The 119,005-nt window shown below is 41.5% G+C and overlaps 2 protein-coding genes and 1 long non-coding RNA gene across 4 annotated transcripts; 2 read left to right on the top strand and 1 right to left on the bottom strand.

Moving 5' to 3' along the window:
- The first annotated feature begins 1,187 nt into the window (after positions 1-1,187).
- Positions 1,188-10,699, top strand: LOC139155365 (uncharacterized). The gene is made up of 2 exons (XR_011557066.1): positions 1,188-1,344; positions 8,936-10,699. It is a non-coding gene; the product is annotated as an uncharacterized lncRNA (long non-coding RNA).
- Positions 10,700-11,023: 324 nt separating this feature from the next.
- On the bottom strand, positions 11,024-66,331 carry LOC139155352 (TGF-beta receptor type-2-like). Of its 2 annotated transcripts, XR_011557064.1 has the most exons (8): positions 65,990-66,184; positions 33,377-33,527; positions 30,909-31,111; positions 20,076-20,887; positions 18,388-18,529; positions 15,754-15,881; positions 12,468-12,954; positions 11,024-11,288 (listed from the first exon to the last, which is right to left on the bottom strand). XR_011557064.1 is itself a non-coding variant. In XM_070730486.1 (7 exons), exons 1-7 carry the CDS (start codon positions 66,093-66,095, stop codon positions 12,745-12,747), a joined length of 1,752 nt encoding a protein of 583 aa, XP_070586587.1. In that variant the 5' UTR covers positions 66,096-66,331; the 3' UTR covers positions 12,385-12,744. The 2 variants fall into 2 exon arrangements, 1 of the variants encoding a protein (XP_070586587.1); XM_070730486.1 differs by lacking the exon at positions 11,024-11,288 and having other exon boundaries at positions 12,385-12,954; positions 65,990-66,331.
- An 11,853-nt stretch (positions 66,332-78,184) lies between these two features.
- Positions 78,185-107,299, top strand: SNX4 (sorting nexin 4). Its single transcript, XM_070730931.1, has 14 exons — positions 78,185-78,813; positions 85,106-85,224; positions 88,702-88,840; positions 89,976-90,125; positions 91,264-91,311; positions 92,631-92,686; positions 93,817-93,889; positions 95,146-95,207; positions 97,071-97,136; positions 99,092-99,181; positions 101,032-101,131; positions 103,395-103,540; positions 104,967-105,081; positions 105,626-107,299. The coding sequence occupies exons 1-14, from the start codon at positions 78,598-78,600 to the stop codon at positions 105,671-105,673; spliced, it is 1,428 nt and encodes a 475-aa protein (XP_070587032.1). The 5' UTR covers positions 78,185-78,597; the 3' UTR covers positions 105,674-107,299.
- Positions 107,300-119,005: the final 11,706 nt, after the last annotated feature.

Raw genomic sequence — 119,005 nt, 5'->3', positions numbered from 1 at the left:
TAATAAATAAATAAATAAAATATCCAGCTGATAGCCTAGAGATATAAGTAATAATTCAGTAATACAAGTCAGATACATTAAGTGTATAAAATATTATTTACTTTGGCAAATATCTTAGTCAAAAACAGTCCTCGTCAAACACGGTTAAATCAGTCAATAAATCTTGATAAATATACAATACTATAAGCTTACTTTTCCAGCTTACAAATACATAAACCATCATTTGAACACACAGCTCTTACTACAGCGTAGTCACAAAGACAAAACAGAAATAGCCGAGAGTAGTCGAGAGAGTGAATCACCCTTCTGGCTCCCTCTTATGGAAATCTGTAACACTAGCTCTTAAAGCAATAGTGTTCTAATAAATGTAAGCATACATTGTTGGTTTATTCTATATATTGCCAAACCCAACTAGTTATGTACATAGTGTCACACTGAGTATTGACAGCCCCAGAGACATTCTGAGTCATTCAGAGTTATTCAGTAATTAAATAGTTAACAGTGTGTGTTTTATTAGCTCCTCCTATTATGATGTAAAATCCTGCCACATCATTCATGTATCATTTCCATCTTGTTGAGATCCTCTATATTTGTCTTTTAGATTCTCTGTTAGCTGCCATGATGTAAGACGCATCTCATATGCCTCTTAAGGCATTCCTTATATTTTCTTATTTTTGTAATAAAAGAAACTTCGTTTGAAAGCAGATTTTTTCTTTTAATCCATCGACTCTCAGAAATGATTTATTATGGTCCATGCGGGCTGTAATTTATCTCTATTTCTGTCATGGTAGCAGAGGATGGTTTGATTTTAAATAATAGCTACTACATTCTGTAATGCCGGCAAAACTAACAGGGAAGAATATATAACCCATAGTTTTAACCAAAAGATGAGAAAAGCTTCTTTGGCAAGAGAGGACTCAATTGACAGCTGGGCAGCTGTTGGAAAGAAGCAACTTATTTTCAGCCTACTAATCATGTAATACTTGAGAACTGACACAGGTTTTTTGGTGGAAATAAATTCATGATTCCAACACCGGAAGGTAAGGGCAGGCTCCTGGAGTAGTCAATAAATAGTCTTTCTCGCCTCATGCCACCTTTTTACACTCATTCTGGTTATACTTGCAGTCTTGCATTTAGTAAAGGTGGCAAACAGCTTCAGCTTGAATCCCCTTCCTCCCTGTCAAATTCAGGAAACTCTGGCAACACGTGACGGAGTCCTTGAGGCAAGGGGACATTGAAAAGGCCACAGAGCACAAGAAAGCCCTTGAAGAGCAGCAGCGAAACGAGGAGAGGCTCCGGATGGAGACAGGCACCCCGTGGCAGACGAAACACTTTGTTAAGGAGGTAAGTAAAGAAATATAAACAGAAGAGCGGAAAACTGAACCTTCAAGCTCCAAATAGGGGCATGGCTGCATGCTTAACTTTGAAACACCACGGAGGCCTCAACCACTGGTTCCCCCTGTATGAGTTTCAAGGTCTGCAGCAGACTTGAGGACATCTGTGCCTATTTTTATTTCTTGGCATTGCCCACAGTTCTGTTATCTAAACAGAAGAACAATGGAAGATACGAGGGTCGCCCAGAATTAACGCACCACGTTTTTTTCTTCAACAATTATTTATTGAACACAATGAAACTTTTACAATACAAGAAAGAATGACGTTTCTTCTACACTCCCTATTTTTCTACATAATCTCCATCCCGTTCTATGGGACACAAGAGCGTGTGTTTCCTGTCGGTACCACTCCTTGCTCTGGTCACGAAGCCATTTCTGCACTGTAACGGCCTCACCCTCTGTGCCCAGCGATTAACCGTACTTCTGTCAACTGCAGATTCTCCATAAACTGAACACAAATGTTTGTGGACGTTCCCAATAGTTTCTTTCTCTGCAGTGAGAAATTCAGTGATGACACGCTGCTGGTAATGTACATCACTTACAGATGCCATTTCGAAACACTGCTGCAGCTACGCTATCTGTCTGAAGAAAGGTAAAATTTACACACGCACTCCTGACAATTCAAATAATGTATATCCAAAGTTTCGCATTCATACCATTACTGTAGGCTGAGAAATCAAATGTGGTGCATTACTTTCTGGGCGACCCTCATAAGTTCTTTCTTCCATCAATCACTGTTCCCTGTAAGCTGCGCACGTGACCGCGCGCGCACTCCAAAATACCCCCTGGCGCACCCTTTTCCTCAGCCGCGCACTCCCCATCCCCCTGCCAGCCCGCGGGGGGGGGGGGGAGGCACGGGCAATAGAAGGGAGCCGCGGCCACACCTGCCTCTCCATGGTGCCTCCGGCCCCCTCGCGCTCCAGGCCTCTCGGCCCTGCCCCCCATCCATCCGGCCTCTCTTTCTCCTCCGCTGCAAGAGAGGGGGGGCTGGTGGGCGCGCGGGCCGGCGCGCGCTCTTCCCATCTCCCTGCCTGCGTGCCCGCCCGGAACATTCAAAGTAAGAGCGAAGGGTTTTCTTATTTTGAATGTTCCGGGTGGGTGGGCTGGCAGGGAGATTTGGGGAGCACGCGCCGGCTGCCCCCTGAACACCTGGCCGCCGGGCCGCCCGCTCGCCGCTCGCCCCCCGTCCGCTCGCCGCTCGCCGGCCACTCGCTGCCCGCTCGCCGCCCGCCCGCCCACCGCTCGCCGCCCGCCTGCCGCCCGCGAGCGGCGAGCAGGCTCCAAAAGTCGGCTGGGATACAAAAGTCGGTTGGGATACCGGGAGGCGGAGCGTGGCCAGGTGCCGTGTCTTCGCCTCTGCGCGCTGCCTCCGCCCGGCCGAAAACAAAACGGCTCTAAAAGTCGGCCAGGCTCCCGGAAGGTGGTGCGCGGCTACTTCCTCTTCGCTGCAGAGCCGCACGGAGGCGAAGACACGGCGCCCGGCCACACTCTGCCTCCCAGGAGCCCGGCCGACTTTTGGAGCCGTTTTGTTTTCAGCCGGGCGGAGGCGGCGCGCGGAGGCGAAGGCACGGCGCCCGGCCACGCTCCGCCTCCCGGTATCCCAGCTGAAAACAAAACGGCTCCAAAAGTCGGCTGGGCTCCCGGGAGGCGGAGCTTGGCCGGGCGCCGTGTGTTCGCCTCCGCGCGCCGCCTCCACCCGGCCGAAAACAAAACGGCTCCAAAAGTCAGCCGGGCTCCCGGGAGGCGGTGCGCGGCTGCTTCCTCTTCGCTGCAGAGCTGCCGGGCAGAGGCGAAGACAACGGCGCCCTCCACTCTCTCTCCATCTCTCTCTCTCTCTCTTTTTCTCTCTGTTGCCAGCGTGGTGAACGAGAGAGAAAGAGAGAGAGAGAGAAAGGAGGGGAGAGAGAATGAGAAAGAAAGCGAGAAAGAAAGCAAGAGAGAGAGAAAGAGAGGGGGGAAGGAGGGGGAGGGAAAGACATAGAGGGAGGGAAGGAGGGAGAGAGAAAGAGCAAAAAAGAGAGGAAGGAAGGAAGAGAGAAAGGAAGAGGGATGGAGAGAGAGAGGGATTGAAAGATGAAGGAAGGGAGAGAGAAAGAAAGGGGGAGGGAGAGATAGAAAGGAGGGAGAAGGGGATAGTTAGGGAGAGGGAAAAGGAAGGGCTTGGAGAAAGGCAGGGGGAAAGAAAGATAGAAAGGAAAGAGGGAGGGAGGGAGAGATAGAAAGGAAAGAGGGAGAAAGGAAAGAGGGAGGGAGGAAAGAGGGAGGAAGAGATAGAAAGGAAAGAGGGAGGGAGAGATAGAAAGGAAAGAGGGAGGGAAAGATAGAAAGAAAAGAGGGAGGGAGAGATAGAAAGGAAAGTGGGAGGGAGGAAAGAAAGAGGGAGGAACACATAGAAAGGATAGAATTATGGATGCAAGAACTTGCTCATGTGTGATAGCGCACGCCCACACTTACTTACTTACTTACTTTACTTACTTACTTACTTACTTACTTACTTACTTACTTACTTTATTTATTTATTTATTTATTTATTTATTTATTTATTTATTTATTTATTTATTTATTTATTTATACTTATATGCCGCCCAGTGCCAAAGGGACTGCCGCTCAGACACTATACTTTTCCGCTCACCCCGAAAAAAAATTAGAGGGAACACTGCCATCAATATGAGATGGAAACTTCTTGGCCAGTGCCCAGTGGCCTTCTTCAGATATATTCAGGTCCCCTTATGCTTTTTCCTCTCTGCTCTGGACATGTTTGCATGTGCAAAGGGAGCTGAGAAGAGATACGACAGCAGTGAGCGGGTTACAAGTGTTGCTCTTTTTTTGTTCTGCTTCTATTCCTTTTCCTGCCCCATTGCCCCAAATATAGTGGTAACTCTACTTAGTCTGTTCTGTGACCAGCTTCTTAAGTAGAAACGTTCTTAAGAAGAAGCAATTTTCCCCATAGGAATCAATGTAAAAGCAAATATTGCATGCAAACCCATTAGGAAAGAAATAAAAGCTCGGAATTTGGGTGGGGGGAGGAGGAGGAAGAAGAGGAGGAGGACAGTCGTTGCTGAAGGAGGAAGAATAAAAAAAATCCAAGACCTTAAGGCTTAAAAAAAAAAATAAGAAGGGCTCTGAGATGGCGGAGAGGAGCATGTACCTTCAATACACCCGGCGCGAGGCTGCGTCCCATACACTGCCTCCCATACACTGGCTGCTGCTGCTGCTACCTGCTGCCTCTTCCTTCCCATGCTGAAGGGCTCCCCTCTCCTCTCGCTTGCTTTGTAGCTGGCGCCTTTCCTTCGCTGTGGTGACTCCTTGGCTGCCCAGAGCGAAGCGAGCATTTCTTTTCTCTAGGCGCTGGCAGAGGTTTATTCCCTGTCCAAGTGCCCAGAGAAAGGAAAATGCTTCGTTCACTCTGGACTGCCAAAGCCTCCTTTAGCGCCACCGAAAGGCTCCTCTGGCAGCCCAGAAAAGCCTGAGATGGCCAGGATTAAAGGGGAAATGGCAAGAAACTGGCCGGGCCTTCATGCCGCTCTCAAATTTCCTGGGAAATTTTTCTGGGCTCGGGTTCTTAAGTAGAAAATGGTTCTTAAGAAGAGGCAAAAAAATCTTGAACACCCAGTTCTTATCTAGAAAAGTTCTTAAGTAGAGGTACCACTGTATATTATTTCCTAGCTCCAATACACATTCACATCTCTTCAATTCATTTTACAAATTTTTCAGACGTAGATTTTGTTTGGCTTCTTTGTAGAATCATAAGAATTAAAATGGGGGGGGAGGGGGGAGGAAGCAGTTCCAGCAACAATGCTCTCTGTCCACTGCAGGGATCCATTTTTAAGGCTTGTGCTGAGATAGTTGAGCACATGCTTCAGAGGGAAGCTTAGTAAATACTTCTTCGTTTACTGCTCCTCCTGAACGGAAATCTACGGTGTTGTAATCCAAGACTATTTCTTCACTCTAGACATTAGAGAAGAGGTCATGTCTTTCCTCCAAGCGATATCTCTTCAGGTGGTGAAGTATGATCACCACATCTGACCCTTTTCCCAAGGTTTATCATGCCCATTTTTTCTTAAACTCTCCTATGGTCTAGTCTTTGGTCACCTGGTCATTCTTATAGCCCTTCCCTACATTTTTTTAGTTCTAGAACTGAACACAGTATTTGGGGATGAGGTTTAAGCAATGCAGAATGTAGGCTAGTACAATAAGAGTTCAGAGGAAGGTTTGGGTCAGCATTTGTTCTGTAAGTATTAAAATTGATTATATATCTCAGGGGGAAAGGATCAGGGTATACATTAATGTGAGCAAGGTAAAAGCCAAGTTGCTAAAATTTTATCTACTTCCTACATGCTCACAGCATAAATTACTTAAAATACATCACTATTACTGACCTAATTCCTTGGCAAAAGTTGACAAAATGCTCTTGCCTTTTTTAGTTTTATTGTAAAACTGCCGTCTGATCTCAAGATTGTAATATACTTGATCCTGTCTGTTTCCTTTCACATTTATCCCCTGAATTGCTGGTGGAGATTGGTAGCGGCTAAGAGAGCTCATGGGTGGAAGGGGATTTAACAAGGAAGCTATATTGACTTATAACACAAGTCCAAGATGTTAGTGCAGGTGTAATGTACTAGGTAGGAAAATGTCTCAAAACTGGCACTATACTAGATTTACTGCTGTACTTTGAAGGTTCAGATAAGTCATTAGCTCTTTTAGGTTAAATACAACCCATAGTTTTCTTCTATGAGAATAAGGTCACCTCCCGTAACCACTTTTTTTCCTGTCCACCAGAGGGCAGTCTTTCCTTTATGCTTTAAACCAGCGTTTCCCAACTGGTGTGCCGCGGCACACTAGTGTGCCGCGAGACACAGCCAGGTGTGCCGCGAAGCTCCTAGGGAAGCTCCAGCTGGGCGGGGCGCTGCCGGTGCCGACCTGGAGCTCCCGCTCGCAGCTGTCCCCTGGCTCCTGCTCGATGCCGTGGTTTTCGGCGCTCTCCTGCTGGGCCCCAAAGAAGGAAGGCAGGAAGAAGGAGAGCTTCATTCTTCGCGCCTTTTTCTCTCCTTCCTTCTTTGGGGCCCAGCAGGAGAGCGCCAGAAACAGCGGCATCAGGCAGGAGCCGAGGGACAGCTGCGAGTGGGAGCCCCAGATCGGAGGCACTGGCAGCGCCCCGCCCAGCTGGAGCTTTTCTGGCGTCGGTGGCAAGTGTCCTTTGGGGCCCGGCGGGAGGGCACTGGCGGTGGGAGTGGGGGGGGGTTGGCTGCAGCGGCCGCAGGCAGTCGTGGGGAGATGGCGGTGGCAAGAGGGAGCTCTCTCTCTCTCTCAGCTGACTGCAAGCGGGAGCCTTGAGGGTGGCGGTTGGACGTGCTGCTGGACGCCGTACATGCTAGCGCTGCGGGCCTGGCATATACGGCGTCCAGCAGCACGTCCAGCTGCCGCCGTCAGGACTCCTGCTTGCAGTCAGCTGAGAGAGAGAGAAAGAAAGAGAGACATATAAGAGAGGCAGAGAGAGAGAGAGAGAAAGAAAGAGAGACATAGCAAGAGAGGCAGAGAAAGAGACAGAGCGAGAAAGAGAGACAGCAAGAGAGGCAGAGAAAGAGAGACAGAGCGAGAAAGAGAGACAGCAAGAGAGGCAGAGAAAGAGAGATAGAGAAAGAGAGAGAGAAAGAGAGACATAGCAAGAGAGGCAGAGAGAGAGAAAAAGAAAGAGAGACAGCAAGAGAGGCAGAGAAAGAGAGATAGAGAAAGAGAGAGAGAAAGAGAGAAAGAGAGACTTAGCAAGAGAGGCAGAGAGAGACAGAAAGAGAAAGAAAGAGAGACATAGCAAGAGAGACAGAGAGAGAGAAAGAGAGAAAGAGAAAGAAAGAGAGATAGCAAGAGAGGCAAAGAGAAAGAAAGAGACATATAGCAAGAGACAGTGAATGAGAGAGAGAGAGCAAGAAAGAGAGAAAAAAGCAAGAAAGAGATAGCAAGAGAGACACAGAGAGAGAGAGAGAGCAAGGGAGAGAGAAAGACATAGAGGAAGGGAAGGAGGGAGAAAGAGAGCAAAAAAGAGAGGAAGAAAGAAAGAAAGAGGGATGGAGAGAGAGAAAGAAGGGAAGGAAGGAAAAGAGAGAAAGAGGGAGAAATAGAGCGAAAGGGAGGAAGAGAGAGGTTTTTTTGTCCAAACTTTTCTTTAGCCCCCCCCGGCCCCCCTTTCAATGTTCCCCAGGATTTTGAAAATATGAATAATGTGCCACGGCTCAAAAAAGGTTGGGAAACACTGCTTTAAACCATCTACCATGGCCTACTGCAATATCCAAACTTGGTCTGCTGTGGCTTTCAGCTACAGTGAGTGGGAATAATAGTTTGGGATCTTATGGGCAATGTTCCCTCTAATTTTTTTTTTTGGTGTATGCGGAAAAGTATAGTGTCTGAACGGCACATTTTTATGCCTCAGCACCTTGATTTTTTTCACAGATGTCACCCAAGACAACAAGGAAATCAGTGTTGTTTGAAATTCAAAGTTAGATTTATTCAATGTAACCGTTTAATTAAAAGTGTTATATATCAGTATCACTTATAATACTAAAAATCTGTAATATTTAAATACTTGTACAGTGGTACCTCTACCTACAAACGCCTCTACTTGCGAACTTTTCTAGATAAGAATCAGGTGTTCAAGATTTTTGCCTCTTCTCAAGAACCATTTTCCACTTACAAACCCGAGCCTCCAAAACTGTTACCGGAAAAGGCAGGGAGAAGCCTCCGTAGGGTCTTTTTAGGAATCTGCTGGGAGGAAACAGGACCGGAAAAGGCGGGGAGAAGTCTCCATGGGGCCTTTTTAGGAATCTCCTGGGAGGAAACAGGACCTCTACCCTCCCTGTGGTTTCCCCAATCGCACACATTATTTGCTTTTACATTGATTCCTATGGGAAAAATTGCTTCTTCTTACAAACTTTTCTACTTGGTCACGGAACGAATTAAGTTCGTAAGTAGAGGTACCACTGTATAGTGTTTACGGTAATGTACACGGTTAGTCACTGAAAATCTGCCTCATCTTACAGTTTCTCACGTCTAGCAATGGCCTGCTTCTGACTGCACAAATACTGTTATAGTCTATCAGTACAATAACTTCACATTTGAAGTATATGAAAAAAATGCAGAATATTGGTTTCACAATTCATGTAAACATAATGATCTCTCTTCACAGCTGTTTCAGGAAACGCACCAGCGTTTCTCCCCTCTCTCTGGGGGTGGCTTGTGGGGCAGTAGCATCCCTCAGCACCTGTCCTGTTCCTGGCCTCGCTCGCTGGACTGTGCGTGTGGGGCGGGGAAGAGCCGGACCCAGATGGGGGGAGGCATATTCCCCATCATAACTGCACGGTACTTGGAAAGTGCTGCACGGAGGTTTCTTGTCGCCTGCACGGCCGCGCGGCCACACAGCTTAGAGGGAAGAGTGTTTATGGGTTAATGATATACAAAGATGCAGACTATTTGATGCTTAGAGCAACGTGTGTTTGCTATTGGGTTAATGTGGAAACCATTCAAGTGTTCAATCTGTTTTCTCTTTGCAGGGAGATGGCTGGGTTTATTATAACCCCCTCTGGAAAAGGATGCCTGCAGTACAAAATCATGAAGTGGACACTAACTAGACACATTTCTTCATAATAATTCTTCTCTTTTGTCTAATCTGTACAACTTCCAAAATGCTGTATCTTGACTGTGAGTCCTTTTGGATTTTTTATACAATTGCACAAAATTAAATAAGTAGAAAAAGAATAAAACTTTTAGGGCACTTTAAAGTTGTAAGAAATCAAAAGGTAGAAGAAAGGACATTTCTGGCTATGTTTCTGCCCCCTCATTTAAAAACCAACCACCTTTATCTGGCACTCAACATTTTATTTGGACATTGTCTTTTTAAGCACACACTGCAGAAGCTGCCTAAGATTTCTTTTAAAACAACAACCAACAACAACCAACGTAGATGCATAGGCATTGAGACTTGTCTAGGCTATTTTGCTCCCATGGATATACATCTGGAATAAAACCCGAACAGTGTTTTTTAAAATCTGGGGTTCAGTTTGCACCCATATCTGAACTGCTTTAGTGCTCCTGTAAAGAGAAGCCACTTTTTTTTTTTGCTGCTGCTGCTTTGGATTACCTTTTGCTGAAAATCATGAAGAGGAAAACTTTTCATAGATCTGACCTTGGAATCAGTGTTATGAGATGCCTGGCTCAGAACTTGATAATAATTTTTAAAGTTGATTCTTGGAGGGGAGTGCGTGCATAGGTGTGGAAGAATGGGGGAGTCATGTAAGCTGCATCATATTTAAAACATTGTAGTGTAGATTAGAATTGTTAAGTAAAGGGTTTCTTCCCCCTTCTGTCTGCAAAAAGTAAAATAAAACAAAATAAATTGGAATAGAGGAAGGTGGGGCAGAGGATAAAATTCAGATCAATTTCCAGCTGGTTTTTTCCCCCAGCCTCATTTCCTTCGTGAACTGTTTGTAATTGTTTCACGCTGTAAATACCAAGAAAATATTTAAGTCTCCTTATAAAAGAAGATTGAGACTTGAATTATGCAACTTTTTAAAAAAGTTACTTTATGTCTCTGCCCCCTCTCTCTCCTTGCTCCTTGGGCCCTCAGCAAAAGTGAGTTAGTGTTCTGAGCTATCCAGGTGAGCAATTTCCTTTCTGTTCTCTAGCATTTGTATGTGCCCATCTAGTAGAAGGTCTGTACCTTTAATTTTTCTATAGTACCGGGAAAGGCTTGCTTTTTTTTGCTCTGGGGGTGCATACAAAACCTAATGCAATGTGGTATCAGGAACCCATGGTCAGGTAAATGTACCCCTTGTTTTTATATTTACCAATATTTTATTGAAGTCCAAGAATTGCTGGCAATTAAGAATAGTACTGATTTATGGCTTTCATTCTTATTACTATGAGCTACCTTAATTTTTCTAAGAGTTGTGCCTTACTCTATTTCTTATGATGTAGTCTTCCAATCAGTGTATATACCATAGTCAACAAAACAAAACAGCCTCTCCCTTCCATCATGAAAATATGTGCGTATGTGTGTTTGTCAAGTGCTTTTATTTTTCTTCTATACACAGGGATATATTAGTATACTTAACCACCCAAATGTGGTTAAACAACCACACTTGTATTCCACAAAGGCTAAAAAGAACTCAGAGGGATGAACTGCATACAGGTTGATATTCCCTTGTATTTCTTTTTTTTCTTTTTGTTGTGAAATGCACTGAAACCTTATTTGTGAGTTGTGTATGATACCATATGTGATTAACGGGGAGGGACAGAAATAAAATGATCAAAAGGAACTTTTTGTTTTCTCTGCTTTAATAATACTAATAATGAAGTGATCAGCACTGATTGTACTTGCGGCTGCAGAAGGGCACAGGCTAAGTTTCCTAATGGCTTTTAATTGCTGATAGTATCTCTCGCTTAGAAAAACTCACATGGCAGTTTATGGTGAATCTAGGAATGAGATCTTGCAAGCAAGTGCTCAGCTTTCATGATCTTTAGAGTTCTGTTGAATAGCAATGTACTTGGAATGTGTGAACATTCAATGAGAGGCGCCAATCAATTGGGGAGGGGGGGGGAAATATGTCAGACAGTTTTAAACAAATTTATCCCAAAATAAGTTTCACCAGTTTCAATAGAACTTCATTTCAGTTACAATACACATTGCAGACAGTCACTTATATGTAAATAAATGAGACTTATGCATGCAGAAAGTTTTATGTTGTAATCCAATTGTACTCCAAGCTTTATATCAGGATTGCTCCAATGATCGCCCTGAATTCACAAGAAGAACTAAGGAACTTGAATGAGAAGGATGTTTGTGCTGAAAAATCCTCACTTCTATTTAGGGGTCCACATGAATTGTCTTGGAATTTGGTTATGCTTCTGAAATATAGGAGAAAAAGAAAATAATTAAAGAATGAGATTCACATTTTCTTTAGTTAAAATATGGACTCTGGCTGTAATGGAGAAAAGATTGTTCCTAAGCAAATCAGGATTGAGCTAGCAGATTTAGATTTTGGATTCATATTGGTTAACAGTTTTTTAAAAATGATGTAACAAAATGGTTCAAAGACATTGGGTTAACACATTCCAAGAAGTGATTTCTAAATCATTCTTTAAACCCACAATGGCATGGTTCCCACATATGTAAGTCATAAATCATAAGCTGTGATGGTGGTTTTTACATGTCACATTTAAACCAAAGCCAAACTGTAATCTGGCTTTGTACATTATTATCTGGATCTGTATTAAAACTAGAAAATCTGTGAAAAGAATTTGGTTTTTAAAAAATAAGAAACCCCGGCTTTTACCCAGTTAATGTTCTTAAAAAAGTACCGTATTTTTCAGAGTATAAGATACACCAGAGTATAAGATGCACCTTTGTTTTTGGGAAGGAAAATTAGGAAGGTGGGAAATCTGCCTACCAGGTGGTATTCATCTAGCTAATCCTTAGACTGCAGCACATTTGTTCACTTGCTGGTTTTGAGGCTGGGAATGGTTGAGGCTCAGCTTCTAAAGCACAGCTGATTGTTGAAGGGAACAGCAATTAGAAAAGCAGGCAAAGCAGGGAATATTGCTTAGCTCGTGTTTGGGCTGAAAAACAGCTTCCAAAGCACAGCTTATCTTCAGAGCATGGAAGGTGTAAGAGAAGGCAGCAGTTGTTCTGGGTATCTATTTTGGGCACCGAAAGCATTCGGAAGCTTTCGGAAGCTTAAAATGCAACGCGCAGAGCCCAATAACACAAGCCATTGTCCGTAGCAATCTCTGCCGCCAGGAAGAAGGTATGCGGAGGCCGAAGGGAAGGGGCTAGCGAGTGGGCGGGGCTACCTCTGGAGTATAAGCACACCCAAATTTTCAGCCTCTTTCAGGAGGAAAAGAAGTGCATTTTATACTCTGAAAAATATAGTATTCTTTAGAAAAAAGATAGATTGGGTCAATATTTAGTCCATCTGGTAGAATTAATATTTAAGAAGAAAAATTTTAAAATACAAAAACAAATGCCTTGTGTATTCACGTATCTGCTTTAGCATGAGTGGTCTTTATTCACACAGTAAGGTTTACCTATGCAGTAGCCCTTACAGCACCACTTTCCATTCTGCTGATGTGAAAGCAGCAGAGCAATTCATTCTTGGAGTCCTGTTGCATTTCAGTGTACATTTTTAAAAAAGTATAAAATGATTAATAATCTGTGTTGAAGGAAACCTTAATACAATATAATATATAAATGGGTCTTGTACATTTTTAAAATTTGTCCAGGAAATTAAATGAATGGGGCTGACGATATATTTCTTGGAAGACATGCCCAATTGGTGGTTCTGTCCTGCTTTTATTTCTCTAGTCATTGAATGTTCCGGTCATTATTTTGGTTCTCATCTCTTGTACAACCCATTTTGTTTGCTTCGTTGTCGATGCTGTTGTTGTTGAGAATGTCATCACAATCTGTTTGTTCCATCAAGTTGAATCGCTCTGCGACACAATGGGCTGTAAGTCTAGCTTCGGGGTCATGATCCCAGCATTCTGTGATGGTGTCGCACAGTAAATGCATTCCCTGAAATGAACAAGAAGGAAACTATTGTGTAACTTCCATTTTAAAACAGATCATGCTGTAAATACATGAAAATAACATTCCTAGATCTAACTCTTTTACTGGAAATTTCATGCAGGTAAATTTGCAATATTTAGCCATTCTAATTTCATAACGGTAACTTTGTGTCTAGGTTTACTCAGTTGCATCATAAATCTGGTGGAATAAGGGTTCAGAGCAAATACAGCAATACCCATGTTTAATTGTTGCCAATAAACACTTCGCCACTATCAATCTGTTTCCAGTCCGTTCCCTAGTGTAGATTTCCATTTGATAAAACTGTAACATTCAACCATTCTGCAATCTTAGTTCTGCAATTAAAACTACAACTTAGTTGAAAGTGCCATATTTTCTTGAAGAGACAATTGTTGTAATTCAAGAGTATTCCCTCTCAACCATTCCAAAATCAGCCAGCCAATCTAACAATACAAACAAACCTTTAAATGTCCACCATCCCACCTTGACAATGGCAGATCCTCATTGTCTCCATCTTATCCCCAACTTCTTGCTAAGGCATCCTAAAGTGGTCTTCATTTATTTTGGGTTGGAAATGAGGTTTTCTTCCCCAAATGCAAATATTCTCATATGCTTAATCTGGGGTGCTTCAATGACAGGTTTGTAAATGGCATCTCCAGGACCAAGATCTACACAGGTCCAACTGAATTCATATTTTTCAGTGCAGGTTCTTTTGTTCCTGGATGCTTTAGGAGTCAAGACTAAGTGGAAAGCACATGAAAATAGCTAACTGAATATAGAGGGCAGAAGAAATGACCACGAAGGAAACAAGAAATAGTCCCTTCCAAGGCAAATGTCACATGGAGCTTGAGCCCAGGCCAAGAAAATAATTTGAGAAAACATCACTCAAAGACTGGGGGCAGAGGAAGCAAGTTTTTGTTATTGTAATTGCGACAATAAAAGTAGTGCTGACTTATCTATTTTTTTAGTCTGGTCTCCTTTGTAAAGCTGGCATGGACCTGTCGCAAAAGAGAATTACACGACACCGGGACACTGCAACCATCATAAATCTTAACCAATTGCCAAGTAGTATCTGAATTTTGATCATGGAGATACTGTAATAGTTGTAAATGTCCAAACCTGCCATATGTCACTTTCTAAAGTGCATTTGAAAAGTCACTAAAACAAATAGTCGCAACTCAAGGATTATCTGACTTTTATTTCTTACACCCACAGAACTAGTTTTAAATAAAGATTATTTTTTATTTTCATTTCTTTACTTGAAAATGTTTTAGATTCAAGAATTAACCTTGTTATGATATCAAATCTCGGTCACATTCAGATTTCATATCTAAAATGTTCAGTTCATGGTATGGTGGCATTTTGATCCTTCTTTTACACAAAATGATGTTTCTGTTTATATTAAATGACAAGCATCACTCTTCGAATTCAGTGTGATTATACCAGGTAGATGCTTATATTAGTGGGTTTGTTATTGCTTAAAAGAAAAAAAGAAATCTGTTTAAAGATGTTTTGTTGGTGCTTGTGAGGAATAGTATATCTATATACCTATATCTATACACACGCACGCACGCACGCACACACACACACCATCACCAATATTTATAGAGGGAAGGCAGCTCAGGTCTCGCTGTGTTCGCCCTAGAACAAGGACAGAAGCACCAGCTTGAAGATGACAAGTGGGAGCTTGTCGAAATGTCGCCAGAAATTTCTGAATCCTACACGGGAAGAAACCCGAATATGCCAAGACCGTGGTATTTGAAGCTTAAAGAGTAATAACTTGGTTAGTTTCTGGGATAATTGAGTTACAGCAAGGCAACTGGTAGGCTTGTTCACTTTTATTGTTGGTTTTTGATTTAATGATGAAGCCATCGGGAATTTGTGTTAGGTTACTTCATGTTATTGTTAGGTATCTTGTATGGATTATTTCTACATGCTGATGACATTTTTTGTACCATTCTATATTTATTTCATTGTGTAACTTGATAAAGATATTTCAACAATTTGTTAAATATCTGGGTTATAAATTCATTGGAAAAATTAATTTAGTTTCTTTGATATATGATAGATCACTGTAAGAGGTTGGCTTTTGCTTTCTGTACAGAATATATTAAATAATCGCAAAAACATTTCAAAAGACGTGGAAAGTAATATGATTAATGTTATAGATAAGATTGCTATGGATATTAATAGATGGATTAGAATTCCATCAAGCTGGTGTGCCAAGATTAAGTTTATTAAAATTAATGTTATTCTAAGCAGATTTATATTTTCAGAGAGATTTCAAAGTTAATTAATTTTTGAAGGAAAAATTAAACAGAAATGGGTTCTGCGATGCACTGCTTGTTTCTGCTGGCACTAAAATGTCTGCTTTTTGAAAGGAAAGGAAAAAGGTGCCCCAAAACAGATCTTTTTGATAGTTAAATCGGATTGCCTTTGGCAAGAATTAACTATGAGTAATATAATGTTGTGAGCCGCCCCGAGTTGTTGTGAGCCGCCCCGAGTCTTTGGAGAGGGGCGGCATACAAATCTAATAAATAATAATAATAACAATAATTTCAAAGGAACTAATTATATAATTATTTTGTAATTAATTATTTACATAGTTGTAAATAATTATAACTAATTATTTTAGTTATATAATTGCATTTATCTTCTTGGTTATAAGGTGGACATTCAACCAAAGAAAAGATTCTACTGATGGACTTCCCATTATTATCTTTTACTAATTTTATTAAAATGAGCAATACAGACATCATATTGATCTGGAATACATTGAGAACTCACCTGGTGGGCCAACCAGTTAGGTGGTATCTCTGGTCGTTCCCGGCCATACAGCACAACATCTCTCATAACTTCCATACAAGGTCGCTCTCGGACCTTTGATCCGAAGGGGGGTTCATAATTCTTCACCTCTACAATAATGGAAGAAATCACAAATATGGCATTGCTGTAAATCAAATACAGGGAGGAAAATCTTTACATGCTTCTTTCCTGTGGGCTTATTGGTTCAATGTTTAGATGCTGTCAAGCGGCTGCAGATAAATCAACCAATTAAATATCTGAGCTTTGCCACTTGTATAGTTAGGCCAATGTCCCTGCTGGTTTCTGGGTAGAATAAGTGCAGGTGGATTCAGGAGGCGGTGGTTTGTACCCGGAGGAAGTCTTGTACCTGCTTCTCCAAAAAAGGACATTCCATGTCTTGATAGTGGAGTATTCTTGTATGGAATTTCTTCTTCTAGACTAGAGGAAGTTTGTTGAGAAAGTGGTAGGCACTCTATTAACAGAGTTGGAAAGGACCTCAGAGATCTTCTAGTCCAACCCCCTGCTCATCTAGGAAACCCTATACCATTTGTAAAGGAATCTAAAGGAAATGAATTGTTTAGGTCTCCCTTAGCCAGGATTCAGGCCTAATCATGGCACTGAAACAAAATTAGTCATTTTAGTAGATATCCTTCATCAGGACTTAGATGAAGGGCACACATAACCATTTTTGGCCTCTGCCCATTTTCACTTTCTGCAGGATTCAGGAAAGCCGCCTAAAGCTTGGGGATGGCAAAAAATGGAAGTTCAGAAATGAACTTCTGGTTGGCCCGTTGGACCGTTTTTCACCATCCCCAGGCTTCAGGAGACTTCCCTGAACCTTGGGGATGATGAAAAATGGGCCAACCAGAAGTTCGTTTCTGAATTTTCGGTTCGGCTGTTTTTCACAATCCCCAGGCTTCAGGAGTCCGGGGTCTTGAATGAGGCCTGTGCGCATTCGCAGGGGGGCAGCGTGAGAGGTTGTGTGCATGTGTGGGGGCCAGCACAGGGGTTGTGCATATGTGTGGGGGAGGGCATGGGTATGGGCACACCCTTTTGCCACCCAATCTATCACTGACTTAGATGATAGGAATGCATCCTTCTCAGTAGATCCATGGTTTCCTTCTGGAACACCTGCAAGTGTTGAGAATAGGAGCAACTATCTTGTAGTGTTTCCATTTTTACAGTTTTTGGAATAGTCATGGGAGATAAATAGTGGAGTCCTTGACCACGGACCAACGAACTTGGTCTTCTTTCCTATATTATTCAACATATACTGTCAGAGGTGGGCTGCTAAGGTGGAACGGTGACATTTGCTCACCCCTGTGGCTCTGAGTGCTAGCGGAGTCCAGCACAATTATGCTACTGCACCTGGGCAGGTAGTGAAATTGCGCGTGCACATGCAGAATCCCCACCTGGGTGCATCCCGCATGTCCATGTGCGATTTTGCTACCTGCCCAGGTGCAGTAGCATAATTGCGCTGGACTCTGCTAGCACTCAGAGCCATGGAGGTGAGCACATGTCACCGTTCCACCTTAGCAGCCCACCTCTGTATACTGTATATAACAACTGCAGGGTGAAGTATAATCTGCTGTTGATGGTTGATTCACAGACTGATAAGCGTTCAGAGATTTTTGAAAAACAGCCTGCTCCTTTATCAATGAACTGGACCACATATCACCATTTCATAGGAACATGTTTAGAAACAAACTAAAAATATCTCTATTCAAATGCATTTTTGGATTCTGAAATTTGATTCTAATTTAGAAATAGTTCAGTTGCTGAAATTGATTTAATAATACCATCCATTACATCTCAATAAATCTTGCTAAAGAAAGCAAGTTTTTCTTCGAACAATTACTTGTGATTCAGACAGCTGTCAATGAGGCCCACCCCAAGAAGGCATTTGACTGTAAATCAGCAGGATACATTAGCACTTTGAATAGGTGATGCTGTAGAAGTCTTGAACTATAGTCTGGAGTCTTCCTTCCTTCCTTCCTTCCTTCCTTCCTTCCTTCCTTCCTTCCCTCCCTCCCTTCTTTCTTTTTCTTTTTCCCTACATCTGATTGAATATTTCCAATCCTAAGCATTTTGATAATTGATAAGAGTATTGTTTCTACAAAACGATTTTTATTCATTCAAGTTTGTTGAGATCATTGAAACAATACATCAGTTAGTATCGTTTGATCTTCTTGACTGTTTTCTCCAAGCCTAATGAGTCTTGAGACTAATGTATATCAGCGAAGATGATTCTGAGCTCTGCTAAAGCGAAGAACAATTTTAATATAATGTAATGGTAACAATTATTTCACAGTGGGTAAGTAATCACATGTGAATTGCATGAAACTGCTTTGCAATGAGCCAGATCACTCAGTAATTAATGTTGATTTGATGGTTCTTGGATATAGGTGACTTTTAAATTTAATGACCAGATTTCTTCTCTATTGGACCTTGGAATGTCTTCCATTTCAGGAATGCATTTTCCCATGCTCTTTGGCCAATACTTATTGGAATATGCAGATGGAAACAATATTGCAATAATTTGAAAATGAGAGGTGATTCATCCCCCTCCTTTGCTCCAAAAAAAAAAAAAAGATTGAGAAATGTTGATTGCCTTACCTCCTATAGCATCACACCTGGAGGCTATCTCCCATAAAACCAGAGCCATAGAATAGACATCCATTTGTTTAAAGGATTCCAGATCTTCAAGGTTCACCCTGGATTCCAAAACCTCAGGAGCCATGTATCTGGCAGTACCCACCTAATAATAACCACATAAAGATTAAAACAGGTACACGTGTGTAAGTGTGAGAGACAAGCCATGTCAATTTATAGGCAACACTAGAAGCTATGACAGATCCATCCCATCACACAAAATGTTCTTATCATACATAGGCTTTGGCTACAGAATAAAATACACCTTTAAATCTCCATCATAAAATACAGAGCATCTCCAATCTTTAATCTTCAGAAATTTGGCCGAGGAAAATGTTAATGTATGTTGAAATTTTGAGTAGTAGTGAATATGCAAAAAAAAATATCCTCATTTTGGTTTGATCAATTCTTCTCCGTACCTTTGCTGCCTTTTTCCAAAAGACAGAAAAAGAAGGAAGTTCTGGGAAGTTGTGTGGTTTTGTCCGAGATCCTAACTAACTGATCAACAAAGATGATTCTGAACAGTTGCTGAATAAACAAAATGTGCATGTGTGTGAGAGTGTGGTGTGGGTATTTGTGTGTGTGTGTGTGTGAGTGAGAGAGAGAGAGAGAAGAGAGAGATCAATCCATTCTGCGAAGATTGCTAACTACTATGTTACTGCTGTAAGTAGAGCCAGATCCAAAACAAAGAACCTACTACTGACTTAAATGCTCGCAATGGATGCAGGATCAAGGGGTGCATCTGATCTAAAGGATTACCAGTACAGGTACAACTTCCATTGGATTGATTTCAAGAAAAAGGAAATTGTAAACAAGAACAATCCTGCATGCACCACATTCTTTATTTTAATAGTGTATGCCATATCGTCATGCCATGCCATGCCATGAATTATTGTGTTCAGTTCTGGAGACCTCACCTACAAAAAGATATTGACAAAATTGAACGGGTCCAAAGACGGGCTACAAGAATGGTGGAAGGTCTTAAGCATAAAACGTATCAGGAAAGACTTAATGAACTCAATCTGTATAGTCTGGAGGACAGCAGGAAAAGTGGGGACATGATTGAAACATTTAAATATGTTAAAGGGCTAAATAAGGTCCAGGAGGGAAGTGTTTTTAATAGGAAAGTGAACACAAGAACAAGGGGACACAATCTGAAGTTAGTTGGGGGAAAGATCAAAAGCAACATGAGAAAATATTATTTTACTGAAAGAGTAGTAGATCCTTGGAACAAACTTCCAGCAGACATGGTAGATAAATCCACAGTAACTGAATTTAAACATGCCTGGGATAAATATATATCCATCCTAAGATAAAATACAGAAAATATAAGGGCAGACTAGATGGACCATGAGGTCTTTTTCTGCCATCAGACTTCTATGTTTCTATGCATGAACATTTGCACAGGAGAACACAAAACACGGGAGTTTTACATATGTGTGTTTTCATGCAACATGTTCTTGTTCAGAAGGAAACATACACAGGATTTCATTTCTTTCTACTGCGTTCCAGATAAAGAAACAAGTGGAGTGGAAAAAATGCAAGGGTGTGGGTGTGGGTGATGGCAACAATATGTTGGAGAAATTGACACTGCCTTCTCTGCTTAAGTCAACAAGCGAAATAAACTATTAGTTTTGTTCTACAGTGCTCACCTGTCCACTATTAGCAAAATCTCCCACGCTCAAAGATGGATCCAGCCTCAGAGCGATTCCGAAATCACAGAGAACGCATTCTTGATGGTTCTTCATGAGAACATTTGTGCTTTTGATATCCCGGTGGGCAACGGGAATTTTTGGGCTGCCACTGGCAGTGTAGTCACTGTGCAAGTGGGTCACCCCACTGACGAGGGAACCTGCCATCTTTTGCAGGTCTCTCCAGCTGAGAATATTCCTGGACAGGTAATCCTTAAGATTGCCTTGGCTGTGATAGGCGGTAATCAGCCAGTATTCTTTTTGAAGGCCAGAGTGTCTCTCCTCTGCGGAAAGGAACCGAAGGATGTTGCAGTGGTTCAGGTTAGCATCCGAGAAGATCTGGCTTTCGTTTTTCCAGGATGCGAATTCCTCGCAAGGGAAAATCTTCACGGCCACCATCTCATACTTGCCCAAAGACGGGTGCTTCAGTTTGGCTTTCCAGACTTCCGCAAATTGCCCTTTCCCCACTCTTTCTTCCAACTCAACCGGCAGGACTTCGTTGATGTGGCTGAGGTTGCCGGCACAGGCCGGGTGGAGAGCAGAATGATGATCTATTTTGACTGACAGGATCCCATCGTAAATGGCGGCTCTGTTGGAGTCAGGCCGCTCACGGCACAAAGTCCGTTTCTGGGCCCACTCCTTGGACAGCCTCTTCTGCCGATGGGTTCGGCAGAGATAGAATACCACGGTGATCATGATAGTCATCAAAAGCGGTGGCAGCAGGCTGATGGCTGCCACAGGAATGATTTCCTTGCTATGTAGTATGAAGTGTCCTAAGGGAAAAGGAAAAGGCAGAGATTAACAAGGATGTTTCCATGTATGCAGAGCAATTACAGTACTTTGAACAAGGACCCATAGCCGCAGTGGGTTCTGTCCGGATATATATATAAGCAGAGTAACGCATGAGGACTAGATAAGATATCAGAATATACTGTGACAATTTAATGAATCAGATAGCTCACCTGTCTGGAACCCACACCGAATTTCGGACATCAATACCCTAGAAAAGGTCCAATGATACTTCACCAGAAGAGCCCTTCACTCCACCACTCGAAACAGAATACCCTACGAGACTAGACTTACAATCCTGGGTCTAGAAAGCTTGGAACTACGACACCTTAAACATGATCTAAGTATTGCCCACAAGATCATATGCTGCAACATCCTGCCAGTCAACAACTACTTCAGCTTCAACCGCAATAACACAAGAGCAAGCAACAGGTTCAAACTTAATATCAACTGCTCCAAACTTGACTGTAAAAAATATGACTTTAGCAATTGAGTTGTTGAAGCATGGAACTCATTACCAGACTCCATGGTGTCAACCCCCAACATTTTTCCCTTAGACTTTCCACGGTTGACCTCTCCAGATTCCTTAGAGGTCAGTAAGGGGCGAGCATAAGTGCACTAGTGTGCCTTCCGTCCCCTGTCCAATTGTCTCTCCTATATTTTATATATCTTTTCCTTTCCTCTACTGTTCATTGATGTATTCTATTCTCATATCTCTTCTTCTATCCCTTCCCTGATATTTACTACTACACGTTTTTATTCTCTTTAACTTTCAATTTGTATTGGACAAAATAAATAAATAATAAATGAATGAATGAATTTGTATAAAACAGTACAGTGATCCCTCGATTATCACGAGGGTTCCGTTCCAAGACCCCTCGCGATAATCGATTTTTCGCGATGTAGGGTTGCGGAAGTAAAAACACCATCTGCGCATGTGCGCCCTTTTTTTCATGGCCGCGCATGCGCAGATGGTGGAGTTTGCGTGGGCGGCGGGGAAGACCCAGGGAAGGTTCCTTCGGCCGCCCAGCAGCTGATCTGTTCGGCAGTGCAGCAGCAGCGAACAGACGAAGATCGGGGTTTCCCCTTTGCGTGGGCGGCGGGGAAACCCCGATCTTCGTCTGCTCGCTGCTGCTGCGGCCACCCAGCAGCTGATCTGCTCAGCAGCGCAGCAGCAGCGAGCAGACGAAGATCGGGGTTTCCCCGCCGCCCACGCAAAGGGGAAACCCCGATTCGGCTCCTCGCTGCTGCCGCGCTGCCGAGCAGATCAGCTGCTGGGCGGCCGAAGGAACCTTCCCTGGGTCTTCCTCGCTGATGCCCCCGCCCGCCCGCCCGCCCGCCGCCCGCCCACCGCCCGCCCGCCAGCAAGAGGGGGAGAGATAGAGAAAGAGAGAGAAGGAAAGAAAGAGATGAGAGAGGGAGGAAGAGAGTGTGAGAGAGGAAGAAGCAAGATAGAGAAAGAGAGAGAGAAAGAAAGATGAGAAAGGAAGGAAGAGAGTGACGTCATCGGGTGGGAAAAATCACGATATAGCGTTTCGCGAAGAACGAGATCGCGAAAATCGAGGGATCACTGTAGTTTACTTTTCAGTGAAAAATATCTCCAGTCTTCTATATACAGGAATTTTACATCAGCTACATTCAGATACTTTTTTCTTTTTTCAGTTACATTTACTTACAAGTAGATATTCAACCAATCCGGGTTACAAGTAGATACAAAACCAATCCAGGTTTCTAGCAGATACTAAACCTATCCAGGTTTCTTTGTATCACTATCTCAGTTCTACTCGATATCTAACTCACGCTCAAACTGCTCCAGCCATCATCCACTGCAAACGACTAACAAACCACCAACAAGACCACCAACAGACTAACAAGGGAATGGTGAAGTTGCTTTGCATATTATAATGCTCTGGCCCAATCACATTGCAGTTCACACCCAATGACTCAGCATGAGCATGCTTTACATTCTACATTACCTTTCTATATGGGGCTACCTTTGAAAAGTGTTCGGAAACTCCAGATCATGCAGAATGCAGCTGCGAGAGCAGTCATGGGCTTACCTAGGTATGCCCATGTTTCACCAACACTCCGCAGTCTGCATTGGTTGCCGATCAATTTCCGGTCACATTTCAAAGTGTTGGTTATGACCTTTAAAGCCCTTCATGGCACTGGACCAGAATATCTCCGAGACTGCCTGCTGCCGCACGAATCCCAGCGACCGATTAGGTTCCACAGAGTGGGCCTTCTCTGGGTCCCGTCAACTAAACAATGTCGGTTGGTGGGCCCCAGGGGAAGAGCCTTCTCTGTGGCGGCCCTGGCCCGCTGGAACCAACTCCCCCCGGAGATTAGAACTGCCCCTACTCTCCTTGCCTTTCGTAAGCTCCTTAAGACCCACCTTTGTCGTCAGGCATGGGGGAACTGAGACATCTCCCCTGGGCATATACAATTTATGAATGGTATGTCTGTATGTATGTTTAGAAAATGGGGTTTTTAAAATATTTTTAAACAGTAATTTAGATTTGTTGTAAATTGTTTTCACTTTGTTGTGAGGCGCCCCGAGTCTGCGGAGAGGGGCGGCATACAAATCTAAATAATAAATAAATAAATAAAATAAATATGGTAATACATTTCAGCCTTTACCTTATATGAAATATCACACAGGATTGCTTAGCCTAACAGGTTCCTCCCATGTCGGACCAGTTCGCCCAAAGCGGTAGTGACCTGCTGGTGATGTCACGATGACATCACCGAACCGTGATGTTTTCCCCAATTTATGACCTTTCTTGTCACAGTTGTTAAATGAATCTCACAGCAGTTGCTAAGTGAACCTGGCTTTCCCCTTTGAGTTTGTTGTCAGAAGGTCAAAGATATTCTTTGAGGAATCTGTCTCGGAGTTCTGCTTTCCATGGGCACGTTATTCGGAATGCTGACAACTGCGTTGTTACAATTGGGGAATGAATGATAAAAATACTGTACAGATGGTCCTTGACTTACAACCATTTGTTTAGTGACTGTTGAAAGTTACAACAGCACTGATAAAGGTGATTCATGACTGTTTTTCACACTTACGACCATTGCAGCCTCCCTGTGGTCACATGATCAAAATTCAGGCATTGGCAACTGGCTCATATTTATGATGGCTGCAGTGTCCTGGGGACATGTGATCACCTTTTGTAACCTTCTGACAACAAACTCCATGGGGAAGCAGTGATTCATTTACCAATGGTGTGACAAGAAAGGTCATAAAACATAGATAAACCATACATTGGGGAAAAACACACAACTGCCTTGAAAAATAAAAGCAATGCAGTTGCATTGTGTATATGGCATACCCTTATTCACATTTGATTTCCAATTTCTGATTGATCTCATGTGGGCTGGGCAGAATGGAAACTATTATTTAAGGCTTCTGGAGAGCACCAGGTTGATGAAAAGGGCAGTCAGTCGATAGACTGATTCAGCACAAAGCAGCATCTTGTGAACGCCACGTGGCAGAAAGTAAGAATTATTGGAAAGTAAGAATTCTTGCTGGAATGGCTCCCCGTTCCTGAACTCAAGAGGACGGGGATGGAAAACTTGATAACTCATTTGTTCCAGGCTTTTTGTTCCTATTATTAATTATCAAGCATTTTAAAGAAGAAGGCATGAAACCAATGTGTTTTATCTTTCTGATAAGCATGCACTTTTTTATGTTCACTAAGAAACAATATGGATTTTTTAAAAAGTAGAAATAAGCCATATGAAATATTGGTCCATTAAAACTGATAAAATCAAAGTACTTTTAAATGGAAAGGCAAGATGAATAATGCTTAAAAGTCTAAGGAAACCAGTAGATAAAGTCTACGGCAACCAGGATATGTATAGCTCAAAATTGGAAAAAAGAAGAAACACCAACAGAGAGAGTTATGATTAAAAAAGTATATATGATTGTGCAGAACTGGATAAATTAACACAAGAATTAAGGAATAAAGATATATCATATTATGAGATTTGGAAGGAATTTTATAACTGGGTGGATAAGAGAAAACATGGACAATAGCTGTATATAAGAATCTACTGCCTGGATGGATGGTGGGAGGAACGCAGTGGGGTAGCAAAAATGGAGCTCCACCCCAGAGCACCCAATTTGCACTGAAAGATATTGAAAGAAAATGCAGGGCATCCTGCATAACCCACGCCAATACTGTGGTAGTAAAAATTTTGGCAGCCCTTCACTGGTCTAAAGTAGGGTGCAAAAAATAAAAAAATAAAGAACTGTGGTGTCATTTTAACACAAGTGAGATTTTATCTTTTTGCCTCAGCATGGAGAGATCTATACGGTTCATGCTCTCCATTCATACTCATGAAATTCAAAGCAAGGATTCCTTGCCCAATAGAATAGTGAAGGATGAGTCATTCAAAACCACCCCTCAAGCTAAAGACTTCAGTTTACTGTTCAGATCCTCTGGAGTAAGAAAGCCAAAGCCCCCCCCCCTCTGTTAGCTGTTTGACTTGGCACTTTATGAAAAGGAAGAAAAGAAAAGTCTGCAGCAGTTCCTTTCTGCTTAAGCTGTGAATGTTTCTAAAATAAGACCCCAAGTTCAAACCACAAAGATCAGTGTCAAATGATACAGTTGTTTCGGAAAGCATGAAGCCCTGCAATCTTTTTTGGTAATGGACTTACCTGATGGGCATGACAACATCTCTCATATGGTGACATTCAATGGAAAGCAAAGCCCTTTTTGAGCATTTTCCAAGGCTGCAGTGTGCAAACCTAAAGTAATGCCTCCTGGCTGCATCACTCCTGGGAGTAAGTTTGCAAAGTCATCAATTTGCAGCAGTAATTGTTGCACGAGCCTAAAAAAGTTTCAGGCAGGCTGCTTTCTTTGAAAAATAAAAGAAAGAAAGAAAGACATCGCCTTGTATTTCTTTGTGGTTTCAAAGTTGGCTCTCTGCCAGAATCCCCCCCCCCACATGATATATGCTGGGTTTAGACAAGGAATGATGGCATCACTATATTTCAGTAAGTACTATATCCGTGATGGTGAATCTATGGCACGTGTGCCTCCGGCGGCACGCAGAGCCATCTCTGTGAGCTAACGAGCTGACACCCAGGTCAGCTCCAGGGCGCATGCCCACGGGCCTCCTGCCAGCCAGTTGATTTTCAGATCTCTGGCAGGAGACGCATGCAGGGAGGGTGGGATAGGAGTCGCATAGGGTAAGGTGACCAGACGTCCTGCTTTTGGTGGGACAGTCCCGCTTTTTAAGAATTTGTTCTGCATCCCACAGCATTTCAAAAATGTCCCACCAAATATTCTATTCTATTCAACTACCATTGCATTTTGGAATGAAGAGGGGGACGGCCAGCGGCGGGGGGGGGGGGGCAAGAGGGGAGGGGCATGTTTCAATTCTGTCCTTCTTCCTCTTCTTCATTGGTAGAGAGGTCTTTTTCCTGCCCCCCGCCCCTGCTCCAACCAAGCTATGCTGAGAATAGAATGGAATGGAATAGATAGAATAGAGTAGAATAGAGTAGAATAGAATAGAATACAAGAATGAGAATAGAATGGAATGGAATAGATAGAGTAGAGTGGAGTGGAGTGGAGTGGAATGGAATGCAATAGAATAGAATAGAATAGAATAGATAGAATAGAATTCTTTATTGGACAAATATGATTGGACACAAAGAATTTGTCTCCGGCACATAAGGTCCCAGTGTACATATAAAGCAATAAATGATAAATCAGAATATACATTCATCATAAATGAATAATCAATAATTTATAAATACGTAAATAAACATGTCAACCACTACTTCAGTTTTGGTTCAGAAAAACAACATGGCAGCGATGAGGGAGAGGGAGGCTGTGTGATGCAGAAATGCCTTTCAGGAAAAGCCAGTCAAGCATTCAGAAGCCAAGGCTAGAGGACTGTGCCAATATGTTTTGCCACAAAGAGGATTCGAACCCATTAAACATTAGAGTGCAGGGACCAGTTTGCCAGGGTAAATTTCAGACTCATCTAGAAAGCACAACGTTTGAAAATTTTACAGCCACGTTCTCAGTTGAAAATGTGCAGACTTTCCATTCAGACCAGCAGAGATTGGGAAAAAATATTTGATTCCCACAAGTTGTTTCCTTCCCAGGCTGATATTTATAGTTTTTATATTTTTGCCTGACAGGCAAACGTTTTATGGAATGCTTGAGGAACTGGGTACAGCATGCTATCTCTATTTTTAAACTGTAACAGGAAAGAGATCTAATTTCTTGTAAAACTAACTTGTGTTCAGATTAAGGCAGATCCACCTTAGTCTTGGTGGATCTACAAAGGGTCTAAGACACGAGTTTCAAACTCAAGGCCTGGGGGCCAGATCCAGCCTGTAGAATGCTTAGATCTGGCCCACGAGGTTGCCCTGGAAACAGTGAAGGACTGGTCCACAGTGCCTCTGCCATCTGGCCCTCCCAAGCTTTGTTTTCACTGGCAGAGGGTTGCAGGAGCCGTTGCAGCCGAAAACATAACTTGGGATCCCGTTTTTGCTGGCAGAGTGCTTGGGCCACACAGGAGCTCCTGACACAAGTGACATCAAGCTTAAGGTGACCAGATATCCCGCTTTCCATGGGACAGTCCCATTTTTCAATTATTTGTCCCAGCTCCCGCGGCGTTTTCAAAATGTCCCGACTTTGGAATGAAGAGGAGGACAACCAGCGGTGGGGAGAGAGCAGGAGGGGAGGTGCTCGGGACCACCGTAGCAGCCGGTGCCACGAGGAACCGAGGAACTCATAATCTCCCCCTCCCTTTGGTGGTGGAGAGGAGGCGGTTCTGAAATTCTCTTGCTGCTTTCTGTAGATTTGGATGCATCAAAAAGTTTTCCTTGGCTCTCTGTGTTGTGTCCTGGCTATCCCTTTAAAATAATTCCTGACCTGAGCGGTCTCTACCTCTCCAATGACTCCCTTTCGCCTATTGCGAAAATGGTGACCTTTTTTTAGATAAAGGGTTTCCTTCCCTGGTTTTTCTGGTACGATCCTGAGTTCCCCTCCCTCTTTCTCAAAACCCCCAATGGCTCCTGCATGTTCTGCCTGTTCCTTCCCACTTCAGCCATGGCACAGCCAGAAACTTTCTAAAACTTTTGTCCGTTCCAACAGACTGGAAGAGGGGAGGTGGCTATAAAGGAGGAGATGGTGTCCCTCTTTGCCAATGTAAAAATCTGGTCACTTTAATCAAGCTGGTCATGCCCACCATGGCCACTGTCATCCTAGCCCCCCCCCCCCAAGATCAATCACAACTCTGATGTGGCCCTCAATGAAATCTAGTTTGACACTCCTGCTCCAAGGGAAGGGAACGCTTGGTCTCTCGAATCACAAGGTCACTCCATCACAACCCACATTGACCAGATATCTTGCACATAAACCAGGGACGGATTCCTATTACTGCTGCTTCCAGTGCCCTGCATGCACAGCTTCAGTTAGCTTGCATGCATGTGTGGCGTCTCAGCATGTTTTTGCTTCTGTTGTGGTTGGCTCTGGGCCAGCTCCTGCAATGGGGAATTTGGATGTTGGTTTAGGGGAGTCCTCAGGCTCCCAGAGACTTGTCTTACTACCATCAGCTTCTGATAGTGAAGATTCATTGCCAGGGTCAGATGCTGGGGGAGAAGAAGAATCAGGTAGAGAGATGGATGCAGCCAGCTCATTAGTTAATGACCCCATTAGTGGGTCATCGGACCTGGACTCGGATCAGTGGATAGATGCCAGAACGCGCAGGCTCATGGCTAGAAGGGACCAATTGTGCACGTATCGTCGGAGATAAGGGAGAACACCTGTGGCTGAGGCAATTAGGCTAATGAGGTTGCTGATAAATTACCAGCATTGCAAAGAGCGCATGTGGGAGTTTATCCATTTGGGGAAGGATACGTCGTGTTTGCTTTGTTTCTGGACTTTCACAGACTTTTTGGGATATTTCACAGCTAAGTAAATCTTGTGGACTCACTTGAAGATGTTTGGTGGTGACGCTCTCACAGCTGTTCTTATCTGCTCTGTTTGATTTTGTCTCTCACAGCTTTGAAGGACTGTTAACTGTGTGTGAGCTAATTTGCTCAGTTTAAAGTGCATGCGCACAGCATTATTTTGGATAAACTGCTTTTCTGTTTACCCTGCAATAGCGTGTGTGTTTGAATTTACATTAATGACTTAATTGGGGCTCATAACATGAAGCCTGGCATAACAGCTTCTGCGCATGAGCAGGAAGAAAATTCTTGCAAGGGGACAAATGTGTGTGTGCGATTTTGGTGAATTTTGCTTTCATGCTGTTCTGCCTGACTGGGCTCAGGCAATGTGTAACAGTCCAAGGAAAAGAAATCAAACACACACGTGCTCTTCTAATCAGCAAACTTGTATTAAACAAACAAAAAAGGGTTAATCAAAACAGTCCTTAGTGTCAGGAAACAATGATAGTGCAAGGCTTAATTCAGCCGCATACAAAACACAGGAAAAAGCAAACAAAGACAACCTGCATGGAGCAGAAATGTTTCAGGAGTCCTTTGAATCTTTGGAGCAAACAGCACGTCCCAGAGGTTTCACCTCCCACGTGCCTGAAAAGGCTGGGTTGAAATCCAAAGACACGGAACAGAAACTTCAGAGCAGGAACCACAAAATAACACAGATAAACAGCCACAGTTTGCCTTGTGCCTCTGTTCCCTTTTATACCTTTAGCCCTCATTAAGGGAACCACACCCAGCCCTCAGTATAAGAACCACACCCAGCCCAGGTGCTACTCTGATCACCTGTAATAATACTTCAATTGAGCCCTCCTTTGCATAGCTCTTTGGCTACACATGTCTATGAATTGGTCTGCATTGGAATCCAAGGACGATAGACTGTCTGAGCGACTGCATGCCAAATCCCCTGGGCTGTCCGCTGAGTCCTGCGAACCAGTGGCCTCATCCTCCTGGCTGTCTGCCACGTCTTCCTGGCTGTCAGCCAGGCTTTCGCACTCACTTTGTGCCACATCTCTCCCATCTGTGGGAGCAACGGCGGGCCCAAGCCCAAACACAACACATGCATATGCAAAAAAACACACCAAAATCTTTCTTGTGCATTCATCCCCTTGCGGGATTTTGCTTCCTGGGCATGCACAGAAGCAAAAACACACTGGGGTGCATGCACACGCACAAAAGCTAACCAAAGCTGCGTGCATAGCGCATCGATCGTTACCGGTGTGCCATTCTTTACTGTACCAGTAACAACCTGCTACTGGCGTAAACACTCCTTCTTTTAGCCTTAGGATAAAAGCTGAGGGCTTCTCCTGAAAATTATCCTCCTTTATAAACTGGAGGAAAGAGAGAAGGATGGTTTTTTTTAAATACCCTAATTTCCCTGGAGACCATATACAGTGATCCCTCGAGTTTCGCGATCTCGATCTTCGCGAAACGCTATATCGCGATTTTTAAAAAAAATTAATTAAAAAAAACCCCACTTCCGTGTTTGGCTTCGGGAGTCAGCTGGGAAGCGGCGCGGCTGTTTTAAAAGGTCGCAGCCGGCCTGGGGGGCTTCCCAGCACCCCCCCGAACCCCCAACCTTGGTCTTCCCGGCCACCCACGCAAAGGGGAAACCCCGGCTCCTCGCTGATGCCCGCCACTCGCCTGCCCGCCAGCAAGAGGGGGAAGACCCAGGGAAGGTTCCTTCGGCCGCCCAACAGCTGATCTGCTTGGTAGCGCAGCAGCAGCGAGGAGCCGAATCGGGGTTTCCCCTTTGCGTGGGCGGCGGGAAACGCAAACTCCACCATCTACACATGCGCGGCCATAGAAAAAAAAGGGTGCGCATGCGCAGATGGTGTTTTTACTTCCGCAACCCTACATCGCGAAAAATCGATTATCGCGAGGGGTCTTGGAACGGAACCCTCGCGATAATAGAGGGATCACTGTATATCCAGCCTCTCACATATTGTCCTGTGGGAAAGAGGAACAAATGGGAAGTCAGGAATATCTGAATGTTCGACTCTTCCAGCTATGCGCCAGTCATCACCAAGCAGACTCACCATTGCTATGATTCTCAAAGATAAGCTTGTCATTGCACTCCTGCTCTTTCACACAACCACAGATGTAGAAAACGCCACCCTCATTCTGCTGCCGGGTCATGACACACTGTGACGTGTTATATCTTGATATCATGATATTTTCCACTGGCAGCTGTGGGTTATGGCAGAAAGTGTTTACTTTTTTGCTTGCATTGACTTGTTTCCTGAAATGACAAGAAAAATATAGACACTGTATTAATGTTCGGATATTAATATTATCACATATTTTGTGTTTTATTTTTGTCATTCATTTCTTAGAGCAGAAGATCTGATTCAAACCTCAAACTAAACTGTATTATTCTTTCCTTTTTAAAAAAAATATTTATTGAGTTTAAAGCAAATCAACATACAAACTACAAATACAAAATATACATATATACAAACCAATATATAAAAAAGAAAAAAATACACAACCTAACCTAACAAAAACAAAACAAAGAAAAGAATATATACATTGAAGGGATTGGATACTGTAGCCTAGAGGATAATTATCTGCCTTACAAGGGAAAGGTTGCAGGTTCAAGTCCCAGTGGGTATGGCTAACTGATGAGGCCAAAATAAGGCCAAAATAGAACTATCCTAGTCTCCCTTAATTTTCAAATTCAGCAAAAAAAACATGTGACACATACAGATAGAATTGTCAGCTATCAATAAAATTAACTGCTTTGGAAATGGCCCTGGGTTGGGCCGAGAGGCAAATAAGGAGCTGTGATGTTCCTTCAATACACCAGGATGATTCGACACAAAAATATGTAACCCTTTCCAGGTGCAGAGCTGAAGGGATTGGATACTGTAGCCTAGAGCAGTGTTTCCCAACCTTTTTTGAGCCGCGGCACATTATTTATATTTTCAAAATTCTGGGGAACACTGAACGGGGGGAGGGGGAGGGGGGGGCTAAAGAAAAGTTTGGATAAAAAAATATCTCTTCCTCCATTTCACTCTATTTCTCCCTCCCTCTTTCTCTCTCTTCCTTCCTTCCCTTCTTTCTCTTTCTCCATCCCTCTTTCTTTCTTCCTCTCTTTTTTGCTCTCTTTCTCTCTCCCTCCTTCCCCCCTCTCTTTCTCTCTCTCTCTGGCTTTCTTTCCCTCTCTTTCTCTTGCTTTCTTTCTCTCTCATTCTCTCTCCCCTCCTTTCTCTCTCTCTCTCTTTCTCTCTCGTTCACCATGCCAGCAACAGAGAGAAAAAGAAAGAGAGAGAGAGAGCCGGAGAGAGAATGGAGGGCGCCATTGTCTTCGCCTTCGCCCGCCGGCTCTACAGCTAAGAGGCAGCAGCGATCAGCCCCCTCGCCCTCCCAGATGTCCCCAGCGCCCGGCCACGCGCCGCCTCCCGTTAGCCCAGCCGACTTTTCCCTGCTGCCGTTTTCTCTTCATGGCGCAAAGCCACACAGTCCCAGACTTCCGGATCACTTGCTTCTCCGGTCAGCAAAGCCATCTGCCCAGGAAAGCGCCGCGCCGGGCAGCCGGCTTGCTGGCCGGAGAAGCGAGCGATCTGGGAGTCCGGGACTGTGTGGCTTTGCGCCATGAAGTGAAAACGGCAGCAGGGAAAAGTTGGCCGGGCTAATGGGAGGCGGCGCGTGGGGACGTCTGGGAGGGCGAGGGGGTTGATGGTTGCTGCCTCTTAGTTGCAGAGCCGGCGGGCGGAGGCGAAGACAACGGCGCCCTCCATTCTCTCTCCGGCGGCGGAGGAGAGGGGGCAGATCGCTCCCCAAGACAGGAGGCGGTGGCGGCGAGTGGGCGGATCAGGCGGGCAATGGGGCAGGGCAGAGAAGCCAGGGGCGCATTTGGCCGGAGGCACCGTGGGGAGGCAGGGGCGGCCATGGCTCCCTTTACTCCTACGTCCGCACCTCCCCGCCCCTGCCTCCTTTTTCCCGCCTTCCTTCTTTGGGGCCCAGCAGGAGAGCGCCGGAAATAGCTGCATCGGGCAGCAGCCGGGGGACAGCTGCGAATGGGAGCTCCAGGTCGGAGGCACTGGCGGTCCGGCACTGGCAGCGCCCCGCCCAGCTGGAGCTTCCAAAGACTCCGCGGCACACCGGTTGGGAAACGCTGGCCTAGAGGATATTTCTCTGCCTTACAAGGCAAAGGTTGCAGGTTCAAGTCCCAGTGGGTATGGCTAGCTGATGAGGCCAAAATAAGGCCAAAATAGATCTATCCTAGTCTCCCTTAATTTTCAAATTCAGCAAAAAAAATGTGACATATATGTATGTATGTATGTATGTATGTATGTATGTATGTATGTATACTGCAGCATTACATATCACTATCGTAAGTCTATTATGTTCTTTACTTTTGATTTTCTTTTGATTTAACAAATGGATCAGTTCAAGTTCAATTGTTCAAATACTAGAAAAAAAGGGCTACATAGGAATCTACATAATGGACAATTATTTTAGGTTGTTATTCTTTTTGTAATTTTTTAAAATGTTTGCTTACCATACAGAAACACAGATTTCTTCTGGTTTTTCACAATAGGAGCTAAAATTACAGTTGGTGTAGCACACTTGATTTTCACAGATGGGGTTGGTATTGTCACACCACTTGCAGACATTGCTGTTCACATGCCTTCCTGCCCGGCTGGTGCATACTGTGAATATAAAATTGAATGACAAAGTTTCAGCATCAGCACAAAAACTTTTCTGAGCCTTACTTGATCATGTGAGGTGAGGTATGCTGAACTGCATTCAGATACTGCATTAAGTATCTGAAAGTATCAAAACTGTCTTCCATCTTGCATTAAGTATCTGAAAGTATCAAAACTGTCTTCCATCTTGCATTAAGTATCTGAAAGTATCAAAACTGTCTTCCATCTTGCATTAAGTATCTGAAAGTATCAAAACTGTCTTCCATTGACTATGATTGGCTAAAGAAGGCCCAGGGACCAGATCCAGCCTGCGGGATCATAGATGCCGCTCTGGTAAAAGTGAAGGAAGAGCCCATGTTGCCTCTGCCAGCAAAAATGGAGCTCAGTAAGGTTGCTTGCTTTGTTTTCACTGGCAGATGGTTGCAGGAGGCCATACTAGCCAAAAACAGAGCCCACAAGGGCCACATGTGCCCCTCAAGCTCCGTTTTTACTGGCAGAGGGTTGCAGGAGGCCATCCCAGCCAAAAATGGAGCCCAGGAGCCCATTTTCACTGGCAGAGAGCTCAGGTCATCATAGTTACGTCAAACTGGCCCCCAACATGAGTTACGTCAAACTGGCCAAGCAGACCCTGGCCATGCCCAACCCAGCCCCTGAGGTCAAATACAACCCTAATGAGGGTCTCAACGAAATCAAGTTTGATACCCCTGGCTTAAGGTGATACATTGCCGGGGAAGAAGTGTGATTTAAAAATGGACAGGTCTGAACATCTTGGAAAAAGTTCATTGGAATGATGATCTTAAGCCTTCCTAAATCACAACAAATGTCAAATAAGAACAGAAATATACTGCTCAAAAAAAGAAAGGGAACACTCAAAGAACACATCCTACATCGGAATGAATGAAATATTCTCATTGAATGCTTTGTTCTGTACAAAGTTGAATGTGCACAACAGCATGTAAAAGTGTTGCTTCCTAAGTGGACAGTTTGACTTCACAGAAGTATGATTTACTTGGAGTTATATTGTGTTGTTTAAACGTTCCCTTTATTTTTTTTTAGCAGTGTATTCGGCCCAATACACCCAAGTGCAAGGAGCTCAGCTCCAAAGGATTGATGCTTTTGAACTACATATAATTCACACTGTTCTTGTGTTGTGTGTCAAACTTCCTATAATTCTGTTCCCCCAAACATGGCTTCTGGGAGAAACACAATTTTACATGATATACTGATTTATAAACACCCTATGTAAACTTATACAACATACTAGAAGATTAAGCAGGCTGTCAGTTTACATTCCTCATATAATGAATTATGCACAGTGAGCAAAGCACTCAGATAAGGTGGCTGTACAGTGAAGTATGGACAAGATAATGTGCAATCATTTGGATTGAATCAATCAGTCTGACTGATTATACGTTAACTGCATTCAGATACTGCATTAAGCCATGACTTATCTAATAATGATTTATGGCCAAACTACATTTGACTAGATTTGCATTACATGCTAAATCATAAATACTGTTTTTAAGTGTTATGTCTGGTTTCACATAATATTCTAAATCACACAATTAAACAAATCACTCTTAAGTTCAGAACAATATGTTAATTTAGTCACATCTATCTAAACAGAGGAGGAGGCTGTATTTTGGCTGTGGAAATACACACTGAACTTATTGAAATAGATTGAGTGGTCACTGCAATTCAACACGTATGAAGAGTACCAATTTCTGCCTGAAGGCAACACCTAACAAGACTTTTAGGCTTTGTTCACAAGACATCATTAACCCAAACTGCCAGTAACCCAGACTGGGCTTTGACCAGGCAATCGCAACCAACATCTTGACTTCTGGACACACAGACATACACTCTATTATTATTATTTTTTTGCAGTGGAGCACCTTGTGGCCTCACATCTTTATTTTGCTTTCTCCACATCTGAGAGGTGATTAGGTTTCTGGAGTCACATAACACAACAGATCTCAGAGTCTTGGTGGATAACCAGCTAAATATGAGCCAGCAATGTGCAGCACCAGCTAAAAAATCCAACACAATGTTAAGCTGCATCAACAGGGGCATACACTCCAAGACTAGGGAGGTATTCATTCCACTCTATAATGCCCTAGTCAGACCACACCTGGAGTATTGCATTCAATTTCTGGTCACCACACTTCAAAAGAGACATAGAAACTCTGGAAAGGGTACAGAAAAGAGTGTCATTTGTTCAATGGAAAATTGAAGTCAGGTCTATGCTACAATTACATATAGGTAACCCCTGGGTTACGAGCAATGAAGGGCTACCAAAATTTTTACTACAACACTGGGCATGGCTAATGCAGGATGCCTTGCATTTTCTTTCAACATCTTTCAGTGCAAATTGGGTGCTCTCGGGTGGAGCTCCATTTTCACTACCCCACTGTGTTCCCCTCCGGCTGGGCAGCAGTCCACCCCTGGTTATGAGGTTTACCCTAATGAATGTTTGAAGTTACACGACCAGCGCCCCTAGTATTTACGAACAAATCCCGAAACTAGCAAACTTGCAGCATCATGGCATTTGCTCATCCTTATGAACAACTGCAGAGGCTCTGCAACTTTCAACTTGCACTTTGCAGGCAAAAATGGAGGTTAGGGTTAGGGCATGTTTCCGACCAAAATGTAGCTCTTTTTAGGCCTGCTCAGGCCCTCGAGTATGAGGTACAGTGATCAGGTTCTTAAGTAGAAAAGTTTGTAAGAAGAAGCAATTTTTCCCATAGGAATCAATGTAAAAGCAAATGTGTGCGAATGTGGAAAACCACAGGGAGGCCCTGTTTCCTCTCAGAAGATTCCTAGAGAGGCCCCACAGAGGCTTCTCCTCACCTTTTCCGGCCCTGTTTCATCCCAGGAGATCCCTAGAGAGACCCCACAGATGCTTCTCTCTGCCTTTTCCGGTTACAGTTTCGGAGGCTTGGGTTTGTAAGTGGAAAAATGGTTCTTGAGAAGGGGCAAAAAAATCTTGAACACCTGGTTCTTATCTAGAAAGATTCGTAAGTAGAGGCGTTTGTAGGTAGAGGTCAGGAGGACCTGAAGGGCCTTAAGGAGGTGCAGTTCCATCACTAGACATCCCATGGCCTTCCTCACCCTGAAATCCCTCATGTGTAGTTAACAAGCTACTCATATGATTAGTGAATGTGTGGGTGAAAGGAGGGAGTGATTGTATTCAAGGTACGAGATTCACTCTCACGAACCCTTGGTTTACGAATGGAATGGACATTACATTTGTAACTCAAGGACTACCTGAATTTACTTCCTCTAGTTTGATGACCAGTTAGGTTTGATTTTGGCTTTTATAATCCTCAGCCAGTACACTTTAACAGAGAATGATGGACATTAGCAATAACAATAACATTAGCATTTAGACTTATATACTGCTTCACAGTGCTTTACAGCCCTCCCTAAGCTGTTTACAGAGAATAAGCTTATTGGCCCCATCAATCTGGGTCCTCATTTTACTGACCTTGGAAGGATGGAAGGCTGAGTCAACCTTTAGCCTACTGGGATTTAATCTGCCAAACTGCTGGCAGCCGGTGATCAGCAGAAATGGCTTGCAGTACCGCACTCTAACCACTGCACCACCAAGGCTTTTATATGTTCATTCATGTTCAATATTTCTGAAGGGCACCACTTTGGAGAAGGCTGCTATGTATGATGTGCTGTGTGATTTCAAATATTTGTTACCTTTGGAAACAACTTGTTTCGTTTTGTTTAAACATAGGCAAAAAGTGGAGAGTATGAAGCAAAAATGAAAATATAGTTGGCAGATCGCACAGGAAGGCTTTCTTTCACACAAACATTGTTAATGATCCCACTCCCTTCTGGCAGGTTTCCCAGATCTGGGAAAGATCAAAAGAATGGGATGACAAACTAAAACAACAGAGTTATGTCAAAGATAAAAACAGAGCATGAGAGGAGCTGGGTTAAGCTTCCCAATTTTTTATATAAACTCTTGAATTTCCTGACAGATGAAAAATGTGGTTTTTAAACAGCTTTCACATTGTGACATTATGGTCTTTCAATTTTGCCTTTCTTTTCCAGTTAGGAATATTTTCGGTCATATACAGGGGTTGGACAAAGAAATGGAAACACCTTGCAGCTCTTCCGTGGAATCCAGATTTGTGAAGCTCTCTTCAAACAGTTTTTGTGGAAACTGGGTTCTATATGTGTCTATTGAGTTCTGCAGTGATTTTAGGAGCTGTAGTCTTGCGATCTGCTTTAACAATTCGCTTTAGAGTCCGACGGTCTCTCTCAGACAACTTTGACTTTCGACCAGACCTGTGCTTGGCTGAGGACGTTTTCCCTTTGCTTTCAAAAGCAGTCATTGCTTTTGAGACATGACCTCTTGAAATGCCAAACATTAGGGCACTTTCTGTTACACTAGCGCCTGCCATTCGAGCACCAACAATTTGGCCTCTTTGAAAGTCTGAGAGGTCTGCCATTTCTAGAAGGTTATAACCAAATTTCCTTAAATTTCTGTTAAAAAAAGGTAGTTTAAAAAAACATATTAAATAACAGAATTAAAAAAACAAACAAACATTAAAATATGTCAAGTTTTGATTGATTTGAACATGTTCAAATATTATGATGCCAAAAAGTCAAGTGTTTCCATTTGTTTGTCCACCCCCGTACGTGGAGAATAGATATGGTACAAAGGCATGAAAGACGCAAGCAAGCAAGCAAGCAAAACAAGATCCATTTTCTGTCTCTCCCCCTCTCCCTCTTCCCCTCCCCCCCATCTCTGCTGAAATTAAACATTCTGGTATTTAATATATTATTTTAGTATTCTCTCTCTCTTTCTCCCTCCCTCCTTCCCTCCCTCCCCACTCTCTCTCTGATCATAACACCAGAGAACTGAAAGTGGCCACATAGGAAACCAATGGATGCTCAGGGCAGGGAGCCTTCCCAGACAGACAGCTGTTTAACCGCCATCAGAAAATACCCAGCAAGGTACTTTTGAGTGATTGATGGCTGACTGAAGATGTCTCCATAAACAAGAAATACTAGCTAATAGTCTTGTCCTTTGAGGCTTTCTTGAGAAGGAAAGAATGGGAGATCACCTGAGGTCATCTGAGGAGACCATAAAACAGCCAAGGGGTTGAGTATCAGAACCTCAGGGAAATGACATCTTTTCTCTCAGCAGCAGTAGATCTTTTGATAAGGACACTAAATCAGCCAAACTCACTTTTAATCAGATTTGGAAATGTTCAATTTTATCACATTATGGATATTACGGACCTTCTAATCAGCAAGTTTAAATTTGACAACCTGTTGAGTTCCACCTTCATCTTTGAATGTAAGGCATTTTAACCAAAGTCTTTAACAGTTTGAAATATGCTAACATTCAAATAGCAAAAAAGGAAAAAAGTTCCTTTTTATTGAAGAAAAATTCACATGGACTAGGAAACTAGGGGGATTTGGAATATTGATTATTTTTTCTGTAAGATTTGAAAAACAACAATATAATTAAATAATATACTTATGGTATGGAAGTGAAGTTAAGAACTAAGGCTGGAAGGTTGCAAATGAACACTAGAGGGAACTAAAGGGCCAGACAGAAAAGAATTAAAATGATTAAACTATTATAATTTTTAACTTCTCTTAAAGAATCCTTCAAAAAATTGAGTAAGAGATTAATAACTATTTCTCAGAAATGATACAGAGTTCACTGGTTAAACTTTTGCATGATGATGAGAAAAAATAAAGACAATTCTTATTTGACACAAACATGAGAGAATTTGAAGGCATGAAAGATAACAAAATGGAGATTACCAAAATAGGAATCAAGAAGACAAATCAAGAAGAGGATCTGGACATGGAACAGCTACAACAAGAAATCCTGGCTCTTTATGGGATTTACAAAACAGGCTGGAGAAAGCTTCCAAGAGTTCTTTTCACTTCCAATGTTTAATGAAAAATCAAATCCTGTGATGCTGTTTAAACTATTTAAAAGCTGTGATTGTGAGAGGAACCATAAAAGGAATACAAAGTTAGATTATCTGATCAAGGATAAATATTTGATAGGTTTTATAATTACTAAAGGACTTTTTTCTGAACCAAGACTGAAAAGATGATGATCTGGGGATTGCAGACAGATGTTATAGAAGAAGTTTTTTCCCTTGAAAATCTTAAAACAGGATGAAAAGTTAACTATATTAGCTTTTCTAATCTATTTTTAAATTTTGTTCTCCCCCTGTACCTTCTAAACTTTGTATTTCCCCCACCCCTTTTTCCTTCTAATTGATTTCACATTAGTTTTTACTTTGTTCATTACAAAATTCAATAGCATTATTAGAAAGAAAGAAAGCCACCTTGGTAAGGAATCTCATTGCATCTCTGCCTAATTAATACAACTTCTGAACTGTTTTTACTGTTGGATAATTTTCCCTGAGATTCTATCGCAGTCTTCCTTCTGTTTCCAAATATGAAAAGTTGCTTGATTGATGCCCGTGGTAAAGTAAAATAAAATAATTCCCAAGCAACCAGTCAGAAAAACTATTATTGAAACTTGAGTGGTTGTTGTTGTTTTTTTTCATTTTTAAAATGGTGCACAAATCTCTGCAGGCAATTGGCTCCCCAAAAGTATTGAGGAGTACTAACAATGTAGGCCAGGGGTGTCAAACTTGCAACATCATGGCGTGTCATGTGATGTATCAAAACTTCATTACTACAGATTGACAGAGTTGGAAGGGACCTTGCAGGTCATCTAGTCTAATCCCCTGCCCAAGCAAGAGGCCCTGTATCTGTCTCTACCTAGGATCGAACTCACAACCTCCTGATTGTGAGGCAAGAGCTCCACATTAGGCCACAGAGACATCTTCCCCTACCTTTGCTAAACCCGACATGGGCGTGGCCAGCATGTGACACATCAGGTCCATGGGCTGTGAGTTTGACAGCTCTGGTGTAGACTTTGCCAATTACCCAGCCTCCTGTTATTCCCCTTGTCATTAATGGAAAATAACCTGCACATAACTGAAGATTTGAGTTTTATGAAAACTTTGTTAGTGAGGAAACCATTACTTTGACTGGCAAACTCTATTCTCTGGCTGTAACACTGCTGATGACCTCTATAACATCCTCTTGCTCAAAGTCAAAAGGACTATCAGACTACATGTATCACTAATAACCACCATAATCAAGAAAAACAAACTACCAATATCAATAAGAAAGCTACAATCCCCCCCCCCCAAATCCATCTGGTGAAAAAACAAAGAAGGTGATATAGCTAACTTCAGAAACCACTACAAAAATATATGACCCCAAATAAAGATGGAATGCTCCAAGTATCAGAGCAAACAAGAGGAAAACCGTCTGTGCAGAAAATCCAACCATGCCTTCTACAACTTCATAAATAACAAACTTAAGAACTTGAGACCTCTCCCACCACTCTTACAGGACTCACCAACAAAGAATGCTATGATGAAACAGTCAAAGCTAACCTCTTCAACACATTCTTTGACTCAGCCTTTGTATACAGCAACAATTCATGCCCAAACTTCCCTAGACGGAAGACAGATACAACAATTTAACACAAATAGACTTTACTGAAGACAGCATTGAAAAAGCATTGCACGGCCTAAAACCTTCTCTGCCAATCAGACCTGATGGACAATGTGCATACTTCCTAAAAAAAGCTTTCCACGGCTATAGCTGAACCACTAAGCATAATATTTGAAAAATCCTACAGGACCAGTTCCTTACCAAACCTATGGTCAGTACCCACGGTCGTCCCCATCTTCAAAAAGGGAGATCCCAGTCTAGTAGAAAACTACAGACCAATCTCTCTATGCTGCATCACACTCAAACTCATGGAATCAATCATAAACCAATCCATTACCCTATATCTAGAAATTAACAACCTACTTTCAGTAGATAATTCGGTTTCAGGAAAAAAATTATCCTGCAATCTACAACTGCTACACTGCAAAAACATATGGACCTCAAAACTTGACTAGGGCAAAACAATAAATGCAATTTATATAGATTTCTGTAAAGCCTTTGTTTCAGAGGTTCATGATAAACTACTTCTGAAACTGAAATCCTATGGCATCTCTGGACCCCTACATGACTGGATAACTGTGTTCCTGTCAAACAGGCAACAAGTGGTCAAAATAGAGAATGCCCTATCTAATCCCATTCCTGTTAGCAGTGGTGTACCCCAAGACTGCGTACTAGGACCAACACTCTATACTCTATATAAATGACTTTTGCGATCACATTACAAGCGACTGTGTTCTCTTCACCAATGATGTAAAACACCAACAACACTGCTACCTTCCAAAAAGACCTTGACTCTGTGTCAGAATGGTCAAACATCTGACAACTCCAAATCTCAACCAACAAATGCTCTGTCCTGCACATTGGCAAAAAGAATCAGAACACCAAATACAAGCTGAATAAACAAGTCCTTGCAGACAACCCTCACTCTGTAAAATACGTTGGAATACTCATATCAAATGACCTAAGTACCAAAGCCCACTGCAGCAACATTGCCAAAAAGGCTTCAAGAATTGTTATCCTAATCTTACTTAGCTTCTCCTCCGGTAATATCACACTACTAACCAGAGGATACAAAACATTCGCCAGAGCAATCCTTGAATACAGCTCATCTGTCTGGAACCCACACTGCATGTCAGACATAAATACATTAAAGTGTCCAGAGATACTTTACTAGAAGAGCCCTCCACTCTCCTATTCGCAACAGAATACCTTACACAACCAGACTTGAAATCCTGGGCTTAGAAAGCTTAGAACTATGACACCTTTGGTACGACCTAAGCATAGCTCATAAAATTATCTGCTACAACGTCCTTCCTGTCAACAACTACTTCTGCTTCAACCACAACAATACACGAGCACACAACACATACAAACTCAAAGTGAACCACCCAAACCTGACTGCAGAAAATACCACTTTCGCAACAGAGTGGTTAATGCCTGGAACTCACTACCTGACTCTGTGGTTTCGTCACCAAAACTTTTACAAAAATTTTGAATCACCCGATCCCTAAAGGGCCTGCATAAGCGAACCAATGTGCCTACCGTCCCTGTCCAATTGTTCCCTGTTATCAGTACCCATCTTATGTATATAAACAGTGTTATATTTATATATATTACAAATACGTATTTCCAAAATAAACAAAATAAAACAGTCCAGGGAAGTGACCTATCAATCAAGAAAAAGGTATCAGTTATTAAATTGTTGTATTTTTGGCACATCACATTAAACCCAAAGGGAGAATAAAAAGGGGATTAGGTGGATGCTATCCAATTAATAAGGAAATGGGACTAGTTACGAATTCCAACATATTGTTGAACATTTATATTAAATGTATAGTGAAGCAATAGCATGGAAACTTTTTATTTATTTATTTACTTAGTTACCGTACTTATTTATTTGTTTATTTGACAAGTACGTATTGGTATAATATACATAGATATATCATAGTTTATGAATCCCAGCGGCCGATAAGGTCCCACAGAGTTGGCCTTCTCCGGGTCCCGTCGACTAAACAATGTCATCTGGTGGGCCCCAGGGGAAGAGCCTTCTCTATGGCGGCCCCGGCCCTCTGGAATCAACTCCCCCCAGAGATCAGAACTGTCCCCACCCTCCTTGCCTTTCATAAATTGCTCAAGACCCACCAATATTGCCAGTTTATGTATGGTGTGTTTGTGTTGTATGGTTTTTAAATGACGGGTTTTTAGATACTTTCTTTTAATATTAGATTTGTTACATTGTATACTGTTATTATTACTGTTGTGAGCGGAGAGGGGTGGCATACAAATCTAATTAATAATAATAATAATAATAATAATAATAATAATAATAATAATAATAATAATGGTACTAATAAGAGGGAAACATTAGGACAGGGCAGTAGGCACACTGGTATACTTTTGCACGTCCCTTACTTGCTTAATGGTTTCTTTTTTGCAAGTTGAAAAAGGAATTCTTTTATTGTTGCAAAGAGAACTTATCTAACAAGATCTTAGAGGAGATCTTTAAAGAAAATTATGGCTAAAATTATGATGTCGAAAAGATTAATGGAGATATTCTAAGGAAAAATGGAAAGATCAAGACTATTACAGATCTGAAGACTTCCAGTTAAATAGGGCTGGTAAGAAAAGAAGATAAGATCAAGTTGTGAAAATTTCCAAGTCCAATGCTAGAACAAACATTGTACAAGTACAGTTGTACAACTGGCTCCTTGCACCCATCCTGAAATCACTCATCAAAATGATCAGGGAAAAATGTAAACAGGAAGATGTCTTTGACTTTCTGAAGAAAAACATTACATTCTTTCTGAGGTTTACAAACTCAATTTGCTATTTTACCCCTCAGATAATAGCAGATGAGAGCACTGAATAATCTTGCCTAGGCTTTGTAGATGACTAGAATCAGTTCCTTGGATGGAAGTTGGGGGGAAAAAATCTTGGAAGACAGCAATGGCAAATCACTCCCTTATTGTTGCCAGGAAACTACATGAATATTTTCCGAAAGTCACCAGGACCGGAGCTTGACCCAGAAGAGTTTTAAAATTACATTTAACCCATTTTATTGTGAGAAGTAGAAGTATTGCTATGGACCACTGAAAAATAAGTTTAGGAACCACTTTTTAAAAAAACAGTTTTTCCTCCTTTCATCACCTGTAGGGAAGCAACTAATAATGATACCATAGAGAGATTTCACAGAATATGCAAAGGACCAACATTTTAAAGGAAAGGCATTTGGCCATGTAAAGGTATAGGACTGTAATGGTGAACCTATGGCGTGTGTGCCACAGGTGGCACGCGGATTCATAGGGGAGGGCACATGAGACTTTTCCATGTTTCAGCTCCAGCCTTGGGAAAGGCCGTTTCATCCTCTGGATGCTTTAGGGAAGCTTCCGTAAAGCCCCGGAGGCAAAAAAAAATATTCCCCCAATAAACAAACCGGAAGTTCGGAAAAACACACTTCTGCTTTGCCCTTTTGGGCGTTTTTTTTTCATCTACCAGCAGTGGTGGGTTCATACCAGTAGAGTCCACAGAGCCACACCGTATGAATTCACTGATTTTTGGTGATATTTCGCCCTGGCGTTTCCATGCGGAAGAAGCCCTCAGCTGTGCTTCAGATGAAGAACAAAGGTTAGCATTAAGACAAGGGGTGTGTGGGAGGGCTTCTTCCAACACAGAGACACAGGAGTCGGGGGATTGCACAATGAAAGTTATAGAGGATATACTCATAGTAAAATACTGTATATCAAAGAAAGAATAGAAGAAAAGATATAGGAATAGAAGTAAAGGTATATGAGATCTAGGAGAGACAATAGGACAAGGGAGAGAAGGCATGCTAGTGCACTTATGCACACCCCTTACTGACGTGTGGGGGGGAGGGAAGGGGTGTGGACATGTGCACACTGTCACGCTGAATATTGCCAGCCCCAGAGACATTTAGTAATTAAATAGTTAACTGTGTGTGCTTTATTAAGATCTTCCTATTATGATGTAATATACTGCCACATCTAACACTACTTCCTTCTTCTTCATTCCTAAAACTCCATTCTTCTTTCTATCCACCATCATGTAAGGCGTATTTGTTATTTTGTCCACCAAGACATGTTTTATTTTCTACTTTTATAATAAAAGAAATCGTGTTTTGAACAAATGACTAAAAGCTTCTATTCCATCGCCTCCGCGATAATTAAAGTTCAAACGCGACACACACATGCTATCACACACACACACACACACACACACACACACACACACTTTTGGCACGCGACCCCAAAAAGGCTCACCATCACTGGTATAGGACTATAACTACATTGGGGAAAGGAAAGAAAGTGGGGAGAGAAGGGGAGGAGAGGGGAATGGAGCGGAGGCAAACGGAGGGAATGGAAATCTCTCAAGGGAAGCATCCAGGAGGAACTAAGATGCCCATTATTGATGTGGAACCTTCACTTGGAATGGATGAAATTCTTCCATTTTATAGTATTAGACAAGAATTTAAAAACTGATAATATTTCAGGCACATTGCAATGATCAAAAGTCTGCTATGGGAGGTCTCCCAGAGTCTTCCTCATATTCTGAAAAACACAGACAATGCTTTTTTCCCAGTGGACAATCTGTCACTAGCTGGGTAAGCAATTCAAGGTTGTCTTGATTGGGTAGGCAGTTATGATTTGGAACAGTTTAATTTTATTTTGGAAAATAAAATATAAATGAACAATGTAATCTTTTTTTTTACAGTAAATAATAAAACTTATTCCACAATCGGACAAAGGGATGGATAACCGCTCAACATGAGATTCAAGATAACACTGGATCTGACAATCTTCTGATCTGCTAACTTTGTATAACTTGCTACTGAACCTTGGGAGATTAACAAAAATATTTCCTGGTTAGAGAACTGGAATAAGGTAGAATTTAGGGTCTTAAAGCCTTGAATACGGATATATGGAGGCTGTTACCTCTCTTTCTTTCAATTCAGTAGGTCCTGCCAATGGGGATCAGTGGTGGGATTCTGTTGTGGTTAGCTCTGGCCCAGCTCCTGCCCCAAGGAATGTGGAGGTGGAGGTGGGGAGATATCCACATGCCGCAGGCCTGTTTTGCTCCTAGTAGAATCTGCTGACAAAGTCTCCTCTGACCAAGGAAGCATGAGTGACAGGGAAGAGGGGAATTTGGCAGACAGCCCAGGAGGAGATCAGTCATCTGTATCATCCCTGGATTCTGAACAAGAATTAATGACACATCCACGCATGCGTAGAGTGATGCATAGGAGACAACAACTGAAGGATTATTACAAGAGAAAATGAGGCCACCTGTGGTTGTGTGGGGCTGCTGTAATTAGTGCTACAGATAAAAGTGCAGCCTGGTGTTTTAGCCTTGTGGCAGTTTATCTGATTCATTGTTTCGTCAAGATCATGATTTTTGCTGTTCAGGATTGTGTGTGTGGACTCTCTGGACTTTAGAATTGGACTCAATTTCCCAGTTATTGGGTGAGCAATTGGACTGCATTTAAGCTGTCCCTTGTGTGTACCAGAAAATCCCTTTGACATTTAAAAAGGGAGCTGTTTCTGTTCTTCTGTTTATAAAAACTTTTGGGTTTTCCTTTTATCGTGTGGTGTGTGTCTTCCTGGACTAATTACCCTGTAGGTTGAGACACGCCGGCAGAACAGATTCAATTTTTTTTACTACCAGTTATGTGGGTGTGGCTTGGTGGGCATGGCAGGGGAAATTGACTGCGAAATCCTCATTTTCTCCCGATCAGCTGGATCTTAGGAGGCAGAGAATAGATGGTGACAGGGCCAGTAGTGGGTTCCTACTGGAGCAGATAAGGACACTGCACCGGTGTCAACAATTAAGCTGCATGCGCAACTTTGGGCATCCTATGTGAGCGCATGTGCACCCCAGCATGTTTTTTATTTCTGTGCATATGTAGGAAGCAAAATATTGCAAGGGGATGTATGCATGCATGAGATTTTGGTGATTTTTTGATTGTGTGCATGCATGGAAGAAAATAAAATTGCAAAGATCTCACATGTGTGAGTGTCCCTTTGTGAGATTTTGCTTCCTGCACATGCACATGTGCAAAAGCACTCACACACACACACACACACAAGATACTCAAAGCTGCACATGCAGCCCACCGGTAGCAGCAATAGAAGCAATCTACCCCTGGATGGGGCCAATCAGAGGTCTAATTTACCAGTTCTCTGAACTACTCAGAATTTCTGCTATGGGTTCTCCAGAACTGGTCAGAACCTGCTGAATACCACACCTCTGATGGGACTCCTTTCAGAAGCTGCAAAGAAAACCAAGTCCCTGGTTCTGATTATCAGTCATGGTGTTTTTCCAAACAATATCCATTATTTTCCATTATTTGACTCTTTACTGTTTTGAGAAGCCCTCTGTTCTGGCGTGACACCAAGAGTAAGACTCCCGCCCTACTTCCTGATGCCTAAAAGTTATATTTTGCATGACAAAAGAACCAGTGTTTGAAAAAAATTGTAGATTTGGTGAATTCACATGAGTGTATACGCATGTGTCAGTTTGCAAGAAAGCTGATCTGTGATATTGTTAATTCCTTATGTCTTCAATTTATTCTTGGAGAGTACTTAATTAGCTTAGAGCCAATTCCATGTTTTCCTTTTCCACTTTTGAAAAAGTTTTTATTTTGATGTGTTGCATTTGCCTCAGTCACATCTGGAAGCTTTTTGAAAAAGTTTTCTGGTACTTTAACTGCTTGTGCAGCTTTAATACATTATCTGCGTATTAGCATGGAAAGAATTCATCTGGGTTTAATTAGGGCTAAGTTGAATGATGTGGCAGTTAAACTAAGTTAATGGTTCAGGGACATAACGTTCTAATAGTAGGTTTAGCAACTTTCTTATTTTACTTTTTCATTAATTCACAACACATGTTCCATCACACACAAAAATTGCTTTTAAAAAGTGGTGTTGCATCATTGCAGTATTCTTCCACTGAAAGTCTTTGAAAGAAGTGGGAATTTATTGGACAATAAATTTTTTTTAAAAAGCTTTTCTTAAGTCAATTCCTGGTGACAACATGAACATTTTTTATTCATCAGCTTGTATATGCCTCAATCACAAAGTATTTACATCCATGAAACTTCCTTTGCAACAATGCAGAAATTGTTTGCTAATGCCATTTCCCAGAATTTAAAAAACACCAACACTTTTTCAAGTCTTCAATCTTAGGAAGATTTTCTGGTCTTCTTTGTAACTGCTAATCATGTCTGAATTGCTTTAACACTTTCAAGGTTATACTCAAGGTGATATAACTCATTGTGACACTGTCTCCATTTTGAATCAAGATTGTGGTTCTAAGTATACTTGGGTGAAATTTATTATTTTAGCAGTTGCCTTGGAAATCAGCATATTGATTGAATGGCTGGATTAAGCAATCCTAATCATGATCAGTCATACCCGACTTTTGCAACCTGTTCTACATGGGGCTGCCCTTGAAGAGTATCTAGAAAATTCAACTGGAACAAATGCAGGGCACAAGCAGTTACGTGTGTTTCTGGTAGAGCACACATTACACCTCTGTTGCACAAGCAGCATTAGCTACCAGTTTGTTTCCAGGTTCAATTGAAGATGTTGGTGTTGACTTTTCCAGATGACATGGGCTATTTCCCTGATTTCATCTGCCTGTGACATAAGATTTCCAATAATGGATATGTTGCAGGTTCCTGCATCTAGGGAGCTACATTTTGGTGGTGTTATGGGGAGGGCCTCTTCTGCTGTGGTGCCTGAATTGTGGAATCCCCCCTCCCCCAGCAGAAAATCTGCTTAAATTTCTAGAAATTGAAAACAAACCGATGGGACATATTCAATCCATCAATCAATGACATCCCTGGGGGGGGGGGGAATGTGGATTCTTAGTTTATGAGGAATTATATTTGTGGGTTTGGTCACCATGGTCCATTAGCATTGACCCTGGATTAGGAAATTCCCCAGATTATTATTATGTTTCCTTAAGGGAGAGGATGACCCTATTGGGAAGAGACATTCTATCCAACCCTTCAATCCAGCCCCCATAATCAGCAGTGGCTCCATCTGGCCTGAATTTACCTTTGGCTTATTCACTCATATTCAGCAGTATTTAGCTATGGGAATGTTGTTGGAAAGCCTAAACTTGAATTCACAGCAAGGAAGAAGTATATTGGTGGCATTTGCCACCTTCTGAATAGGACCCAGAGATGAAGAAGGCATCACTAGGCAATAATTCTCCTCTTCTTTGGTTGGTTAAAATGCAGTTAAAATTAAAAGAGAACCAAAAGTAACAACGTTATTGCACTTTTGTCTGTCTTGCAGTACAGCCAATATCACCTCTGTCCAAATCCAATTCTGAATCCAGAGTGATAAATCATTAAAAAAATCATCTCTTTTTTTGAAAATTTTTTGCAGGATTGCATTGAAAGCTGCTGTTCCTAGTATGAGAGCTTGAAAAAAGTGTTTTGACAATCGGTTGGAATTGTGAAAAAAAAACACCTGTGATTGTTAGGTCAGAAAATCTGGGCATACAAGTAAAAAAAGTTCTGGATAGGTGCACATGGGTGAAATAATTTGATGGTTGTTTCTGTTGCTGCTACATTGTTGTTGTTGGGCAAACGTCATAATCTAATCAACTGGATAATGATGCCAAGGATTCAGGTCCTGGCCAAGAACTTAATACACCGTTCCGTTCCAGGACCCCTCGCGATGATCGATTTTTCGTGAAGTAGCGGTGCGGAAGTAAAAACACCATCTGCGCATGCGCAGATGGTGTTTTTACTTCCACCGCCGCCCGCCCTTCGCCCGCCCACCCCGTTGCTCGCGCCTGGGGTTTCCCTGCGCGTGTGCCACCTGCCCGCCCACGCCGTTGCTGGGGCCGCTTCCCAGCTGGGAAGCGGAGCTGGGATGTCCCCAAGCGCACGCACATTGCTGGGGCGGCTTCCCAGCTGGGAAGCGGAGCTGGGGTTTCCCCAAGCGCGCGCGCACCGCCCACCCGCCCACGCCGTTGCTGGGGCCGCTTCCCAGCTGGGAAGCGGAGCTGGGGTGTCCCCGCGCGTGCCGCCCGCCCGCCCACGCCGTTGCTCGCGCCGCCGCTGGGGTCTTACCGGGGCAAGAGGGGGAAGACCCAGGGAAGCCGCCCAGCAGTTTATCTGCCTGGCGGGAAACTCCACCATCTACGCATGCGTGGCCATAGAAAAAAGGCACGCATGCGCAGATGGTGTTGTTTACTTCCGGGTTGAAAACTCGCGATATAGCGTTTCGCAATACTCGAGATCGCGAAACTCGAGGGATCACTGTATTGGAAATCTTCCCACAAAACTCTTCCAACTAATGGCATCTTGTGCAAAATTAGTGGTATCAAGTACAATAAAGTTTAAAATGTCTGAAATCTGATGAATCTTTTGGGTAATGTAGCATGAGTTTCAGTGATCATCAATCTGAAAAGTTATTTTTCCCTCTACCTTACCCTTTTGTAAATTGTAAAATTTTGTGACTTTCCCCGGTCGTTTTCCAGTAATTCAACTGTCTTCCTGGATTGCCACATTAGTGGCTCACACATTTTTCCTTTCTATAACAATAGTGTCTAGTTATTACATTCTGTAATAATGAGTGAGCCAAACAATGGCTCACACATTCTTTCTTTCTATAATAATAGTGTCTTGTTATTACATTCTGACTTGGCCTGTGTATAATAAACTTTGAAATCTCACAAAATGTTGATCGCTTTTTGTAAAAACCTTTTCAGACACATGCTTGCAATAGTTTTAGTTATTGCAAACAATAAAAAATTTCTATTAAAAAATTCCAATGGATAATTCTTGCAATGCTATCACAGCATTGTAAATTGCCTGTTTGCGTGATACAGCTACCAATGGGATTCTTGCTGTTGTTGATGCTTTCATGGGTGTTCTCCAAAAATAATTTCAAGACAGTAACAGTGATATGAGAGTCTTCATTTTATCTCTCAAACAATCTATGAAATAGGCTGAGGTGAGAGTGATTAACAGGCTCAGGACCACCCAGTATGTTTCCATCACTACAGATGGACTAGAATCTGAAACTTATAATCTTTTTTCAGGTCTTTAACCACTGTATTACACTGGATCTCTGTATTATAGGTCTGGTAAATTATAGGTCCAGTATGAAGGATAAATGCTGAATGGTCGATTTTAAAGGGGTCGAGTTGAATTTCATCCAAGTGGAAAGAATTCAAGATCAAGGAAAACAATTCAGATCAGAAGCAGATTCAGCTATGAATATGTAAATAAATCAAGGTTTCTTCTTTCTTGGAATAGTGAGACCTCAAATTACGTCTGTTAGGTTCCTCTGACAGAATTGATATATTAGATCTAAAGTATAATTTTAATTGACAATAGGTTTCCAGAGTTACTTTCTGGGGAAAATTATACCTACTGATGTTTCTCCCTGAAAGAATCTGATAGAGGGTAAAGTGAGAAGCCGCTCCGTCCTAAGGCTGTCCATTCAGTTTACATTGTTTCATTAAAATGAAATGACTGTAAGTCTTCCAAAGCTTAACACAGATCCAGATGTAAATTTTCAAACTTAGACACACACACACACACACACACACACACATACAAACAAAATTTGGAGAGAGAGATTAAATGCAAACCTGTGAAAAGCTAGTTTCTGTTGCCTGTTTCTACACAATTCGTGGCCATAAGTCCATGTAGGATGTTCTAGAAGCTTTCATTCCTCCAGAGACCCTAAAATTATTGACCAATTATTAATTTTAATACTGGAAAATCAACTTTGTAATCAGCCAAGAATACAAAGCTCCACAAATTCCTTAGTGGTTTTACTGACCATATATTTTCTGGAACATTGAAAAAGAGCCAAAAAAGGCTGACTTTCCTAGATCTTATCCTATTAACCAGTAAAAAAAAATCAGTTAAAAAAAATAAAAACTGTGGGAATCTAAAGAGCAGAATGATGCAAACCATAGTATTCCTTGTGACAATTTGTGGAAGGAAAAATTGGACTTAAACAAACAGGAGAGTAAGAATATTTGAATCTTGGTGTTGAAAAGACTGAGAATATCACGGTCTTGGTTCACCAAGAAAACAAACCAATGGATCATCAAAGAAATCAATCCAGAGTTCTCATAGGAAGTACAATTGACCAGGTTCAAATTATTCCATTTCAGTTACATTATGCAAAATCACAACTCTATGAAAAGGCTCTTATTTTGGAAAAAGTAGAAGGAAGAGAATAACCAGCACTAAGCTGATGAGCAATCCCTTGGAAGCCTGGAAAGAGCAAGTTAAGGATAGATCATCATGGAGAAATTCCATCTACATGATAGTGATGAGTGTGGATATAATTCTATACTTGGGCTTGAATCTAGCCAAGAATGGTCCAGGTAATCTATTTCTTCTAGGACCCTCAGTTATTGCAAGCCTACCACCTTCTCAATGACCTTTCCTTTTTTCTTTTTTCTTTTAAAAAAGGGAAAATTGCAACCCAATTGATAATTATATAAAATTTCTAGTTGAACACTAATTTCTTCTGGATGCAGGACTACCTCATTCAAGTTAGGAAGTACTGCCCCCTCATTCACCTTCCTCAGGATCAGCAAGCTTCAGTGCGGGCCCCAGGGGAAGAGCCTTCTCTGTGGCGGCCCCGGTCCTCTGGAACCAACTCCCCCCAGAGATTAGAACTGCCCCCACCCTCCTTGTCTTTCGTAAACTACTCAAGACTCACTTATACCGCCAGGCATGGGGGAGTTGAGACACCTTTCCCCCAGGCTTTTTTATACTTTGTTTTATGTTTGGTATTGTTGTGGTTCAGTCTGGGACCCCTCCGGGAATGGCTGACCTTCTGTCGGTTTCCAGCTCAGAGGGAGAGGCTGAGGAACAGGAGGTGCAGACTGACGAGGAAGAGGAATCCCAGGCTGGAGAAGAAGGACAGCCAGAGTCCCACCAGGGGGAGCTCTCCCCAGCAAGCAGCCTGGATTCCTTAGGGGAAAATGCTCAAGACATCATAGATATGCGACAAAGGAGAGCTAATCAGAGACGGACTCAATTGGCTAAGTATTTCCAGCATTAGAGGTCACAGCTGGGTTTGGGTGTGGTGCTCTTGGGAAAGGATAAAAGGCGGACCCACCCTTCCTGGCTTGTGGAGTTTTATCTTGGAGATTCGTGAGACCTGTCTGTGAACTTTGGTGGCTTACAATCCTGGTTTGTGCCTTGGACTATTGAAACCTTGGGGGTGTGTGCCAGCAAGAAGCTTGTGGTATTGACTGGACATCAGGACCCTGCTGTAACGTATTATAGCCTGTCTGTTGTGAAGACAGGTTTTCCTTTGTGCTTATTTTTTCCAGCTATAAAATACTTTTGGCTTTTACCAGAGTGTCTGGCTGTTTTTTCAGTTGGTGTTGAGGTCTGGGAAAACCCAGACAGAACAGGTATGAATGTGCTGTTTGGTTTTTTAAATAATGATAGGCTTTTATATGTTTTTTAATATTAGATTTGTTCCACTACTATATTGTTTTTATTACTGTTGTGAGCCGCCCTGAGTCTTCGGAGAGGGGCAGCATACAAATCTAATACATAATAATAATAATAATAATAATAATAATAATAATAATAACTCATCCTCCATAAAGTTGCAAAATGAAGACTCTGTCATCTGTACTGCATCTGCACAGCTAGATCCAGGATATATCAAATATTAAGGGGGAGTCTTCTCCCCTTACTCAAGAATCAAGATAAATGCAGTCTTATTCCCAGGTAAGTGGATATGCACTATGGCAGTCCAAGTAATAAATATTAGTGGTAATTAACTCATTTCGGGGCTCCATAAAACTCAAGTTTACTACAGTTTCCTCTCATACATTGATTTAGGACCAAGATTTTACTAACGTATGAAAAAAAATGAGACTAGTGAATAAAACAAATCCTTAAGAATGTGGGAGGAGTATTCACATACTAAAGAAATGCAAACCGAGAAGCATTTGACCCCTGGCCTGTTCTTGAAGCCTGTTGGCACTAGCAGAAACATTCCCACTGACTTGGATTTTTTTTAAAAATTTAATCCAAAGAAATATTTCTGAATCTCAAATATTTTGGCCCCCAAATGAGAGTCCTTGGAAAAGAGTCTGATATTGGGAAAGATGAAAAAAAATAAGGCAAAAGGAGAAGGAAAGAGCAGAAGATGAGATGGTTAAATTAAGGCAATGAACATGAATCTGGGCAAACTCTGGGAAAGAGTGGAGGATGGGGGACTGGCATGCTGTGGTCCATGGAATCACGAAGAATTGGACATGGCTGAACAACAGCACACCAAATGATATACTGTATCACCAAATCTATTAAGAAACTGTTTTTTTCCCAAGTGGAAATCCTGTCCTAGAGACTTAAGTTGCCTAGAATCTCTGCATTCATATCTCTGCAGAAGATATGGATCTCTCCAAATGGATGGGAATGGATTGCAAAGAACAGCATAAAAGAAATCTAGCATTATCTTTGGAACAATAAATATGGCAGAAATGTTATGTATATAACATGTGAGAGATGGGGACTTGAGCTCTGTGCAAACGGGTTACTGCTGATTTAGATGAATCGATGAAGTGTTTGGACATTTTTGCAGGTGCTCCATTGACCATCTGGTGGAACTTTGATGAGCCAACAGAGACGTCAAAGCAAAGCAGCTTTGATCTCTAACTCAGAGATCAAGTTCTTTGATCCAGTAAGCTAAGAGATTTTCAACTTGTTTTGTTACAGTGATGAAACCTTTCTTTAAAATGCCTTAAATTAGAAAAAATGAAGAGAGGGTGTAATAATCTGTAACAGTAACAACAAAAGTCAGATTGATCCAGAAGCAACCATATATTTTGCATCTGATTCAGTTTCAGAATTCTTTCAGAATTTTAAAATGCCATCCCAATGTTAATAATTAATTCAATTGATCAATTCAATAATTTAATTCAATTGAAACTATGCAAATAGTTTCTCCCAACCTGCATCTCTCAATGTGTCTCCCCCCAATTCCTAGCAGAATTTGAAAAGTCGTAGAAGGACTGGGGAGGAAGGAGAATTCTATCCAGTTCTCCAGCTCTGAAGGAATGTACTGTAATTTCAAAAACTACACCTGTTATAGGCATTATCTACATATATGTCATATGTATTAACTACAAAGACTCTGGACAAACTTGGTTATCAGGAGCTCTTTGCAAGTTTTATTTTTGACCAGAAGTCAGTCAGTCATCAGTCTATCTCTCTCTCCCCTCCCTCCCTCTCTCTTTCTCTCTCCCAATGTACACTATCTTTTAGCAATTCTCCTGCTCTGAACAAATATAATATCAAAAACCACAATTCTTAATCCAGTTGTTGGGATTTACAGTTTTTGATTCATGATACCAAGCTTTTGCTTGTTACTATATACATAAGAATCAAGTGACCTATACTGCAACATACAGTACGTGCAAATCTTAGGCTAAAAATTCATTTCTATATCCTTTTATCTGGAAGTAAACTAGCTCTAGGCCAGTAATGGCGAACCTTTTTCCCCTGGGTGCCGAAAGAGTGTGCACACGCACTATCGTGCATGTGTGAGTGCCCACAACCATAATTCAATGCCTAGGGAGGGTGAAACCAGCTTCCCTTACTGCTGGAGGCCCTCTTGAGGCTGGAAACAGACTGTTTCCCAGGAGCTTGTGTTTCACCCTCCCCAGGCCCCAAAGGCTTCCTTGGAGCTGGGGGAGGGTAAAAATGCCCTCTCCCATCCCCCAGAGGGTCTCTGGAAGCCAAAAACATCCTCCCAGAGCCTCTGTGCGAGCTAAAAATCAGCTGGGCAGTACACACATGCATGATGGAGCTGAGCTAGGCTTGTGTGCCAGCCGATATGGCTCCACCTGCCACCTGTAGTTCGTCATAACTGTTCTTGGCCATGCGTAAGTACTATCCTATTCTCAGCCTAGAATACCTGAGATTCTGCCATTTCACCTACAAAGATGTCTGACAGATACGATTTCAATAGAGAACTTCCTTATTGTGCCACTTCTCTGAAAGTAATCCTATTCGATACAGCAACTAATTCTGAAGACATCATTCTAATGAAATAAAGCTTGGTCCCATTTTATATTTAGGCACATTTCACTCATCCTTCTTGCTTTGTTTCATTTTTTTTTTCATTCACATTTATATGCCCCCAAAATATTGTGGTTTGTTCTGGCCTTACATGCTAGAGACTTGGAAAAACCTATTAGCTGATTTCAGGGATAATATTAAAAACCATGGCAATAACAAGGAATAAACAAACAACCATGATTACGTCTGGCATTCCACAATTTGGAGATAGTTCAATATTCCATCTATTCATCCCATGCTCTCCAGAACAGCCAGCCTTTTCAAAAACTAGACAAGAAAGAGACAGTCATGATATCTGAGTCAAAGTTGCCCTGAAGGAGCCGGGATGCGGGGTTCTATTATTGAAAAGACATGAGAATACAATTGCCCAACAATCAAAAGATTAAAACTCAAATGATTGATGAAAAGAGAGTTGGACAAATAGCAAGAGCAAGGGATGCTGTTGGAAGTATCATTATGGTCACCGATCAAGAAAAACAAATCTATAATGATTTGTTTGCACTCCGTATAAGAGATGGAAGTCATGATGTCCTCCAGACAAGAGGGGAAATCCTGTTATGCTGAGCTGGGTTTCCGCAGCCTGGTGTTTGCTACAATGAGGTGCTAACTAAATCAGGAATTTTTCCTGATAGCTACTTCCTCCCTAGTGAAGAATAGGCCTGTTTTGTACAATCCCAATTTTCCTTCGTGACTAAACCCCAACCAAACGGCTTCACAAAACACACCAAATCATAACATGGTTTATTTGCTTTACTTTACTGTGATATGTTAACCTATTATGGGCAGAAACTACTCAGCCATGTTCCTCATGCAAGTTCCTCATCAAGTATTAGCGAAATAAATATACAGTGGTACCTCATGATACGAACTTAATTGGTTCCAGGAGGAGGTTCGTAAGGTGAAAAGTTCGTAAGACGAAACAATGTTTCCCATAGGAATCAATGTAAAAGCAAATAATGCGTGCAAATCCTTCAGGGAAATCCCAAACTTTAGAAGGGAGGCGAACAGAGGGCAGGGAGGAGGAGCTAAAGGGGGCGGGTGGAAGAAGCAAGGCTAGGCTAAAGGGTGAGTGGGAAGGAAGAAAGGCAAGGGGGATGCTCCTCCCTTTTCTTTCTTCAAAAGACACCCTTTCAGTGCCTCTGCAAGCAGGCTGTTCTCTCCAAAATCTTTCCCCCTCCAAGCCGCCCCTCCCTTTTCTTTCTTCAAAAGACACCCTTTGCTGTTCTCTCCAAAGTCTTTCCCCCTCCAAGCCGCCCCTCCCTTTTCTTTCTTCAAAAGACACCCTTTCAGTGCCTGTGCAAGCACGCTGTTCTCCTACTTTTTTAAAATGCAAACTCTTTCTCCCTCCAAGCCGCCCCTCCCTTTTCTTTCTTCAAAAAAGGGAAGAAAAAGAAACCCCTTCATCCCAGCAGCGGCGGCTTGGGTTCGTAAGGTGAAAATAGTTCAGAAGAAGAGGCAAAAAAATCTTAAACACCGGGTTCGGATCTTGAAAAGTTCGTTAGAAGAGGCGTTCGTAAGATGAGGTACCACTGTATTATGGGAATAATCAACACGGTGTCCTTTGGCTATTTTTGAACAGAATCCACACAAGTGTTTAGCTCTTGCCAGCTTCCTTGGGTTGATAGATTGAGAGCGGTTGGCTTCATGCCCAAAGTGGGACTAGGGTTCACAATCCCTCAGTTTCTATCCTAATTCTTAGCTAGTGCAACAAAGTGGCTCTCGATTTATTTGTTTTGTTTTTCTTCTGTTTGGGTCTAATTCTTGGAAACTGCCTGGACAAGTCCCTGCAGTTTCCTAGGCAAGATTTTTTCAGAAATTATTTGGCATTGCTTCTTTCCTAAGCCCGAGAGAAAGTGACTAGCCCAAAATCACTCAGCTGGCTTTGTGCCTCTACTTATCTACAAAGAGATTCAATCCAGGGGGTTGTATATGTCCAGCACACTATTCAGGCAGCGGTGGGTATCACTTACCTTTGCTACCAGTTTGGAAATGGGGTGCATGGGTGTATGTGTGCATGCTTTGTGTGTGTGCAATGCTTCTATGCACAGAGCATTTTTGACGACATCTGGGCAAGTGGGCAGATCCTCCTGCCACTGCTGCTCCTGGTCATTTATCATGATCCATTGAGTCACCCTTCATCAGTGTTTCATGATAAACTACTTCTAAAACTGAAATTCTACGGCATCTCAGAATCCCTACATGACTGGATAACTGCATTCCTATCAAACAGGCAACAATTTGTCAAAATGTGGAACACCCTATCTAATCCCGCTCCTGTTAACAGCGGCATACTCCAAGACAGTGTACTAGGACCAACACTCTTCTTACTTCATATTCCCATATATTATGGGAATAATAAATGACCTTTGTGATCACATTATAAGCAAATGCGTTTACTTCGCCGATGATGTAAAACTCTTCAACACCACCAATAACACAGCTACCTTCCAAAAAGATCTTGACTTTGTGTCGGAATGATCAAACATCCAGCAACTCCAAATCTCAACCAACAAATACTCTGTTCTACACATTGGCAAAAAGAATCAGAACATCAAATGCAAGCTGAATAAACAAGACCTTGCAGACAACCAGTCTTCGGAGAGGGGCGGCATACAAATCTAATAAATAAATAAATAAATTTTAAAAAACCCTCACTCTGTAAAAGACCTTGGAATAATCATATCAAATGACCTCAGTGCCAAAGCCCACTGCAACAACATCGCCAAAAAGACTTCAAGAGTTGTTAACCTAATCATAGCTTCTTCCCCAGTAATATCACACTATTAACCAGAGTATACCAAACTTTTTGCCAGACCAATCCTTGACTACAGCTCATCTGTCTAGAACCCACACCACATTTTGGACATAAATACATTAGAAAGCGTCCAGATATACTTTACGAGAAGATCCCTCCACTCCTCTACTCGCAACAAAATACCTTACGCAACTAGACTTCAAATCTTGGGCTTAGAAAGCTTAGAACTACATCACCTTAAACATGACCTAACATAGCCCATAAAATCATCTGCTACAACATCCTTCCTGTTAACTATCACCTTCCCCCACAACAATACACGAGCATACAACAGAAACAAACTCAAAGTGGACCGCCCCAAACTTGGCTGTAGAAAATATGACTTTAGCAACCGACTGAAACTCACTACTTGACTCTGTACTTTCATCACCAGATCCCCAAAACTTTACCCTTAGGCTATCCACTGTTGACCTCACCTGATTCCTAAGAGGTCAATAAGGGGCATGCATAAGTCATCTATGTCTCCTTGCTTTGAGGAGGACTAGATAATTTTCTTTTGTGAAATGGACTGAAGACAATGATGTAATGATGATAATACTAGAGTGTAGGGAAGGGCAGATGATGATAATGGTGAGAAAAGAAGAAAAGCATATGCTACATGGAGAGCAACTAAAAAACTATCTTCCTGTACATTTGGTGAGAAGATTCCTCAGCATTTTCCAGTTGATCCTGGAAAGGTGCCCATTTGCAAATTAAAGACAGAAATTAAAGTTCCAGACACTTAGCTGATCTTGTATGATTGCCTTTTCTATATACTGTATTTGGTTTGCTGCGGAGATTGAATTGATTATCCATCTACTAGAGACATAGCCTCTCATCCAAAGTTTACCAAAATAAAAACATTTCAGATATTTTCTGAACTCAGTTTATCTGTTCCTAGCTGCCGATACCCCTGAATTATATTGGACCTTCATTTAATTCCTAAAAAAACCTCAATAGGGGTGGTGATCATAGTTCCCTGTAAGCTGCGCAGTGCGCTATAGCGCAGAGGTTTCTACTCGTCGGCCCGGGAATTTCAAATTTACCGCGCAGGACCGATCTCCGTGCTGGAATTTGAAATCAGAACGGTTGCTGCTCTACAACATAGGGCAGCAACAGTTCCTTAAGCAAAGGCGGGAAACAAAGTGCAAAGTGGCCAATCACAGCAGGCCCGCTTTCTTCCCCGCCCCTTAAATCCTGGATTTTCTCCTCCCCACCCTCCAGCAGCCAAACGGTTGTTTAGCTGATGTCGGGTAAGGTAAGAAAATCGGGCCTCTAAGCCTTGGTGGGGTGGGGGTTGCCGCCGGACTGCCGAGACGGGTGAGGCAGGGCTGGTGGCGCAGCCCACCGCTAGGCCTCTAAGCCTCGGTGTGTGTGTGTGTGTGTGTGTGTGGGTTGCTTGCTGCCGACCGGGTGCCTCGTCGGTGTGCGTGTGTGGGGTTGCCGCTGACTGCCGAGAGTGATGCAGCAAAGTAAGAGGGCAGGTGGCGCAGCCCACCGCTAGGCCTCTAAGCCTCGGTGTGTGTGTGGAGGGGGGAGGTTGCCGCCGACCAGGTGCCTCGGTGTGTGTGTGTGGGTGTTGTAGGCCTCTAAGCCTGGGGGGTGCCGACGACTGGGCGTGTTACCTTTCCGCGGGGCCCTCTTACTTGCGCCTTCCGACTTTTCCGGCAGCTGCAGCGCTCCGCCTGGCTGGAGTTTCCCTTGCGGGGGCCGCGTATGAGCTTTGGGGCCCGGAGGGAGGAAGGGTGGCTGGCCAGCAGCAGCGGCACCGGGAGTAGCCGCCTCACAGCTGACCACCTTGCCGCTGCCCCACAGCTAGTCACAGTGCCGCTGCTGCCGCCGGCCACCTTTCCTCCCTCCGGGCCCCAAAGCTCATACGCGCCCGCCGCAAGGGAAGCTCCAGCCTGGCGGAGCGCACCGCAAAATAAGAAGAAAAGGTCCCGCGGAAAGGCGGGGGGAGGCGCGCCTCACAGCTGACCTTTTCTTCTTGTTTTGCGCTGCACTCCGCCCGGCTCGAGCTTCCCTTGCGGCGGCCGCGTGTGAGCTTTGGGGCCCAGAGGAGGGTGGCAGCGGGAGGGTGGCGGCACCGGCACCAGGGCGGGCAATAGCCATGAGACGGCGGCACGGTGGTCGGCTGCGAACTCCAGGACAGAGGCACCGATGCGGCGTTTGGACGTGTTGCTACACGCCGTACATGCTGGCGTTGCCTGGCTGGCACTTGCCTCCTGGCTGGGCCGGGACGGAGGCTCCAGCCCCATGCCCAACGCAACGCCAGCATGTACGCTGTCTAACACGTCCAGACGCCGCGTCGGTGCCTCTGTTCTGGCCGCCGCTATTGCCCAGTGCCGCCGCCACCGTCCTCCCGCTGCCGCCGTCCACCCTTCCTCCCTCCGGGCCCCAAAGCTCACACGCGGCCGCCACAAGGGAAGCTCCAGCCGGACGGAGCGCACCGCAAAATAAGAAGAAAAGATCCCGCGGAAAGGCGTGGGGGGGGGGGAGGCGCGCCTCACAGCTGATCTTTTCTTCTTGTTTTGCGCTGCAGTCCGCCCGGCTGAAAACAAAACGGCTCCAAAAGTCGGCTGGGCTCCCGGGAGGCGGTGCGCGACTGTTTCCTCTTCGCTGCAGAGCTGCACGGAGGCGAAGACACGGTGCCCGGCCACGCTCCGCCTCCCGGGAGCCCAGCCGATTTTTGGAGCCGTTTTGTTTTCAGCTGGGCTCCCGGGAGGCGGAGCGTGGCCGGGCACCGTGTCTTCGCCTCCGCGCGCCGCCTTCGTCCAGCCGAAAACAAAACAGCTCCAAAAGTCGGCCGGGCTCCCGGGAGGCGGTGCGCGACTGTTTCCTCTTCGCTGCAGAGCCGCCGGGCAGAGGCGAAGACAACGGCGCCCTCCACTCTCTCTCCATCTCTCTCTCTCTCTCTCTCTCTTTCTCTCTGTTGCCGGCGTGGTGAATGAGAAAGAGAGAGAGAGAGAAAGGAGGGGAGAGAGAATGAGAAAGAAAGCAAGAAAGTAAGCAAGAGAGAAAGACAGGGAAAGAAAGCAAGAGAGAGAGAAAGAGAGGGGGGAAGAATGGGGGAGGGAAAGACATAGAGGGAGGGAAGGAGGGAGAGAGAAAGAACAAAAAAGAGAGGGAGGAAGGAAGAGAGAAAGGAAGAGGGATGGAGAGAGAGGGAATGAAAGATGAAGGAAGGGAGAGAGAAAGGGGGAGGGAGAGATAGAAAGGAGGGAGAAGGGGGTAGTTAGGGAGAGGGAAAAGGAAGGGCTTGGAGAAAGGCAGGGGGAAAGAAAGATAGAAAGGAAAGAGGGAGGGAGTGATAAAAAGGAAAAAGGGAGGGAGGAAAGAGGGAGGGGGAGATAGAAAGGAAAAGGGGAGGGAGGAAAGAGGGAGGGAGAGATAGAAAGGAAAGAGGGAGGGAGAGATAGAAAGGAAAGAGGGAGGGAAAGATAGAAAGAAAAGAGGGAGGGAGAGATAGAAAGGAAAGTGGGAGGGAGGAAAGAGGGAGGAAGACATAGAAAGGATAGAATTATGGATGCAAGAACTTGCTCATGTGTGATAGCGCACGCCCACACTTACTTACTTACTTACTTTATTTATTTATTTATTTATACTTATATGCCGCCCAGTGCCAAAGGGACTGCCGCTCAGACACTATACTTTTCCGCTCACCCCGAAAAAAAATTAGAGGGAACACTGGTGGTGATGCAGCACTTCTTAGGGAAAGTTGCACAAAATCACATAAAATATAGTTCTTCCTTTCGGCTCTGCATCCTATTTTCTAGATTTACGGTTTAACCAAGCCATTCTCATATAGCAACCTCCCCAACTGATGTCCTCATGTGGTCTTAATTCCTTTAGCTCCTTCAGACATATGGATATGATAGGAGCTGCAGCTCCATACATCCATAATCTGATTTCTAGAAAGCTGTTTTAGTGGAAATAAATAAGAAAACCCTGTATGCCCAACTTCTAGTTTCCATCTCTAGCACGTTAAAAGATATGTGTATGTGTATGTATCTGTCTGGAGGAGGATAAAACAGAAAAATGCCATTGTAAAAGTGGTTAATCAATTTAGGCAAGAGTCGTAGCTTAATCACACGCAAGAGGTTCTTTCTCTGCTTTTTTTCAAATTAAAAATATTTCACAAAATATCTCAGTTGGTGCCTCTTCCTGAAGCCTTGCAGATCTGCTGCAAGTTGTAATGAGTACTGCTAGGTTAGGTAGGTTAAGGCAATGGTTCTCAACCTTTCTAATGCCGCGACCCCTTAATACAGTTCCTTATGTTGTGGTGACCCCCAACCATAAGTCTAGTACCAATTCTCCAAACAGAGCTTTAAGCTGATTGGCAGGAAGGCCAGAAGGATACTCCTCACTGTAAACACCTGATTGGTCGGATTGTAAAAATATGTTCTAAGACATCAGAATAGAAGCTTTAGTTCCTAACACCATGGGAGATTTGTCTTTTCAGGGGTCTTAGGCGACCCCTGTGAAACAGTCATTCAACCGCCAAAGGGATCCCGACCCCTAGGTTGAGAACCACTGTATTACGGCCTATATGGACAGCTCTGTATAGGTTTATGTGTATAGGTTCCATGTGCAATGGTTCATCACCAATCTGGTTGTCCTGTTCAAGGAGAAAAATGAGAAATTGTGCCACATGGAAGCTCTCTCTCATAGGTAAGAAAGTGAGGACAAATAAAAGGAAATATTTCTTCACCAAGAGGGTCATTGGTTTACGGAATTCACTTCCAGAAGAGGTCGTGGCAGGTGTCAGCCTTGATAGCTTCAAGGCAGAATAAGACAGATTCAGGGATGCCAAGAGTATTGGTGGTTATTGAAATGGATGTCCATGTGCCGCCTCTATGTTGGTTGACGCAGGCAGGATTCCCTTGAGTACCATTTGTTGGGGGTCAGGGGAAAGGGAGAGTCTTGCCTTCTCTTTCTGCTCAAGATCCCGATGTACAATTGGTGGGCCACTGTGTGACACAGAAGGCTGGACTCGATGGGCTTTGGCCTGATTCAGCATGGCTCTTCTTATATTCTTATGTTCTCTCCAGTTTGTGTAGGATTTTGGATGGCAGAAATGCTGCCCAAACAATATTGTAACTTATGCCAATGTAGGTAGATTCTAAAAGATCAGCAAACAAGAACTAACTGTAGATAACAGAATAACAAGAGTTGGAAAGGACCTCGGAGGCCTTCAAGTCCAACCCCCTGCTCCAACAGAAGATCCTATACCAGTTGTTATGTCTTGTGTAACCGTTTCTGAGACAGACACTGATTGGCTAAGGCGCGGCAACACCAGTGATAGTTAATCTTTTTTGGCTTGTGTGCCAAAAGTGTCTGTGTGCACACTAGCACGTGCACACACCCATTCCCTCCCCCCCATGCATGTGCACTCCCTGTGCTGCCCCAGCACATGTATACAGCAACCCCTGCCCCCACACATGTGCATAGGCCTCACTGAAGCCTGGGATGGTGAAAAAAATGGCCCAATGGGTAAACAGGAAGTTTGGAAAACTGGACTTCCGGTTTGCCTGTTGTGCTGTTTTTCGCACTCCGGAGGCTTCAGGAAGCTTCCCTGAACCCTCTGAAGGGCAAAATGGCCTTCCCCAAGGCCAAAAATCAGCTGGCCAGTGTGTGCATGCACATTGGTGCTGACATAGGGCAATGCCTCACATGACCTCCGATATGGCTCAGCGTGCCCTGTGGGGAACGCATGCCGTAGGTTTGCCATCACTGTCCTACACTCTTTCAGACAAGTGGCTTTCCAGTCTATTCTTAAAAACCCTCCAGCAAAGGAGCAACCACAATTACTGAAAGGAAGCCATTCCACTGGTTCATTATTCTCACTGTTAGAAATGTTCTCCTCAGTTTTAGTTTGCTATGTTAGAAACTGCGCATGGAATAGCAAAGCTTTACCCACAGAACACCGAACACATCTAACAGTGAGGAAGTCCTTTCCTGGAAATTATCACCTGATTTGTCAGAACTGTGAACAACCTGCTTTTAGTGGAAATGGAGTGTGTCAATAAAATACACAAATTCCATGTAATAATAATAATAATAATAATAATAATAATAATAACAACAATAATAATTTATTAGATTTGTATGCCGCCCCTCTTGGAAGACTGTACGTATTTGCAGGTGTTACATACCTTAGGCCAGTGTTTCCCAACCTTGGCAACTTGGAGGTATCTGGACTTCAACTCCCAGAATTCCCCAGCCAGCATTTGCTGGCTGGGGAATTCTGGGAGTTGAAGTCCAAATATCTTCAAGTTGCCAAGGTTGGGAAACACTGCCTTAGGCTACACACATCTGAGAAGTCTGTATACTTTTTTTGACTTGCATATGGCATCTCTGGGTGAATGCCTTCAAGTTATAAATTAAGGAAGTAGCCTTTGTAGTATCATGGGACTGGTTGTTGTTCCCCCCACCACCACCAAAGTCTGGTATGAGAATTGTAACAGACCATAGACATATAAACAGAACAGTGTGTCTGAAGAGGAATTATTTGCTTATTTGCTGGCTGCGCTGAGTTTCAAACAGTTAAGATGCTGTTACACAAATGTTCCTTTCACTTCTCAACTCTGTTGGTTTACTTAAGCCTAATTAGTTCTCTGCCTAAATCTGTGAAAGTGCATGGCATAAAGAAGGTGGCGAAGAGAGCTGCTGGAGCTATCTCAGCATTCAAATATGCTGAACTCGCCACCATTCCCCCAATCGTCTCAGCTGGATTCAGTCTGGTTAAATATGTCAACAATTTTGAGCTGTTTCTAAAAAGCTGCTTGCTAAGTTCTCTTGCATAAGGCTGCTAAGACCCAGACCTGGCTATGGCAGTGACTGTCCTGCCTTCAAGAACTTGAAGAGCTGAAGTGAATTACCAACCACTTGCTGAAAAAGAAGCATGGATCGGATTTTTAGTCAGGCTTATTCTAAATTCTCCAACCTCTCTGCCGTCTCCTTCCGCTAATCACCCACGGAGGAGAACAGAGCTCAAAGGGAAGGAAAACAAACAGCGAAAGTTAGTTCTTTACTTACGGAGCTGAAGCAGCAAGAGTAGAAGTTGAGGAAGCCTCCTCCAGTAACCCATTTTCTGGATCTTGCCAGCAACCAAATCCCAGTTTTGCAGTGCTACTTGGTTCATCCTCCGCCAGCCAGCCTGTCCAGGGCTTGGGGGCTCCTCACTAAAAGTGAAAGGGAGGCAGATCCAGCTGTTTCAAATCCAGCTGTGTGAGTGTGTGGGGTCCGCCCAGGAACTGAAGTTTCTGAGCCGACGAGTGCTGGCTCGCTCTGAACGCACACAAACAGAGGAGAAGGAGGAGGAAGAAGGGGGAAGGAAAAGCTGGCAGCCAGACCAAAGCTTGATATAAAGATGACAACGCCGAGACGTTTCAGGAACAGGAAATAAAGTTTTTTTTTTTAAAAAAAAATCTTGCCATCCAGAGCTGTGTACAGAGCACCTCATGTCTGCCATTAATTTTAACCGGCCTGTAAGATTAAATGTACAAATCCTTTCCTTTGGAAGAAAAGAGATGAAATCATAAATCAAGGCATATAAGGCAACTCTTTTCCCATCAGACCTCTTTCCATTACAAAGTAATGTGGAACAGAGCTAGAAATTAGGAAAACCTCTGTGCGTTTATCGGTGTCTCTGCTTTGAAGCCATCATTCCACTTCGGTTCTGCTCTTCCTTGCAGTTTTTAGAACAAAAGAAAAAGAAATAGGAAATCTATCAGCAAGAGAAAATACTTTCTCCCTAAACTGATGAAACATTTGTATAACACAACATTGTACAAATGCAATGGTGCTACACAGTTCAACAAACAGCCTGTCTGCCCTTCTATGGAGGGAAGGACCCTTAGAGCTACTATTTTCTAGCTCCAACTTTTAACTTTCAGAATAAGTAAAAAGTTGGAGCTCCAGCGGGTCAGGTCCAGCATCCCTGCGTGTGTGCTAGCCAGCTGATTTTCGGCCTTGGGGAAGGCCATTTCAACCTCCGGAGGCTTCAAGAAATCTTCCTGAAGGCCTGAAGTTTAAAAAAAACCAGCCCAACAGGCAAAGCGGAAGTTTAGAAAACCAACTTCCAGTTTGCTGTTATTTTGCAACTTCCCTGAAGGCTCCAAAGTGCAAAAGCAGCACAATGGGCAAACTGGAAGTCCTTTTTTTGAACTTCTGATTTGCCTATTTGGCTGTTTTATTCACTATTCCAGGCTTCAATGAGAACGAGGGGGATTGTGTGCATGAGCAGGGGCAGTGAGGCGCAGGTGTGCATATATGGAGGGGAGCAGGGGCTGGCCACCAATTTCAGCCCTACCGGAATGTGCCGGGAGCGTGACCCCATGCCCGGCATGTAATTCGACTTCTGTGCATGCGCAGAAGCCGAATCTCGTGCAAAGACATGCCGTGTGTGATTTCTGGGTTGTTTTGCTTCTGCAAATGCGCAGAAGCAACACCCCCCCCCCCCCCCAGAAATTGGAGAGAAGAGTTGCCGGTTGCGAGTGACCGGAAAAACAAGGTAATACATGCCTGCGGTGCCGCCAGCCACCACTGCACCACCAGTCTCCGCCATGTCCCTCGCCCTTGCTCCCCCCACAGCTTGCCTGCCGCACCCCTTGCCCCTGCTTACCTGATCACCTCCTGCAGGGGCCATGGCACAGGGAGCAGGCTGGGTAGCCTCAATTCTGGCCGCACGGTCTGTTCTATGCTCTCTCATGCTGAAGGCATATCTTCTGCGCCCTGGGAGATCAAAGAACAGGCCAAACGGCCAGAGCTGTGACAGGCCACTTTTGCTGCTGGCCCCAGCTGTCGCTCTAGGCACGGCATCGAAATTTGTCTGCTGCGCATGTGCAGCAGCTGAAATCTCTTTCCGGGAGCAAAAATTGTTCGTTTCTTTGCTCCTGGGCATGCGCGGAAGCAAAAAATGAGTAATTTTTTTACCAGAATCACTCCATTTGCGCGGGCACAATATGTGCACGCCTGACCACAACCACCACTGGAGCGGGCCTATGCTTTTCATTCTCCCGGAGGAACGGCCGTTCTGCCCGTTCCGCCTAGGGCCCATGCCTGGAGAAGAGGAAATAGATGTAGGTACGTGCAAACATACTAGCACACGCACACACACACACATCCTTTTGGCACACCAACCAAAAAAGGTTTGCTATCACTGCCCTATACCGGTTCATACAAATGACTATCCAATTGCTTCTTAAAATCCTCCAGTATTGGAGTACCTACAACCTTTGCAAGGAAGCTGTTCCACTGATTGTTCTCACTATCATGAAATAATCTCCTTAGTTCTAGGTTGCTTCTTTCCTTGATTCAAAATAAGGATGATGGTGACCTCTTTTTCTCTCTTTTGCAAGCCAGCACAATGGGGTCACCTGGCTTAGGCCTTTACTCCATGGCTACTACCCTGCCAAGATTGCTAACAGATTCCATAAAGGAAAAGTGGACATCTGACCTAGGAGTTCAAGGCACAGGGCAAAACAGTATGCCCCTCACTATTCCATGAGTTTGTCACCAGTGACCTTATGTGGATGAACCCTTTGTGGCAATTAGGAGTGTCTTCCAAGCTTAATTCTGTGCGTAGGGTTTTCTAATCCAGCTAGAAGCTGATAGAACCATCCACTTTATAGAAATTATCTCCTTTTTCCCCCCAGAGCCCTTATTTTAGCCAAGCCTTGCTCTATCTTCAGGATCTCCAGAGAAAAGAGGAATGAAGCTGATGGAAGATAACTTTTTCTGACTTTCAGAGGGTTGAAAAGACTTTTTGTTGACATTATTAAAGGCCTCATTGGTGTACTTGTTGGAAGCAGATAAAGATGATGCATGTCTAGGGTATAGAACCATGACTGAAGCAAAGTAGATCAGGCTTAGGTCAATGCCTAAGAGAAGTCACATCCACCTTTATTTGTCTTCTTTGTGTTGTGTGGCATTCCATGGATGAAGAAAGGGACACATGTTATAAAAACATACATGAAGGCTTTATAGTTTTTTTCAACGTGAAACAAAATAATGACTAGACATATGTGTAAAAAAATCAGCCTAGTTTTAGGAAGATGGATATCAAAGAATAATTAGTTTGGTCTGCCTTTTTGTTTCTATGCTTTTCCATGACACATAGCCTAGCCATGAATCTACAGGATGACTCAATCCAGTTACAACCTAGGTCTTTGTATTTTATTTGGGCTTATAGTTTCCATTCAAAACACACAGGAAGAAGCCTAGGAGGAAAACAAACATCCAGCAATGGGTCTTCTGATCAGAAGCAATCACTGTGCGACATTTTGCGGCTTGAAAATAAAGCCACAGTTGGGTGTTTGGTTTGTAGCTCTGCTGTTCGTGGAGAGGAAGCACCAGGCAAGCAAATTGTGACTGGCAACCCTGGAAATGTGTGAACATATCCAGTGGGAGATAAACATATCCTGTAGGGAGTTTCTAACTTCTTCTAGGGGAAAGCTGAGACAGTGAAGACAATGGCCGAGAAAGCAAAAGCTTTGATGACTTCAGCTTTCGTCTACACAATGGAGTTCATTGCACAGTTCCAGTGATAAATCATAATAAACGTTTGGGAGGCAGAAGACAAATTACACTGGCTTATCCCTGTTGAGTCATTCATACTTTGGATGTGAGAACATGCTCTTGCACAAGATATGGGGGGGGGGGGGATGAGGGGAAACCCTCAAGCTCCAGGAATGGGATTTCACAATTTTTCACTGCATTTCATTCTGCAGAACTAATGACGAGGATTGGGAAGATTGAATTGATCTATGTCCAATTTAAGGCAGAAGTCAAAGTTGCAGCATTATTCTGGAAGTACAGTGATACCTCGTGTTACAAACCCCTCGTCATACAAACTTTTCGAGATACAAACCCAGGGTTTAAGATTTCTTTGCCTCTTCTTCCAAACTATTTTCACCTTACAAACCCAAGCCGCCACCACTGGGATGCCCCGCCTCCGGACTTCTGTTGCCAGCAAAGTGCCCATTTTTGCGATACTGCAATTTCACTGAGGCTCCCCTCGCTAGGAAACACCACCTCCGGACTACCGTTGCCACCGAAGCACTCGTTTTGTGCTGCTGGGATTCCCCTGCAGCATCACAAAAACACGGAAGTCCAGAGGTGGGGTTTCCCATGGAGTGGAGCCAAAGGGGAATCCCAGCAGCGCAAAAACAGGCGCTTCGGCTGGCAAAAGGAGTGAGTTTTGGGCTTGCACGCATTAATAGCTTTTCCATTGATTCCTATGGGAAACATTGTTTTGTCTTACAAACTTTTCACCTTACAAACCTCGTCCCGGAACCAATTAAGTTCATAAGACGAGGTATCACTATATTTGTTTGTCTGTCTGTCTGTCTGTCTGTCTGTCTGTCTGTCTGTCTGTCTGTCTGTCTGTCTGTCTGTCTATCTATCTATCTATCTATCTATCTATCTATCTATCTATCTATTTATTACATTTTTGTGCCCCCATCTCCCCTATAGGGTGACTCTGAGTGGCTTACAGGTTATTGTACTACAAGTAATTGCGTCTCCTGAATCAGTGTCTGTTTTTGTTTTTTTCTTCTTCTTGAACTTGGGTATCAAACTGACATTGCTTTAATTCCATAGAAATTAAGCAGGGAAGGAAATTCCTTACTTTTGGAACCTGAGCATAATAACAGATTTGCTTAATTTTCTTATTTGTGACTTATGGCATCTTCTAATCAGTCCACCATGTGAATGGTCACTTTATGCCACTTTAGCTTATAACAAAATTAAGGATAGTGCTTTGAAGATGCTTTCAGTCCCTGGTGGAGAAACAGCAAAACCTTTGTGTGGTGGTGTAAACTCACATTGTAGGGTGGCCATTGCACAGTTGATGAGCCAGTTAAGCAGGTATTGAAAAACCTAAATTGTTTTTCAGTTGAATGGAGGCAAATATACATGTCCAGGGATAATGTTATAGGATCTAATCTGGATCGGTCACCAAGATCAGAGATTTAGTTTTCCAAGCTTTCAAATTCTTGCTGGAGCCCTTTCTCATGGAACTTCTCTCTACTGGAAGGTGTCACTCTCTCCAACACGAGTCTGAAAGTTTGGAAGACTAAATCTCTGGTACCAATGACCGATTCAGATTAGATTCTGTTTTTCAGTACTTTCTTAGAATACCCTGAAAACCACTCTGCCTCTAGAGGAAAATTCTCTGCTGCATCTGTCTGATTTTTAGTGTAGTTTCACTCCAACATTTTATGACATCAGTACAACATTTTACTTCCAAACGTTTTCCTTTGGAGTTCCTGATGATGTTTTTTTCCCAATTGTCACCCAGTTCAATTATTTCCCATTCATCCAAAAACCTCTTACTTGGCTTATCATTGCCCGCTCACTCTAGATAGCAATAGTGCTTTACAGCCCTCTCTAAGCAGTTTACAGAGTCAGCATATTGCCCCCAACAATCTGGGTCCTCATTTTACCCACCTCATTTTACCCACCTCATATGGAAGAATGAGTCAACCTTGAGCCGGTGAGATTTGAACTGCCAAACTGCAGCTAGCAGTCAGTTGAAGTAGCCTGCAATACTGCACTCCAACCACTGCACCACCTCGGCTCTTAGATAAAATTAGAATATTTGTATTCAAATGTGTAGCATATTATTTGACTTACTTTTATCTTATCCAAATCTGGTTTTTATTTGGTTATCTCTTCCATTCTGATCCATACACATTCCAGCCTTAGAGTAAGGGATTTATCCAAACCCTTTCGGACTTCACTACTTACACATCACCATTATGTATGTCCATTGTTTATTCCAGTCCTGATTTTTAACCGGACATCATCCCATAAAAGGGTTTTCTCACTTATTTCATCCCCCCAATTTTATTCCATTAAAACCAAAACTTATTCAAGTCAGACTTTCTCAATGTAGTGGTTAAAGTCAAATACTGACACTGCTCTATGGTTTAACTATTTTTTTCTTGTTAATTAGATTTGCCCTATATAAGATAGTAACCCAGGAGTCAAGCTTTTATGTTGTGGTTGGCTCTGGCCCAGCTCCTGCCCCAGGGAATGGGGAGGTGGATGCAAGGGAAAATTCAACATGTCACAGGCCTGTGTTATTGCCAACAGAATCAGTTCAGAGTTTAGTTTCCCCGGACGAAGAAGAAGGTGGGAGTGACTCGGCAGAGGAGGGCTTGGCACACAGCCAAGGCAGTCAATCTTCCTTATCTTCTATAGCTTCAGATGATGACATTTTGGACCCACGCAAGTGCAGAATTATGTGTAGAAGAGACCAAGTAAGAACATATTACAGGAAATAAGGGAGGCCACCTGTGTTTGGGTGGGGCTCCAGTAATTAGGGCTGCTGCTATAAATAGCAGCATGTGGGTTTGGCCATTGTGGAAGAATATCTGTTGCAGTATCGTCAGGAATCTTGTGTGCTGGACTTTGTTGCTTTTTCACGCCTTTGAAACCAAAGAAGAGCAATGTGTGTGTGTGTGTGTATCCCTTCGTTGGAAGAAGAAGGGGTGTGAAGTTTCTCCACAGCTGCTGGCTAAGTACTGAATGACTGCTTAAAGGAAATTGTACAAACTACCAGTTTGTTTTGGGAAGAGTGCTCTTTGCAATACAAAAAGAGTACTTACAGTGATCCCTCGATTAGTGCGGGGGTTACGTTCCAAGACCTCCTGCACTAATCGATTTTCCACGGTATAGTGGTGTGGAAGTAAAAACACCATCTGCACATGCGCGCCCTTTTTCCATGGCCGCGCATGCGCAGATGGTGGAGCCGGGGAGCGACGAAAGTGCGGAGGCTGGCAATGGTTGTTTTTAATGTCGGCCACCCACCCAGCGCCTCCAGCCTCCTCGCCGCTACCCCCCGTCTGCCCGATTCGCCCCTCTCACCGGCTTTCTTGGGGCACGAGTCCTCTTGCAGCAGCGCTGGCGGCAACAGCTTCTCGGCGTTTAGAATGCCCGCCTCCTTTTAGCATCGCCACCTCCGCTCCGCGTGCAACGATTAGGAGCCATCTTCCAACAAGTCTTAACAAGTTCCAACAGTTCCAACAGTTCCAAAGCTTTTTTTTGCGATTGCAAAGCTGATTGGCCGAAATTTCGGCCAATCAGCAATGGCCGACGTCAGTTTGGTGATGACGTATGATGTCATCGGGCGGGAAAAACCGTGGTGTAGGGAAAAAAACGCGGACTATTTTTAAATGTATTATTTTTTGAAAAACCATGTTATAGCGTTTCGCACTAATCGAGACTGCACTAATCGAGGGATCACTGTAGTTTATTTTGACTTTTGTGATAAAGAACATTGTTTTGAATTTTCAAACCTGTGTGTGTCTGAAATTTGTACCCTTGAATTTTCGGGAGGCTCCTATCAGAGAGCCCACAGAACACTTTTACAAACTACTGTGTTCAGTCTCCTGCAGTGTGCTATGCCAAAAGCAAGCTGATTTCTCTCGTGACATGGGACAGGATGTGAATCTACTCTTGCCTATTAGATTACCTCTTCCTGAGTTCCTCTCTTTTTGCTAAATTAGGAGGCATCTTGAACACTTTGAATCTGGAGTCCTAAAAAAACAGACATTGCCACTGAATCCAGCACCATGACCTACTGAATCCAGTATCATGACCTATTTTTCTTCCTCTCTTCGAAGAGGCAAGAGACATAATACAAAAATACATAAACAATGATGAAGTCAAAAAGTCAGCCTGCCTCCAAATGGCTCCGGGTACTGTAGATGTTATGCCAACGATGATTGCTTAATTAAAATGTAGGATCCAAGGCTCAGAGTGAGCTTCCAAACAACTTGATCTGTTTTTTGTTTAGAATCACAACTTTCAGCTGAGGTCTGCTCACTACTGCATCATATGTAAGTGGAGCAACTACAGTAATTATTATTTATCTCTTGAACTCTTCTGCCAAAGCAAGTGAATCTTCCTCCAAACTTTTGGGGTTGTGTTGCCTCCTCCTTTGAGTCTCCTCATGTTTATACACATTTTTATTCATGCAATCCGTGTGGATATCTGGCTTTTTTCAAAAGTCTGTCAGTTTTTCCACATTGGTGTTTATGGGCCAATTTCCCCTCCCAATCATTTTTTTCCCAAAAAAGAGAGAGGGAGGGCAGGAGCAAGAGAGCAGCACATTTCCTTCTGACTTTAGAACTGGCAGGATAGGGGTACTTTCTTTTGTCTGACAAGTTTCCAAGTTTTTTCTATTTTTTTAAAAAATGTGTTTGTGTTTCTCTGTCTGGGTGCTTGGCTCAATGTTGGGTTCTCCTCCTGCTGTCTTTGTGGCCTCTGCAATTTCTCTGATCACATGGGGAAGCATCTTTGATGTTTTCCTTTTCAGTCCTCTGGTTTCCATAAGGTCTTGGCTCTGCTTGAAAATGCTTTTGTGGCTGGAAGGGGCCACCAAAGTTTATTTACTTTTAATCACTGACCAGTAGGATTATTCATACCATATTGCTTTCGCATTATAAGCCCTCGATGTATTTGTCTTCATTACCATTATGAGAATAAATTAACAATGTGTCAAAGACTTCATACCAGAATGCGAAAACAATTGATCAGAAAAGATTGTGTGTGTGTGTGTGTGTGTGTGTGTGTGTGTGTGTGTGTGTGTAAAGCAGAAGAATTTATGTCCAACTGATAAACATACTGGTCAGCAAAATCAAATTGGTTGTTATTGCTCTTTAATGGTAGATAGGTAGGTAGGTAGGTATTAATTGCTTTGATAGTATTAACTGTTGATAGAAGGCTATGAGCTATTACTGGACAACTACCAGAATTTCCTTGGGAAATTTAGAAGCCATTTTGGCAATCCCATTCAAAGTATCACAGCTGATTAGGAGATTCAGAAATTCTAATAGGACAACAGGAGAATAAGGTTTTTAAACTAGAATCGGGATGGTGCAATGGTTAGAGTGCAGCACTGCAGGCTACTTCAGCTAACTGCTAGCTGTAGTTCAGCAGTACAAATCTCACCACCGGCTCAAGGTTGACTCAGCCTTCCATCCTTCCGAGGTGGGTAGAATGAGGACCCAGAATGTTGGGGGCAATATGCAGATTCTGTAAACCACTTAGAGAGGGCTGTAAAAGCACTATGAAGTGGTATATAAATCTAAATGCTATTGCTATTGCCCAGAATTGTTGCATTGGGTGAGGAGGCTCTTTTTGACAAGTTTAGAGATGACCTCTGAGATGAACTGAAAGGGCAAGCAACTTGTCATCTTGGATGAGCTTTATCAGCGTTCCATTGTAACTGATGCCTGACTATTTATTTATTTATTTATTTACTTACTTACTTACTTACTTACTTACTTACTTACTTATATAGTTAGTTAGTTAGTTAGTCAGTTAGTCAGTCCAATACACAATAATACACAATGAAGGTAATAGAGGACATCTTCGAGGAAATAGAATTAGAGAAAGAATAGAAGAGAGAGTATAGGATAAAATAATCAATGAGAGAATAGAAGAAAGATATAGGGATAGAAGAGAAGATAAATGGGATATAGGAGAGACAATAGGACAGGGGTCGGAAGGACTAGAGGAACTGAAGCAGATTTGTGGTGTCAGAAGCAGATGTGACACATGGGTTTCCTTTTTCCCCTCTTGATTTTTCATCCCCAGATCCAGAAATGGGGAGCCAATGAAGATTGCAGCTGTCAAGATATTTGGGATGATGAGATCTGGCTCTTTGCTTCTACCGTGTTTCCCCGATAGTAAGACACCCCCGATTGTAAGACGTATCGGTGGTTTCAGGGGGGTCGGCTAATATAAGCCGTACCCCGAAAGTAAGACATATGTCTTACTTTCGGGGAAACACGGGGGTATTGCCGCCTCCCTCTCATCAAGCTGCACGCCGCAGACTTAAATCTCCTAACGCGACTTTTGAAGTTCAAACCTTGCTAGTCACCCACTATGCAAAGGCCGTGGCGCTGTCAGGTCGCCCAGGCAGTCATTCGGCCACATCCGCTGCAATTCTCGTCTTTTTCCCCCAGCTCCCGACATTCGGACTTTCGCCTTCCTTTTTTAAGCTGGAAGAAGGGCGCGCTTTCGCTGCTTTCTTCCGGGACCGGGGAGGGGAGCTGTGAGGGAGGCGGCCTGCTGAGGCCCAGCCCCCCCGGGGAGTTTGGCTGATGGAGGGACGAAGCCAGACTGCTAAGCTTCGGCTCCTCGAGAGCCAGTGAAACTTGCCGGCGGAGCCGAGTTAGCCGCAGGGAGGAAAGAGGCGGCGTCGAGGGGTCACGGCGCAGCCTCTCCGCGGCAGTCGAGATGGGCGAGGGCCCTGCCTTGGCGGCCACGGGTTGCCACTGTTATGAACCCGGCGGGCTCCTCAGAAACGGCCCTGCAAGGGAAGCCGCCCGGCCAGAGGTAGGAAAGTCCCCACCCATCCTTTGCCCGCATCTCGAAGAGGGGAAGAGAAGGGACTGTGGTGATGGTGTTGGGGGGGGTGCGAGATAAGTGAGGGAGCCTCGAAACCGCTTGTCGCCTTCGCTTCCACGGGGCTTTTGAGGGAAATAACAGTCCCTCCTGGGGGAGAAGCAGGGGAAAGGCTCTCGGAGCCCTTGAAAGGACCCCCCCCCTTTCCACCCCTTGTTGACCGAGACGAGGTCGGGGCGCTTCCTTCCCATTGGCGCTCTCTTCAGATCCTCCTCCCCTCGCTCTGGGTGAGCAGCGCGGCGTGGCGGCGGTGATGGAGGAGGAGGAAGAGGAGGAGAACGAGGGCGGCTGTCGCCCTTGAGGAGGCTGCCCTGGAGCCCTGAGGTTGAACTTGGAAAAGGGCTCACGAGGCTCCTGTCCCGCGGCTGCCCTTCTGGACTCTGGGGAGATGCCACCTTCGGGAACGCGACCCTTTCAATTTTTTTCCAATATAAGACATACCCCGAAAGTAAGACATAGTGGGGCTTTTGGGGATAAAAAGAAAGTAAGGCACTGTCTTACTTTCGGGGAAACACGGTACTTACAAACTTTTCTACTTAAGAACCTGGTCATGGAAGGAATTAAGTTTTTAAGTAGAAGTACCACTATATATTCCTTGCAGACAGCTGGTAATTTGCATCCTTTTAGAGCTCTTTGAAGCACTTGGAGGTCTTATCTGTGTCCTCAGGGTCACCTGAGTAGAGCTCCTAATTCCTTTCGTCTGTAATTTTTTCCCTCTGGAAATCCATTCCTACTCTCACACCATTCAAAGGGGGTTCATCCCAAATTGCATAGCTAAAAGTCTGTAGAGATTATCAGTGATACAGGCTATGATTGTCCCAAAGGTGGTTTTTCAGGAGGCAACTGGACTTTCTTGTTTGTTCTTTGAAGACATTTCACTTCTCATCCAAGAAGCTTCTTCAGTACATAAGAGAAGTTTCTTAATTGCTGTAAAAAAACACAGGACAGCCAGATTCTTTGGGTACCTTTGCATGTAGAGATGCACTAAAAAAGCAGCAGGTTACCAGTTGCAGCTGCCAGAAATAAATACTGCCGGTTAGGAAAAAATATTTATTATTTTATTAATGTATAATTGGTTTAATTTATAATTATACAAATAATTGGAAGTTTCTATTATCTAAGTTTATTACTAAGCTGTGTGTTTTTTTTGTACTGGAGAAATTCAAAAAATGTTTATCTCATGGAAAAGCCTTTAGACAGAAGAAACCATAAGGATTTTGGTATACTGCTCAAAAAAATAAAGGGAACACTCAAATAACACATCCTAGATCTGAGTGAATGAAATATTCTCATTGAATACTTTGTTCTGAACAAAGTTGAATAGGCACAGCAGCATGTGAAATTGATTGTCAATCAGTGTTGCTTTCTAAGTGGACACTTTGATTTCACAGAAGTTTGATTTAATTTGGAGTTATATTGTGATGTTTAAGTGTTCCCTTTATTTTTTTGAGCAGTGTATATAGGGGATACCGCTGCAGGAGGAAGAGATAAAATAAAAACAAATTTTAAAAACCCTGGATATACTTCCGTCCTCGCTTTTATTATTACTTCTCTAATCTGATGACAGCGTTGCTTTCGGAGCGGGCCAGAGTTTTTAAACGGTTTTATTACATGTCGGAAGTTTTTGTTATTATTTTTTAAATGTTGTAAAGCCTTCGAGGCGCGGAAAGCGAATGCAAGTCATTGGTTTCCTATTCTGTGAAAACAAGGGGGGGGAGAGGGGAGAAGCGAGACGCTCTCGGCAGGGAGTAGCCGAGTTGATTTGCGCCGAGTAAGCAGAAACTGCCTTCGCCTTTCTTCCCGGTAAACGGGGAAGGGTAGTAGTAGTAGGCACGACTCGGAGCAATTTTGGGCGGCTCCAAGAAACTGTCTTTTGTTTTTCCCATTCTGTCCGCTTATATCTGAAATTAAATCCCTTCAAAATCGCGGAACGGGGCGGGAAAGTTTTAAAGCGAATCTGGCAAAAGTCGGGTGTGAGGCAACTTTGAGCGAGAAAAGGGATTCCGCCGCCCCCCGTCGCAGAAGCGAAGTTGAGGGAGAAAGAGGGAGGGAGGGGCGGGAAGAGGCTTCCCCTCCCACGTCCCTTCCTCACACTCTTCCTGCCCCCTCCCTCCACTCCGCCCTAAAGAGCCAGGCGCATGCGCGGAAGCGGCCTCTGACCCCCCCCCCACTACCTCCCCCCATCCTCCTCCTCCTCCTTCTTCTTTCCCGGCTCGTTCGCTATGGAGTCTCCCCGCGCCGAAAGCCCTGGCGGCGGCAGCAGCACCAGCACCAGCACTACCAGCAGCAGCAGCGGAGGAGGCGGCGGCAAGGAAGACGGCGAGCCCGAATCCCCGCCGGGTCCTCTACCAAGCCGGCCTCCTTCGAAGGCGGTGACAGCAACGGCGACCACAGCCGCAATAGCAACGGCGGCGGCCACTGGACCGCCGGCTTGTTCGGTAAGGGAAGCTCCGCCGCTGCAGCAGAGCGCCAGGTTAGGCCGCGGCCCCGCGGGCGGGCTCGTCCCCCACCCTGCCTCCTCGGCGGAAGCGAACTCGGGATGCGGCCGCTCCGGTATAACCGGAGCGCGGTCGGAAGAAGGCGAGAAGGGTGTCGAATGGAGCGAGGAGAAAGAAGGGAGGTTGCTTGGGCTTGAACGCTAAACCCTGGGGTTGGAGTGGTGGAGTGGGAAAGTGGTAGGGGACGATAGGAGCCCTTCACCTCTGGCTTTGGTGGCAGGAGGAGGAGGAGAAGGGCAGGGTTCCTGGGTTTCCACCCCTTGCCATACATGCCCAGTGGGAAGCAGGTGCAGGGTATGTGAGGAAAAGTCTAAATAATAATCATAATAATGCATAATAAAACAATAATGCAATCGAGGCCAGGATCAAAAAAATTAGAATGCAGAATGCAGATTTTGCAAGGAAGCTGATGAAACAATTGATCACATTCTCAACTGACTACAAACAGAGGCACAACTACGTGGCCCAGATGCTTCATTGGAACCTGTGCCACAGCTACCACCTATCAGTGGTAAAGAACTGGTGGGATCATAAACCTGAGAAAGGTAGTTGAAAATAAACATGCCAAAATACTTTGGGACTTTTGAATTCAAATTGACAAAGGTTTTGGAAAAGAAAAAAAGTGGATCATTGATGTCACCATACCATGGGACAGCCGAATTGATGAAAAACAACGAGAAAAATTTAGCCGATATCAGGATCTTAAAATTGAACTACGACCACTCTGGCATAAACCAGTACAGGTGGTCCCAGTGGTAATCGGCACACGGAGTGCTGTGCCAAAAGTCCTCAGCCGGCATTTGAAAACAATAAATATTGACAAAATCATTATCTGTCAGTTGTCATGATTCCTGACAAATGCATCTTTTTCTTTTATGTGCATTGAGAGCATATGCACCAAAGACAAATTCCTTGTGTGTTCAATCACAGTTGGCCAATAAAGAATTCTATTCTTTATTGGCATATTCCAAAAGGCCACCGTACTTGGATCGAACCCAGCATTTAAGTTGCTGAGTGAGAAATGAGTTGAAGTGAGTTTTGCCCCATAATTTTAGCACTTTTCTTGCCACAGTTGTTAAGTGGATCATCCTGGTGGTTACATTACTAACACGGTTGTTAAGCGAACCTGCTCCCCCATTGGCTTTTCTGGTCAGAAGGTCGCAAAAGATGATTGCATGACTCCAGGACACTGCAGCCGGTCATAAGTATGAAACAATTGTTATGCATCTGAATTTTGATCACATGATCATGGGGATGCTTCAAAACTCTGAAAACTGTCACAGGTCATTTTCTTCAGTGTTGTTGTAACTTTGAATGGTCACTAAATTAACTGTTGTAAATTAAGGACTACCTGTATTATAGTCCAAAGTATCTGGAGACTGCTATTTTTGTGTTCAAAATATCTGGAGTCTGCCTATGTCCTTTATTTTCCAAAATAGTATGCTTTCCATACCATTGGAGGCAAATCTACTTTCCAAGGGTCATATTCTCTATTTTATAAAAGATAGGTTGTCACTACAGGTAGTCCTCAACGTACAGCCATTCATTTAGTGACCATTCAAAGTTATAACGGCATTGAAAAAATTGACATGACAGTTTTTCACACTTAATATTGTTGCAGCATCCTCATGGTCATGTGTTTAAAATTCAGACATCTGTCCACTAGCATGTCAATGGAGAAGCCAGATTCACTTAACAACCATGTTACTAACTTAGTAACCACAGCAATTAAATTAACTGTAGTAACAAAGGTTGTAAAATGGGGCAAAACTCAATAATTGTCCTGCCTGCCACTGCAAATTTTGGGCTCAATTGTGGTTGTAAGTTAAGGACTACTTGCATCATATTTAAGGCCCTTCAATAACACCTGTATCCAAATGAAAACCAGGATTTGTTTGTAATTTACCACAGACCAATATAGCATGAGACAAGATTTTAGGAATGTGCATTGTAATTGATAAGAGTGGTCACCACTGGAAACAGCACTCAGTGGTATCTGCACTGGTTTCTTAAGGAGTTAGTAGGAACTGGGGAAAACTTTTAATTGTCTCCAATTTTACTGGCTTCCTGCTATCTGGAATTTTTATAAATACTCTCTTAAATTGGCTGTTTTGTATGGTACACAACGCCCTCATGCAGATTGGGTTTTGGTTTAGCATGTTGTGTTTACAAACCATAGTGTGGCTTGTAAACTGTGATTTATGGTTTAGCATGCCGGGTAGACCCAGCAAGTTGCAATATGCTTTTTGAACTCAGCATGTTTTTGCATTTTATTCATTATGTGGTTGAAAGTCACCATTATTATCAGCACACCTGTTGCTGGGAGTGGAATGTGATAAAACATTTAACCTTGTTCCCTCTTCCCAAGGTTTTATGAATATTGTTCCATTTTTAGTGCAAATGTTAAAGCAGGGTAAAAGCTTGCCACTGCCCTAGCATATGTCACTAAAGTTTCAAATAACAGGCTGAATGTTTTTAATTGATACTTTTCTGATTCTTAATAACATAAGCTAGCTTTTATACAAGTTGGTATAAATGTTATTGTATTTAAATGTGGCTGGATGTGTCTTTCTCTCCAAGGAATTTAGGCAGGAAGTACACCTTCAGTGTGCAAAGGGACTCTATCTGGACTCTATCATGGGTAATGTAGGAGTCTTGTAGGCTGTTCAAATTTCATTCTGCCTTCAGATTCCCATTGTTAGAATCCCAATTTTGAATGCTTCATTTTGTGTTGAAAACCAGAGTCAGGATCCTGCTGTTTTAATGCCGGCCATCTAAGTTAATGCACAAGCTGCCTAAACTAGGGAAGAGGGCAGACATTTGATTTTAATGACATAACACTCTGAACAAACATACTGAATGCTTCACTACAAGGGATAAAACTCAAGGAAGGACTTACTACCATGAAACTCCATTTTATTTGGTATAAATAGCTGATTAAAATATGTAAGCCCAGTAAGCTTCATTAATGTAGGTGAAGTTAGTGTTTAGATACTCATTTGGTATTTAAGATTACCCCCGCCATCAAAAAAAAGATTAAACAAAAAAAGCTGCATATGCCTCTGTCATCTTCTCGGGGACCTAAGATTGTCTCAAAAGTGCTTTTTCAAAAGGCAACTGGACTGGTTTTTTTGAGGAAGGAGAAGGTGTTTCATTTCTCACCCAAGAAAATTCATCAGTCATGAAGATGAAAAGCAAAACATTATAATCTTCCTCAAAAAACCAAACACCAGTTGCCTTTTGAGAAAGCACATTTCTCAGAAATAATGACCTTGGATGTCTGAGAAGCTGTATAGACAATGATTTAAGACATAATAGGAAGAGAGCCTTGTTAATCTCTGATGGCAAAAATCAGGAATCTACAGCACTTTTTCTGACCAACAGATTTTATGAAAAGACAAGAACTTTTATGAGCTATACTTCACTTCATTAGATACATGGAGTGGATAGGCTAATGCAGTATTTAACTTTGAATGAGGTTAGGATGAAAGGCAGAAGAAAATATACTGGTTATGTAAGAGAGATTACAAATACCCTTACGAATTACCCTGTTTTTCCCAAAGTAAGACATCTCCTGATAATAAGCCCAATCGGGCTTTTGAGTGCATGGCAATAAGGCCAAAAGCTTATTTCAGGGTTCAAATATATATACAGTATATATATAAGACAGGATCTTATATATATTGCAGTGTGTTAACCTACTGTATTTTTTGAGACCACCAGAGATTTCCTGGTGGTCTCAAAAATACTGTAGGTTAACATTCCATTTCCTGACAGATGTGAATTTAACCACTATGGAGTGTCCTGGTAGATTAAATTGTTCTGATATTAACTAGACTTGTTTAGATTTGTGATGTCAAACTTCTGTCCATTAATTCTTTTATACAAAATCTGCCCTATATAAAATCAGGAGTAGGCATTGGTGGCAGATGATGGCACATATCACATTGGAAGAAGAGTGTACTAAAAAAATATCTAGTGTGTGTACTTGTTAGATCTTATGATGGTGCTCTTGGTGGAGATGCGTAGACCTCTGGGTTTGTGGCAGATTCTTAGCCCTATATTATTGTCATTGTTCTATTTTTACTGCTTTAGGTTGGATTTATTTATTTATTTCATTTATTTTATTTGTTATTAGAGTTGAAAGAGACCTTGCAGGTCATCAAGTCCAACCCCTAGGATGTTATAGGAAGCCCTATAACACCCCAGCCAGGTGGCAGTCCAATTTCCTTTTGATAGTCTGTAAGCAAGAATTGGGCCTGTTGGCTTGAGAAAATGCAGTGTCATTGTCCAATATGGGATGTTGTTTATTGATAATTCATTTGAGTGGGTTTGAACTGTAATCTGTAGAAACTGGCCAGTGGTGATCTATTGTTATGTTTCTGTGGTCTGTCTTTTACTAAGTCCTTAGGAATTGATTAAACCCAACTGATTTTGTCTATGGATCTTGTTGTATGCATACTTAAACCTTCTGTTTGCCTAGTTTAATTTCATCAGTTGAGTATCTCTGTCCATGAATCAGAATAGCTGGCTGGAGGATTCTGGGAGTTGAAGTCCACAAGACTTAAAGTTGCCAAATTTGAGGACCCCTGCTAGATGATTTGGTGATGTGTTTTTTGGAGAAAGTGAAAGCATGCAAATATGCCTAGTAAATAATCTGGCTATATTTATTTATTTAATGTGATTTTTATATTGCTAACATGTTGTAAGCCGTCCTGAGTCTAAGGAGAAGGGCAGCATAAAAATAGAATGAATGAATGAATGAATGAATGAATAAATATCTGTTCTGTAGTATTACAGTGATATCAAGAAAACAGACTTATTCTGTACGCTGAGCTTGACAGAGGGGTGGAAGTTTTTAAAGTCATGATGGAATTCGATGAAAGTTTAATTTCCATGGGTCTGGTTGATAAGGATGTTATCAGTGAATCTCAAATAATGAAGATGTTTCAGGTAGTTGAGGGTTAAGAAAGCATTGCTCTAAGTCAGCCATGAAGGTCTTAGTGCCACTGATTGCCAGAGGTGAAGTGGCTGTAGGTGAGTACAAAGTCACAAGGTTTGGTGATAGTGTGTGCAGTTTTGGCATCTTGGTGGCCTGAAGTCCATGCTTGTGGGGAATGTTGCTGTTTAGCATCCATGGTTGTTGAAATAATTTTGCTAGGGTGATTGTCTATGCCAGTGTTTTTCAACCAGTGTGCCGTGGCACACTAGTGTGCCGTGAGACATGGTCAGCTGTGCCGCGAAGCTGAGAGAGAGAAAGAAAGCAAGAGAGAGAGAGAGAAAAAGAAAGAAAGCAAGAGAGAGAGAGAAAGAAAGCGAGAGAGAAAGAGCGAGCAAGAGAGAAAAAGAACAAGAGAAAGAAAGCAAGAGAGAGAGAAAGAGAGAGAAAGAAAGCAAGAGAGAGAGAAAGAGAGGGAGGGAAGGAGAGAGAGAGAGAAAGACATAGATGGAGGTAGGGAGGGAGGGAGAGAGAAAGCAAAAAAGAGAGGGAGGAAGGAAGAGAAAGAAAGGGATGGAGAGAGAGAAAGAAAGAGGAAGGAAGGGAGAGAAAGAGGGAGAGAGAAATAGAGCGAAAGGGAGGAAGAGAGAGAATTTCTTTGTCCAAACTTTTTTTAGCCCTCCCCGCCCCGCTCAATGTGCCCTAGGGTTTCGTAAATGTAAAAAATGTGCCGCGGCTCAAAAAAGGTTGAAAATCACTGGTCTATGCCCTATGGAGTTCAGTTTTCCTAGGAAATGTATCGTGATTCTTAAGTAGTTGGGAGTGCTGGTCTGACAAATTGAATACGTGAAACCTGATATTCTAGTTATGACAGATTAAATGCTTGAGATAAAGTGAATCTCCTATTTTAAGTAGGAGGATTAAAGTAATTCTTCCTCTTTAAACAAATTAATGGGAAAAACTAGCCCTTCTTTCAAGCAAATGCAATAATTTGATACAATAGTTACCATGACATGCATTGCAACACCTTACTTTTCCTGCACTCTTTGTCTAATGGCTAAACTAACCAGACAGGACAGCCATTTTTCGCTGACTTGTGTGAAAAGGATTATAAAAGAGGTAGTATTGCAAAGATTAAAACATGCATTATAAATTGATATTACTGTCATCACTTACAACCAATTAAACTTGATTCTGTTTTTTAAGAGCCAGTGATTTGATACATGGCAGCAGTGAAGTTTTCTGATAGCAACAGTTGTAATGTTTACAGATATTCCTTTTCCCCCCTAAAAGATCATGGAAGATTGTTTATTGAAAAAAATAGAAATCAGCATTGCTGAAGCCGAAAAGAGGACTGGGCGGAATGCTATGAACATGCAGGAAACCTATACTGCATACCTAGTTGAAACAAGGTAGGTGAAAATCAAAATAACGTTAACTGTTACATTGGCTCTTTTACAATTAGTTTGAAAATTATTTTCAATGCATTTTATGGTTTATGTTGCTTTTCCATTCTGTCTTAATAAACTTAGGAACAAGTAAAATTGCTCGGAGACAAATATGGGACCATGTTCTTAAAGAATCATATTTATTAAAATAACTTATGCATAAGGAAAGAGCTGACTCAGTTCCTGCTATTGTGAAATCTCTTAAAACTAAAAGCAGTTCATTGGCTAGAACAGTGTGGCTCAAGAGTACTAAAGATCAAGCAGATTGTCCATAGTATTGGTTAATTTATGGTTCAGGTCAGTATGTGTACTACATGACTACTATTCTGAGACAACTCAGGAGTAGAGGTTTATCTTACAGTGGTTTACAGTGATCCCTCGAGTATCGCGAGGGTTACGTTCCAAGACCCCTCGTGATACTAGATTTTTCGCAATGTAGTGGTGCGGAAGTAAAAACACCATCTGCGCATGCGCGCCCCTTTTTCCATGGCCGCGCATGCGCAGATGGTGTTTTTACTTCCGCACCTGGGAAGACCCAGGGAAGGTTCCTTCCGCCGCCCAGCAGCTGAGGAGCCGCCTGCCCGCCGCTTGTCCGGCCGCCGCTTGTCCGGCCGCAACTTTTCCGCCCGCCGCTTGTCCGCCGCTTGTCCGGCCGCCGCTTGTCTGGCCGCCGCTTTTCCGCCTGCCGCTTGTCCGCCCACCGCTTGTCCGCCCGCCGCTTGTCCGCCCGCCGCTTGTCCGCTGCCCGCCCGCCCGCCTGCCGCCCGCCTGCCCGCCGCTCGGTGCACGATCGGGGTTTCCCCTTTGCGTGGGCGGCGGGGAATTCTGGGAGTTGAAGACCCAGGGAAGGTTCCTTCGGCCGCCCAGCAGCTGATCTGCTCGGCAGCGCAGTAGCAGCGAGGAGCCGAAGATGGGGTTTCCCCGTTGCCCACGCAAAGGGGAAACCCCATCTTCGGCTCCTTGCTGCTACTGCGCTGCCGAGCAGATCAGCTGCTGGGCGGCCGAAGGAACCTTCCCTGGGTGCCGCCCGCCGCTCGAGAGCAAGAGGGGGAGAGATAGAGAAAGAGAGAGAAGGAAAGAAAGAGATGAGAGAGGGAGGAAGAGAGTGTGAGAGAGGAAGAAGCAAGATAGAGAAAGAGAGAAAGAAAGATGAGAAAGGAAAGGAGTGACGTCATCGGGTGAAAAAATCACGATATAGCGTTTCACAAAGATCGAGATCGCGAAACTCGAGGGATCACTGTATATACAAGGCATCTATATGCATACATACATGTGGAAGGCACATGCCAGACAATCAATGCTAAACTAAGAACTAAAAATGCAGATAGAACACGACAGGAGAGTGATACACGAGGAGAGGGATGAGACCCTTTCATGGCTTCCCTTATATAGACAGTTTCTTAAAGGGGCAATAATCCTGTTGACAGATCCTCAGTCTTAAAGTGACAATAACCCTGCTGGCGCATCATTGCATCAGAATTTCAGTTTAAAGCCTTACATCAGCTGGTCAGCTTTAAATCGTCATTATCTTGACAGTTCACTATCTTCCAATAACATTAGATGTGGCTCCAGTTGTGGCTCAGACTAAGAGTGCAGAACAAATATAGTATTCTTATTTATTTTATTTATATTTCATGTTTCTAGACCAGTGATGGCGAAACCTATGGCATGGTTGCCACAGGTGGCAGGTGGAGCCATATCTGCTGGCACATGAACCGTTGCCCTACATCAGCTCCAATGTGCATGTGTGTGCCAGTCAGCTGATTTCTTGCATAGAGTCTCTGGGAGGGCATTTTTGGCTTCCAGAGAGCCTCTGGAGGGATGGGGGAGGGCGTTTTTACCCTCCCCTGGCTCCAGAGAAGCCTTTGGAGCTTGGGGAGAGCAAAACATGAGTTTATTGGGCCTATCAGAAGTTGGGAAACAGGCTGTTTCTGGCCTCCAGAGGGCTTCTGGTGGGTGGGGGAAGCTGTTTTTGCCCTCTCCAGGCATTGAATTATGGGTGTGGGCACTTGAACATGCTCGATAGTGCACGCACATGCTCTTTCGGCACCCGAGGGGAAAAAAGGTTCGCCATCACTGTTCTAGACTGTCCGTCACCCTTAAAGAGGGGCTCTGGTGGTGTACAATATAATCAATATATAAAACAGCATATAAAGTTACCATTAGAATATTAAAATTAAGATTAAAAATTAAAATTGTGAAATTTTAACATAACATTTCAAAGGCATTAAAACAATTCCAATGGCTGTTTAACAATGATTAATAAAGGCAGATGGTGGACTGCCAGCCAACCCCTCAGTTGTATGGTTCAGACATTCAGAGTCTCCTCGAGAAGGGCGGTATAGAAATCTAATTAATTAATTAATTAATAAAATAAATAAGTTTTGACCTCTTTACAGAAGGCCAGGAGAATGGAGGTCTGTCTCATTCGGCGGCGGGTGGGAGGAAGGATAATTCATGAAGTAGGGGCAGCAGCAGAGAAAGCTGTCTTCTTAGACTCTGCCAATCAAAAATCCTTGATTGAAGGGGTCTGCAGCATAGGGTATCTCAAGGTGGAGGAGGCTGGTGGCAAGTCAGCTTGTGCTTGCACTATGGTCTCCCCTGCATTTGAGGTGCTCTTTATTCCATGTAATGACCCATGCATTCATGTAACAAATACATTGGAGAGAGTAGGGATGGGAACTCATTAAGTGAAGTGGTTCAACAGTATGAATTAAATAATAGTACTTGGGAGTTATGGCTGGGGAGGTCTACTTCTGCTAGGTCTTTGTGATCATATGTGAGAAAAGATGTTAGCTGGGAATGTCTGCTGTCTGCCTGATATGCTTATGTGCATGCACAGCTTTAAAAAGAACTTTAGATGATTTGAAACTGACTGGGAATAGCTGTATGTTTTCAAGGAGCACTAGTGCAATAGATAACGATGCTAAGATTTGCTACTTAATCCATTACCACCTACAGATTTCTTATTTATTGAAGATATTTTTGGGGGGGGAATTAGCTATCGATCAAGCATGTTGTGGGATGGTTGGGGACATGTCACTGTGGTTGTATGATGTTCGTATCCCGTTGCAAATCATCTTATGAATACCAAATACAGCAACATTTTTGGATACTTCAAACTTATAATTGTTTTCATTGTTACAGTAAACAGAATAGTAATTCTGTATCATTCCCCTCTCAAACATGATAGAAGCATCTTCAAGTATTTATTAGCTTATATTTATTTTGCTAATTACTACATTTAAATTAAATTAGCAATTTAAAGCTAACTAATAAAGCACATACCAGACATATGTGAGGCAAAACTTAAAATGCTTTGTTAGTTTTTCTGACATTCAAATGCATTTCTCCAAACACTTTTTGTATCCTGAAATTAAACTAGATATTCTACTGATCTTCACTTGATCTTATCATAATTAGGTTCTGATGTTGTTTTAGATCTGTGGAGTCAATGGGTGAAGGACAATGTTCCTCTCCAGAGTCTCTTTGGAGGCGATACAGTGAATTTGAATTGTTGAGAAATTACTTGCTAGTGAACTATCCACATATCATTGTACCACCTTTACCAGAAAAAAGGGTAAGTCTCAGTTCTAGCTCATTCTGTTTGGTTATGTCTTTTAACTACATTATTCATACTTTGACTTGAATAGAATAGAATAACAAAATTGGAAGGGACCTTGGAGATTTCCCCGAAAATAAGACACTGTCTTATATTAATTTTTGCTCCAAAAGTTGTGCTACTTCCAACCCCCTTCTTAGGCAGGAAACCCTACACCACTTCAGACAAATGGTTATCCAACATCTTGTTAAAGATATCCAGTGTTTGAGCATTCACAACTTCTGGAGGCAAGCCATTCCACATATTAATTGTTCGGTCAGGAATTTTCTCCTTAGTCCTAAGTTGCTTCTCTCCTTGATTAGTTTTCACCTATTGCTTCCTTTTCTACCCTCAGGTGCTTTGGACAATAGCTTGATTCCCTCTTCTTTGTGGCAGCCCCTTAGATGTTGGAATACTGCCATTGTTAAAGTTCATGCCTCAATGATTACATACCTTGATATTATTTGGGGTTCAGGATCAATTCTTGACTTATATTTTTATTTCTTGTGCAAATACATCCATTGGAGTTTTTAACATTTAAAAAATAGGAGATGTGAGCCTAGAGTAGAGCTTGTGCAGCTATTTTTTAAAAAATCTAGTACTTCATTGTACATTTATGCAAATCATATATAATGATTAACCTACTTAATGTGTCATTTAGAGTGAGAAAATTTAGACTACGATATGCTTTTTTGTGTCAGAGTGCATGTGGGAGAAAACAATTGATATATGCAGATGAGGAATGAAATAATTTTATAAACAAGGCACCTAATATTACAGGCAATTAATTTTAACCAATAATACCAGTTGTTATCTTTCTCCCCTTTTGAAGGCAATGTGGTATTTCTGGCAAGTATATATCTACACAAATATACTCACATGTACGAATATTCTTTCTCTGTTATGGGTAATAGAAACCCCCAAGATTATTCCAGTTAGTGGTCACATCAGTTATCCATAAATTGATAATATGGGTTGTTGCGCATTGTTTTGTCTGCTTTCACTTTTAAATGATCATTTTAAATTCAGAGTGGTTTTCCTGTCAGGTAAATATCATACACATTTTAAAAATTACAAATATTTCATACTATTAACCTTCCACTTTGTTTTGCAGGCAGAATTTGTTTGGCATAAGCTCTCGGCAGATAACATGGACCCAGATTTTGTAGAGCGACGGAGGATTGGCTTGGAAAACTTTCTTTTGCGAGTGGCTTCACATCCGGTTCTTTGCCAGGAAAAGATGTTTAATGCATTTTTGACCCTAGTATGTCGATTGGATTTTGTAAAATATATCTATGCACCTTAATTTTAATTCATCGAATATGTATCTATGTACATTTGTGGTAGAAAGCTCTGATGTTTCTTTCTCAAATGGGATTAAAAATTAACTGAAAAATAGGACCATTGATATTGTTCAGATAGGTGGAATAGCAGAATCAGTGTGTGAGAGTTCCTGTGTCTCCTCTTATTCTAATTCTCAGTAATTTTAAAAATTAGATTGTGCATATGTTAATAAACACAAATCAAATGCAAGTTTTCATGTTACAAATTGATTTTTAAATTTTTTTTAACCCCCGAGGTGACTTTTTTTGGCACTGCCAACCTCAACCTTTTTAGGAAGTTAATGATTGGCTTAAGATAAACGGTTCCAGTTTGATATACTCTCTCCCCCCCATGTCACTGATATTACATTCCAAAACATGTATGGTATAAACATTATTAGTATGCATTGGCTCCTTTAAATAGATGGTGAAAGATTTAAAAACAACAGTAAATACTTTGAGAGTATTTGTATACTCGGTGTATTCAGTAGCCTAATTCTTTGTGCCTCATAAAGGAGTATTAAACAAGTTAACAATGTTAATTTCTATGTTAAGAGGAAAAATATCTTAGAACACAAATAATGTATTGTTCTAAAAACTGTAATCCTGTAATCAAATAAAGCCCTGCACTACTATTTATTGAAAATACACAATACTACTTTTACAATCTTCTCTCTCCAAGACGGCATCTATTAATTGTTTTTGAAGTGTTTTAATTATATAGAACATTTTATCTCTGTCTATACATTTGAGCATTGTATGGAAAAAAATATAATTTTCTGTCCCTCAGACAATAGTAGAATTTGGCAATTATCCATTTAAATCGTGAATACAAAATTCTTTACCCAATTCATAAATATAGCATTTGGTGGCATTGGATATAATGATGTGACTGATATAAGTGTATCATCATTGTTAGGATTGTCAGATTAGTTTTAAACTTACTGAGAATGGTTTGACTCGTTTATATACTTTTGGGGCCAATGCATTATGCCTCACACAGGGAAGGACAGTGTTGCCATAACAATCAATGCATCATTAATAAAGCCTAGAAATAATGAATATAATTTCTATTTCTAGGAAACTGGCTGGAAGGAAATGGTAAATGAAACAGGGTTTCAAATGAAGGTAATTACTTTATAATGCACCATAATTATATATCCAAAATGATGTAATCATGTAAACTGACTTACTAATAAAGTTTTGTGCCAGAGTTTAATATTGTGTGCTAAAGTTCAGGCAGTTCCAAATATTTTTCTATAATTACCTTTCATTTAGAAAATGAATGTTCTATATCCTTCTAATTATGTTCTGAAATATGCGCATCTACAAGGGTTAAAATGCTACTTAGATGAGAATATTTGCACACACAAAAATGCTAAGTAACTCTGCATACCATACCATCTTCATAACTATAAATCATATTAAGAAAGAAGTCATCTGCTATGATTGTGCAAGACAGCAGAGAAAGGAATATACAATTCTGTCTTAAGTGCCAAGCAACACATTAATTTTGCATTTTTAAGAGATACTTAATGCTACCACAAATATTTTGAAAGATGCCTAGCATTATGTTGAAATATTCCAACATTACTGTTCTAATCTGAATTGGGGTTTTATATTCCAGCTGCTGTTTTCATGCTTTTATAGCTTAAGTAAAAAATTTTACGGAACAAAACAAATTTCTAATAAAATTGCACCTTGGAGGATCTAAAAAGCTGACTTTGAAATTACTTGCTATCTATTGAAAATACATTATATAAGTGTTTTATAGTGAGAGAATTAATGTGTTACATCGTAGTATGGCATGATAGCAATTATAATGTGTGTGCTGCTTTCAAGCAACATAATTATTGATCTGCTTTAGCCCCTCAATATTTCATTTAGTGCATGAATTATGTGCCAATTTTTCCTATGTGCAGAATATAGTATTTTTATCATACACAATTTAAAGAATTTTGCTTATATTAGTGAAATACAATACATGCTAAATTTAAAGACCGTAAAATAGAAAGGAGTAAAAATTGAAGAAAAAGAGAAAAGAAAAAAATGACGATCAATATTTATCACAGGTATAAACAGATTAAGTGATTTCACTTTATGGTTATAAATAATTTTATCTCAATGTTTTTCCTACTAAATTTACAAAAGATGCCTGTTCAATTCTTGAAAAACTTGAGAAAAAGAAGAAATGAAGAGAAATATAATCCTGTGACAATATTTGAACAAGCTAAAAATTAGGGCCATTAGAAGTAAAAGGAACAAATATAAAGTTGATTTATTTGACCTGGATTAAAATACAATGTGTATTTTACTTCTGACTTCCGTTTATGGACTTTGTTCTGCAAGTTAGTTTTGTCAAATTTTATGCTTTTTACAAGAATTATCACAATCATTTTTGGTTGTAATTTTCTTTTTGTTTCTAATTTAACGTGTTTCTCCAACAGGCAGATTCTAGATTAAAAGCTCTTAATGCAACATTCAGAGTGAAAAATCCAGATAGGTAAGTGTGATGGGGCCTAAAAGGAATTGTGATTATACTAATGTAAAGATGGAATCCTGGTTAAGTGCAGTGGAATTTGTTTCTGAATGAAATCATGGAATAGTAGCACTGTTTAAAGGATTACAATGTATTTTAAGAGTCCCCTGCTTTAGTGTAACTTAGCATTCAGTGGATAGCACAGCCAATTGGTTATTATAAGATAATAACAAAAAAAAATATCCCTTGTCATCCTACTTTCAGAATATAAGACATACCTCCCCCCCCCAAAAAAAGAGGGTGGAAATGTCAGTGAGTCCTATACACCAAATATAGCCATTTTTGGCCTCCTGAAGCCCCACCGCTGCATCTAATTTTTGCAAAACATGGGCTCATTTTTTACAAAAATGGGGTGTGCAGAGGGTTTGGGAGGCCTGCAGAATGCTCCTGGAGGCTGAGGGATGGCAAGAACACCCCAATTTTTGCAAAAAAGGGCTGTCTGGGAGGCCTATAGAGGAGCACTCTGCAGGCTTCCCAAACCCTCTGTGCACCTCATTGTTACAAAAAAAGGGGGGGTGAAAAAACAGGCCATTGTTTTCAAAAACTATGTTTTGGCCTTCCCCAGCCCCCAGGAGCACTCTGCAGGCTTCCCAAACCCTTTGAGTGCCCCGTTTTTTGCAAAATGTGGATGTCAAACTGAAGGTCCATGGGCTGGATCTGGCCCACAGGGGGCTTAAATCTGGTATGCGGAACCACACTGCAAATAGCAAAGGACCTGCGGTGTCTCTGCCAGCAAAAACGGAGCTCTGTTTTCACTGGCAGAGGGCTGTAGGAAGATCCCTGCAGTCTTGCTCAGGCCAGCACAGGTGCCCCCTGACATGAGTGACGTCAAACTGACCATGTCCGGTCTGGCCACATCCATCTGCTGCCTCGCCCCCCCAGGTCAAGCACAGCTCTGATGTGGCCCTCAATGAAATCAAGCTTGACACCCCTGTTCTATGCGGTTGAGTCTGATTTGTCTATATGTTCAAGGGGTTATGTAGGGTTTGTTTGTGAGATGTCAGACTTTTATTCAAGACTTTTGTCTTGCTTTGTGGAGGAGAAGTTTGTGTTCCCTCTTGCTAATAATATATTGCTCCATGTTGTACTTCTAGGAGATTTACAGAACTTAAACACTATAGTGATGAGCTGCAGTCTGTCATATCACATCTTCTAAGAGTCAGAGCTGTAAGTGTTTTCATCTTTGCATTCTGATGAAAATAATGTAAGTCATGATGAAAATAATGTAAGTCATGAAAATAATGTCTTAATATGCAGCACACTGGATCATTTGTTTATTCATGTGAAACAGATTGAATCAAATAAGATTAGATTAGATTAGATTAGATTTATTGGATTTATATGCCGCCCCTCTCCGCAGACAAGAAATTATATGGATAATCTGAAATGATAGGGACATATGTAGTGAAGTAGTCAATATGAAATATTTCTGGGGAGCTGTGAAAAGAAAAGTTATGTTTGGACTCTTTGTGTTACACTGCTCTTCAATTAGCAGTGTATGTGGATGGTTTCATGTTTAGAAAGTGTAATTAATTGCTTCTGTGCCTTAAGGCTAGTTCTGGATTTAATACATTTGGTATCATGAATCTAAACATTGAAATACACATTTCTATTCTGTTTTCTCTGTATGTTATCTAGCACTGTCTTCAGGTTAATGTTCGTTGGTTAATTAATCGATCAATTAAATACTCCATTTATCTCAAAAGCAAGACTTCATAATGGGCTTTTTTTGTTGCAAAAAATAATATTCGTCAGAATATTGGAAGAAAAAAACTCATCAGAACTAATATGTTTCTGAAAAATCAATTTGCAGATAGAAATTGTATCTCAATTCTGCTTTCCCCCAATCTGAAACTATGGTCTATATGGTTATGGATATATTTTTAAAAACTGAGAAAGTCATTGTATAAATGTTTTGATGCTTAAGTTAGTGTCCATGGTATAATATCTGGTAGGTGTTTTGATGAACCAAAACGTGGAGTGAAGATAATGGTGGGTTGAGTAGTGCTTAAAAGGGAAAGCGACTAGGAAGTTTGCTTCCATTCCTGGTCATTTTATTTATTCTTTTGTAAGTTCAATTATTTCTTGTATAAATTCATATTCTCAAATGGTTCTGGGCATCTTATTCTCTGTGCCCGAATAAATTATACAGGTGGCAATATAACAATTTTAAACTGGTTAGTGTTTTCTGCTCAACCCTAATAAGAAAGGAGTCTGATTCCAACAACAATTTGTTCTATAATAAAGGCTTTGTTTTGAAAAAAGAAAAATTTAGTAGGAGTGTAAACATAGTCATTTTTATTTTCTGCAGTACTAAGATAACTCTAAACAGATAATAATTTCAAACATCTTGAATATTTTTAAAAATATTTTTCTGGCATGGGAGAAATGTTTTTAATTAAATACAGTTTCTATTTTTTTAGAGAGTGGCAGATCGTTTATATGGTGTATATAAAGTCCACGGGAATTATGGAAGAGTGTTCAGGTAAGACAAGATAACATTTCATTTGTAAAATCATCCCTTTATATTTTGAACATTTATCCCCAACTTTTTAATTTTATGTGATCATTCAAAATGATCGAAGACATAAAAAGCCCAGATTTGAAAGCAATAAATGAGCCATTAAGAGGATGAGAAATGAGGGAGTAGTTAGGAACAGGTAACAAAATATTATTCCTTGCCACATCCCTAGTGTTTTTAAATACAGTATGGACCATAATTGTGTATCAGAAATGAGGATATGCAGTATTGGAAGGCTTGTATTTTCATTGACTAATGGAAAGGGGGAAGTTTGGCTTCTTCCTTGCCTGAATGGTTTCCCTAGAGAAAAAGGTTCAGCCTCTTAATGGTTTTTTGTGGCGGGGCCATTGGCAAAAATCAGATGGGACAGTTAAGCATAGGCCCAAATCCGGTTACAGAGCTTTTCATCCTGGGCTGAAACCAAAGATAATCATTTTGTGTTGACTATTTTGGGTGGGAGGCTTAATTGGAACATGAATAGCCTCCCCCTTGCTCTCTCTATGCCTGCTATTTTCATTTAAAATATAACTTAAATTGGGATTTGTTTTCCTGCCAATAGAAATTGCTGAAAAGCAGTATTTGAGACCTTTTGCTGTGTTGGCTGTTTGTTACTGAGAGTATGAAATGCAGTTACTCACCAAAAAAAGGGGGGTAATTAAGAATTGCTGTTTGTCTGCTTATAAAGGGCCCCAGCCCAGCTGCATCTGTGTATTTTATATTCCCTTTTCTTTATCATGTTTAAGGAAAAGGAGAGGGAAACAAAAACAAAACAAAAAAGGAGAGAAAAACTATCAAAAGAAAAATGGGCATTTATTTTTGAAACCATGACAAACATCAGCAACATCATTAATATTTAAACTTGAGATTTGTACTTATTTTTAGTTAAGTACATTTAATAAGTTCTGTACATTTAATAAGTAAAATAAATTTTATGATTCTTGTAAATCCTTTATTTTGTTCTTTATCCACTATATCTTTTCCCACCTTTTTCCTATTATACAGTTAATCTGTTTTTAAAAATGCTTTAATCAATAAATCATTAACTTTTAAAAAAAGCTTCATTGCTCTTCTTGCTTCCAGTCCCTTGTAAAAAAATCGAGAAGAAGCTATAAGTGACCTATGTTTAATCTTGTTCAAAATCTATCTGGGTCAGAATAAAGCTTGCTGCATTAGTTCATTTTAAAACATTTATAAACTTGAATCTATGACAGCTATATGTAAACTATTTTATTGCCTCCTGCATTTTTACATATGAAGTTTATTTGTTGTCTGCCAGAAAGGGGGAAGTAGCAAAATATTATTTGTGGACAAAGACTATTTAATTCTTAAAAAAAACAAATGAGGCCAATATAACAGTGCAGATATGTTTGTTTTAGTTGTGTCTTTAGGTATGTATGGTTTAAATGCCAAGATAGTATGCAATTTGCATAATTCTTCAGTGTGATATAAATTTGAAACTGTGGCTGGGTGGTCTCTTGCCATGGTAAATGTAATTTTCTAGTCCAATAATTGTGGCCTTTTAGATGTTGCTGATGTATTGCTCACAGCATCCTTTAATATTTATTATCCTAGCTTGGAAGCAGCTTTGATAATTTACAAATTTCCCTGGCCCACCCTTGTCATGGAGATGTGCCTATTTCATTTTAGAGTTATTATCAAATTCGATTATATACTGTAAATAAAGCAATTTTCTTTTGTTCTAGTGGTTGCGAAAGATATTGTAAAACATTTTTAAATTTTTTTACATAACTCGCAATAGGTAGGTGTTACAAACAACAGCAAATAGAATGTGCAATGCTGTTTCTTATTTAACTCTTTTTCTTTTAGCGAATGGAGTGCAATAGAGAAAGAGATGGGGGATGGGCTTCAGAGTGCTGGTCATCACATGGACGTGTAAGTATTGGCTACATTAGAGTTGATGGAAGCCAGATGAGCACATTAAGGGGATTTTTTTTTGAGGGGGTGGGAGAATAACAGTACGAGCTGTGCTATATTTCATGGGCTCTTAGGTTGAGGCTGCTTTCAAAATCTGTTGCATTAAGTAGCCCAAAGAGTCTCTAGTGGCTTAAAGGGATTTCTTTTTTTATTATTATTTTGAAACTATAAAAGAGTCTGGTGCTGTTCCAAGGTTTCCTTTAAATCTCCATGCCAGAAAGTTGTAGAATAAAACATAATGTAATGTAGACATGATTTTCCGCCATTTATTTGATAGCAGTAGCTTTGCTCTTATTTTATAGATGCTACGAAACTCCTCAAATGTGTTTTTAAATATTCATTATAGTTCATATTTTAATTTGGGGAGATAATAGACACTATGGCATTAACAGGAGCCATTCCCCCCCCCCCCAGAAAACTCTTGCTACATTTCTAGACTGTATTTTTGGTCTATATTACAGGTGTTTTTTTTAAAAAAAAATACCTAGGGGTTTGCTTTTCCTGATTGGTCACTGCCGCCCCGAGTCTACGGAGAGGGGCGGCATAAAATCTAATAAATAAATAAATAAAATAATTCCATAGCATTTTCAACATTAATGGTGATTCTTCTGCAAAGTACTGTGTCTCCCCCCCCCAAAATACGACCTAACCCGAAAACAAGCTAGCCCAATTTTTACATCTGTGCCTAATATAAGCCCTACCCCCAAAATAAACCCCAGTTAAGCCCCACCTACCACCTGGTTATACAAGGCAAGGCACATGCATAAAAATCAAGCTAGGGCAGGGGGATGGTGGAGGTACCCCATTGCCCCCACACCCATTTACTGTAGGACTGCTTCAACCAGGCCGTCCATGCCCTGATACCTTCACACTGCTACCTGCCCTCTGCGGCCGCTTTGTGGTAGGAGGCCACATGGCACCAGGGAAACTGCTCGCAGCAGGAGGCCCTGTGACTCATCACACTGGTGCCACCACTCGTGGCAAGATGTGTGGCACATTGCACCAGTGCCGCTGCTCACGTGTGCAATGGTGCATCTTGCCACACAGGCTCCTGCCGCAATCAGTGGCACCGGTGCGGCAAGCCACCCAGTATCCGGTCACGAGCGGCCACAGAAGTCAGGCAGTGGTGTGAATAGGTGTCAGGCTGTGGGAGGCCCAGCTATGGTGGTCCTAAGATAAGTGGATAATATATTTCCGCCTCCAGACCTGGTGCTTATTTTGGGACCCAAAAGAAAATAAGACCGGATCTTATTTTGGAGGAAAGATACCATTTTCCATTAGGAAATTATGGGTCTTCTGGAATCGTCCTATCATTGTTACATTAAAATAACAATAAATGAGGATAGGCTTTGTATTGTATATTGTTAGAGCTAGGGTGATCCTAGAAGACAACAAAGAAATGACGAAACAAACCATGACTAGCAATAAATTGAGACACTATTTCTAATTGGCAAGATGCAGTCTTCTTCCTGGCCACACCACAATGTTTAAAATATATATTTAAAATATTCCAATATTTTATCAGTACGTATGCCCTCTTCAATTATGGCTGTGTGGAATAAATAAATATAAATTATCTTTTAGTTCTGTTTTTATTTATGGTTTACCTGCCAAATCCTGTAACCAGTCTTCTTGAATATTTTCCTCTATTAGAATAAAACTTATTTTTTAAGCAAGAAATTTTTGCCACTACAAAATTTATATTTTACTGTAGTAATTATTTCGAAGGTTTTCAGAAATGGGACACTGAATCTTTGGTATCAGTTTTGGTTCTGCCTTTAAATAAAATACGTTTTTACCAAGGCATTTTAATTAGGCCTTATGAAAATATTTTTAAATAAATATCTTTGCAACAGTGATCAAGTTTGGGGAATGTGAATTTGTTTTTCTGGTATTCTTTTCCCCCTGCCCAGGTATGCAGCGTCTATTGATGATATATTAGAGGAAGAAGAACACTATGCTGATCAGCTGAAAGAATACCTCTTTTATGCAGAAGCTCTTCGGTAAGTATATTAATACATCTGCTGTAATTTTACTGATAAAGTTTAAAGCGTTGCAGTTAATTCATTTGGTAAACAGTTGGTAAAATGATCAGAATGGGCATGCAGAAAACTTGGAAGAACTTGCTCTGCATATTAGCCTTGAAATAAATTGTTATCAAATAGCCTTGCTTCTTGATCTTTGCATAGCACAGGAGTTATGCTGATTCCTGTAATAAATGAACTAGGCAAATAAATAAAAAGAACCTATCCTGAGATTTTATACTGAGGCTGCCAGTGGCAGGCTCAAATTATGCTTGTTCCACCATGTTTTGAAGAGATTTATGATTTGTGGAATAAGTAATTATTTACAACTGGCTGGAATTACAAGTAATGGTTTGCAGGTGTGTTACAAAATTATTAGAGAACTTTAAGGACCTGAGATTTAGTAAATATTTAGCCTTTCTGACAGCTGTGATTCAGTGTTTGTCCAAATATCTAAAGCAGATTGAACTACTGAGCAAACCTGTGTGCAGATACCTGTGGCAAAGCAGCCGTGAAATCAAGATTATCAGAGTACAAGAGGGTCAGGAATTATTCATCCAATGAACCAGTCAGAACGGCTATGGGGAAAGCAAGGGCAGAATGTAAAGTGTTCAGAAAATGAGGGATAAATGAGGTGGGCAGGATGCCCAATACTTGGAGATTGAATGGAGATTATTGAAAGACCAAATATGGGCAGGCTGGTATGCAGATCATGGAGAAGACATGGAGAAAGGGCCTGTTTTATTCACAGCTTAAAATAAGGGTACAATTGCTTTGGGTTTTGCTTCTTCCGTAATTGAAACAATTAATGATGCCCCAAGTTTTATTTCTGCTGAAACAGTCCTAACCAGAAATGATTCCAGAATATACAGGCTAGGAAGATTTGTTTTGGGTTTAAACTAAAATGCAAAAATGGGGTGAAAATTATTTTCAAATTTATTTTATAAACTTGACATAGGCTTATAGTTTGAGTAAAGGGATAGTTCTGATCCTAAGGTTTCTGAATCTTTTGGTGACTTCTGTGTTGAAATGTGTTATTTTTGCATACCTGTGATCACCCTCCCAAAGGGACTGTCGCTCAGACACTATACTTTTCCGCCCACACTGGAAAAAAAATAGAGGGAACATTGCCTGTGATCCTGTCCCTGCAGAATATTCTATTGAATGTGGAAATGCATTTTTTTTCTTAATCTAACATTGGTTAGGGAGGCTCTCAAATGGGATGATTACTGTTTGTTTGGAATGAAACATATTTAAAATCTTATTTTTAAAAATATTGTAGCTCTTTGTGTTAAAGAGAGGGTCTCATTTCTTTCTCTGGACACTCATATGGTTAAGCACTTTAATTTTCTAGGTTTATCTATTAAATAAAAACCTTCATAGAAGAAGTTTTCTATTACAGATGGTCCCCTTTCACGTGGCTTAGAGCAGTGATTCTTAAACCTTTTTCTCTCAGGGCCACTTTCCACTTTTAAAAATTATGGAATTTGCATGGGTTATATTTATTGATATTTATCACATTTAAAATTAAAATGTACTTTCAAAGAATATTTCTTTATTCAATTGCATAAAAATAACTATTAAAATGTTTTTCATAAACAAATAAAGTAATAAGAAAAGTGTAATTGTTTTAAATGTTTACAAATATCTTCAGTAATTGACGAATTATGATTTTGTGGATCCCTGTCAGGGTCTTGGGAGACCCTCAGTAATCTTTGAATCATACTTTAAGTGCTTGACTATGAGATTCATTCTTACTGCTTCTTAATGTATAGATTTGGATTGATGAGTAAAATGTTTCATTTATAATTTTAAATTGCTATTTTCAGGACAGTTTGCAAGAAGCATGAACTTCTGCAGTATGAGTTTGAAATGGTTGCTCAGGATCTCCTATCAAAGAAACAGCAGTGTGAGGAATTGGCAACAGGTGTAAGTCTGGCTTTATCTGTCCATCCCTCCACCCACCCATTTTATTTTGCAAAGTTTAAAATTAGGGAGAATCATATTCTTAATAAACATGACATTACATGTGAAATTTTGAAAAATGAGATTATTAAAGCTCAGTCTAGCACAATACCAATGAAAAAGAAAAATAATCGATCTCAAAAGAAACCAAAATGGCTGCATAAAGAACTCTCTGACAAATTGAAAGACAAAAAGGACAAGTATAAAAAGTGGAAAGAGGGGGGAATAACTGAGGCAAAATATCAACAAATAGCCCGAGCCTTAAAGGTGAACTGAGGAAAGCTAAGGCTCACACTGAACAAAGATTTGCAACAAAAATACAAAATAACAAAAAAAAGCTTCTTCCAACATATTAAAACAAGAAAAAAGTCAAGAAAACTTGACTTTGGTCCATTCCTAGGAAAAAGTGGCAAGAAGGTGACAAGAAGGTGACAAGGGAGAAAGCAGAGCTACTTAACTCGTTTTTTGCACAAGGGAAAAACACAAAGGGAAAAACAGTCCAACCTATCAAAAACAGCACCACAAAAATATATATTAGGAACACAAGTATAGGGAAGAAATAGGGAAGAAAATAGTAAGTGAATATTTGTCTACCCTAGATGAGTTAAAATCACCAAGGTTCTGAAGCAACTGACAGACAAGATCTCAGAACTACTGAACTATATCTTTCAAAGATCCTGGAGCACTGGGAAACTGCCACAGGACTGGAAAAGAGTAGTTCCCATATTCAAAAAAGGAAAAAAAATAGATCCAGGAAACACAGACCTATCAGCCTGACCTCAATACCAAGGAAGGTTCTGCAAAGATAATCAAGCAACGAACCAACAAACATCTAGAAGCAAACAAAGTAATAACCAAAAACCAACATCGGTTTGTCAAAAACAGATCATGCCAGACTAATCTTATTGCATTCTTTGACAAAATGACAACAACACCACCAGATGGATTCAAAACTGGCTGACCAACCACACTTAACATGCAGCACTCAATGGAACAGCGTCTACATGGAGGGAAGTATGCAGTGGAGTACCCCAAGGCTCTGTTTTAGGCCCAGTACTCTTCACAAAAAAGCTCCATTCCAAGCCTTCAGCGTTGCAATTCTGGGATGTGAGTCCTTTTGTCAAGCGACATTTGATTATTTGAAAGGGACAGGCTGCGGCCGGAGAGAAGGAATGAGAGGCAGCTCCCGGCCCTCACTGGCTGAACTGATCCGCAAGCCCCAATTAAGGGACCAAGCAGCCCATGAGGTGACCAAGAAAGGGAAGGGCTGCCTCCTATGCTGGTCATGCCCACCCCATTCAATAGGGTTTATTTTTGGGGGTAGCGTGAATATTAGGCCCATCCCAAAAAATCAGTCTAGGGCTTATTTTCAGGATAGGTCATATTTTTTTGAGGAAATACAGTATGTCAGAGTCCAAAATTAAATTATACAGACTTTATGATGTCCTTTATTCCGTAATAACAGTACATTTTATAATAAACATTACTGTTGCTTTGGAAGAATCTGATGGGCATTTAAAAAGTGATTCAGTGTCTTGATTCAGTTTAAAATATTTATTTGTTTATTTTATTTTATTTTATTTAGAATTATATGTTGCCCCACTCCTGGAGGATTCTGGGAGGCTTATATAGTCTATATAATCTATAAACCAAATTCTCCTGATCATATTCTGTGCCACTCCTGCCTTTTTCCTTGTCTCTCCATGGGTTTTGACTTCAGCACTGTTCACTGCGACTAGAACATGTCATGATGAATGGAACAATCCATGTATGGAATAAAGATATGGAATTTTAAGGTGCAGCATGTTCTTGATCTAGTTTCAATTTGGAACATTCGGTAATCAAAATTAAAACAGTCGTATTTTAAATCACTAATACAAAATAGGAACTGAAATGCTTTGTTTTCAGTTCAATAATCTGGATGGGGTAAATCTTGCTTCCTTTTGGACTGGGTGTGAAGGAAATTCAGATGTGATATGTGTTATCCTATTATCTCATTGCTCCTTGGGTATTCTTCCTGAAGCTGGACACTCAGTGGAAGAGAAAAAGTGAGACTATTGTATTGTTGACAGAAATTTTACCTGGGGTAAAAATAAAGCATTTTATCTTTAGTAAATATTTTAAAGCAATGCCCCCATATAAACATTCCCCATGAAAAAATTTGGCTGCCTTGTTTTTCTAGAAGGTAGTCAAGCACTTCTTGAAATTCTGATTATTACACTTTCAGACGATAAGAACATTCTCATTAAAAGGAATGACCAGCAAGCTTTTTGGCCAAGAGACACCTGAGCAAAGAGAAGCAAAAATAAAGATTCTAGAAGAACAGATACATGATGGCGAAGAACAGCTTAAAGCGAAGAACCTAGAGAGCCGGTAACCATTGCGTATATACTGCAAATGATTTTTTTAATGGTTGTCCCTGTATATATTTCAGTTGCTCATGAATATCTCATTATTAAGAGCCGGGGTGGTGCAGCAGGTAGAGTGCTGTACTGCAGGCCACTGAAGCTGACTGTAGATCTGTAGGTCAATGGTTCAAATCTCATCACTGGCTCAAGGTTGACTCAGCCTTCCATCCTTCCGAGGTGGGTAAAATGAGGATCCGGATTGTGGGGGCAATATGCTGGCTCTGTTAAAAAGTGCTATTGCTAACATGTTGTAAGCCGCCCTGAGTCTAAGGAGAAGGGCGGCATAAAAATCAAATGAATGAATGAATGAATGAATGAATGAATGAATGAATGAATGGCAAAGCAACTCTATACAAACCATTTTGTACATTCTGTAATATAAACTACAGAGCCTATTGGTCTATTGGTCTATTTTCATAATTAGCAAGTTTTCTACCTTGGTCAAGCTGGTTTAGCTCTGGTTTAGCTCTGTTAAACTTGAGATATGTCAAACAATATGTCCCTGGAGACTTATTGCTCAATTCTTTGCAATTATGACATATGTTGGTTAAATGCAACATTTTGTTCTGTCATATTTACTTTTCTTAATGTTGTCCCTTCCTACTTACTGTATTTTTCAGAGTATAAGATGCACTCTCCCCCAAAAGAGGGTAGAAATGTTGGTTTGTCTTATACACCAATTACAGTCATTTTTGCTCCCCAAAGCCCTGCCCTGAGCAAAAAAAGGGAGGTTTGGGGAGGTCTGCAGAGTGCTCTTGGGGGCAGGCAAAATATTTTTTTCTTAGTTACCTCTTTGAAATCTTGGTGTGTCTTCTATACCGGTGCGTCTTATAGTCCGAAAAATGTGGTATATGATAATTGATTAAATCTAAAGTTATATTAGTTCAGTAATATTATTGCATATATTTCTATGACTTTTTTATTAGTACATTTGGTTTTTTTAAAGTTTTAAGTGCATACATTCCAAGCCATCTGTATTAAACATTTATTTGAGAGATTAAGATTTCAAACAACAGTTTGCCAAGAATACTCCTACAAACTAATGAAACAACTCCAGCAATAAGAAAAGCATGTGTTATGATTTTGTTTCATTTTAAATGTATTTAAATGTTCAAATGTTCAAGTCAGTGTGTTATGTTGATTGCAAAGCTGAAGTGAAACAGGAGATTCTAAAACGGAAATAAAACAGATGAGGAAATGGAGCTCTTGAATGGATGGTAATGTTGCATGAAATGGATACATAAGAAATTGCAATTAATAGACAAGAAAATAGCAAGCATTCCGAGAATCACTCTCTTGTTTGAATGTATGAATAAACCCATGTCATCCGCCCACTTACCTGGGACTGGTTCTGTGCTAAGGTGTTTCTTGTTTGCTTTAATTTATTTCAGAGATTTCATGAAAAGTGCTTGGGCTGATATTGAACGCTTCAAGGAGCAAAAGAATCATGATTTAAAGGAGGCACTGATCAGTTATGCTGTGATGCAGATCAGTATGGCCAAAAAGGTAAGCCTGACAGAGAAGGAATTTCAAAAAAGGACCCAGAATATGAAATGTTATAATATTAAGTTTTCACCTAAATTAATGAACACCTCAAGAGACCCCTTGTTGTATTCTTTATAGTAGGCTTCTAGTATCTGTACTATTCCTTGTGAATGTAGAAGGGGCGTTAGTCTTACCTGATACTCCTCTTCACATAGGATGAAACTAACCTCCAAGATTGGGGATGAGTAATGGCCGAGTAATTAATAGAAATTAATACATGGATTAATACATGCCGGAAGTTAGTTAGTTAGTTAGTTAGTTAGTTAGTTAGTTAGTTAGTTAGTTAGTTAGTTAGTTAGTTAGTTAGTTCGCTCGTTCATTTATTCATTCATTCCTTCATTCAATTATTTTATGCCACCCTTCCCCTTAGACTCAGGGCGGCTTACAACATGTAAGCAATAGCACTTTTTAACAGAGCCAGTATATTGCCCCCACAATCCAGGTCCTTATTTGTCCTCAGTTAATGCAGATTTTTGTTCTTTTTCTGTCTGTTTTGTTATTCCAGGGAATTCAGGTTTGGACAAATGCAAAAGAATGTTTCAGCAAGATGTGACACAGGGAACTCTGTCCCTGGCTAACTGCTGGAGAACCGAAGCACAAATGCATGAACATGGATGCTAAGTTGCCTCATTTACTATTGGTGTGTTTATGAAACTAGGGCACAAAGAAATGGTCTCTGTTTCTTGATGGCCACCTTGTGGCTTGTTTTGCATGCAGTAGCAAACTGAACTTTGTAATTCTGTTTTGAGATAAGGCTATAGGAAAGATCCAAGCTGGCTCCATTGATCACATTAACCTCTTCAACTGTTCAAAATATACCACGAATCTGTACACTATTGTAAATAATTTCCAAGTGCCCCCCTTTTTTATATGTTACAGTATAGTAAACTGTAACCTACACTGTAAACATATGCTGATGAAGATTATTATTTTTTCTTTGTTTTACAAATATAGTGGTACAAAACTAACCCTCCCCCAAGTATTGGTAATATTCCACAATATCATATGTCGCACATCTCAGATATGTATTTCATCCCAAAAAACTCCCTAAACTTTGTAACACAGGCTTTGGATAGTCATTTCTTATATATCTGGGATGTTTCTGAGCTCAGAAATTAAAACCAATAGGAATTACTTATAGATGTTTTCTGTTTGCCAGCTCACAAACGACTTAAACTATTATCATCTATCAATAAACATATTTAATATGACCTTAACATTTATTCAATATCCCTGAACTTAAAGCATTTGATCCTTAGTTGATTTTTAATATAATAATGTCCCCTTTTTGAATACTTGAGAACACCAATATGAAATCAAATAGGCTTTATTTGCAATATGAACATGTCTCTGCCTTTATTTGCTTATACGTGTCTCTGCCTTGATTTTGCATAATGTACATTTGTCTAGATTTCTTTCAAAAGGAAGTGTATAGGATGCATTGTCACCTTTACAATGTGTTCAAAAAGCAAGATCTTTTTTGCTAGCTTTATATTTCTTATTCCCAGCTGTTGGAAAGCGCTAATGCTCCTTGCTGCTTTTTTCATAATGTTATTTAAGAGATTAATAGGGAATGAAATCAGACTTAACTGTGAATCTTCGTTGAAAAATCATGGTACTCATTTTGTCAAGCATGATTTAACTAGTTTACAATACACATACTAGAAAGTACTTAATCTGTTTATTTCCTCAAATCAGATCTACTTTGCTAAGGCCATTATGAAATAATATTTGCAGATAACTTTTTCAACCTATCATGTAACCTATGATCTTTTTTTTAAAAAAATCAATGATTAATTGTAATTACATAATTATTTCAAAAGAAAATCTAGTATATTAAGGTAAATCAACCACATTGTTCCATTTCAGAGAAGTGTAGAATATAATCCCCAAACTGATAGAACTTTTACATTCCAGAAACAATAAGCAGCTACAAATGTAGACTTTTATAGTAGACTTTTAGAGTAGTTGTGCCTTAATTTAATATCAGTAGGCACTCGGAGTCAATATTTTCCATGCACTTGATCTTCCTAGTGCCTTCCTTCTCTTACCCTTCTTTCATAAGCTGTATAAAATAAATGTATTAGTATGTCTTTTGCTAACTGTATTGAGTTTTGAGAAGGGATCAAAAGGTTTGTGCCAAATATATTTAATAAAACTATCCTTTATTATGTTTTCATATTGATTTTGGATTATCTTTAATTTGACTTTTTTGTTAGTATGCTTTTAAGAAAAGTAAATTTTTGATTTGTAATTACTCATTTTTGGTGATTTAAAAATCTAGTGTTTTGCTTTTGGAAGATTTTCAAGCATTTGTTTCTGTTCAGTGATGGTTCGTGTTTCTACGGATTTCAAGAAGAAGGTTCTGATTGACATTTGCAATGATTAAAAATGTTTAAAATCTGTTTACTGAAGCACACCAGAAAGTTCTTGTAAGAGTTTACCACTATCTGAGGTTTCTCTCCTTCTAGTACCCTATGTGGTTTGAGGATATGATTATAGCAAGTAGGCTTTGCAAATTCTCTTGCAGAACTATGAGCATTTTATGAATAAGTGATATCTGGATGTGCCACTGTAGTATCTTGTATGCTGTCTGCTCAATAGAAAATTTATTTATTTATTAGATTTATTTATTAGTTTTGTATGTGAAACTCTCAGAGATGAGCTTATTTGGCAAGAGAAAGAATGCCTTCTTCTCCATGACTTCCTGGAAACCTTCTCATAAGCAATGCATTACCTGTGGGAGGGGAATAACATGGTTGAAATGGCTCTCAGCCTCCACTTTGTCTTAGCTTTATCTTGCGCCAGATGCAGTTTCTCACAATCTTCAAAGGTAATCTAATATACAATATACTGCATTGGTCTAGGAATAAGGGCATGATGACTTACTATCACTAGTTCTTGCTCTGGGTAGGGCTGCAGTAGTTACACCAGTTCAAACCAGGCCATGGCATTCATTAACCAGTAGCTGTGTCCCCTACTTGATATACTTTGTGTCCCCCAAGAGATCCAAGTTGTGGACCTATTCTTTTGGAGGACGTACCAGGCAAAACAATAACAGGAGCCAACAGAGAATGCTTTGCACGAGCAGCAATGGCATCTTGCAGCTCAGCTTGTTTTGTCTCATCCAGACCTTCACAGCCTCCACGCACTGGGTCGAGACTTCCATGGCATCTCTGACCCAGAGCATTATAATTGAGCATTATTCCTTGCACGGGAAGGAGCACCACTGCTGGAGAGCCAAACCTTACACGTCATCTAAAAGGCACCATAATCAACTATGAACCATCAACAAGAATCAATTTGGAACACTTCTGTGACTTCAGGTTGCACCAAGTCTCAGATCCATGTCCCAGCCTGAATCCTGACTGAAAAGGAACCTTTTTGGCACTCTATATCTGAAGCCTACATCAACTTCTGAACATCCTTTCCTAAAAAAAAAGGAATCAAGGTGATAGTTGTCTAAAATAATTAGGTGCAAGGAAAGCCAGAACACCACCATCGTGTTAAAGCCATCTGACTTGCACTTACCAGAGACACTGACCACTTCCTAATCCTTCAGACCATCTGAAAGAGCATCCATCTAAACTACGAGCCAAAGATACCATGTTTCCCTGAAAATAAGACCCTGTTTTACATATTTTTGACCTCTGAAATAAGCGCTTGGCCTTATTGCCATGCACTGAAAAACCCAATTGGGCTTATTATCAGGGATGTCTTATTTTGGAGGAAACAGGGTATATTGAAAAGCATCCTACCTGTTGAGTCCACAAACAGAAATAAATGCTGGAGAACTATAAAATCGCTGCTTTTGGACCCTAGGATGCAAAGTCACAATTATGGCAATTTTTGCCAGATTTTGTCAATAAAATGTGCAAACATTTCACAACAAACATGTAATAGCTGTTCTTACTCTTTCTTCCCAAGTCTGGGGTGTTATGTGGCAAGGGCTTGGCTGTTTGAATTCTTATTACATTTATTTGCATCCTAATCTTTAATTGCATGGAGCAGCAATTAAAAAAAGAAATAAGGAAACTTAAACATAGGGGAGTAAAATAATAGAATGATAAAACAAAATACATTGACTACTAAAAAAGATAGACAAGTGAGTAGCAGAAAGAGGGGAAACCAGAAATTTGCAAAATGAACAATGCATGTCTATCTGTTCTTAATAACTGGGTCTAAATTAGGTTTTTCAAAACAAAAACAAAAACAAGTAGATGTTCAGGATTGCAATGAATAGCATCCAGTCACTGGTAGAAAGACTAATCTCAAATACTTTGTGTCCCCTAAGTATCCTACAAAAAGGGATGGTGGGTTCAGAGCAGATTTGGAATAAAAGGATAAAGCTAGAATGAGAGGAAAATATAGCCTTTTGTGTTAATCCACTTTAATCAAAATGAAAAGTATTCTCAAACTTTTAGATTTACATATAGTTTCTGTTACTGTTAATTATTTTGAATGTTATTAACAATTTGTGAACTGCCCAGGGTGGTTGGGTGTCAGTTAGAATGTAAATTTAATAAATATAATAATTGTAATAAAATTAGTAATTGATATTTCCTGGAATTTCAGATATTGAAATATTAACACATTGAATAAACAGCTCTATGAACATTGCATAGAAGCATTTTGTTAATGGAAATTTAAAATACTTAAATCTGCTGGATAATGGAAGTAATTATTGAGATCTAGTTGTCTATATGGGGTACGAGCATATCTTTGTTTTCCTTGAACGATTGATCGATCATTGGAAAGACAGATAAATCCAAATACTTGTCCATGGAGCACAGCTCACCATATCTGTTACAATAGATAAAATATGCCTTGAAATAATTATTTAACTGTCCTTATATGTTAGAGAATATAATTTTGAATTCTTGAATGAAGCAAAGTTTGATCATTGGGAATTGCTGTACTTCCAGAATAATATCATTATTTGTACCTGATACATTTGCTTAGCCAAAAAATGTTTACACAGCACCCTCTAGTGAATATACTGAATTTAGCTTTGCAGTGAAGGCTTTTTTTAATTAAAAAATAAAGGTCAATGTATAAGAAAAGGCTAGCATTACCAGAATCAAGAAAATTTTGTGATGTTGCAGATCAGATTTCATCCAATGTAACTTTCTGTGATTGACTATGCAATAGGACTATATACAGTATTTCTGAAGCTAAGTAATAAGGAAATCAATTAGTATTCAAAAATCTACTCTGTAGTCTGTAGGCCTAATAAATTTTCAAGGCTGTTTTTATTCAAAAGGCCAAAGTCCTCAAAGAGGAACATATGGTATGTAACCAATATGCTCCAAAGAGGAAAGTAGGTAGTAATTGCATGGCTGTTTTTGATTTTTATATAAATACAGAAATCCACCCCAAATTTTGCTAAAAGCAGCTTTATCCACATTTCACCAATGCTTTTTATTTTCTACAAACATAGTCCTCCACCCCAACCGTCATGTTTTCTCTCGGTATATGGATTCAGAATCTGGCTTGTAAGAGTAGCTTTGATTGGTTTTATTTCCAAAGAACCCAACAATTGTCAAGGGAAAAAGTGACTCTTAGTACCAGGTGTAAGCTACGGTAGCTCTAAATGCCTAGGATTTTGGATTGGTTATTTTTCGGAATGGCTCCTTTCCTATGTGAAATTCCAGGGAGTTATAAATGTGCTTTTTAATTCACGTCAAAGCTTGAATTCAAAAATGTTGCGATGCACAATCCCCTTATCCTTGTGCCAGCACTTAGATAAAATGCTGTTGTCTGGATTTTTTTAAAAATATTGCTGTGCTTGAATAGAAGGCCACTTAGAGCTTTTCAACAAAGAACATGTAATAATCTGAGAGCTGACCCAGAAGCCACAATAGCTATTTTCTGGTTCATGTTTTAATGGAAATTATAGATTGTAAAAGCAGAATTTTTGATGTATAGTAAGTAGAGATTTTGATATACAGTGAAGGCGAACCTTTTTTTGCTTGGATGCCAATATGCCCACACCCGTGATGCAATGCTCTCCCCCTGTGAATACAACCCCCACACGCTGCCCTCATGCATGCAGGCCTCACTGAAGCCTCTGGGTATCCAGTAGGCCCATTGGGCTGTTTTTCACCCTCCCCAGGCTTCAGGAAAGCCTCCGAAGGCCTGTAGATGGCGAAAAATGGTCCCTACTTCCTATAGGCCCGTTGGGCCATTTTTCATCATCTACAGGCTCCGGAGGCTTACCTGAAGCCTGGGGAGGGTGAAAACAGCCTCCCGTCACCCTCCGGAATGCCAAAAATCACCTGGTCAGTGTGAGCATGTGCACTGGTGCTGAAATAGGGCAATGCCTCGCATGCCCTCAGCTATGACATTGCACGCTACCTGTGGTACATGTGCCATGCGTTCGCCATTACAGGTATATAGCATGGTCAATGCTTATCACTTTTTTTTAAAAAATTGGGATTTGGGAATGTGAACAATATGCGTAAGGATGAGAGGACTTTGGAAAGAATAGATACAATATGGACACCGACACAAAAGAGCAGATGAAATTGTGATTCCTGTTAAATCATTTTCCTTCTCTATTTATATATGAGAATTCAAAGTCAAATTAATGCCACCAGCCTAGGTAATCTGGATATTACCATCTCTTCCTTTTTGGCATCCATTCAGAGTTCATTGCACAAAGACATTAGCTGGACCTTCTGTTTAGATATAAATAGGCAGGAAATGCTCTTTTTCTCCTTCGTCTTTGTCTATTTTAAGCAGAAGATAAATGAAAATCGCTCTTTGAAGAGGCTGTTACTTTGCCCAATTATGCAGGCGCTCCACTGCTGGTACGCCTGGTCCAGTCTAGTCTGTAGAGCAGACATCATTTATTGCCTAAATCCAACTTCTTTTTTCTCTTTACATAGAAACATAGAAACATAGAAGACTGACGGCAGAAAAAGACCCCATGGTCCATCTAGTCTGCCCTTTTACTATTTCCTGTATTTTATCTTACAATGGATATATGTTTATCCCAGGCATGTTTAAATTCGGTTACTGTGGATTTACCAACCACGTCTGCTGGAAGTTTGTTCCAAGGATCTACTACTCTTTCAGTAAAATAATACTTTAATAATACTTTACTTTTTATATCTTTCTTACTATGCACTAGTCTTTTATCTCTGTATTTGTAAACCCTAGTAAAAATTATTACAACAAAGTGAAAAAGGAGTAAGTCCCAATAAATATGACATTTCCTCTAGACCAGTGATGGCAAACCTTTTTTGGCCCAAAGTGTGTGGGGGTGCACGTTCCCACACCCCTTCCCCCCCACTTGTGCAAACCCCCCCCCCCCATCATTGTCCTAGTCCAGTGATGGCTAATCTTTTTTTCCTTGGGTGCCGAAAGAGCATGCGAGTGCACTATTGTGCATGCGCAAGTGCCCACACCCATAATTCAATGTCTGGGGAGGGCAAAAACAGCTTCCCCTGCCCCCTCAGACACCCTCTGGAGGCCAGAAACTGCCTGTTTTCCAATTCCTGGTGGGCCCAGTATGTCCGTGTTTCACCCTCCCGAGGCTCCAAAGGCTTCCATGGAGCCCAGGGTGGGTAAAAACGCCTCCCCCATCGCCCCAGAGGCTCTCTGGATGCCAAAAACGCCCTCCCAGAGCCTCTGTGTGAGCCAAAAACCAACTGGCCGGCACATACATGTACGTTGGAGCTGAGCTAGGGCAACAGCTCACTTGCCAGCAGATATGGCTCCATGTGTCACCTGTGGTACCCATGCCATTGGTTCTCCATCAGTGTCCTAGTCTATGTGCATTTCTGATCTTAGCTTAAAAGCAAATCAAAATGTGATGCTCTAACCACCTATCAATGCTGCTCCTGTACATGCGCATAATCCCTCCCTGCGCATGTGCACAGGCCTGGAGGTGACAATCTTGGTAACGTCTTGTGCCCTCTGCCAGGGCTCTGTGTGCCACCTGTGGCACGCGTGCCGTAGGTTCGCCATCACGGCTCTAGACCATACATTCATAAGTTTGGCATCTAACATGCAAATTCAAGATGAGAACATCTCCCCTAGTTACATGAGTTATGTTCTGCAATTGTATTACAAACAATACAATTAACAAGGGTTGTCAATGTGTATCCTTGTAGCCCGTCTTTGGACCCGTTCAAAGATATTGACAAAATTGAACGGGTCCAAAGACGGGCTACAAGAATGGTGGAAGGTCTTAAGCATAAAACGTATCAGGAAATACTTGATGAACTCAATCTGTATAGTCTGGAGGACAGAAGGAAAGGGGGGGGGGGGAACATGATCGAAACATTTAAATATGTTAAAGGGTTAAATAAGGTCCAGGAGGGAAGTGTTTTTAATAGGAAAGTGAACACAAGAACAAGGGGACACAATCTGAAGTTAGTTGGGGGAAAGATCAAAAGCAACATGAGAAAATATTATTTTACTGAAAGAGTAGTAGATCCTTGGAACAAACTTCCAGCAGACGTGGTTGGTAAATCTACAGTAGCTGAATTTAAACATGCCTGGGATAAACATATATCCATCCTAAGATAAAATACAGGAAATAGTATAAGGGCAGACTAGATGGACCATGAGGTCTTTTTCTGTCGTCAGTCTTCTATGTTTCTATGCAGCCTGTTTCAGAGGGTGGTAGCATGTAAACCCATTGCAACAATAACAATTACAAGAGCTTCTAGTGGCATCTTGAAGGCTGATGTTTGTTTTGTCATACATTTCCGTATATATCTCAAGCATTTACTGCCCCGAAACATTGATAAATTGATCTTATGCTAGAAGGCTGAAATATATTTCATGGGACTTTTGTTTCTCACAGAGGCCTTTGCCATCTATTTCTTCCTCAACAGGGAATGCTTTGTACAGGTAGTCCTTACAACAGTTTATTTAATGACCATTCAAAGTTACAACGGCACGGAAAAAAGTGACTTATGATTGTTTTTCACACTTACGACCTTTGCCACAACCCCATAGTCATGCAATCAAAATCTGATTGATTCACAACAACAGATTCACATTTATGACAGGGTCCCAGGGACATGTGATCACCTTTTGTGACCTGACAAAGTCAATGGCGAAGCCAGATTCACTTAACAACCTTGTCACTAACAACTGCAGTGATTCACTTAGCAACTTTGGCAAGAAAGGAGCAAAGTTCACTTAACAGATGTCTCACTTAGCAACAGAAATTTTAGGCTGAAATGTGGTTTGTAAATTGAGGACTACTTGCACATACTCGCGATGCTGCTGGAAATACAGGAGAAAAAATGGTCAGAAGAAAGTGCTGATGCAGACCAGTAATGAGTAATCTGTTGGTTATATCAAGTGGAAAAGGTGAGAATTTTAATCCCCTGGGCACGTAAGCATGAATTGTATCCTTAGCTCTGGCAATATCAATTAGCTATTGCTGCTCATTAAGCAAACCAATTTTATTCTACAAAATCTTGGAAGAGAAGATGGCAGCAGTAGTGTGCCGCTGAACCTTGGGAGAGAAATTGGTGGAAGAATCGAGACATAAAGATTATGGGCCTGCTAACTTTTGCACCAGTGGTTTAACCATAATTTCCCTGCAATCTAACTTAACTATAGGCTTCCAAACAAATTTGAGGAAAAGTCAAGATGATATAGGCTTGGGAAACAGAGAAGTCTCTCTTAGGCCAAAAGCTAAACCAGACATCATTCTGTTCAATTGCTTCCTGGTCATCTCCTAGTCCAGTGATGGCGAATCTATGGCGTGCCACACATGGCACACGGAGTCATATCTGCTGGCAAGCAAGCCGTTGCCCTAGCTCGGCCCCAACGTTCATGTGTGTGGTGGCCAGCTGATTTTTAGCTTGCACAGGGGATCAGGGAGGGCGTTTTTGGCTTCCAGAGAGCCTTTGATAGGGATGGGGAGGGCGTTTTTACCCTCCTCTGGCTCCAGGAAAGCCTTTGGAGCCTGGAAAGGATGAAACACAAGCCTAGTGGGGCCACCAGAAGTTTGAGAAACGGGTAGTTTCCAGCCTGCAGGGGGCGGGGGAAGCTGTTTCCGCCCTCCTCAGCCATTGAATTATAGGTGTGGGCACTTGTGTGTGGACGACAGTGCGCACGCATGCTCTTTCAGCACTTGAGGAAAAAAAGGTTCACCACATCTGTCCTAGTCCATGTGCATTTCTGATTTTAAGTTAAAAGCAAGTTAAGATGTGATGCTCTAACCACCTAACAAATTCCCTGCTTAAATACACTGACCAAACTCTATTTTAAAAGAAAGTATATGTAGGGGATAATTTTTTTCATGGCCAGCTTGACTTTAAGACATGTCGCAAGGGAAACAAGCTGAAAATGAACAACACAAAAGAAAAGAGCTGTCTTTTATATTTCAACAAATTAATCACATATTCTTTACCACTTTGTTTCCCTTATTCTCTCAAGCAATATGAATCTTCTAAAACAATGACACTGAACTATTCTGCTGCTCAAGGACATAAGGGAAGTGTACTTTATGAAATGGCTGTCTTTGTTCCCTTTTTGCAATGGTCTCATATTTACATGGCATCACCTCTGAATACTTTTTTTCTGTTTATTTTCCCCCTCTTTATTCAGACTGATGAGTGAAGTGAAAAAATCTTTACAGAGTACACAGGCACATCTGGAAAGCAATCCTTTATTATTATTATTATTGAAGATATGTTTGTCTTTTTGCTTGCATAAGCATTCTGAACAATGCACGCTTTTGCAGAAAGCTAAACTGGTGAGGCTAAAGATGAAGGCCATTATTTTTAGAGAAAACCGTTCCCATTTTAGTAAGCCATTTCAAACACATTCTTATCGCTTCCCCCTGTAGGAAGGTCACCTCAAATAATACCTACAGAAATTTCTTCTTCTTCTGTACTCAATAGGTATTTATCACCCTTTCTTTCCTAAGACGCTCTGGATCTGCACAAAGCCCACAGATTCACACGTCATTAGAGCTCAATGTGATTTACCAGTATGTTGATTTATGTGTTGGATGAGCCTAGCTGTGATTAGTGTATTGCATATGCTGGAAGCCAGACCTTCATATTGCAACAATTTCAATTCCCTAGATTTTTTTAAATTGCTTTTTAAATAGTCAAATACAAGTGGTTCTCAACTTACAACAGTTCATTTAGTGACCATTCAAAGTTACAATGGCATTGAGGAAAGTGGCATGACCATTTTTCACAGTTACAACCTTTGTAGCATCCCTATGATTATATGCTTGACAACAGATTTATACTTATGACTACTGCTGTGTCCCAAGGTCATGCGATCCACCTTTTGCAACCTTTTAATAAGCAAAGTCAATGGGAAAACCAGTTAACAATCCGATTACTAACTTATTGACTGCAGTGATTAGGAACTAAGAACATAAGAAGAGCCATGCTGAATCAGACCAAAGCCCATCGAGTCCAGCATTCTGTGTCACACAGTAGCCCACCAATTGTACATGGGGATCTTGAGTAGAAAGAGAAGGCAAGACCCTCCCTTTCCCCTGACCCCCAACAAATGGTACCCAAGGGAATCCTGCCTGCCTCAACCAACATAGAGGCGGCACATGGATATCTGTTTCAATAACCACTGATACACTTGGCATCCATGAATCTGTCTAATCCTGCCTTGAAGCTATCAAGGCTGACAGCTGTCATGACCTCTTCTGGAAGTAAATTCCATAAACCAACGACCATCTGGATGAAGAAATATTTCCCTTTATTTGTCCTCACTTTCTTACCTATGAGCTTTAGGGAGTGCCCCCTCATCCTAGTATTGTGTGATACAGAAAATAATTTTTCTCTATCCACCTTTTCTATCCCATGCATGATTTTATACATTTTGATCAAGTCACTCCTTAAATGCCGACTTTCAAGGCTGAAGAGACCAAGGCGTTGCAACCTGGTTTCATAAGGGAGGTGCTCCATTTCCTTGATCGTACTTGTTGCTCTTTTTTGCACTTTTTCCAGTTCCATTATATCCTTCTTGAGGTGAGGTGACCAGAACTGTACACAGTACTCCAAATGTTGTCTCACCATTGATTTGTACAGAGGCAATACAACACTTACTGACTTATTTTAGATTCCTTTCCTAATCATGCCAAGCATGGAATTTGCTTTTTTTTACTGCTGCTGCGCACTGGGTTGACATCTTCATTGAGCTGTCCACCAAAATCCCAAGATCCCTTTCTTGGGTTGTCTCAGAAAGCTTGGTTCCCACCAGTTGGAACTGTGGCAAGAATGGTCATAAAATGTGAGCAAAACTCATAAACAACAGAAATTTTGGGCTCAATTGTGGTTGTAAGTCGAGGAGTATGTGTGTTTAACTCCTGTCTACCTGTGCCTGGTAGAATCCAAGATTATAAGATTGTTAATATTTGATGAATCTTAGGAACTATAGAGGAACTCTACAAACATATCTAAGATTATACCAAGGCTTTTGATAATTTAAGGCACAACAGAGATTCGTACTGCCCCCACCCTCCTTGCCTTCTGAAAAAGTTTAAAAACTCATCTTTGCCGCCAGGCCTGGGGTTCCTTAGACCTTCCCCACTGACTGATGAATGCTTAGTTTTTACTGCTGAATGAATGATATTGATAGTTTTTAATTAGAATTTTAATTGTTTTTTATGGTATAATTAGATTGTTATTATTGTTTCCTGTTTTTCTGTACATGCTGTGAGCCGCCCCGAGTCCTCGGAGAGGGGCGGCATATAAATCCAATTAAATAAAATAAATAAACAAACAAAATGCAAATAGTTTTTTTTTAAACTTGGGCAAACCAGGCTGCCTAGTGAAGAATTTTATACACTGACCAGAAAACAAATAGGTGGGGTGAAACTGCAACTAAATAATCTGGGAGTACTGTATTTTTCGAACTATAAAATACTCTGGACTATAAGACATATCTAGCTTTTGGGGAGAAAAACAAGGGGGAAAAAACCTGCCCCTGCCTCCCAGCATCCAAACAGTATTCATCTGGCCTATTTGCCGTGGCCCATTTGCTGTCACCGCTGTGGCCCATTTACCATGGCCCATTCATCGCTGCAGCCCATTCTAGAACAGCTGGTTGGCATTGCACCAATACCTCCCCGGCAATATTCAGAGTATAAGACACACAGACATTTCCATCCACTTTTTTGGGGGAGGGGGCTGCGTCTTATTCTCAGAAAAATACGGTATTGCTTGAGTTTCAGCTGTCCCTGAATTTACTTTGGCTATAGTAGTTTCACTGTGGGGCAAGTTGCAATCCTTCTCAAATCAGATGGATCTGGTAGTAGTTCTCATCTATTTTAGTATGATCTATTTAGGGCAACCTTTGAAAAATATCCAGAAGTTGCAAATAGTGCAAAACTAAGATTTGCTTTGTAAGAGACAAAAAAAGATATGGTGTCTGTACTGAAAGCCTTTACTGATTGTCAAATGCTTATTTCTCATGACATTTTTGAGAAAACCTAAAGATAAATTGTCTATGGAGATTCTCCGTCATCCAGGTCATGGTTGTCCCAAAGGTGCTTTTTCAAGAGGCAACTGGACTTTCTGGTTTTTTTTTTAAGACTTCGCTTTGCATCTTCGTCTTCAAAGAAAAACAGAAAGTCCAGTTGCCTCTTGAAAAAGCACCCTTGGGACTAAAGATGAATTGCTCTGACCAATCTTTTAATTGTTAATCTATTTTTGTTACATTGGCGTTTTAAGCTGTGGTTTTTCTTTTGTGGTTTCCCCATATTGAATACTTCTTTAAATATAAAATTAAATAATCTTCCAGGTTAAGGCAAGAGATCTTTCTTGGAATAGTGTATAAAATAGTATAATATATGATATGTAAACACAATGCTCCAACATAATATATGATATGTAAATACAATGCTCCAGAGGTTTTTAAGAAGAGATTGGACAAC

The sequence above is a fragment of the Erythrolamprus reginae genome, chromosome 1 (assembly GCF_031021105.1).
Source record: "Erythrolamprus reginae isolate rEryReg1 chromosome 1, rEryReg1.hap1, whole genome shotgun sequence".
Lineage (NCBI taxonomy): Eukaryota > Metazoa > Chordata > Lepidosauria > Squamata > Dipsadidae > Erythrolamprus > Erythrolamprus reginae.
Note: the sequence above shows the minus strand (reverse complement) of the source record. Positions and strands in the feature narration are given on the sequence as shown.

Excerpts from the sequence above, each read along its gene's own strand:
- SNX4 (XM_070730931.1), top strand. The coding sequence starts at position 78,598 with ATGGAGTCTCCCCGCGCCGAAAGCCCTGGCGGCGGCAGCAGCACCAGC. Across the intron at positions 97,137-99,091 it reads GCTGGTCATCACATGGACGT|GTATGCAGCGTCTATTGATG; the intron begins GTAAGTATTGGC and ends CCCCCTGCCCAG. Across the intron at positions 101,132-103,394 it reads GTGAGGAATTGGCAACAGGT|ACGATAAGAACATTCTCATT; the intron begins GTAAGTCTGGCT and ends TTACACTTTCAG.
- LOC139155352 (XM_070730486.1), bottom strand. The coding sequence starts at position 66,095 with ATGAACCAAGTAGCACTGCAAAACTGGGATTTGGTTGCTGGCAAGATC. Across the intron at positions 15,882-18,387 it reads CAGGTGTGATGCTATAGGAG|AGGTGAAGAATTATGAACCC; the intron begins GTAAGGCAATCA and ends CCATTATTGTAG. Across the intron at positions 12,955-15,753 it reads CTAACTGGTTGGCCCACCAG|GGAATGCATTTACTGTGCGA; the intron begins GTGAGTTCTCAA and ends TGTTCATTTCAG.